This window comes from Ascidia mentula, chromosome 3 (genome assembly GCF_947561715.1).
Source record: "Ascidia mentula chromosome 3, kaAscMent1.1, whole genome shotgun sequence".
Taxonomy (NCBI): Eukaryota; Metazoa; Chordata; class Ascidiacea; order Phlebobranchia; family Ascidiidae; genus Ascidia; species Ascidia mentula.
This window is the reverse complement of record NC_138568.1, coordinates 7,792,264-7,910,451: the sequence shown is the minus strand read 5'-3', so window position 1 is coordinate 7,910,451 and position 118,188 is coordinate 7,792,264. Positions and strand designations below refer to the sequence as shown.

General features: G+C 40.1%; 10 protein-coding genes across 12 annotated transcripts; 3 read left to right on the top strand and 7 right to left on the bottom strand.

Annotated features, from left to right (window-relative positions):
* Positions 1–14,806: 14,806 nt before the first annotated feature.
* LOC145894018 (proline-serine-threonine phosphatase-interacting protein 2-like) lies at positions 14,807–21,119 on the bottom strand. Of its 2 annotated transcripts, none has more exons than XM_082982451.1 (5): positions 20,890–21,119; positions 20,201–20,347; positions 19,018–19,107; positions 17,487–17,686; positions 14,807–16,135 (listed from the first exon to the last, which is right to left on the bottom strand). In XM_082982451.1, exons 1-5 carry the CDS (start codon positions 21,078–21,080, stop codon positions 15,600–15,602), a joined length of 1,164 nt encoding a protein of 387 aa, XP_082838577.1. In that variant the 5' UTR covers positions 21,081–21,119; the 3' UTR covers positions 14,807–15,599. The 2 variants fall into 2 exon arrangements, with proteins under 2 accessions (XP_082838577.1, XP_082838576.1); XM_082982450.1 differs by having other exon boundaries at positions 14,810–16,142; positions 17,494–17,686.
* Positions 21,120–26,325: 5,206 nt separating this feature from the next.
* Positions 26,326–36,120, top strand: LOC145895490 (acetylcholinesterase-like). Its single transcript, XM_082984297.1, has 10 exons — positions 26,326–26,468; positions 26,884–27,107; positions 28,018–28,234; positions 29,268–29,480; positions 30,188–30,446; positions 30,833–30,957; positions 31,471–31,650; positions 33,214–33,429; positions 34,862–35,046; positions 35,906–36,120. The coding sequence occupies exons 1-10, from the start codon at positions 26,326–26,328 to the stop codon at positions 36,028–36,030; spliced, it is 1,887 nt and encodes a 628-aa protein (XP_082840423.1). The 3' UTR covers positions 36,031–36,120.
* A 398-nt stretch (positions 36,121–36,518) lies between these two features.
* On the bottom strand, positions 36,519–49,281 carry LOC145894022 (uncharacterized). The gene is made up of 3 exons (XM_082982455.1): positions 48,932–49,281; positions 37,892–38,035; positions 36,519–37,555 (listed from the first exon to the last, which is right to left on the bottom strand). Exons 1-3 carry the CDS (start codon positions 49,099–49,101, stop codon positions 37,264–37,266), a joined length of 606 nt encoding a protein of 201 aa, XP_082838581.1. The 5' UTR covers positions 49,102–49,281; the 3' UTR covers positions 36,519–37,263.
* A 2,514-nt stretch (positions 49,282–51,795) lies between these two features.
* LOC145895489 (phosphate-regulating neutral endopeptidase PHEX-like) lies at positions 51,796–58,884 on the bottom strand. Its single transcript, XM_082984296.1, has 20 exons — positions 58,699–58,884; positions 58,145–58,397; positions 57,936–58,065; positions 57,634–57,740; positions 57,515–57,571; positions 57,052–57,213; positions 56,660–56,743; positions 56,395–56,591; positions 55,923–55,982; positions 55,531–55,719; positions 55,215–55,342; positions 54,928–55,150; positions 54,415–54,597; positions 53,885–54,053; positions 53,640–53,694; positions 53,189–53,387; positions 52,998–53,063; positions 52,548–52,649; positions 52,244–52,320; positions 51,796–51,895 (listed from the first exon to the last, which is right to left on the bottom strand). Exons 1-20 carry the CDS (start codon positions 58,882–58,884, stop codon positions 51,796–51,798), a joined length of 2,727 nt encoding a protein of 908 aa, XP_082840422.1.
* Positions 58,885–60,096: 1,212 nt separating this feature from the next.
* On the bottom strand, positions 60,097–67,802 carry LOC145894013 (phosphate-regulating neutral endopeptidase PHEX-like). The gene is made up of 20 exons (XM_082982444.1): positions 67,593–67,802; positions 66,906–67,218; positions 66,511–66,637; positions 65,833–65,939; positions 65,591–65,644; positions 65,290–65,451; positions 65,104–65,187; positions 64,563–64,759; positions 63,945–64,004; positions 63,567–63,755; positions 63,123–63,250; positions 62,833–63,055; positions 62,406–62,588; positions 62,111–62,279; positions 61,957–62,011; positions 61,513–61,711; positions 61,272–61,337; positions 60,972–61,073; positions 60,816–60,892; positions 60,097–60,733 (listed from the first exon to the last, which is right to left on the bottom strand). The coding sequence occupies exons 1-20, from the start codon at positions 67,728–67,730 to the stop codon at positions 60,634–60,636; spliced, it is 2,733 nt and encodes a 910-aa protein (XP_082838570.1). The 5' UTR covers positions 67,731–67,802; the 3' UTR covers positions 60,097–60,633.
* A 1,394-nt stretch (positions 67,803–69,196) lies between these two features.
* On the bottom strand, positions 69,197–72,920 carry LOC145894019 (uncharacterized). Its single transcript, XM_082982452.1, has 9 exons — positions 72,759–72,920; positions 72,321–72,476; positions 71,929–72,054; positions 71,337–71,411; positions 70,954–71,073; positions 70,777–70,893; positions 70,286–70,429; positions 69,835–70,004; positions 69,197–69,771 (listed from the first exon to the last, which is right to left on the bottom strand). Exons 1-9 carry the CDS (start codon positions 72,838–72,840, stop codon positions 69,634–69,636), a joined length of 1,128 nt encoding a protein of 375 aa, XP_082838578.1. The 5' UTR covers positions 72,841–72,920; the 3' UTR covers positions 69,197–69,633.
* Positions 72,921–74,250: 1,330 nt separating this feature from the next.
* On the bottom strand, positions 74,251–81,399 carry LOC145894017 (solute carrier family 2, facilitated glucose transporter member 5-like). Its single transcript, XM_082982449.1, has 11 exons — positions 81,226–81,399; positions 80,212–80,343; positions 79,999–80,130; positions 79,268–79,403; positions 78,920–79,041; positions 78,459–78,559; positions 77,730–77,877; positions 77,075–77,269; positions 76,636–76,783; positions 75,862–76,019; positions 74,251–75,632 (listed from the first exon to the last, which is right to left on the bottom strand). The coding sequence occupies exons 1-11, from the start codon at positions 81,334–81,336 to the stop codon at positions 75,432–75,434; spliced, it is 1,584 nt and encodes a 527-aa protein (XP_082838575.1). The 5' UTR covers positions 81,337–81,399; the 3' UTR covers positions 74,251–75,431.
* Positions 81,400–83,917: 2,518 nt separating this feature from the next.
* Positions 83,918–94,784, bottom strand: LOC145894020 (chloride intracellular channel protein 5-like). 2 transcript variants are annotated; one of them, XM_082982454.1, is made up of 7 exons: positions 94,651–94,784; positions 92,323–92,598; positions 92,099–92,170; positions 87,663–87,772; positions 86,795–87,036; positions 85,801–85,985; positions 83,918–85,424 (listed from the first exon to the last, which is right to left on the bottom strand). In XM_082982454.1, the coding sequence occupies exons 1-7, from the start codon at positions 94,678–94,680 to the stop codon at positions 85,260–85,262; spliced, it is 1,080 nt and encodes a 359-aa protein (XP_082838580.1). In that variant the 5' UTR covers positions 94,681–94,784; the 3' UTR covers positions 83,918–85,259. The 2 variants fall into 2 exon arrangements, with proteins under 2 accessions (XP_082838580.1, XP_082838579.1); XM_082982453.1 differs by lacking the exon at positions 92,099–92,170 and adding an exon at positions 91,806–91,898.
* A 2,478-nt stretch (positions 94,785–97,262) lies between these two features.
* LOC145894016 (fibronectin-like) lies at positions 97,263–106,866 on the top strand. Its single transcript, XM_082982448.1, has 14 exons — positions 97,263–97,417; positions 97,760–97,878; positions 98,766–98,922; positions 99,684–99,824; positions 101,012–101,131; positions 101,596–101,685; positions 102,153–102,249; positions 102,534–102,715; positions 103,689–103,819; positions 104,141–104,306; positions 104,506–104,660; positions 104,989–105,169; positions 105,591–105,704; positions 106,111–106,866. The coding sequence occupies exons 1-14, from the start codon at positions 97,369–97,371 to the stop codon at positions 106,215–106,217; spliced, it is 1,809 nt and encodes a 602-aa protein (XP_082838574.1). The 5' UTR covers positions 97,263–97,368; the 3' UTR covers positions 106,218–106,866.
* A 2,057-nt stretch (positions 106,867–108,923) lies between these two features.
* On the top strand, positions 108,924–112,831 carry LOC145895488 (uncharacterized). The gene is made up of 2 exons (XM_082984295.1): positions 108,924–109,017; positions 109,131–112,831. The coding sequence occupies exons 1-2, from the start codon at positions 108,924–108,926 to the stop codon at positions 112,829–112,831; spliced, it is 3,795 nt and encodes a 1,264-aa protein (XP_082840421.1).
* The last annotated feature ends 5,357 nt before the right edge of the window (positions 112,832–118,188 follow it).

The window sequence follows — 118,188 nt, the reverse complement described above, 5'->3', positions numbered from 1 at the left end:
GTGCGTTCGTTTCAAACATGTAATCGTTTAATACAATAATTTGCAACAACAACGATAGTGGTATGTACAAGTCGAGACTGTCTGTGCGTTCGTTTCAAACATGTAATCGTTTAATACAATAATTTGCAACAACAACGATAGTGGTATGTACAAGTCGAGTTTTCCCCCCCCCCCCCCCTTTTTTTTGCACTCACCGAAGGTGAGTGCTCTCCTCCGAAGGAGGAGAGAGAGGGAAGGTTTATTGTGATAGTGGAAAACACAGAAAAGCAGCACCAACATCGGAATGTTTGTCTTGAGCGGTAGAAATAAAAATTTCTTGCACTTGAAGCACTTGTTCGCGAACAACCGAATCAATCAACTGCGAGCGACTTTGGTAAAATTCAAAAGAATCGGCATTTTCTATTATTGGTCTCAAATACGCGGCGGGTGAAAACACAGATTTAGATTTAAAACTTAATGCAATCCCATCGACAGCCACGTCGATTGCCATATTCTTCACTCGGTCGGCGATGATACAATCTTCCACCGCGTCTGCTGTGGACCAGTACACCACCTGCACGCGACTGATGGCGTCGGCAAACGGTTTGGGGAATAGCAACACGTAGGGTGTTTCTGGAAACAGGGAAGGAGCCAGTTTCCGGAGTTCGTCGTGTTCAAAACATTCTCCTCTAAACTTCACATACAAGGTTGCACAGCAAAGTCTGGTACCTACAGCAACCAAAAATAAATTAGGAAACGGAAGAAAAGCAAAACCTCGTCAAGACATACCTGCAGGTCGGCGACTTCTGCATATCTCTGTCAGCAGCTGTGTAGCGCTTTGCTGTCTGGTTGAATCGACGGTGTCGGGAACAATACGTCTGTTGAGTGACATCTTCTCCGTTGGTTGCTTCTGTTCGTTGATGAGGAATGAAGTATCTATACCGTCTTATATACAATCAAAATGACGTGATCCCGTTCAAAACCTGCCATAAAATATTCCAACAAATTGTGCAATACATGAGCGCTCATCTTGTTCGGGATTGCTTCACCTCTCACATTGTGCCTCACTCCCAATGAATGGTTTACCAGCGATGGCGCAACCCTTTTGAGATGAATCACTATCTACACTACGGCGAAAAAAAAACGACAACAAAAAAAAGTCGATGACTATTTATTGATTTGTAGCAGAAATGTTTCTTAAAAAACAAATTCAGCTTTAGCATCGGATCCCCGCTTGTTATTTAAGCGTACAACACTGCACCAAATAAGTTTACACTTGAAAAGCAACCAACTGGAGGACATTTCAAAATAAATTTCATGTTGGGAAGGTTGTTCACTTGGAAAGTTAATGTGATTCAAACCAACATGAAAGAAACTGTTTACATAGTTTAATCCCCACTGGAATCAAAATGTATTGCAAATGAACGAAAAAACAGAGACAGTGGAATAAGACATTTGTTCGCAGTGTATGGGCCTCAATTTCGCGTGACGTCCAATCAAATCCAATTTAATCCTATCCAATTAATGGGCTGTTCGTGTAGTAAATATAAAAGGTTACATTTAAAATTTCGCTAGGTTTCCAGGAGCTATTAGGTCGCAGAAGTCGCACACTTTCCAAGTCATCTTTGTCTTCCAGGCTTTCAAGAAAAGCAATCAAGTCATCGCGTGTGCGGACAACATAAGGTGTGTCAAAAAGTTGAAAATTGTGAGCACTCGAGTGAAAATAACGTTGTTCCCCGGCTACATTTTCCATAGAAAAGCCAAAACTGGCATTGATCCTGAAGGCTCGATTGCCAAAGCGCAAAACTTTATCGGCAATACTATTTAAATTGTCGCAGGAAATTGGTGCGCGGAAGTTGAAGACGCTTGTCACTTGACCGATTCTTCGGTGTGTTTGAATGGCTCTGATGTTTCGAGCGATGAGTCTATCTCGTTCATTTTCCTGTGGCCGTTGTTTGGCTTCACCACTGCTTCCCCTGCAAGAAAAATGGATATAATTCTGGTTCCAAGGGTAACCATGTCTGGCAACTTACCAACCCCTTTGAATACAAGACGGAGCACTACAAAGTTTCGCTTCTGCAGCCCTGAAAATTTCCTCACATTTCAATTCTTGTGAAGCTGTAAAAGGGGACAGGGGATATTCCACTTCAATTATTGGTTCACGTCTGATTTCGCTGCAAAGAAGTACTACGCGTTTTAGGTTCTAGTCCTCATAAATGCATTAAGTTCACAAACCTTTTAACACAAGTTTTACTGAAACAAATAAATTTTTAGCATTTATACACTAAATTTATTAACGTAAAGTATATTTATAGTTCAGGAAACTGTCAAAATTTGTTAGGCAACCAATGCAACAAAATAGTATTAAGCCGTTTTGTATTTTACATACATCGGGCTGACGCTTTGCATGAACCTGCCCCCACAACTAAGATCATCGCCACCGCCGGGCGCTACTGCGACATGGTCGCCAACAATCGAATCGCTTAAGTTTGAGTCTGCGTGTTGGTCAACCGCATTGATATTGGCGTTACAGGTATTGGCTAGCTGAATGTTTGCCTCAGCGACGGGCGAGCTTTGATTCTACAAAGTAAATCTTACGAAATGAGACATATTATTATTCAAACAATATATTAAAAAACACTGGGATTTTAGTCTTTCAAGGTAACTTCGCTAAACAAAAGAATGTTTTTATGCAAAGGACATTTAAAATGGCAATTGTTGTCTAATCAACATAACAAAGTACAGACAATTAAACGCATAAGGTCTCAACATACTTTGGAAAAGTGTTGTAAACGTCGCTAACGCGTAGTGTCTGCAGATAAAAAAAAATGATTTCAAGTCTGTCGGCGACCGCAATAAAGCTACGCTATTTAACTCCCACTGTCTAACGATAGTTTATACATAATATATTACTCGGCAAACTTTGCAGTGCAATTTCGCTCGCCGTAGTGTTATCAACGTAGCAAAAATCCTCGCCTGCTATACGATCGCCACTTCAGGCAACGTTTCGTATGTTTTTACTTCAAATTGGTGGATTTTTCCTCTGAGCAAAAACAAATGTGTACAGAGTTGTGACAATTTTTTGTTCAGTCAGGGTATCAAATTATTGACAAAACTCGAGGTTATAATCATTTAAAAAAATTAAACGCAATAAGTCTCAACATGCTTTGGAAACGTGTTGTAAACGTCGCTAACGCGTAGTGTCTCCGTTTAAAAAATGATTTCAAGTCTGTCGGCGACCGCACCGCAACATAGCTACGGTATTTAACTCCCACTGTCTAAACGTAGTTTGTACATAATATAGTACTTCATGGCAAACTTTGTTGAGGAATTTCGCTCGCCGTAGTGTTTTATCAAAAGTGTACAGAGTTGTGACAATTTTTTATTTAATCTAGATCTTTGTGTAAAACATAACTTGAGAGTATAAAATTATGGCAATTTTTTTTTTAGTCAGGATATCAAATTACTGACAAAACACGAGGCTATATTCCTTTAAAAAGCGCTATTTAACTCACACTATCTAACGGTGGTTTATACATAATATATTACCTCTTTGGCAAACTTTGTAGTTCTATTTCTCTCGCGGTAGTGTTATCAACGTTTGGGGTATTCAGCAGCCCTAAGCAAAAGTCCTCGTCTGTTACGATCGCCACATCAGGCAACATTCCATCAATTTCAAAATGTTGCAGTTCTTCTCTACGCAAAAAAAAAATTTTTTAAGTTGTGACGATTTGACATTTTTTATTTATTAATCTAGATCTTTGTGTAAAAAGTAATTTTAATTGTGGCAAATTTTTTTTATCAAATTACTGACAAAACACGAGGTTATATTCTTTCAAAAACTAATCCCATGAAGTTAAGTCCCAACGTTCTAAGGAAACGTGCTTGTTAGCTTCGATAACGCCACTTGTAATGTCTATAGTTAAAATGTTTTTAAGTATGTCGGCGACCGCTACATGGCCTCGCTGTGAAAACAAGATTGTTTAACTCCTTCTGTCTAACGGCGTTTTATTCGAAAAGGTATAACCTCTGTGGTAAACTTTGCAGAGGAATTTCGTTTGCCGGAGTGATATCAATCGTTGGAGTATTTAGTAGCCCTAAGCAAAAATCCTCAAATTGGTGAAGTTCTTTTCTAAGCATAATTTTATAAGATCATAATTGGATCACTTTCTGTTCATAAATTTCGCTTACCTTCCATCGGCAGTACTTTTAACATCGACATCATCTAAGCCCGTATCGCAATTTAGTGCGCCAGCTTTAAGTTCCTTTAAAATGTTATCAACGAATTCACATGCAAACTGATGTTCATCGCAGTTGTTGCTAAATGAAACTATAACGTTGTAACATAAGGATAGACTTTAAATCAATAGCTCTTTTATACTTATAAGACATGCTAATATTAGGCTTGTAGAGACATAATATAAAAAAGGACTTGGTTTAAAATCACTCTTACGTATTGGATGCTCCAAACATAGGTTCTTGATTTTCAATGTTGTCAGTAGTGACTTGGTTTGACGGTTCTGTTGCTAAATTGACCAATTTCTCAGCGGCTAGTCCAATAGTTTTTCTTGTTGGCGTTGGTCGTGGATTTACGGTGGCGCCAATTGGTTCACTAAGGTCCGCATTTTCTGTTCTGTTCACGACAAATCGCATTGGGCAAAAACGGAATTCATTTGATTTCATTTTATTTTTTAACAACAATTCCATTTACCTTGGCTTTTTTCCGAACTTCTGCTCCACAATTGTCAGTGTCCGATGTACGTTTTGTCGTTCTACTGCAGAAACATAAATTAGATTTTAAAAATGTAAAACAATTTCCTGCAAACTTACCTGTTTCTTGAACCGTGGATTTTCGGGCAAGTATTTTTTAAATGCCTTTGTAGATTCGACCTCGCGCCAAAACTAACAAGCAGAATAAAATACAATTAGTACCAACAAACGAAAATAAAAAAAATATTCAGTACTTACACTTTTTCGCAATGATCACATGTAACTTGTTTATCGCAAGAGGACATGTGTTTTTGCAAATGTTCTTTCTTCCAAAATCTAGCACCACAAGCGGCACATGGGAACGGCCGTTTCTTTCGCGGTGGTTTATCCATTTCTTAACGGAAACCTTTTGTAAAAAGTAAGCAACTAAATCAGTTTCTATCACACCTGCATTTTAAAATATATTATATCTCTAGCTTATAAACTATATTCAAACTTTCATTATTATTACTTTCTTACTGTACATACATTTTTTAACTTTGAACTAATCTAAAGACCAACCTTCAACTCCACTGCAACTGCAATCTATTTCTACTGAACCCTGTTACAACTCAGAACGCAAGTGAACAAACCGAAAGCCTTCACACCCACAACTCTTTTATACCATCTAGTGAGTAATGCTCATTCAAAAAACTTCTCACTTGGGTTTACGTCGTTACTCGACCAACTCATTCACCAAATGAACCACTCTAAGTTATATTTCCTACAATATGGGACCAATCCCATATAAGTGAACAGTGCCCGATCCCACAGAACAGTGCGCGATTCCACAGAACAGTTCGCGATCTCAAACCAAGTGAAGAGTGCCCGATCCCACAGAACAGTGCCCGATCCCACAGAACAGTGCGCGATTCCACAGAACAGTGCGCGATCTCAAACCAAGTGAAGAGTGCCCGATCCCACAGAACAGTGCGCGATTCCACAGAACAGTGCGCGATCTCAGACCAAGTGAAGAGTGCCCGATCTCAAATCAAGTGAAGAGTGCCCGATCCCACATAAGTGAAGAGTGCCCGATCCCTAATAAGTGAAGAGTGCCCATGCTACTGGGCTCATTATTACTACTAAGGGGGTTCCGAGATTACACCAATACGTAATTTTAGGTAATTTATAATCAATAAAACTAACCATTCTGCATATCTCACATACGGCGCCGTACATTCTTCTGAAAACCTTTGAAAAGCTTATTTAAATTTATTTAAGTTTATTTGTGTCGTCTAAAGGTGGAATAACTATACCTGGATATCCGCACTGTGGACCTGGGAATACTGTTGGAGAGCCAGTAAATGAACTCGACGCTGCCTGCAGAGATCACGACATTGCCTACGACAAGCTTGGCCCCGAGGCCTATTGGAAGTATAATAGTGCAGACCGTGCTTTGGTTGGACGTCTTAATCATATCAGTGGGCCTAGTTCTGGCTTTGTACGTGCTATTTTCAACAGTAAAGAGAAGATATTCTCTCAGATGCCCAGTACACCAAAGAACTCCGCACGGATTGCAAAGGTCAACGACAATCGAAGATCTCAGAGATCTAGGGCTAACGCTGGACACTCCTCCACGTTACCGACTATGAATAGAAAAAGAACAAGAACAAGAACAAGAACAAGAACAAGAACAAGAACAAGAACAAGTCCAAGTCCAAGGACAACACCTCCAACTAGTCAACTTGACATGTTGCAAATGTCCGACGACGACGACTGGATGAACGATATTGACGACGAAGAAGATGGCGGAGGAGAACCTCCAGCTAAAAGACTAAGGTCAGGAGAAACACCACAAGGCTCCGGGGGAGGAGGTGGAAGAAACCCTACGATTACAGTAGGGCGACCCAGATTTACGCACGGCACAGCCCATATCAAGGGTGTGAGATGGGGAATTATGATGTTTGGCAACTACGGAACAGAGGTGGGAGCACTTACCTCAACTTCAGTACTATCTTTCCATCCATGGGTACCATGGAACAACACAGGAGAAATCGAGGGCTATGTATTGCCAGTGCAACCAGCAAGCATGATTGTTAGTAGCCAGATGATTATGCGCCAAATGAGCTTACTGAGGACCATATCACCATCATACCTCAACTGGAGGTACTACACAGATCGTGGACTGGATACTGACATCACAGACTTGGGCACATTGAAGACGAATTTTACCAACTATGAAATGATTCGGTTCAAGAATTGGCATCTCAATCTATGGCCGTGTGCAGCCATCAATCGTCAAGAAGACTCAGGCAGGACAACACCTCTACTATATCTAGACATAGCCTGGGATAAGGACACCATTACAGGAGGTGGAGAGCGGTTCGACAGAGGCAATAGCAAGAACACAGTAGCTGGGCAATTCAATTATCAGATGCCATTGATGAGCAACCATTCAGCACAAAGATATCAGCTGGGAGATAGTATTACAAAGATACCGATCCAGTTCCTGCAGAGAGACCAGCATCGTATCAGCGAAAGCGATACAAATAACACTGGCACAACCGGTCAGAACTACTTCGAGACACCGTGGTTTGACATACACTCATTGTCCCACGCACCTATCTGTAAGCAAATGTGGACACAGATGCACGTGTACCAGGAGTCGATAAAGAAAGATCTACATGCAGAAGTCTATAACAAGAACACCACAGATTATGCCAGCAAGACAGACAATTTTATTGCTATTCCATATACTATGGAGGTCGACATCGAGATGTCATTACCGCGCTAGGCACAGCCTAATATTTATTGTTGCTTTTGCGTTCCTTTGTCTTGTTCACGTGATTCTAGACCTACATGTACTTTACTGAACATTTTTTTCGGGATCCTACATAGTTATTCACGCGTAGGCATCTGATTAGACGGAAATACCTATTTTAAAACTAACGGCCACAGGAAACAAACGACAACTCATCTTACATGGCGTCACTAATATAACGTGTAGTATATTAATCACGGTTATTATTTATCAGGGATTGTTTAAGCACTTCTATCAACAAATCATTTTTAGACCTTTGTAGGTGCGAGAACACGGCGATGCTTGTGAAGTATCCCAAAAACTCGAAGTGGAACGCATCCAGTATATTCGCAACACTGTGTGGGTTTTCACCAACTTGGTGTCCGACCTGTGCTGTCGACTGGATGACAGCAGGGAGAAAATACGACAAGTCACTGAGAATTGCGATGAAACGGCCGATATTCGCGAGTTCGTGACGCAAAAATCGACGTGCATTTCGCCCCTGCAGGCGGTGGAGTACATATCGTACCGTAGCACTGATTCACCACCTGTTACTCACCACCAAAACGACCCTATGAAAAGCATGGCAAACGGAGGACATCCGTATGAACTGGACCAGGTCCCCCCGAGCGCGGCTGGAGGAAAATACAAGGCAATATATCAATATGATCCCCAGTCTGCGGACGAATTAGCTCTGCAAGTTGGTGACACTGTTAAATCTGTTGGTGCATCGTCCAGAGTTGACGACGGTTGGATGCAGGGTATCAATTTAAGAACGAATGCAACCGGCCTTGTGCCACGAAACTACATTCAGAGCATCGGTTAGGTTTTTTAATCTGTAGTATTTCTTTATTATTCGTCATTTGTAAGTTCCAATCATCACATATATATTATTAGAACTTGTCGGTCCTCGTTTAGGCCTGTTATGCGCGCCCCACGCCGTGTTAGTAAAATGCTCGGCCCTTGCCATGAAGTGACTGAAACTCTCAGAATTTCGTAAGATATTGCCCTGTCATTGATTCAACCGACTTTATATTGCTTTCTGTGAGCTGCAGACAGATGGCCACTGTTTCGACCTATCTGGAGCTCACAGAAATCGTGTTATTGGGTCCAATTTGTTTATTTTGCTGATTGCCTTCTAGCCACTTTTTCTGGGATATCCTTTCATAACGTTTTCAAGGAATGATAAACATCTGTGTGTGCGGATGCCGAATGTCCTTTTTGGTTAAAATGTTTGTTGATGCATGCAAGATTCTGACTTGCAGTAACAATTTAACCGAATGGACATCGTCCCAAAACACGAGCTGTAAGCACGTTCTTAATATACCCACTGTTTATTTTTTTCAGCACGACAAATTTAATTGATATCGTCCTTGAACTTTTTGCGAACTGTTCTGTTTTGTGCAATTTGTGTCTTATTTTCTATTTCATGTTGTTGCCGTCGTGCACCGATTTATTTTTCACACTGTGCACGTGGACGCGCAATCGCAACCTTGAATCGTAATCAACGTAAAGAGAGGATTTTCCTAATATGTTAGCATTGTATTGCCAGACGTATATATAGAAAGGTGCACCCTGTTGCCATGCAACGGCAGTAAAAGTTCAAGGGTTAAAAATTCATTCGCCAACAGACGCTCAGAAAAAAATCCAAACAGGAGGAAAACACAACAAGGAAAGTACATGAAATTTCTCTCAGCTTCCACCGTGATATTGATCATTGTTTCGTCAGATCACTTTTTCTGGCATATTTACGTAGCATTACAAACAACATCCAATACTTCATGCTTAAAACAATCCCCTTTGTTCGTCATTTGGTTTCAATGGGTATACCCGGATTTTCGATCGTCTAGATTAATAGAGGCATGTCACAAGTTTTCGCTATAGTGTTATTATGTAAATTTTCACAACGTAAAACACAAACACAGCCACAATTGAAGTACTTTGCCTATGCAAACCCGCACGTCGTGTTGTTACAGCCAGTTTTCTTTCTTTAGGGCGTCTCTTCACCATCAGGTAATGCAACAACCAAACACCATGCACACATCACGTGCATTCGTTTACAATAAAAACAATGATAAAATATGACAAGAGACATTGCAGTCAGGAACATAGATTTAAAACACATTACACGCAAAGCGTGCTTTCTATGGTAGCGGAAACCCCCCATTTTATTTCCTTTTCCGTCTATCTCTAGGAGTTAACAGGGTAAAATGAACTCACTCAATTGGCACTGGCACAACATTTATTTAAAAAGTCCATGCAGGCGTGTGATGGCGAGCATATATAATTGACGGGCGAGCAAATAGGGACGATAGATGCGGATGACGCACGGCCCGGGTGGGAAAAGGTGTTCAGAAGGAAACGATTCAAGTCCAGATAAAGAGACATTTTTAAAGGCATGTAGAAAGATACATAGTCTTTTTGTCTGTTGCGGAAGCAAAGATTAGAGAAGTTTGTGTCAATCCGAAATAAGGACAAGCCTCTCCGTGGTGAGGTTTATTGATAAATCTAGAATGTCATAAACCAAGTGTATTAAGTTGAAAAAGTGAAGCGTGGAATCGAACAGTTTACCAAATCAACTCAATCTAAAGAATCTGTATCAGGTAATGCAACAACCAAACACCATGCACACATCACGTGCATTCGTTTACAATAAAAACGATGATAAAATATGACAAGAGACATTGCAGTCAGGAACATAGATTTAAAACACATTACACGCAAAGCGTGCTTTCTATGGTAGCGGAAACCCCCCCATTTTATTTCCTTTTCCGTCTATCTCTAGGAGTTAACAGGGTAAAATGAACTCACTCAATTGGCACTGGCACAACATTTATTTAAAAAGTCCATGCAGGCGTGTGATGGCGAGCATATATAATTGACGGGCGAGCAAATAGGGACAATAGATGCGGATGACGCACGGCCCGGGTGGGAAAAGGTGTTCAGAAGGAAACGATTCAAGTCCAGATAAAGAGACATTTTTAAAGGCATGTAGAAAGATACATAGTCTTTTTGTCTGTTGCGGAAGCAAAGATTAGAGAAGTTTGTGTCAATCCGAAATAAGGACAAGCCTCTCCGTGGTGAGGTTTATTGATAAATCTAGAATGTCATAAACCAAGTGTATTAAGTTGAAAAAGTGAAGCGTGGAATCGAACAGTTTACCAAATCAACTCAATCTAAAGAATCTGTAATTGATTAGTGTAGTAATAATTAGTAGTCCAAACAAGTTGTCAAGCGCAGAGATAGCGTGGCAATGGCAGTGCCTTTACTCGGTAAGGTAAGCTAGTCGGGAGTCCAACCAAGCTTTTCGAATGTACAAGTTGCGTTTTGGGTCAAATTTAACAATAAGCATTTGCGTTCAAATTTTTTTACAACTTCATTACGTTTGACGTTTACACACAGGCCGAAAAAGATCGAAAGTAACTTTTAAACACAGTATCTGTTTCTTGTAACATTGTAAGTTGCCATAACTTCGTTAATCCATCCAAAAGACCCATCAGCCTGTGCAGTTCGCTTTTTGGCAACAACCAACGAAATCACGACCAACCCGACTCCACAAGCCAAGGATTTCGATCTTCCAGGTAGCTCGTATCAATTAACATTAACAAGATCCTTTTGTTACTTAGCTACCAGCAAGACAGACAATTTTGTTGCTATTCCATATACTATGGAGGTCGACATCGAGATGTAATTACCTCGCTAGGCACAGCCTAATATTTATTGTTGCTTTTGCGTTCCTTTGAGTTTATTTTGTGTACTATTATGTTGTGCCGTGCCAAAACTTGTATTCATTTATAGATTCTTCAAGTTGACTTAGATAAAATCGTAGACAACTACTTTAAGCCTGACAAAAATGACACAAAGTGTGACACAATGCGAAAGCGTATGCAGTACAAGTGATGGGACGTCGAAGCTTGTGAGGGACGGAATTTTGCGCCCGAATGCAGCAGACCCGCCCAAAGGCAGAAAATGGGCCTTCACTACGAAAACTGGAAAGCCAGGGGTGTGGCAGAGTCTCCACGAAACGATATATATCGGGCACCAGGAGAGGGGCAACAGCGCCAACACTCACAAGTATGGGCTCTACATATCCAAGAGCTTAGGCGATTCGAAGACTGGCAACCCAGTGCCCAAGAAGACGGTATCCACAAGACTAAGTAAACTAGGCATCAACACGAGCTACATGGGATCAGTAAAAGATCTGGTCGCGTACATAAAGTACATGTACAAGAACCTGTCAAACGAAATACCACCAGAATTAGCGGCGGAAGGGACAAAAAGCAAATTTGCCAACGGCCAAAAAGGCCATTACGCAGAAATAGCCGATGATGTGGCGAAAACGTTTGATGGGAAACCAAGCATGAATGCGTTCAAGGCCAAATTATTCGAGAGGGACTTCTCATACCCGGAACTTCTTGCGAAGCGTGCTTACAAAACGGCAGTCTTCGGGCGTCAATCACGCAAGATGAAGAAGGCATTCCGCAAGATGGCGACGAAGAGTAGACCCTGGAAAGTGGATGAGGCAGTTAAAGTTATCAAGGCCATTCTATCTCAAGCCAAGAATATAAAGTGGAATGGAAAAAACCTCAACAACAAGGAATTATCCATTATCCTGATCCAAGCCGCGTTGGAGGCTCGCAACGAGGAAGAAGACGGCATCACGCTCGCCCCCCATATAGTCCTTTGTGGGGGGGCTGAAAAAGGAAAGACCCTGATAGGGAAGTTTCTATTCCCTCCAAAAGTTGCGTCAGTTATGACGAATGATAGTGCGGGTGTGGGTCAAATGGCACACCGGTTCAAGCACAAGGTGCTGAAGATAGATGACGCTGGTTCAGCCCTGTTTCAAGATGACAAGCAGATCAGCGCCATCAAATTGATGTACCATAATAACTGGAGTGCCAAGACCCACGGGGACAGACAGGACAACAAGGCAACTTGTTGTTTTATTACAACCAACCTGTCTGACCCCATAACTCGCCTATCAAACTTGCAAGATAAAGCACCGATGGAGCGGAGGTTCGTGGAGGCTCACTGGCCTGAAGATGCGGAAACACCTGCAACGGGACCGGAAAAGAAAGTACTCGGCAATGTCACGGATGACATAGTTATCCAACTAGCAAAGGACATTGTCGAGGAAACAAACGGTTTGCAGATGGACAAAGATCTCGGCGTTATAGCTGACTACATCAGAGACTTCGTGGAACAGTTAGCCATCGACACCAGTGAGAGCGAAGAGGAAGAAATGCCTGAACAAGAGAATGTTACAGTCGCCGACAGCGAAAGAAGCAAACCAATAGAAATACCAATACGGAAAGGTGGCGCGCCGTCGAAGCGCCGCCTACCAATCTTCGAGGACATGACCGAAGATGAAGATGACACGGCACAGCCTAAACGCAAAAGTCCAAAGAGAGACAGCTTGTTAGAGGTGCCAAGAAGCCCAAAAAGACCGAGCTTTCTAGAAAGAGTGATGAAGGCAAAGCCGATAGACGATCGCAAGTGCGAACACCAAGGCATGGAGTGCCAGTGCCTATGCGAATTCGACGACTTTACCACAAAGGAGTGGAAAAATTTCATCAAAGAAGATGAAGACAGATTGACGCAGATCATGAAAGAATCTGGAATACAGATGGAAGAGTAGGCACAGGCACAGCCTACATTGTAAATGTGTTTCGTTCTGATGTTGTGGTAAATTTTTAATAAATGTTGTGCCAGTGCCAATTGAGTGAGTTCGTTTTACCCTGCTAACTCCTAGAGATAGACGGAAAAGGAAGGATAGGGGGGTAAAATAGGGGGTTTTCGGCTACCACAGAAAGCACGCTTTGCGTGTAATGTGTTTTAAATCTAAGTTCCTGACTACAATGTCTCTTGTCATATTTGATCATCGTATTTAATGTAAACCAATGCACGTGATGTGTGCATGGTGTTTGCTTGTTGCATTACCTGATGGTGAAGAGACGCCCTAAATTGTCTCAAGAAAGAAAACTGGCTGTAAGAATAGCACTGAGAGGTTGCACACAGAAAAACTTGTTTTTATCATTAAAATATGTCATGGATTACTTCACAAACTCTTTTACATAAACGTAAAAAGTGAAAACAAAAAAATAACAGAAGGTGGTAATTTGAAAAAAAAAACATTTTTTCAATCTCTGCGTTAAAAGTGCGTACAATCAATGCAGCTCGTGAACAATTGTTTGTTTGAACTTTGATGTATTCGATGCATTAGGAAACAATTTAGGTATTGAATCTTGCGCCCCCGAGTGGAAAACATGTCGTATCTCGTGCACCAATTTTCGTCCACTTAAAGCGCTCTTGAGAAATTACATAACCATAGGACCGTGGTTACAATTTGTCGGGGATTCTGCCTCAACATATAGCCTATGGTAACTCCATAATGCATGATGGACTGGTTCAGGTTGATACAGTCTGATGATGTATGTTTTATAGTCATAAAGAGTCATAGCCATGAGTACGTGGAAGAATGATTTCATGATGAATGATTCTTGTGAAAAGTTGGAAACAGGAAGCTGATTCCCGAAAGTGACGCACTTTCTTCGCGTTACATAATCGATACAGTTTGAAACGTAATCCAAAAGAAAGCGGAAACATTGGACAAAATTGATCACGGTCACGTATTTTGCGCAAGTCCGACTGCAGGATAGGGTTTTAGTCTAAAAATTAGGGTAATTTCAAAAACACTGTGGACCGGTGATGGACAAACCTACGTCATTTAATTTAATGACACCACCTTTGTACACAACAGCACACTGTTGATTGTCAGCACACTTATGCGTTTTGGAGACTTCTACAGCAATTTGAACATGACGTTGGTTTCGTTGTCCAAGTTGATCGCGGTTCGGCTGTTTCAGTTCAAACACAACAGAAGCTTGGAAATGACAATCGATACAAGCGTGTTGGGAGTCAGCTGTTTGTCATGGCAAACTTCCGTGCGTCACGCCTTTAAACCGATGCAGTACGTTTCATAACACGACGTGCGGGTTGGCATAGACAAAGTACTTCAATTGTGGCTGTGTTTGTGTTTTACGTTGTGAAAATTTGCATAATAACACTATAGCGAAAACTTGTGACATGCCTCTATTAATCTAGACGATCGAAAATCCGGGTATACCCATTGAAACCAAATGACGAACAACGGGGATTGTTTTAAGCATGAAGTATCGGATGTTGTTTGTAACGCTACGTAAATATGCCGGAAAAAGTGATCTGACGAAGCAATGATCAATATCACGGTGGAAGCTGTGACTTGAGAAATAACATGTACTTTCCTTGTTGTGTTTTCCTCCTGTTTGGACTTTTTTCTGAGCGTCTGTTGGCGAATGAACTTTTAACCCTTGGAACTTTTACTGCCGTTGCATGGCAACAAGGTGCACCTTTCTATATATACGTCTGGCAATACAATGCCAACATATTAGGAAAATCCTCTCTTTACGTTGATTACGACTCAAGATTGCGATTGCGCGTCCACGTGCACAGTGTGAAAAATAAATCGGTGCACGACGGCAACAACATGAAATAGAAAACAAGACACTCATTGCACAAAACAGAACAGTTCGTGAAAAGTTCAAGGACGATATCAATTAAGTTTGTCGTGCTGAAAAAAAATAAACAGTGGGTATATTAAGAACGTGCTTACAGCTCGTGTTTTGGAACGATGTCCTTTCGGTTAAATTGTTACTGCAAGTCAGAATCTTGCATGCACCACCAAACGTTTTAACCGAAAATGACATTCGGCATCCGCACACACCCATGTTTATCATTCCTTGAAAACGTTATGAAAGGATATGCCTGAAAAAGTGGCTAAAAGGCAATCAGCAAAATAAAGAAAGTGGAGCCAATAATATGATTTCTGTGAGCTCCAGATAGGTCGAAACAGTGGCCATCTGTCTGCAGCTCACAGAAAGCAATGTAAAGTCGGTTGAATCAATGACAGGGCAATATCTTACGAAATGCTGTGAGTTTCAGTCACTTCATGGCAAGGGCCGAGCATTTTACTAACACGGCGTGGGGCGCGCATAACAGGCCTAAACGAGGACCGACAAGTTCTAATAATATATATGTGATGATTGGAACTTACAAATGACGAATAATAAAGAAATACTACAGATTAAAAAATCTAACCGATGCTCTGAATGTAGTTTCGTGGCACAAGGCCGGTTGCATTCGTTCTTAAATTGATACCCTGCATCCAACCGTCGTCAACTCTGGACGATGCACCAACAGATTTAACAGTGTCACCAACTTGCAGAGCTAATTCGTCCGCAGACTGGGGATCATATTGATATATTGCCTTGTATTTTCCTCCAGACGCGCTCGGGGGGACCTGGTCCAGTTCATACGGATGTCCTCCGTTTGCCATGCTTTTCATAGGGTCGTTTTGGTGGTGAGTAACAGGTGGTGAATCAGTGCTACGGTACGATATGTACTCCACCGCCTGCAGGGGCGAAATGCACGTCGATTTTTGCGTCACGAACTCGCGAATATCGGCCGTTTCATCGCAATTCTCAGTGACTTGTCGTATTTTCTCCCTGCTGTCATCCAGTCGACAGCACAGGTCGGACACCAAGTTGGTGAAAACCCACACAGCGTTGCGAATATACTGGATGCGTTCCACTTCGAGTTTTTGGAATACTTCACAAGCATCGCCGTGTTCTCGCACCTACAAAGGTCCAAAAATGATTTGTTAATAGAAGTGCTTAAACAATCCCTGATAAATAATAACCGTGATTAATAAACTGCACGTTATGTTAGTAACGCTATGTAAAAGATGAGTTGTCGTTTGTATCCTGTGGACGTTAGTTTTAAAATAGGTATTTCCGTGTAATCAGATGCCTACGCGTGAATAACTATGTAGGATCCCGAAGAAAATGTTCAGTAAAGAACATATAGGTCCAGAATCACGTGAACAAGGAAGCCGCAAGAAATGATAACGAAGATGGCGTTTACTGGGTAAGTGGGGAACGGAATTTATTATGAATTTTGAATTTATTAGCCTCGTCTGGAGAAATTAATTGTCCAGTATGTTCATAAAATACGCACAAACCCTGTGTTCACCAAGAAAAAACGACAAACTAAAAGTAAACAACTAAATTTGTAAAATACTGCATTGACCCGACAAAAACCGATTTGTTTTCCGACCCCCAAATTCCATTTAACGACCCTAAGACATTTACGGGACAGACGAACGTTGTTGAGTATTTGTAAACAAATGAAACAGATGGCGCCGGTTTTTATAATTTAAGCTTTATGCAAATTATCATTTCGTAAATCACCCTCACGTAAGTGGAGTAATTTTATTACACAAAATGCGTTAAAATTACATCATTATACGTGCTAAGCGTACACCAACATTGATATGCCAACATTCAGCTATCGCGTTAAGGATGACGTCATTATAACAACGGCGTAACGTCACAGGAATGGGCGGATGCTCAGTAGTGTATCAAAGGGTTACAATAACCGGATGAGTGTTTGGGGTTTGATTTAGTAGCGTGTATGAACATTAGCACATGTCTCACCAGTCTACAACACGATAATTCAAGTCAAAATACCGTGATCATTAACGTATATTATGTAGCCTAATTATTTTCTGTAGCCAGCCCGATATTTTGGTGAGGTAGAAATGCTTTGTGGGTTAAAGCGAGTGGTTTTAAAAGTCCCGCAATGAAACAGAAATCGATCAAGACGCTTTTTTTTCTTATTTTAATAAAACCACTCAGTGTTCATTTAGAAAATTAAAACTTACAAATGTTTGTCATGGAAATTTGGGACGGGCCATAGCTCCGATAACCCCTCCCTGACTAAGCTAATGTATGTGCTACGCGACTATATAATCGACGAAGGCGGACATGCGCTCATGTTTAGCGGCCAGAGCAAATGGTGAATTTATAAAATGTCGGTAATTCTGACAGTGTATATTTCCAAGTAAATGAGGAGGAATTCGATAACAAGACGTCTGTCTGCTCTTTCCAAAAAGAGCTTCTTCAATAAAATAACATAAAACCACTTGCCCAAAGTTGCCGGGCTGACTCGACGGCGGAAACAGAGGCCTTGTATTCCTCATCAGCTTTCACGGCGCTACCTTTGGCCTGTATGGCATTCTTTTTCGCCTTCTCCACTTCACGCGCTTTGTTCGCGAAACGAATCTTTTCGGAGTCTGCGTCGGCCTTGTCCGCGGCTTTCGACTTGTTTTCGTACGAGTGCCTGATTGGGCAATAAAGGGACGTGTAAGTTGCGGAGTTTAGAACGAAAACACATTTTACCACAAACGGTTACCCGTCCATATTAGGTCTGTTAGCAAACAAACATAATATATTTTTAGACAAAAACACAACATTGTGGTGACGCATTGTACACAATTTGGGATGTTAAATGAGAAGGTGGCCATGCGCCAGACAAAAGCATGCCAGTGTCATTAACAAAAATCATATTAATGCAATTCCTCGGTGGTTTTTAGTGTTAAAGCATAAACACCAACCTTCCTGCACGCAGAACGCAGGGGCGGATATGTTTGCAAAAGCGAGTTGACGCCATTGCCAGACTTTTGCGTTTGGCTCGGGCTTGAATTTGGACTAAGATAAATTAATTCCGAAAGAGTTTGCACTCTTACACAACTGCGCCTGATTTTAATTTCTTTTCAAAGTATTTTGCTTCGTCTTCCTGCAGTTAAAGGAATTTATCTTAAAACAGGAGTTTCAAATTTATCTTTTATTGCACATGATTGGTTATTTGATTTGAAAAGTCATAAATTATTTATTATTCGATAATTCTGAAAATCATTTTTGATAACAGCCCTAGTCCATATTTACTCAGACGCCATTTGCTTTGTGCAGAATTTAGTGTGTTTTTGATTGTCGTACAGGCTCACTGTTTAGAAACCGAATGCAATTATGTATGACTTCCCTTATTCAAGACAACAGTTTCAGTCCTTATGCGAGATGAACAAGGGCTGAAAACACTGCCAGTTGTAATAAACTACAAAGTGTTAATACTGGGTGGGCGGTGACCACATTATACCCAAAGTCGTTTTTTTGCCCAAAGTTTTTCCTCAACTGTTCGGTGCTATGCAGAATGTTTAACTGATCCACGATCACAAGTGATGGTGGCTGTCGTTAATATTGATCATCCAAGGTATACTTCGGATTCATAGCCTAGTTTAGCATGACATCGAAAACAATGCATTGCCATTAGACCACAAGAACTGAGTTTACTTGACATAAACAAGGAAGTACCGACTGTAGGTCTATGGGGGTCTGAAGTCCCACGCCCAGCAGCACACCAAGTTTCACACACATTCTTCGACGTTTATTTTAAACGTGAGATTTGGAAAGTGCTACGGGGAAGCAAGTTACGTTTGTACAGAAGCCTTATAGTAATCAAATCTATAAAGCCATTGGGTTGCGTGTCAGAGATACAGATGACCCTTCTCGTTTCTTATCTATGCCGTCCAGGGGTCTATTTGCATTTTGCTTGGTTTGGTGTGTGACCAACTACTTTCATATTCTTATCAGGATCGTCCAACAATAGCCACTTACTTGCAACTTTGCATTTTGCGGTAAAGCTCGGCTTTGTTCTTGTGCGATCGGTGGACTGCCTCTTCATGACGCTTTCTTTCTTCCTTCTGTCTGTGAGCACAACGGCATGAACATCAAGGCAATACATATACATATATGTATATGGTTTGTAAGCCATGTCTACATTGCCTTAATAATCATATCTTTTTGTACGCGAAGTGGAAATCGCCAGGGCTATTGCAAAAGCATGGGAAATGATTCCCAGAATTACTTTTTCAAAATAGTTTATGCTTGTATGGAAAACAATGGAAGCCAAAGTAATGCACTGGAAACGTGGGGCTATAACATACAGATGAATATATATGTTTAAACTTGTCACATTTACGCTGGGTAAACCAGTGTATACAACTGTGCAAACAATGTGCCGTGCCATAACAAATCACGGGTAAAACAGATGCGACGCTATACTCTCATGTAAACACAATACCACATATTTTTCCGTTTGCGGAAAAGCATATGATACGTTACGTATGCCAGACTGTTGGTTTCTGGCAGGGGTTTGTAGTTGTTATCATAAAATATTAACGCTAATGACGGGACGTTGGTGTGCTTGAGTGGTCTTTTGGCGCCGATAGATGTTACTAGCTTTTAGCTATTATCGGATTGTATTTCAAAAATGGGGCACAAATCGCACTGGCAAAATCCGAACCAAAATGAAATTGATCGAATATGAGCTGACTGGATGAACTTGATCCAATGCTAAGTGTGTAGGTGTTTGCACTGGCTAAATTATACTTTAACCCACATTTACGTTAAACGACAAAATTTTACAATTATAGTTTCATGGTGATACATATAAATATACTTTAGTATAGTTTTATGCAGGCTTTGGGCGATGCGAATAACCTCAAGGTTGGTCTGCGGTGATTAAGCCAAAGCCCCTCGTCATGGTTGCTTTTGCATGAAAAAATGAACTAAGAGTTGTTTCGCTTTATCGCTACATTGATGTTCAAAGAGCGTTACCCCCTAATCCACGAACATTTTATCGAAACTTAAGACGTGACGTTGATGTCTTTGATGCAACTCAAATGCATTTGGTGTAGACTTCATACACATCCGCTTTGTGTACCTTTGCCTCGGGGATTCAACGCACACCAAATAACATAAACAGATCAGTGAGCTCAGTGTATTGCTCAACACTCACCTTTCTCTGAACTCAGATATCTTGGTTGTCTCTTCCGCAATCTTCTGTGCGAGTGTTGCATGCAGCGTAGCTTCCGTCTCCGCCTCTGCACGAAATTCATCAAGCGTTTTGCGGAGGGTTGCAGATTCTGTGCCACCTCGATCCAGTCTGTGCAAAGCCAGAAAAGGCACCGTTGACTTTGAAGACTTAATATGGTTTCGTGCGGCCCAGCGATTGCAACTTGAGTTGCTGCAGCCAACTCACAACCGCCATTTAAGTCAGTACGGGGGGAGATTGCTTCATAATCACGTGATACGTGCTATGCAGTGCGTTAACAACAACGACAACTTGCACAATAAAGTTGAATTACAATTGGAATTTTTACAAGGCAAAACGTGCTGCTTCATGCCCCCATTAACATTGGTAAGTGTATTTGGTCTTTTCTTTAACTTCTCGACTACACCACTGCAAACAGTGGGCAAAGGACACCGTTATGTAAACGAACGGTCATTTAAATTGAATTTAACAACGTCTGGCAACTTAGGCTGGGCAAACACACACTTGGTCAAATATTATTATTACCACTAAAGTCATCAGCAGCGAAGCATTTTCGTTTTAGATCTAAGTAATCCATAACCTAATTCGCCCAGCAGCAAACCACTTGGCCCAAGATATATACACTACCACGCTAAATGGTGACCTTCACTTGCCTGGATATTTTTAGAAGCGCCTTGGAGTATTCCTCTTCAGCTTTTGCCCTTCCTTTAAGGTAATCTTCAAACCATTTGCATGAACGTTGTCCTTCTTTCATATGATTGACCACCGTTTCAAATCCGGTTTGGGAAAGGAAGTCTGTTTCCCAAAACGAGCCGCGGAACGTTCCCGGGGGGTTATTGTTCATGGTTGCGTCTGACTAGTCACCAGCCTAAGTTAAGTGTTCTGCAGCCTGCAGAAATGATTGTAATTGTATTGTTACGTAATAAACAACAGTGCGCTTTAAACTGGCGGCCAGTAAACCGAAACAACAACAAAACTCTGCTTTCTGTCAGCGCATTTTGTTTCAAATATTCCAAAAACAACTTTATGAGTGCCAGTATTAACAAGGGTTTTAGATTTTTGTTGCCAATGCGGCGTTATCACAAAAAATGCTCTCTACAGTCTCAACATCGCTCGCTCGCCAGACAAAACCGCAGCCAACTGACTTGTTACACTCAAGCCAGAACATGAAGAAACTAAACGGTCTGAGATCAGCAGCCAGTCAACAGCTTTACCTACGTGTTCAAAGTGTTGTGTCATAGCATGCAAAATCCCCCGGTGCAACTTTCTGTGCGTATGATCGTGGTGTGCGAAAGTAATTAACCGCTGAGGTCTTGGACATATTTATACATATGCTTCTAAAGTCGGTTAGTATATCAACAGGAAGTGACGTATAATTACGTTTCAGGCCAACGAGCTTTCATGGACTATTAATCTGGCTCAATTAAAGTCACCACTGTTGCTACAGACTACAAGTCGGCGGTTTATATATTGTTTTCTAATCTAGGAAGTGCAAGGACTGATAACCAGCCTTGCATCGTCAAAACTCTTGCCTACATAACCAGGAAGACTGCAAAGCGTAGGATTAAGCGACACTGTTGGTTATGATGCTACCCGCTTGTCTGTCTTTACAAAAAAACAGTCAGTGCATGTCTAACAACAAGTAAACGTCCTGTCCTTCACTTCCGTGAAACGGTAGCACTGCATAGAAAAGCAGCTGGTCGGAAAGTGTGAATAATCCAAAGCACTTTAGTACATGTGAAGCTGCTTTAACTAAGAAAATGATTCCAATATTACAACAGGGTTAACATAAAGCGTTAAATGAAACAGAGAGCAACTGGAAATTTACTATTCCCACAACATACCCATACATTGATGTGTGAAACAGAAAACCAGTGCAGAACACAATACCTTATAGCTCCATTGTCGACTCCGGCATACACGTGCGTACGCAAACAATACGATTTATAGTGAGTGTTTAGCCTTTAGGGCCGTGCAGTGAACGTTTACAACCGTGCGATAACAGAGAGAACAGAATTAAACTAACGTATGTTCAAGCAAACAACATGGTTTCCATACACTGCTGGAGAAACAAGCTATCCTCGAAGAAAACGTGTTACATATAATGCATTAATTCAAAGAAAAGCACTCTACAGCTTCAGCACTTACAAGTTACTGACTGGAAAACTTGGAGAAGTAGGCTACGAACCGCAACGCCACAGTCCTTCCTGAATTGCTCGGGGTTTTGTGATGAATATCATCTCAATCTAATTACTGTGCGAAAGCCCAAGCGTCTGATTCAATCGTGGTGTTTCGCCAAACGCTCGACTGATCGCGAGGAAAGAAGGCAGGTTCCGCGTGTGTAGCTCTGGCTTAACCAACCATGAGGTTGCTTCAATATACTCTGCTATATTTTGTCATATCATACGCCAAAATGCACATGAATGATAGTGAAACGCGTTGACGGAATTGAAAAGATTGCTACAGATCAATTTCGTTCGATCTTTGTGCAGGCGTGAAAACTACTTTCGTTATGTCATGTTTGCTGAAGGAGAGTGGAATGCTCATCAATATTTACTGCCGCTTTACAAATGGTGCCACTGCGGTAAGCGGCGAAGTGAAGGCTGAGGAGCAAATACAAGCTTTAAAAATGCAAATTCTCGTTTCAATAATAAATGAGTCCACATTTTAACAAACGAATCGCATAAATTTTTCACTGACCAGGAAATGGATTGCCAATATTGCTAATTGAAAAAGTTTTTTATACCATACGCGTCTTGTTTTTTTAAATGCTCTTACCGACGTTATTTTTAATCATACTCTTATTAATTGATTGCCTTGCACCACTGTTTCCTAAAGCAAGGTTATAAATTGACAAGAAACCCTCAAAGACATAATGGACAAGTTAAAAAGTTTTTGCTTAAAATCAGACAGTTACTCGTGGCATTGGTAGCCAGGGAGGGGCCAAAAGGGCCATGAACCCCTTTCAAATATACAAAATTGCTTAGTTGGTTTGAAAATAATATTCCATTAAGCACACCTGTAGTCGTCTTCTTTCTTAATGAGGCGAATTTTGAAAGATATATTGACCTTTACCAAAATATTTGTCCACTAAAATTTCTCCCTAAGCCACTGGCTCGTGCCACCACTCATATTTTGCTATGGAACCCCAGGGTTCCGTGGAATCACTGCCTTACGCAATACGGCATCGGAAATTTGGGTTTTAGCAAACAATAGCAGCAACTAATCTCATATGGCAACTGTGCATAGGTCTGATAAAATTTGTAGAACGAGCTGAAGAATAGAACAATAACACGAGCACTTTGTTCGTCAGTTTCTGACGTTTCCGTCGAGTCACCATTATTGACGCAACCATAAAACAGTTCGTAAAGCGGCTGACGAAGGTTGTCTGACCAGTACGCGAAACCGAAATTGCTTTCAACCAATCCACGGACACTCAAGGTACCGAAAGTTTCGCATATCGTAAAACAGGCTGTAAATGTCTTATTTTTGATAGTTCTTTGGCATAATTAAAACACATCACGCTAAATAAATATTTATATGTTACACATGAACATAGTTAGATAACTTGTGAGCAGTTTTACTAGGCTACGTAGTGCTTTTGCAAAAGGTCCTTGAAATGCAACCAATTACCAACCTTTACGAAGATTGCAAGTTGTCTTGCAGCTTGCGTGGTTTACAAGCAGATACTGTATTTTTGAGTTTATAACAAACAGGAATTCAAACCCAGGTTATCCTGACCATAAATTCCGGACTGGTTTTCTTCTTGATAAATAGGTCGGGGCCTTTATTTAAATGTTGCCAATCGCCCTTATTGTACTAAGAGTACTATTTGTATCTTTAGCGTCATCTTGTGGAACGAAGGGAAAATATTTGCCTTCTGCTCTCGGTGAAATTACACCCACGAATAACTCCCTGAGAAATGTATCTACTTTAAAGCAAAGTTTAGTTTTTTTTTAAATCTGTATTTATTTATATGCTGCTTTACTGTTAATTTTTCTGTATCTGTGTCGCCTATTTTGATGTTTGGGACATAAAGCGGTATTTGAATGCTGTCTGAATAAAAGGATTCCTGGTTTTCAAAATTTTTAAAGTGAAAACTGATATAATTTATGACGAAAACTTCCATGCGTGTGGAAATTTAATTTAGAGTTTACAAGGAAATCTTAACGAGACCCTGATTTACAACTTAATGTTTTGTGGTATAGCAAGTGCACCACCAACGGTCGTTTCTCTAACTAAACGTGTTTACACAGGTCGTGTTATAAAACGTTGAAGTTTTATCGTTCGGGGTTGTGAACTTTATTACTATTTGTTGTTAATCGCAGTTTCTTGTCTCGTTTGAAAAGAGTCAAATATTTGCACAAAACGATAATAATATTGAAAATTCCCCCCATGGTATAACGTGCTACATCGCATATCAAATAAGTGTCGTATTTTACCACTGCTATAAGCCGTAACATTCTATGGTTTAGTTGCGCCATTTGTCGCACTTGAAGAAGCGAGTAGTAGCTCGCGAAATCTTGCCCTTTAAAGTGTTTTACATATTAGACTGTTAACACAAGAAGTGCATATAGAAACTATACAGCCCACTCCAACGAGGCAAATTTGTAATATTTCCTGGTGATCCACATAACGATATCAAGCAGTCGATAAATATCGTTTTAAATGTCAAAAATGAGTTTAAATGGTTTCTTGGTGTGACATTTGACGCTCAATTCTTAAAGCCAATTCGACAGGCGGTCGAGAACATTATTAGCGGGGTTGACCTAACGCGGAATCGTTTGTCAACAATGCCCTTGCAGCGTACGCTTACACAGGGGAGTTGAGCGTGACGGTTGGCTTTATAGAGTCCGTTCAGCATGCAAGCAGTCCTTGTACCGCTGGGATGGCCCTGTTTATAAGCTGACATTTCCACTGTACCCGGTTGAATTACGCTCCGTACAGGCAGCAAATGATGAGGAAATTAATAGTGTCAGACCTTTGCGTTCCTGTTTCGACTGATTTAATTTGCCTATATCGCGCTCGCCACACTTACTGTTATTTAGGCCAGTGGGAGTGAAGTGTTCAAGGGGCAGGAAGTCCAGGTCACACCTAGTTGAAAGTCATTTGCAATCAATTGCCGTGAGATCAAAGCTGTTTGCGGCCCTGTTGTCAGCTGGTCCTGTCAGCGTCGCTTCAAGATAACTCGACACAAATGCGTACTCGCAGCCACGCCACTTGACGTTTGCCAGTCGAGGCGGGCACGCCACAGGCATAGGACCACGGCCCACCATGCATTGAATTTGCCAAGGCGAAAATGCGAGTGCACAGAAGCAAACGGAGTATTGATCAGACGATAAGTGCTTTAGTGCGTTAACTATTCAGGCCTCGCCGCTTTGTACAAACGCTTTGCTGCGGGTATCATTCTTCAATTATTTATCCGATTGGTTTTAGCTCGGGCACAACCGATGGTGTTTGACAAGTTCACGGTGCGCGGCGTCAAAAAGGTTCCCGGGCGTAGTTCATCGATTTGAAAGGACAAAGGGTCCACGCTTATGGTGCTAGCTAATTGATTTTCAGCGTGTGAGTAGCTAAGCTTTACGTGAAAAACATTAGAAGTCGCGTGATCTCGGTGGTTGCAGAGCCAGTTTTTGTGGATTTTATCATACAAAATACAGCCCTGGTCGTCTAGTTAACATTTATCAGTTGTCAGTTTATTCAGTTGTGTTCAGGGATATCTTTCTTCACCAGGTTAATATTTCCCTTGGAAAGTAGAGAGTCATCGTGTAAGATGTGGCAGTGCTTTTACCTGTGATTTGTGTGCACAAGGTTAAGCGTTATCAGTCAATATTTAACATTATCCCTTTGTTGCAATCTTCCCTTCGGACCAATCTACGCACAAGGTCGCAACTTCAAACAGCGCGTTGGCTCAGTTTCTTGTTACTGTCGCGTTTACTATTCATATTAATTCAATTCCGTAATAACCGTCTATTCGTTTGTGCAGTTTAACATTACCGATATATGTAATCACTTTAACCTACTTACCTATATTAAACACAGCCAGCTGACCATTTAAATGTGTGCTTGATTGAACAAAATATCACGAAATGACGTCATCGGGGTGTCGAGGCTTGGCTCAAATCAACGGGCGATCACTTCTAGAAATCCTCAAGTTACCTCTGGTCTGTTTGCTTTTGTGTCGTCTTTGTCAGAGTGCGGGACTGCGCGCACCACCTATAGCGAGAACCACGTACGTAATTTTATTGTAGGATGTTTGTTCTCGGTGTTAACATTTAGTTGGTTAATACGCATGACAACGACATTTTGGGCAAGTTTTTTCCTGCCAGCACAAGCCCGTTTGCATAGTAATGATATGTTGGAATATCTGTTACAACGTAAGGCATCATGGCCCAACCCAATGGTATTATCGGTACCCTTGCCATCTTAATCCTTACATTTATTGTTCATGTACTTCATGGTCACAATTTTCTGATTTTCTTTTGGTTTCAATTGTTAAAAAGAAAATGGTTTTAAAACGATTTGACCAAAAATTCGTATTCAATTCCAAAATTCTTAAAGATGTTGTAGCAAGTCACGCCATAGCGGTCCCGGCAACATTTACCATAATATGTTTAATGTGTAACAGTATCCCCGCTATCTCGTAGATACGGATCAGTGGAAGGAAAATACGTGAGTGTTAAATTGGGCGCATCAGAGAAGCGTTCCGTATCCGTGTTTCTTGGGATTCCGTTTGCCCGACCCCCAATAGGAGAACTGCGCTTTGCTCCTCCGAAACCTCCGCGCTCGTGGGACCCGGATGTCCGCAGGGCGGTCGAATTTGCACCGACGTGTTTCCATGACGATGACAATTATTTTCCCGGTTTCCGTGGTAAGTTTTGCCTTGATGAAAGCAAACGTTGACTTGCTTTTACATTTGTTTTCTAATTACACAAAAAAATGCGCCCAAACGCACTAAAATAAGCATTCACAAAAACTTAAAATAAACCCAACTGTTTACACTGTACAAACCTCTCAGGAGATTTCGCGTTTGTGGAGCCTCTCTATGTAGTCGTTAATTAAACGTCGATAATTTCCCGGCCTAATTAGCTCTACATGTATTCGTTCATTAACCTTTCTGTAGTAACTTCATACAAAAGCAAGTTCTATTTTGAGAAACGTAGCAAGGTCTTTCCCTTGGAGACGCGTACATTTCGCGTGCTAATAAAGCTTAAAAACGTATCTAATTGAAACTACACCATATACATCTGGCATCCGCGGCACTGCAAAATCAATGACAAGCAAATTCAGCAACACGTTGCCGTTTTAATTTACTTCGTCACGTCCTATCTGAAACATACCCTGATACATGTGGAACCTGTCAACTGGAAATTCGACAAACACAGTTTAAAATGAATGGGTATGGCAGTACAAAAAAACGCGCCAGTTGCGTTTGTATATTTTACTGTTAAAACATTCACGCCAGTGATTCTTGATCTTTTTGGTGACCATTTAAATTCCCCAACCAGTTGTCACGTCCCAGATGAAGTTGTAATAACGTATGCATGTGGCAAAACCCAATGACTAAGCACCCACGCACCGCCCTGAAAGTTAAGATTAAGATCTGGGATACAGCTGGCCAAGAATGGTTTCGAACTATAACTTCTACGTATTAACGTGGAACACATAGTATATTTGTTGGTATGATGTTCAAAGTGCGGACATACCCAAGGCCAAGAACCACCACTTTACGTCTCAGGAAACTTCGTCAAAACTTTTTGGATCAAACACCATGTTTTAAGGTGCGGAGATGTGGAATGCGCCGAACAACAAGAGCGAAAACTGCCTTTATCTTAACGTATGGACTCCTGTCAACTTGGGTGTTGATATGAGGCCACGTTCGGTCATGGTGTGGATATTCGGAGGCTCGTTTTTCAGCGGGACGCCTGCACTTCCTCTATACGACGGTCGGTATCTGGCCGCTGAAGGCGACGTTATTGTGGTATCAGTGAACTACAGGTGAGCGCTCAAGGAAATATTAACAGACGTTTTTTGACAAAATACGTAGGTAGTTGTAGTCATGATTGAATTAAGGCAGGACAAAAAAATAAGCGCGTTGCATTTTGATTCCGAGATTGGATTTATTTTGTCGGATTTTGGAGGACATTGTGTGGTGTGAATTAGATGTTGGCCTTTTTGAAAGCGAACACGAATAATTTTTGCAAACTTATTTTTCTGGCCCAGCTGATCCGTCCAGAAACGCAATATCACTAACAATCCGGTCTCATTGAAATAATTAACACGTTTAGATAAGAAAAATGACCATGGGGGAAAGCATTTGTTTTTCTAAGACACTGGTCCAAAAATATCCACAAATCTTAGAAGCAAGCACATGGCAAATCTGTATATAGTAATAAAAGATAGGATTTAAGGTTGACAGAGCCGCTGTCCATTAACAAAGCAACGTTACCTCCGACGGCACCATGCTGATTGATTTACGAAGGGTCGGACTCAATTGGCTTTGGATGGCTTTGTCGCTTATACAGCCAATCATTGTTGTACGTTTTACGACGGGTTTGGAGCAACCCTATGCGGTGATAAACAACCCAGATGACATTTTACAGTCGCCAGATGAGCAGCATTATTGTCTGTCATTTGCACGAGTGGTTTGTGTGCAATAAACTCTAAAAGTAATTGTTTCTCCAAATAGTGCGCGTCTACAGGCTATGTAAGCTTGATTAATTTTTTTGCGCATGTTTTTTTGAATTTTATTTATGCCTCTGGTTCTTTAGGTGTGTCTGATACCTATTGGTATTCTCTGTATGTTTCTACTTTATCCTAGAACCTTTCATAGAGACAGCTGAGGGATTCCACATTTTATGTATTTATTGTTAAAAAATCGCTACCACAACGTACATCTTGCGCTCAAATCCCAAACTTGTTTCTAAGTCCTTCGCTTTGATTAATTTTTCCAACTTTAATCAGGCAACAAATTTCCAATCAAATAAATGAGTCGTATTTACAGTGGAAGTAATTCTCAACGTTTTTCTAGACTTGGTCCACTAGGATTCATGCCTCCTCTTGCTGATCAATACCCTGGAAATGCGGGGTTACTTGACCAACAGATGGGACTTAAGTGGGTCAGGGACAACATCCGCCATTTTGGGGGTAATCCTGATGACGTCACGTTGTTTGGGGAAAGTGCCGGTGCCGCATCGATTGGACTCCATACTGTGGCCCCTTCTAGCCGTGGACTATTCCATAGGTGGGTTTTGAATGATATTGTTTCTGATATTTGCACTATAACAAAGGATATTTTACGCACATTCTTATTTGCACCAGATAGTGATGACAGAAATTGGCCACACGGAGTCTTGTAATATTACTTATTTTCACCATTTGTTTTATTGCGACAAATCACAAATTTTAAAAATCATTTCTAAAGTGAAATCGGATTCAGGGTTTTATCTTGATATGTGGGTCGGGCGCCTTGACCAATTCTGCCAATCACCCGCTTGGCAGAATAATGCATTCATTTTTCAACAAATGCCAACTAGCAGTGTGCATGGCTGTGGAGCTTTTAAAATAAACAAAATATATAATTACATATTTAAGAGTTATTCACGTTGAAGTTTTAAACCTAACCAACAAATTATGTTGCCTGGGTGTACAATAATAAAATGTTCGTGTTGTAACTAAGAAACAAACTATGCTCCACAAACGTGCAGAACACTGATGAGAACCTTTGAAGGTGCATTAAGACAAAATAAGGAATTTGCACCATTAGTCACGTTTCACTATTTAAATATGTCAGCATTGGCGAAAGTGATGTATATTAAAGGCAAATGCATACCGTATTGAAACTCCGCATCCAGCTATTTTAAACTCCTGGTCATTCAAAATACATGACCTTCTTTCGGCTAATAGCTTCCTATCTTATGAGCCATAACCGCTTAACCTCGATGTCACCAGGGTCATATTACAAAGCGGTAACCAAATGACCCCGTGGTCCACGAACACGCTTGGAGTTGCCCAGCAGAGAGCGCGCACGCTGGGAGAAGGCTTGAACTGTCCGCTCGCCTCGACCGCCAGCGAAATGGACTTGCTAACGTGTTTACGAGCAAGGACAGCGGAGGAAGTTTTCGCCGCGTCGTGGATTACAACCGAGATATTCGATTTCCCGTTTGTTCCGGTTCACGGGACCGAGTTTCTGCCTTTTCACCCTCACGAGGTAAAATTTGCGCGTTTAATTCAACGTTCATAATGTGTGTGGGGTATGTTGTATTACGGGAGATGCGATTATCACGTAAATTTCCCTAAAATAGAACAAAAACTATTTGTAAGCAAAAGAACTATAATAGTCTTTTTGAGTCATAGCAAAAAGGTTTCTTAACTCCAACGCGTTAAGACTGTATCAGGGTATTTTATGTTTTTAATTTTGCGGAAATATATGAGGTTTTTTACAGCCTTTACTTAAATAAAAACATAAACTAACTAGGGAATACTAAATTATTCACTGTTATAAGAATCCATATTATTAGATGCCAACCTTGGCAAAGGATATACCAAACACAAATAACTCTTTCGTGATTGTCATTTTTTGCTACTCCATGGCAGATAACGAAGCAGGGAGGACAGAGTTCGGTGGATGTACTTGCAGGTTACAACACTAACGAAGGATCCTACTTCAATATTTACACCATACCGGGCTTCAACATATCCACCGAAAGTTACATCACCAAGTAAATAAACAATACGGTGTTGATTTTATTTCTCTATGTTGGTGAAAAAATGCAGGAAATAGGTGCATATTTTGTAATATTTACAACCTATCTTTGCGGCCAATTTTTATTTATTAAATTCCTGTTGCTGCCAGGCATATTGCAATTTGCCTGGCATATGCCAGAAGAGCAGTACATTTCTAAATATTTATTTATTATGTCCCATAACACTTATACGCGTTTATTAATTTCCTGTTGAAAAATCCATACATTAGGAATAATGATGGCCGTGTTTTTAAATTATATATAACTTAGATTGAGAAGACGCGCGTACTAACAGAATTATTTTATTTTGTAAGTTGATCATTAAAATGATAGATCTTGACGTTTTATGCCAGTTCATTTTGCGTGGTACATGAAACCACGTATTGTGTCCACACTCCAATCCCATACCACTGGGCAAATTTAACTGAATTCCTATAAGTAAGTTTGTAGTTTTATTCGCCAATGGAATACCAATACTTTACTTCGCAGAGATCAGTACGTGAATGGTATAGATCTGTGTGGTCTGCGCACAAACGCCATGGGACGCTCGGCCACCGCCTTCCTCTACTCTGATTGGTCGAATCCTGACAATCAGGCCCAGTTTAGAGATGCACTCGACCGTATCGTTGCCGATTTTCACGTGGACTGCCCCACGAAGTCGTTGGCAAAGTAAGGAAACGAAAATTTATGAAAAAATTTGTGAATCCTTACACTTTTCTACCGATTTTAATAGACAAGTGATTCTGTTAAAAATAAGTGATAATGGAAAAGTAATCATTTCCAATACTAAATGTTGACTTCTTAAAGCGAACGTTGATTGTTAGTGGTTCCGTGGTTAACATTTCCTTCGAAAAAGACCTTGTACATGGTAATACTCAAACTACGTATAAATACACAACGCTAGAGCAGCGTTTCTTAAACTGTGTACTCGAACTGCGGTCTGCATACCAGACACCGGTATAGCGCGAAACCTTCACTAATCGACAATACTCAATGAAAACGTTTGGGCATGTGTTTGTTAAAATCATCAGTATATATTAAATGAATCCAGAGTCACCAAGCATGTCGTAAACCACTGCGCTAGACCATTAATTATGTGGACAGTGAGGTACACCGAGCTGCTATGTTTAAATGTACTTGCGTACAAGAGCGATGTGTGATATACAGCCGTCATCATTCTCAGAGTAACGTGGTGGGATTTACTATCTGGCAAGCTCACATACACTACTGAACCCCCCTGGTGCATTGTAGGCTCTCGTAGAGGCCGCACGCACGTTCCCAACACGTTCCCCGCGCACACGCAACCATAGCGAAAAGGCCCAACGCAAACGAATTGCTAGTTTTGCGCAGTTGGTGACCTCTCGATAGAGGAGTAACGTAACCACATTTCGCTTAGCCGAAAGGTCACTTAATCAGCGCTCTTCTTAAGTGGTGGCCCTTGTCGACAGTTCTAGCGCAAGGAATCAATTGATGCATTCGTGGGCATTTGCTTTCTGCGCCGTTTCGCACGGCACTTCGGAAAAGTGTATTCTCGCATTGCTAAACCAAACCAACAAAGGTTTATTGATTGATTGCAGTCATATTGATCAGCAACTAGTTTCGATTTATAGAACTACAAGTGATTTTTTAGTGATATTTTCAAGTGAACTTGGAAATCCCTGATGTCTCTTCTGTTGTGTTTTTTAATTTAAGCCGTTGTGGAAAAATAACCATATGAAATAGCTACTGCTTAACCGTCACTGTTTAATGGGTTACCTTTAACACACAGTTTTTGCTCTTGTTGACAGAAAATTACGAATGCAACTAAAACTAAAACGATCCAATTTAATAAAACCCATGATCAGGACAAAAATAAAATGCAGAAATCTTTTTTCTTTTGTGGAGATTTTCCAAAGTTTTAATGTCTAATTAGGCAATTTAAAGTCAACTAGGAAATACTTCTTTCGCTTATAAACTATAGACGTAGAGCATTCACAGGTCGTTCGCAATGAGCATGTGTTTTGTCAATGCGCGACGGAAAGCGTTACGAACGCAACTACAAGATACTATGTGACTCTGTATAAAAAGTCACCGGAGATGGGAAGGGAAGGAAAATGAGTGAACCATAAGATAATTAACAACCATTTAAATGCAACTGTAAAGTTTTTTCAGCACATCAACATGGGCTTGTATCATTTAAAACAGTTTCAAATTTTTGTATTCCTACACCTATTCTTTCTTATGTATGCGCAGGTTGCATTCACAGCATTTCGACAACCACAACGTCTACCTCTACCACTTCGATTACCGAATATCCAATAACGTTTGGCCATCGTGGGCTGGAATCATGCATGGGTACGAAATCGAACTAGTGTTTGGTCTCCCGATGTTCGAGACGGGCTACAATGACGTCGATCGACTAGTGAGCCGCCGCTTGGTGCGCTATTGGACCAACTTCGCGAAATACGGGTGCGTATGACGACCTTTTGTATTACATTACACCGTACGCGACTTGAAACATGTGTTTAATTTGAAGGAAATCGTACGCCACGGTGAATCATGCGCGGTAACTTAGTCTAATTGAAAAAACATCGGCAAATTGGTCATTTTAGATCAAACCGAACCAAACGATAACATAACATGCTTTAAGTTTGCAACCAAACATCAGCAAATGTGCTTTATTGCACTGCATGCCGTCTTCTACCATATTTTACGCAATAGCAGACGTGGAATTTGCCGCATAGTTTTGTCTCCGTAAAGTTACAGGTAGTGCATATTGGATCAGATTCAGTGTATTTTCAAACCGTTTTCCAACTGTAAAACCTATGTGGCAACAATGCACGTTACTGAGTGGCGTATCACTTCACAGATTTATTTCCCTCTTTTGCGCAAAAACAACTTGATGATTAACTTCGCCCTGTAAATTGCGACAGGATGTGCGTCCAATAATATTTGTGGAAACGTGACTTTGAATGTGAAATGATGGAGGAGAAATCACGCCAGCGGCACTCGAAAAATCGCCGTAGCGGTAAAACAACACTTATTTTGATTCGCTTTGCCAAATGCGCGGCCTTGCACCCCGGACGCCCCAACAGTGACTTTGTTCAGTCGTGGAGTCACAGTCGCAAGGTTTCGAATCACACGTTTTGTAAAGCTGACGTGTCTGTGATTGACGACCAACATACGATTCGTACGAGACCCGCATGGCGCTTGAAAGGCCCCGTGAAACTTGTTTTGGACGCTTACCGACGGTGTTTTGCACAGTTTGGTTCGGCGGACTCGAGCGCAAAGCCGGCGCCCGTGTTATTTCAGTTAATCCCAGGCCCGTGCCCTAGGTGCATTCCCGAAACCGCCGGTTTGTCATGTGGAATCGACAGGCCAGTGCCCTACGTTTGTTCTCACGGCACTCGGGCGAATAGTGAGGTTGTTGCCCCATAAGTTAAGCCTCTGGTTCCTGAAAAATCGCAACTAGCCACGAACAACAAGTTGAAAAATAAAGTGCAGTGAGGCAAATATTTTGTCGTGTTTTGTGCACCTTCTACGCTATTTTCAATGCACGCTCGGTTTTGCAGACAGCCGAAGATTCTTGGTGTCAATATTTCTTGTAATGACGAATTAAGCGTTCCTTTTTTCTTTTGGATATACACGGAAATCCATTTCGGTTTTGCGTTCATGTGAATATTTATACATACAATTGTTTCTTTCCAACCAGTTGATGTACATAAACTTACTTAACCTTCCCGAAACTGATGTCAGTGGCCGCCAAATGATATTAAAACAGTAAAAACTTTTGCAAAGGCAACCACCAAGCATCTATACCTTTGTGCATTAAGCTGATAATTTGCTCGAACCGTATTTTATGCACAATGTTCTGTCTTACGCGTAATCTCCTTTATTCCAGTGATCCCAATGGTGAAGTGGACGAGTCGCCATTGTCGGAAGAAGAATACTGGGCTCGATTTGACGCCGCGCGCCAGCGATATCTTCATATTTCCGCTCGCGAAGACACTGTGCGCTCTCCGCTGACCTTCCCAATGCAATGCGCCTTCTGGGAGGAGTACATTCCTGGCCTTAACCTGGCAACAAGTACGGTTTTGACGAATTTTGAATGCTTTTAGTTTAACATTTCGTTAACGGCCTTCAGGTTAATCCAGCGTAAAAACTTCTTGTGCTTGAAAGATTTACTAAAAATCGTTTAAAAGGTTTGCTTGCCATACAACGCTTTAACGAGCTTAAGTAAGCCAGGAAAGGCACCTATTTATGCCTTTGTAAAAATAATCAATGGTAATGACCAACTGATGATCTATTACCGTCATTTGCAAAGTTCCGCTGTTAGTTCTGTGTGGTCGGCGTTTGTTTTGCCCTAGCAAAGCTATTAGGATCCTTTTGCATACCGCGCAGTGTACGTTACCTTTCAATCGTTCGGTGGCGCTGAGGATCCTACCTCGAAAACCCAGTTCAATTACTGATGACTTGTTGATTTTCGTGCTAATTTCGTAAATTTTTTAGATTTAAACAAAGAAATGTAAATATCAGTGGTTAATTGTAATTATGAACCCCATCAAAATTATTTTTAAAGGCATAACACCGGTTCCCAATATACATTACTCTTGCATGCTGTTTTATATAACTGATTAATTTTACTGTATCCTAATAATGTACATGTGCTTTGCTTCACCTTAAACCTTATTTACGGTAACTCCAGGACTTACATCTATCATAGGTTCAGTATTGTGGGTGTATTTTATGTTTGCATCTGTTTTTAACTCTTCCTGAAATCCGCCTTTTTCCAACGTTACTTGTTGTGCGTAACACAGGTGGAAACTTCTTATTTAAATTTACAATAGGAAACGCAGTTTATTAAAAAAATAAAATATAAAATGACCTCGTCAACAAGTCTGTTTTAAACTTCGATCATATTAACTCCCTGCATTCTTTTCCGCAGCTGGAATGGACGAAGTTGAAGCGAAATGGAAAATGGAGTTCCATCGATGGAGCGTTTCCATGGATTCGTGGGACAGAGCATTTCGATCATACTCCCGGAGCGAAAAAATGCAATGTCAAAATTGAAACTGAATATTTTTGCGCACTGTTCGTTACCTTTTAACTTTCTATGACCGTTTTTTTAGTCTCACCTTCTACACCTCTTTTTCTGTTGCATGAGCCTGCTGATACGACCTCCGTGTTAGGCGTAACAGTGTCGATAATGGGTTTCTTCCAAGGGGGATAACTTGTTTCGTTGGTTTCTATTCGGTATAAATATTTGCTTTTTACGAAAACTGGACGAAAAAGCGGGGAAAATACCTCAACACGTGGAAATGTTTTGTTGTTGTATAGGACGTTACAAGGTGTTTCACTGCATTTGGGATTAAGTTCCACAGTTACCATACGGCATTATTTCAATGTTAATTGATTTTAAACATCATCAGCAACAAAAACGAAACGCTTCAGCACCTTTTGTGGAGATTTTCCGAATTTTTTATATTTGAGCAACTTAAAGTCGACTAGGAAATATCTCTTTCACGTATAAGATGCAGACCTAGAGCATTCACACGTCGTTTGCAATGAGCATGTATTTTGTCAATGCGCGACGAAAAGCGTTACGAACGCAACTACAAGATACTATGTAACTTTGTATAAAAAATAAAACACTGGAGATGGGAAGGAAATGAAAAAGATAGAACTATAAGACAATTAACAACCATTTAACTGCAACTGTAAAGTTTTTTCGATACATCAACACGGGCTTGCAACATTTAAAACCGCACTAAAAGGTCTTTTATTGTTTTCGCGTAAAGAAAAATAAAAATTCTTGCTATGGATGAAGTTTAGACGGGGGTCAATAACGCTCATTCAGTGTAATGGAAACACAACGAGCACAAACGGCAAAAGTCGATGCAACTGGAACTATAAGCAAATGTTGTTCTGTACAATGTTAAAAACTGGAGGTACGGAACTTTCTGGAAGTAATGTTTATGAAAAGCTAGTGTTCGCGGCGTTTAATGGGATGGGATACTTATAAGACTTCGATCAAACGAAAGATGAAGAATGTTTTGACTATTCAGTCAGTAGTTTGAGATACCACCAAATTAGATCAAATTTTCTACATTCGATATCACTAGCATTGACTTTTTGGAGCGTGGAAGCAGAAAGAGGTTTAAATTGACGTCGTCTTTTGGGCATATTTTACTGTACAACTACTTAAACCGGGGCCTATTTCGTGACCACGCCAACTCGCCATGCAACATCTAGCAATACTACAAAATGGAAATGAACAACAGGAAGACTTAAAAAACGTAACATTCAGAACATGAAAAACTGTTTTCCGTCAAACACTGATCGCGGGTTGTGACGTTGCATGATGCGGTGTCTTCTGGCTCGCAGACGCTGACGCAGCATTTGGTTGGTCCTGTGACGCATGCGCACGAGCCGCTGACGCAGTACAGCGTGCATGGCTCTTAGATCGTTGGGATGCAGCTTGGCAATAACGGCCTTTAATTTCGCGTCCACTGAATGCTTATTCCCAGGTGATGAAAGAATTGTGTACAGGGTTGAGATCAAACTGTTGATGTCGCAAACACATCCGGATTTGTCTCTGAAATGTTTACAAGGATGAATGTAAAAACACACGGAACGACAGCGGTACTTTCTGCAGCTTGCGTGGCAAGGCTGAGAAGCTGTATTGATGATTTACTTATCATTTGTTCCTTTGTTTTTTAGTCAAATTAGGCATTTCGTGTTCACATATATTCTAATGCTGTATTATGTTAACCATGCAAACTTTTCTCGAAAAAATATTTTTCTGTTTATTAAGCTTTTAGCCAGGACAATACCATTTTTCTGCTTACAGCATTTAATTAATATACAAACCATCCAAATAAACATCTAACTACTGAGCATGTATAGTAAAAAATTCTACAGCAGTACTCACCCCTTCGACGAGAGACATTGACATCCTCCCCCCATCGATGTATCAACTACTTTGAGCATTTCTTGGAGCAAAGAGCGGCGTCGATGTTTGGCGTGGCCGCGCGACACACTGTCCTGAACAATCGCCTCAGCTACATTTCGCTTTCTGGGGAAAAAAGATAAAGGGTTAAACAACAGTTTTACCAAATTTGTGGTTACAGTATAACAGAGCACCAAAAAAATACACCATCGAATATCGGCTATTATCAGGCTTGCAGGGTAGTTTTTTTTCAAACATGCAAAATAGCTGTTTGGCTGCGCAAGCAAAAACAGAACTTCTGCAATTTCAAGGCTATATGGCGCGTCAGGCCCACGCAAGCACCAAGTTGTTTTTCCACATTTCCCCTGTCAACAAGAGGATGCCCTAATGGACCTGTGGTATCGGGCATTTGCCCCGATAGCTGAGGGGCGGCTTGAAAGCATTTAAATATTGACTCAAGGGGACCGAACGCCTCCCACTTTACCGATTCTGCTTGCAAACAGATCGATTGAGCGGCAACCCGTCTTGTCTGTCATATGGATCGTTCACGTAACTCTGACAAACCTGAAGAGACGGTTTGATGGGGTTTTGCGGGTGGTGGCGCATGAAACTACCCATGACCAAATCACGCGCTTAATGTTTGCTTCTGGTCGAAACGCGGTTTCCAGCGGATTTGTAATGGAAGATCAGTGTAGTAAATATATACGTTAGGTTGACCTGTGTGCACTGTACGTGGAAACGTCGAAGAATACTCAAGAACCAAGGAATAAGATCCCTTACTGTTTTGAGAAAGTGGTACGCCTGCGGATCCTGTTTGCATCACTAAAGATTCACCAATGCATGCGATCTCCGCAATAAGCGCTTACAAAATACATATCAACAATTTACAACATTTCTTGTGCCTCGTTTGTGACAGTATAGTCGCTAGTATTCGTAAAAATCCGACGAAGAACTACAAAAAACTCCTCAATGTTGAGTGTGTAGGTGGTATCGCACACCCTCCAGGGGTTTTCGAGTGTTATTCACGACTAATGGTAAACCGTCCTTCCGCCCCCGCACAACGTGTTTGTTTATTAACCCCATTGGTTTTCGATCCACTTTGCGGCAAACCGCTCGGTGTGAAACTGCTTGTTAACCCCCTCAGCTAAAATGGCAAAAACAAGTAAATTTGTCTTGTGGTCGGAAAGTCAGTTGCAAATATTGATTTAGCGTAAGTTGGGGTGTTGGGTGCGTGAACACAACAACAGCCGTGATTTTACCGAGGTTTTCAAACTTGCTTAGGGCGATATCGTGAAGACTCCGCGCAATACAACATGACTCACCGTTGTTTTAAACGTCAAAGGCCCGTAATTTACACATACGTATAATAGGCCCGTTTGGAACAAATACCATTACGTGCCAGACAAGCAACGCCCAAGGTTACGATCGTTTGTGATTCCAAACAAATGAAAGCGCGAGGAATCCCAGAAAAACCGCAGCAGAAGCAACACTGTAGCTGCGCGGATTCGTAGTAAAACCTGAAAATGCCAACAAAGGGCCCGTGGGTTCTTACGGATATGCCGCAGCCAGGCAATTCCCGGCCGTACTATGAACGGTCAAGTGCTCGGGCACGCGGTAATTCAACGCGGCGACGTCGCTGATTGGGAAGTATGTGATGATAAGCGGGCTGTGTTTGGACTGCCACGCGGCAATTGGGTGTCTCGAGGGCGGCAACAAAAGCCCAAATTTCCCTTATGCTGGATTTCGTCATGCTGTGATGTAGACCTACGCGTAGACGGCTTGGGAACGCTAATACGTGAGAAAATTTAGCCCTATAGCGCTTACGAGGTTTGTGTTTTATTTATAGACCTTTAGGCCGGGCGTACGTATATAATTCGGTATGAATGAAATTGGCGCGGGAGTTCGGTGTAACGGCGCGGAAACGCATGTAGCCGGCATACGCGCGAAAGGTGTGTTACCCACTTTTTGGAGCTACGCTGGTAAAGGGCAGCAGTCCGAAAAACACGCAACCAAGCAAAACAGGCCATAGAAAAAAAACCCTTGGTGTTCACGCCACCAAGGTCGCGGCAAAGTCGTAATTGGCATTCGACAAGTTGGACAATAAAAAGAAATAAAAATTCTCTTTTGGTTGAGCCCGAGGTCGTCAACCTGCAAGGAATTTGGGGTTCGTGTTAATGCCTTTTATCGGCGGTGACGTATGTATCGCTCGCACGAACGTCACAAACAACCCTAGGGTGAAACGAGCTCGCCTGCACCTGCGTTTTTACCGCGCTGTGTTTCAATCCATATTAGCATGCGATTTTGTCGAACAAAGCGTTGCACTGGATCATGCATATATTTACCTTGGATTGTTCCCAAAGCCCAAACCGTGACTAAACCGTGATTAGAAAGCACAACAAGATGAGCAATCTGCCCTACTAACATGGCCTTTAGGGGCGCGCGGTCTTATCAATCACAACGCCTTGCAGCAACGGGCGGGATGTCAGCTACTTCTAACGGCTTTGAAAGTTGGCATTGAGTGGAAGTTGCCATTGATCAGCTTAGACGAAATGGCGTGGATCCGTCAGCAAAACTAAAGACAAGGGCCGGGTGAACAAACAACCGCTTGGCAGTGAGTGCGCCATTCCTGGCGAAAGAGGCGACTTAGGGTTCTTAGCTGCCCGCGAAAACCTCGTTGTGAGACTGATTAATAGTTCGTGGGAGCTGGAAACAGGTGATGTTCGCTGTATTTGGTATTGGGGCTGTGCTGTTGTGAAGGATGCGGGCTTTCTTTACTGTACTTTTCTAACAACCAGGAAACACTCAAATAAAAATAACTTACAAAAGATTTGCCACATATCTTCACGACATGACTCGACAGATTTTTCGACGCCGCCATGATTCAGCTTTTATATAAAAAGAACACGAATTATGTCCGTAAAGGCTTCAGGTAAAATATCAAAAATATCTTCGTCACTATTACTGGAAAAGTTCTGACGAGTGCGCGTCATACATGCGCGATAATTAACAAAATCGCAGGATAATCGCAGTTCCAAGTAAACGGGAAGCAATTCCTTATTCGGCAATCGCGCGGTTTACGCAAATAAACTGGGAAGTTCCATATCCGGCCCCCGGCTTACGCGGATTATCCGTTCCTCATCTATCACGGTTATATTGCAAGCCCCCGTTCGCCTGCGGCAGCGACGATTAGGGAAGGAAACACGCTTTCCTCTGGAACTCGTTGAATTGTAGAGTGGCGCGTTCGCTCGCGCGCAGGCCGCGACCAGACCTTGCTCTTCGGTTCCGCGACGAGCTTTTAGTGGGGCCGTAAATGCGCTAATTTTTGCGGCGAGCCGATGTTGAAACAAGCGCACCCACATAAATATGGCCGTTACGGTCCCGCGACCAACCACTGCAAACCTCCGCTTTCGCAAAACAAAAGATCCGCGTTGCAGTCAAGTCGCAAACCGGCTTTAACACTGCTGCAACGAGTTGGTTTTGTGTCGGTGGTATTCAAGGTGCAAACCAGCACAAATACGATAATTATTCTCCCGTCTGTCGTAGTTTGTCTTCCAACTTGTGTATAATGTATTGCGCAATGCAATCTTCCGAAGTGCGTAAACTTGCGTTTAGGTGCTCTAAGAATGCATTTACGTTTGCACCATAAGGCAGTTTCCTTGTAAATTAAGTAAATTGCGCCACATGTAGAAGGCTATGCAACGTTCCACTGCGCACACATCTGCCTTTCGCACAAACCGCATCAAACATTAATACCGCAAGAAATTCATCGTCTTAATTCGCCAATTCACAATTTTCGTCAAAGGCTTACGTTGTCGTTCACAATAAACTTGTGTCAGCTGGCGCAGACTATAAGATTTCCACCCAAACATTGCAATGGCAAAATCCTCTTACAGCAAAGGAATTTCGTCTGGTCGAATCGAAGTCACATGACCTTTCGCTCGAACGCGTTGAGCGTGAGCTTTGGACGCAGGCGCAAAAATCCACAAAAGTTAAAGCTCGCAAAGCCCATTAAAGCGAGTGTATAGATGACCAACTAGGATTAACGCAAAGCAAACAGATTCGAAATCCCGCAAGCAAGCCAGGGGAATGTGTCAATCATTGGCCAATGGCACCATGGTTCGTACGCAGACAGGCGTCTAAACTCGACGAAACTTCGACGCGGATCGATGGTTTAAACGTCCATTAGACAGAGTCCCGGATGGTGAGAGTGCCAAAAGCTGATAAAACAAAATTTCCTAGCATCTTTTTGCTGCGTGCAAAGTGGACAGTCATTGTTTTATCAGTGATTCATCGCAAGATGTTTCGTGTTATCGTTTTCGGAAACGTCGTAATGGCTTCTTATCTTTGTATATGCAGTTTTGACCCGCCAGAATTCTGAAGTCCAGACAACCTCTGCACCTAAGCACACATTCTCGCTGCAGTGCATCAGCATTTTGGCACGTCCTTCCATATTGACATTCAAAACATCGTCATTTCGCAACCAGGCTTTACCCGGGTCGGGTGAAAAGATTGCGGCCCTGGGATTTTTCCACTTCTGCTAAATCGGTTAGAAGGTTTCCTGGAACGCAACCAACAGCCGCAGAGCATTCGTACCCCCAACATGGTCACAAATAAAGCGCCAGCTTAAGACCAAGTGCTTAAGAAATAGCGTCAATTCACGTCAAGTTTGTAACAACACGGATTTACAGGGATTTAAGTGGGGACGGAGGATGATTGACCAAAGGCGATTTGGCAAAGTGTCTCTTTTTGCAATTGTGTGAGGCAAGTCAACACGGTCATTTACTATGGTAAAATTTAGAAATCGTTTCGGGCGTTTTTGCCTTTAGTTGGTCGAAATAGCTGTGATTTTATTCCATAGCCGCGCCCCCAGGAGGAGTGACAGGCGTCTGGCCAATCAGCGTCCGTTACGATACACAAGGCAAGACGCGATAGGAGTTCAGTTTTTGCTCTACCGAGACAATTGTAACGTATAACCTGTTACGCCACTCGCCACAACGTACTCGTCTGCCCAACCAACATTGATACAATTAACTGCAGCCATCCTCTATGCTTGTGGCATATTACGTCGCCGCTGCATCAAAGTAGAACAAGATTGATCGTTGTAAGTGGCGGACAAGGCCGACTCACGATACCACACAGCTGCTATCAGTCCTGCGGTTCGTAGTAAATTGCCTTTACCGGTAAAGAACAAGGCCGTATGGGAATGGCCTGTGCATTTCTAAATACAGAAACGCATTACGAAATTGTTGCTAGCGGGTTTTACATGCATTAACGCATGTATTACTCTTTTTCGTGTGTAAAAATTAAGTCTTCAGAAAACAGGTTACCTTCAACATTGTACGCAATCTTATAGCTTTAATATTTTTAATATGCCAACAGCTTTTTACTGGGGTATATTTCAGAGCAAATATCACTTGATGATAACAATCAATTGTACCCAAGTCCCAAAGCCGTTGCGAATTCCGATGTCTAATCTACACAGGCGTGTAATTTGCAAACCGGCTTCTACTTGTAGTAAAACTTGATTGGCTTGAGGCAGCACCACGTGGGCATTCTAAATTCCACAACGTTTACAAACCCAATAAAATACGCGCAAAGCGACGTTTTGACAGAACAGTGACCGATGGCAATTGTCATTTGGAGCGCTGTTAAGTATTTGTTGCCAATAGTAGACGAGCGGACTAGGATAATTTGAGCTTTCGGCGCCCAGTGGAAGTCTAATTACTGGCCAAATACTCACTGGCCGCGGTTCAAGCGCCCAAGCCGCTTTGCCATGCTACGCGTTTAAAAAGAACAGGATCGGTCCACGCTTTAATCCACGGTCTAGTGAAAGACTCTCGCAAAAGGCGCGTGGTAATGGACTGTAATTGCTGTTGGGTGAAAACTAACGTTTAGGTTCGTGTTGCGCCCTGTCTTCGACTTCAGAAAGTTTACTCGGAAAGATGTTGCAATTGCCTTTTAAATGCGCTCGTTACTGGGTTTATGAGTCAAGGTCGTGTTTTGTACACAGCAAAAATTAAACACCGCGTTTTATAACTGCGAAGTTCTGTTGAACTAATGGAGTTGAGTGTTAAACTAAAAAAACTGGCCGAAAAGTGCACAGTGTCACCAAACTGTGTACGACATTACCTTCCAAGTCACTCCAGGAGATCCTCCACGCGTAGGTGTAAAGCTTACGTAACCTACACAAATTTCCGTGTCCGGGTATTCATTGACGCCAAAAAGGAATACGCGCAATTTGACAACAATGAAACTCGTAGTAATTCCGCGTTCCAATCCAAGGGGGTAGGGCGCCAGTCACTACCTACAGCGAATGCGGTCAATGAAAGCTCACAAAGAAACTCTAAATTTACGAGGCGACAATAGTAGCGTCAATATCGCCGTCGACGCCGTCACTACACCGCATCGCGTTCACGAAATGTGTGGAATGCGAGGCAAGAAACGACGCACGGTGGCCATTAAGACGGCGACGACGACGCACCTGAGTGACAGAGCCGTGACCAAAGTTCAAGACGGGCTATTCTTCACAATGATAGGTGATGTTGAAGAGCGCGGAAAGGCCAAACGCTTCGCGCAGCACACATTAGACATGCACTGAGCGATTGAAGAGATGCCAATTTTGTCCAGGCCAGGTGCACAGACACATGCGTATGCATAATATACAAACATCAAATTTACTGACAAACATTGGGTGCAGTAACCGAACGTGCACGTAGTGCCTCGCCACAGCACTTTCCGCTATGCTACGATTAGACAAAGGGGGGTTCAATGAAAGAACATTATAGAGCTCACAAGCGAACGCTTTGTCTGGTCTAGTGTGTTAGTTTGGTTAACACCGTATCAATAAACCCACCACAGCTATGCGCGCGAAGTTTATTCCTATAAGGCATATTAGGGGAGAGGTTCACGGGGACATTGCATGGCACAATGATTGCACTCAGACGCCAGGAATCTCGTCGCCGTACGACCTTGTTTACCGGTATCTTCCTTGTTTGCCAAGTTCAAAGACATTGCATGCCATGGTTTGCTAAACATCAAAAGCGACCACTCGTTTTGCAAAAGGACGTAATATCATTCGCGATTTGAGTCCACTGTGTAGATATTGGACCGGGGCCAGTTATTTGAACGTCACCGACCAGTTGGCAATAAAGTGCCCGCGAAACGCGGCGAACCACCATAACCGCGGCAAATGGCGTTTAATCTCCATGATTTGAGTCAACATCGGTTAAAAGCGAAAAGTATTTGCAATAAGGGCGTTTATTACATCACAGCAACGTCCCCAATGCGAGAAACGGTGTCGTGCGGTTTTCCTGTGGGAAAATGAAGCCGACAATTTGTTTTGGCTTTCTGACAACCGGATTCCGGCTTAACATTTTTCGGGGGCATCCATCTAGAAAACCCCCGACTCGTCATGTTCTGGAACCGTCATTCCTATTTAGAGTATCGACAGTTTTGCCAACTGCACGTGCATGGCCACCGTAAAGCTCGGTTTGACCCCCGACCGTAACTTAAAACTGCATTTGAAGGCTAAAAGCACGGACTGTCTTGAGCCGAGGGATTGCATGTGGAGTCAACGTCAATGAACCAAAGCCTGGGTTAACAATGTTTTCTCTTTGTATTCACTCATCTCAGTGTCGAAAGATCTGTGGGGGGCCGGCGTAGCATTCCCCGACAAACAAAGTAGGATTAACCGTTCTGGCCGTTGGGTTAAACTGGTCCCGAACCGCAAACGTGCTGCCCCGTCGCAAGGCCTGTCAGTAAAATGGCGTAGCAAGTCCGAAAATTACTTTCGAAAGGTCGTTGTTTGACTACATCTAATTGTATTATGTACATAGGGCGGGTATAAAATCAATTGCTGTTTTTAAAAGACAAGGCGGTTTTGATGTCTCTTTAGCATAGTTGGTCTATTTCATTTATTTTCTGATTTACCAGAGCATCGGTCTCAGTTTATTCACAATTTTGTCGGTCATCCGATCTCTTCAAACAAGGCGTGGTAAACTGACGATATAAGAAACTGCAATGTCAAAACGACTCTTCATTTCAAAAGGGTCTTCTGAGAAGCCGCGAACCGGCGATTGGTTTGTGACTGTCATGCGGTATCAAAGCACATAAAACGCATAGTTGTGGAACGCGGAAACACGACCACACATCAGAACGCGTACGTAAGCACGAAGCTATATGTCGCGATGCAGTCTGCCAATAATCCGGCGTATTCGCATTGTAGAGATTTACGTCTTTGCTAATAGACGTGTGCCTGTACATGTTACGCTGCAGGGACAACTTCGGCTATTGTTGGATTACGCTAGCGAGCGCTATGACCTTTGAAATTCGACACCTCCTGCTAGACAAATGTTGCCTAGCTCGGTTTAAAGTAACTTTCCAGCAAAAACCGCTAGAGCTCAGTGTGGTATAGGTAGTGCCGCAGAGGCAGCTTGTGCGATCGTAAGCTTGGGACTGGCGGATTTATTTGACAGAGAACCTTAACCCGTTCTGGATGCAACGTAAATATTGCGCATAATTCTAGAATGTCTGGTTGCTTCTTGTGTGTCCCGACACGAAATATCGATGAACATGAATCAAACGACACGGACTGAAAATATTCTCTCGATAGACCACCGGCGGTAACCCGATCAGTCAAGGCTACAAATATGGCAGTTGGACGCTGTGAGGGAACATTCGGCTGAATGGTTGCGGTGCGGGGGACGATTTTCCCGTACAATTAGGTAGCCGCCATGGACAAAGGTTAAGAAAACTGCCTTCATCGGCCGTGTCGACCATATGTGCTTGTTGACAGGGGGGTTCTGAGAACGCCTCTTGTATTACAAAGGGCTGCATTTGCGGGTTATTAAAATGATTCGGGCATCGGCGGAGAGCTAAAGATGTATGTTATGAACACGGTTTCCAAGTAATCCCGAAGGTACCTGATACGACACGCATTCTAGTGAATGCTCGACATTAGAATACGTCGCAGTGGGAAATCACTTGTGATACAAGCAAGATAATACTGTATTACAAGTTAAGAGTTTAGGTTTACCAAAAAAGGATTTCCATGATGGAAACAATCCATGATCCTCTCTCCTGCTTTATACATTTTGCACACGCGCATCATTCAACGCGGAAACAAACAACGGAATTAATCAGAAAATCTCTGTACATCAAGATTGATGAGGTACTTCACGTTAGGTCCAATGTTCCACCTAATAGCTGCCCGCGAGTCTTTGAAGTCCAAGCCCGCCTAAGTCGCACAATACACACTTCTGGCATCAACCCATTGCTATCTTAAGCACTCTCGCCTATACACACACACACACACACACACACACTAGCATGAGAATTTATATCGCAAGGCGGATTCGCTGCGGCACGCCGTTCACTTGAACTTGAGGGCGGCCACACGCAAAGCGGAGTTAGAGGAGATTACAACCAACGGCGAGGGATGGGGCCCAGAAACAAGAAGGCCTAGCCCCGTTTTCGGTTTACGCGATACTTTAGCGCATTTCCGCAAAATTACGTTGTCTCTTAATGCCATCAATCAAGAAGACAGACAAATAAACTATGATATTCTTATCGGTGAAGTCGCTTTTGAAAGGCATACGACCAATAAGAGTGGCAGGGTACAAAGTTTAAAATTGGTACAAAGTTTAAAAGTCTTTTCTGTTACCATAAAGCTACGTGACATGGTGCATGTAATGCCATTTCACTCATGTGCGACCGCAAACCTAAATACATATAGGTCGCGATCCTCCAAAGTGAAACGCTGCCTTGGTGACAAACACACCCAAACCACACACCCATACGGTGTCTAATAAACGCTCTCCGAAGTGACGAAACTATGACGTAACCGTCGCCACGTCATCAAGCGGCAAATTTCAGGGCGAGGTAAGGGCCATACTGAACGACGAGCATGGGTGTGAGTGTGGGTGTGAGTACGAAGTGCAATCGGCCACACTCTTGGGTGACGTACAACGGGGCCCTGGGAAGACTAAACAAAGCAACGTAATATGGCATATAGATTAGATGACATACTACGATCACTTTTTAGATTATCAAAAAACCTCCGTTGGGGCTAAAAATAGCCATGTTTTCTTACGGTAGGCTGGCAATTCCGCGACAAATCCAGACGTTGAACGATAAAACATTTCGTTCAGGTTCGCTTAATTTCAGTGGCAATGTTCAACCCACACAATATTTCCGAACGATTCGGATTCCTCTGGGGTCTAGAGTAAGACGGATTCCAATGCGCGTACTTAACCGCATACAGCAAGCGGTGTTGTTACAGATTTATTCGAGGGTGTCCGGATCAAATTATTAAACACGATTAAAACGCGCAGTTCGGGGAGTATTTGCGAGTGTGATCTCATCGTTTTGAAAGGGTTGTCAATCGATACAAGTGCAACGCTCTTAATGTGGCTGTCACTGCTTCAAACCCGATTAAAATCCATTTTGAAGTTCATTCTTCGTGCTTTTTTTGAGGAAAATTATGAGTCTGCTGTTACGACGCTTGTGACAAATCAATATCATTGACTTTACAGCAAGGTATCACATGTACTGTAGCAATTAAACGCATCAAATGCCGTTGACCCAAATACGTCATGTGTTTTTACACCAAACTTAGCCACGAAACATGTGAAGCAAACAAAAAAATGCAAGGCGAGGTGAATCACAATTACAAACACAGCAAAACGCAGCGGAATTAAGTCGCGCTTCATCCATTCTTAGTTTTTGGTGTAAGCTGAGATTGAAGCAAGGTAGGGCATAGGTGGACAGCTCGAAATCGATGTATGGTAAAAGATAACGGCGATGCCTACAACTACTCAGTACACATATGCACATGATAGGTCTACGTCCACGGAGGCGTTTCAAACCCTCGTCATCCAGAGCTAAACTGAGTGAATGTTTTTTTTTGCCACGCACAGTTACACGCGGTTTTACCCTACCCAAGGCTGAAACATCCCCATGCCACAGAAACAGCATAGTATATCTAAAAAGCCTAGCCTAGAGGGTCTTAAACTATTTGCTTACCTTCTGACTTGAAGCCCTTTGTCCAGGCGTTTTTGGTTTTCTCCGTTGCTTATCCGGGCTGTGGAAACCAGCAGGATATGAAAGGAAAGCAGTAGAATCAGTAACAACAGCCACGAATAAGTCTTCACTAGGAATGTGCTTTGTTTCGACATCTGAGTGTCATCTGACATTCGATCACTTGTAACCAGAGAAATATAATCAGTCTATCAGGTTGTGCCAGCAACTGAGGGGAATAGGCTCGGACTGAGCTGTTGCAAAGTTTCGAGTAGTCAGATTTAAATCAAACGGCGACAGACGTTTCAAAGAGGCCTAGCACTTAACGGCGGTTTACCTGCTTGACAAGAAAACAAGACAATCTCTTGGTTAGGTCAGCGCTAACTTTCCTCAAAGCGCTGCGAAAAACACGCCAGGGCATGGAGCGCAGACAACTCAAATGCTAGCGCGAGCACTTGCTTAAAAACAAAGCCTCGGAGAGAAAAGAAAAACGCTTCTGTGACGTCAGAATCTAGGTGCAAAACTTTTGTTTACTGCAAAGGCCTAGCTCCCCAATCCAAACTTAGGTGCCAGAAATTCTTTACTTGCGTGACGATAACTAGAAAAAGTTATTATCTCACACTAATTTCCAAAGAAACAGATACTACGTTGGAGCCCCATTTTTAAACTCGATTTAACCGACATGACACGAGGTCACAATACATATCAAGCATATTATGAAACTGCACAAAGCCATATACAGTCGCCCTCGACATCTTTGCAGAGCGAACACAAACGCTCGCCACCTTCACCAATAGTTGGTTTATGTTTAACAAACACACACAATATCCAACCAAAAGATATCACTTAGATGTGTGGTAAGTATACAGTTTCGCAGCCTACTTTGCTGTCCAATGCGATTGCCAGGTTAATGTTTGATTGCATTAGCGATATCGTCGTTGACATTTGAGACAATTTAGCTGAGGTTTTCCATCAACTGTGAACCATAGTTATTAACTTGCGGCAAGGTTGAGGTTGTTCAAGAAAACATCGCAAAGCAAACTAATTTTCGAAAAGAAGCTCGATCAAAGTGCTGAAATTATTTTTTAAAGCGTACGTGCAATTCAGGCCTCCATTCCCTGTAGATATGGATAAACCGCAAAGTTTAAATAAGCAGCATTTATCGCACGGTTTATGTAAACACGCCAAGAAATGTGATGATATTGCTGCTTCATTTCCTACTCCTTCGGCAGTATTGCACAAACACAGAGCTGCAAATTGAAGTTGGGCAAAACAACAACTTTAAACAACCGCTTTCAGTCAACGAGCACCAATTTTTGACATAAAAATGTGCGCGATTCACCTCCCTGCCTTGTATCGAATTTCTTTACGACTTTTATAAGCCTAGGAAGGTCGTCCAACGTTTTATCCAGCACGTAGCTTGGCACCGCAAGTAAAACTTTCCGAAGAAAGTTCCACGAAGTGCTAATTTTTGGCCTAAAACCACAAGAAGCAATTTCTCTGCTCCTGGAGGAGAAGCGGAGACTCAGCCATGACGCTAGAACCCCTTTGGGGCCCCTATTTTGGACAACCAGAGACTGAGAAAGCGTCAGTGCCACCGCAGCCATATGCCGACACCATATGTCGAAAATGCAATGTGTTTTTCTCAACGTTTTTAACGCAATATCATTCATTAAAGGTAAACGAGTAATTTGATAGATACGTGATCGATGACACAACATTCTTGAGACCACCTGGATTCTCCAGACCAATTAGTTCAAGAATGATTTTAGCATCTGCTGTGCGCGTGACCTGCCCGGCGTGATTCCAAATCTGACCATCACATAATAAAGCTAAAATTGATAATATATTGAAATAGAGGAATGGGTATAATTGCAATTAAAAATAGTTGGTGAAAAATGAATGAGATCGTCTTTATTTTTACTCCATTTGTTGAGATATTCGTGCATAGCAGAGTCATTTTGCAATATTTTAGCTGAAAACTCTTTATTTTCTGTTGAATGGGTACTTATATAACCGCATCGAAAAACATTCACCTACAGGTGCAAGCCATAAAAACTGTGCTGCGTATTTTGCAGCGGATGTACCAGCGTGAAGCAAACTGCGATAAGAGATTGCGTATCTTAAAAGCAAATATTTAATTTCTGCGTGCCAGGGGTGTTGAAACTGGTTACAGTCTTTGGCTTTGTGGGCTTGATGCTCTTACGTTTTGGAACTGCTGAATCAAGTGAATGTCATTGTGTTTACTTATACCTCAATCAATGTTGTGCAACATGGCTTAGGGGCGTTATTTCCAGGGACGATCCTACGTGCATTTGACCAAATTGAACCCCAAATAAATGAGCCCCTTTGACAAGAAGACCAAAAAAGAATAAACGATAACTTTTCCCTTTGGAGGATAGTACATGCGTCTAACGGGACCCACATTTTCTTGAAATGGCCCAGGTTGTCGCTTGAGGGTTTGTGGTTATTCGTCACTACAGAAAGTTTCACGAAAGCACAAAACGATTACAACAGCAAGTATTTTGTAAATTATGCATATTCGTTAATTTAAGCAATTTCTTCGTAAGATACTATGGTTAGAAAGTTCTGAAGGTAGGTAATGCAGTCAGGAAATTAAACATTTACCAAAGTACATGGGGTCTTCACCATCATAGTTTTCTTGTAAGAAAAATATCAATAAAACCCTCGTAACAAGCTTAATCATCTTGTTTCCATCCTTCAGTACATTGTGGACTATTTTCAGAAATTGAAAAACATTCTCAAAAGTTACAAACATGTGAGTTTATTGCATACATGGTATGCGACGTACTATATTGATGCATAGTTTGTTGGTATAAGTGGGTTTCCGTTGTTGCAACTTCCTTTTCCTAGTAGATAATGCATTTCTTTACTGGATTCATCGGTGAACCCAACGGGCAGTGAAAGGCTTTCGAAAACTTCTCAAAGTTCTGTATTGGTCCGATTACTCTGCAAACACAGCAAACCACTGAGAGATAGAGTTGTTATTTCTCGGGGCGCTTTTATATATGATTGTACAAACATATTTCTTGGTTTCGTCAACAAACAGATCTATTGGATTTAATGGTTTTTGTTTGCTGTTTGTTCAGCTGAAGAAATGCCTGACGCGAGCAAACGCCGAAAGCACTGTTGGTTCATAAATTGGCGGTTCCAGCTTATTTGTTATCCAAGCAGCTTAGGTTGAACCCGTAAAGATGATATACAGCTATTGCAAACAATCGTTCGATACGTTGACGTCTGCCCGGTGTTATCAAGCACATGGGCGAGCCCTGGTGGACGAAATAAAATATCGTTTACCTGAATCTTCCAGGACTGTGCGTGTCTACATTTATTTTTCTGATTGCACTGACGTGGTTGTATTTGCCACATTGGACCTACATACAGAAATCAATATGTCAGTTGTTTCCTTGTAATACGATGACCTTTCCAAGAGGTCTAACATTGAAAACAACAATTGTCACATATAAACATAAGGTAAACTTTGGAAATATGAACGGAAGGAATGTCATCTTTTATTAGTTTACGTTTGTTGTTAAAATGTTTTTGAACAGATGTGTTTACTTTTTGGTTCACCATTATCGTTTTTTATGGAATTTCTAACCTTTGCAAATCCAACGAAAAACATTTGGTCGTTGGTGAGACCGGTGGAGGGTTCAAGCAGCTCTTCCGTCATGCCTTTGTAATTAAGCCACATACGGTAACCCTAGAAAGCAAAAAAACAAACGATTGTGTATCCAACTTACAATAATTTATGTTTTGCTTGAAGATTTACGTATTGAATCAGTGTCGCTTATAAGTTGTTTTAACCGAAGTTTAATGTAAACTTAGTACACGGTATTAACAGCCATTTATTGTAGGTAATAAACTCCTTGAGGCAATAAACAGCACAGGAATAAACAGTGAAAATTCACAAAAAAAAACACCACGCAAGCTTCTATTTCATATTGTAATCTTGTAATGTAGTGTAAGGCTTTGCCTAAGAAAGGTCGTAGTTAAGGTGGTGAATAGTGGACTATTTTATGGATTTCCAAAAACTACATATTTCACCCACCTCATAAGCTTCTCGTATACCTCCGTTATCTGCAATGTTTTCGCTGAGGGTTTTCGCCCCATTTAACTACAAGAACGAGAAAAAAGTAATACATAACATGAACGGTTTAAAAAAACATTCTTTGTTCAACTTTTTCTGAAAAAGTTTTTGCATCTTGGACACAATTATATCGGTGAACAGAGTAAACTTACATACTCGCCCGCCGCTGCAAAGTAGTAATGGTTGTACTGGTTAATCATGCAGTTCGTGAGGTTCTTAAACTTGGCTAGGGTTGATGGGCTCCACCAGTTGTGCTTAATGCCGTGTATGCCATACAAATGCCCGTCGTCATCGAAACCGTGAGTGAACTCATGACCTAAAACTGACCCGACGGCGCCAAATTGCAACGACCTAAATCACATGAAAATGGAAATTTTAAACATATTTACAATTATCATTGGATGAGGACCACGGGATAAAATTCATTAGGCCTGGGTTGTTAATAATACTAATTTTCGTTACAATGTGACTTTACTAGGCAGTGTCGAGGAGTTTTATCACAGATACCTGTGGTTCCTGTAAGTTGTATTATTTTGTAGTGCCACTCAACAATTTGCTGCACTGACCGTTATTTTGAACTTGTTATAACTCGTATTTGCTTACCACGGGAACTTGTCACCCCAGTACACTGGATACTGCAACAGTGCTGCATAAAAATCTAAACAAAAGTTTCAAATACTATTACCGTGCTGCAGAATGAGTAATTTGGAACTAATAACGTTTGTAACTTGCCGCATCAAAAGTATAATCCTAAAAAGAAAAAAAACATACACGGGTTTCGAAAAAATATCAAGTATGCATTCCTAAAGAAATCGAGTTCAAATTATGTCACTTTGTTAATTACTCACGTATAAGATTGTGATTATAGTTGTAAAAAGCGTTAACTAAAGTCGGTCTGTTGCTGAAACCCTGTGTCGTTTGGTTAAACTTCGTTCCGATCAATGCGAACTTGTCTTGAGCAATGGAAGTCAGAGTACGAAGCGTGTTTCCAAAATAGTCCCAGGTATACACTTTTAGCTGTAACAAAATTACTTTATGGTCGATTTCTTTCCCTGTAGTATCGAATAACTTCAGTATCTGCTTCAATCGGTTTTATGGGGAATTCGTAAATTAACATTCTACGGTGCCGGCAATTTTGGATTGAGGCCCTATAATTAAGACAATTGATATAACATTATGCATATATTGCGATCATTAGAAATTAGGGTAAACAGTCAAAACCTGTCTTTTGATGCCACACTTGTGAAAGAATTTAACTTTCTAAGCGAAAAGGGCGTTGTTGACCGTTTAACTATAGGTGACCTGGATGCATGGCCCTGGGCCTTTTACCTTCTTTGCCTGATGGTTGATACGACAGTGGGTACCAATAAAAACCTACCCGAGAAACTTGGCTGTCTAGGTATGTCGTGTTCTCATATAAATATGGGTTGTAACCAATTTCAGGTTTCATGGCCAGCGCCTTTTTCTTGGCGTAGTTTTTCGTTTTCTTATCCATCCACGTGACCTCCGACTTTAGCAGTTGAATAAATCCCTTGCGGATGTAATTGAACATGTGCAATGCCTATAAAATCGTACGAATGGAATTGCCGGAATTTATCGTTGTGGTAACAAATACTAATCTTGACGTCAAAAATCAACTTTAATTTTGCTTTAAAGTAATATGATTTGGATTAGGAGCAGGAGCCTGTCACTTCAAGTAGCAAATAAGTATTTACTACACCTTTTTACGAGAATTTTTGAATTATTCTTTCCTATAGTAACATGATCTGTCAACAGAATACGCAAGACAAACAAAAGAGTACGTATGGTTCTGCGGTTTTCGGTCGGTCATACCAACGTATACCCCTAGTGACTAAACCGAGTCATTAGTGTGAATATCTAATCGACTTACGGCCTGTTTTTTGGCTGAAGTGAAATACTTGTCGATAAACAATTTGCTGGTGCTTCCTTTCATCATCTTCACCAAAGTTTTTGCGCAGGTGAACTTTCGGCTTGAAAGTGCTTTCTTTCCCTGCAGTACCTCCTCAAACTCAAGATACCTTTCTTGAAATCGCAAACTGAGGTCCTTGATGCGATGCTTGACGAACCTCCACATCACGTAGTTTTGTATAACTCTTAAACGCAATTTGGTGTCACTTTTCAGTATATCAGAAACATGAACAGATTAAAATCACTCACCTTTTGCCAGATTTTCTAATGAGGGCTACCAAGTTTTGAAGGTAGGCAACGCTGTGGACTTGAATCTTTGTCGAATTTGTAACAGGATAAGAATAGATCATGTATTTAAACAGGTGTATCCAACCCATCTGCAATCATTAAAGCCAGTAGTTGTACCATCATACACTTATTATGTTCTACACCAAAAGCAATTGTTTCGAAGCACTGAAAAACATGCAGGCAGTATCATTATACGTAATATAATATTAGGTTCAAATATATATTTTACGGTTTAAATATAAACAAAACTCAGCCAAACACCAAACCGGCTTCTCACCACTCCCGGAACAGTTTTCTGCAATTCTTTTATGGTCATTTCCTTGAAGTTGTACTTGTCGTAGGCTTTGTGGTAAGCCAATACCTTCTCGAAATCCCGAATTGCAGCAACATCTTTTTCCACGGTTTCTCGCTCTCCCCCAAGCATCAACGCCACATCCCTCATCAGCTCGTAATATGCTTTGAGTTTCTGGATGTAGGAAGATGAACAAAGTATATTGGATTAATGTATTTAAAGTTGGTATATCTATTGGGACATTATTACATAAAACTTTTTCACAGGTTGCGAAAAGAAATTTTTATACATGTTCATTTGTATTGGGAAAAAGTGCCTAATCTAGCTGGACTGCGATGTCTGTGAACCTAACAGGCTTCATATATCTAATTACTTACGTCAACGTATTTTTCATCCAAGTAGTAGGATGTCGGTAAAGCCATACTTCCTTTCCACGTCTGTAACATTCCGCGGAATAAGTTAAAAGTTACGGTAGGCTGGTATGATAGAGAGTTTTTTTTTCAACAACTTTACCCTCATATCAAAAAACACGAAAACAAACAGATTGATTAAAGCTTGACACGCGAAATTGTTTCATTATGAGAAAAGGCAGTGTAATGTTGCTAACAAGGCATTATGTTTAGTCCATGACAAGAACACAGCAGTTAGTATCGTCTTTGATATAAACAATATTCATTTGGCAGACGTTTCAATTGTGTCTTTAATCATTCTCATTGCACTGTAACGAATGCAGACGTGTGGACGAAACGGTGCTGTGGAGTACTGTAAATTGTTTGCATTGAAGCTCGGTTCCCAACGGAGAAAAAGCACCAGCAACTGCTTACGAAATTCAAGCGTAGTTACATATACCTGCAGCATGTAAATTCCCTTGTATTTGCGCACGACAACTTTCAGGAGAACCTGGGTGTTGTATTTGCCACGCAGGAATCCAACGACTTTCTCAACGAACAAACTGTTGTATTTCCAGTCGGGGTCGATCATTGGCCAGGATAGCCTACCTGTCAGTACTTTAAGCAGCGGCTTTGCATCGAGTTTATTTATAAAGTCTAAACAGAGATTTTGATCAGTCGGGGATAGTGGTGTTTTGTTGACTTATTTGTCATAATCAACAAACCTGTGTTCATGCAAGCCTTGTAAGCAATTTTTGATTTCTTAACGGCCTGACATTCACCTGTTTTGTACGGTTGTGCGAGTAAGTCTGAAAAGAATGTGATATAAATAGAGTGCAATGAGTCAATAATGATCAATGAGCGGCAGACGGTGACAATATTTCTACTCTTCTTGGCTCATTAGTGCCGCTGGTGGCCGACGACAGCCATGTCGACTAACTTTAGTTGGGATGGAAGAATTTTGCTTTAGTTATAACTTACATGTATAACATACGAACAGATCAATAGTTTACTATTTGTAAGGACTAACATTATAACAATACGTAAAAGTTTGCAAACAAACATATAACTCCATCTATGAAAAGATTTAGCAAGCTAAGAGAGGAAGATTTTCTACCTCCAACTTCCAATATCACGCGACGTTGAAGTTGGCTATATATCACAATGCTTCCCAACGACGGTGGAATTGGAGTCTCCTTCAGCCATCTTCCGCATACAAAATCATAAAAATCGTTGCAAGGATTTACGCTGAAGTCGATTGAATCCATGTAGTAGGCGGCTTAAAAGCATAAAAAGGTTATGGAAATCTGACAACACTTTAACAAAGTATTCCTTAATTTCTACTGGTCCGTCTCCCAGTCACTGACGGTACATTATGATGTTGCAAAAAACATCAACGGTTTAATTTCGATCATAACAAACTAAAAAAGGCAGAAGCATTTTCAAATGTATAAACTGCACTGCAAAGGATATGCGATTCGGACAATTGTGAGATTTCCAAACTAGCACATTTTCCGTGTCAATCGTCCAGTGTATCATAGCACAAAGCAATAACATTGCATGACTAACCGAAAACTTACCGGTTTCCATGCATTCCTTTGATGTGCAAACTCCATTCGCCGTTGCGTTTGCGGAACCTTTGTGCAACAAAATAGTGCAAAAGGTCGACGATTTGTCATAAAATAATTTACGTACAAACCTGCTATGCATCTTTCTGTGCCTTTGCTCAATCCGCGAAGATCGTACGTCCATCTGTATTTGGTAACTTCGCCGCACAGTTCAAATTGCGGATAAGCATACTGCAATCTGGATACGTTAAAGTTAATTCTTGAATATAAGTAAAAATTTTTATCGCATATAGATGTAGTCAAAATACATCTTTTTCTGTATGTTTGTAACCGGCCATTGTAGTGGTTTCTGTATTATTTTTTGTTGATATAATAGAGCACATGTTAGCATAAAACATAAACAAAACAAGTAATAGAAAATGTTAATTTATACTTGTAACCGGTTAAGCATTGTATGTGACACCATTCAATCATCCCAAACATAGTCTTGATACTGCCACATCTCGTTCTTGCATGCTTGGCTGGTTTGACAAACAGCGGGCAGCCAGAACGATGTTTTCCTGCAATTTCGTATTTCAGCATTCATTGTAAACTGACAGCCTTGTAGGACGATAGCAAGTGACTTAAAACAAACTACATCAAATTCACCTCCCATGTCACCGAGTTCGTAATTGTCCAAAATGTCGCGAATCAGATTTTCCGTGACAAATCTTCTGCTGTCTCTGCTTCTCATGAAATGGTTCTCATCATACTCATTCAATTCATCTTCTTCCTTGTCCTTGTCAAGCCTCTCTTCCAATAGAGAATGAACCACTGATTCCCACGTAAGTTCGCTTTGCGGTTTCATGTCCACAGTAGCAGAGGCTGTTTCTGGAAACGAAACCATTTCTTGTTTCTGAAACATCAAATAATATGGGTGCTTACAAATAAATAGCAAGTGCGGAAGAATTGCGTTTAAGCTACTCCATTGAGTGATTACGAAGATTCGACGAACGTATGTGGCTCTCTGTGTGACCAGCTGCCATATACTCGTGACAACGTCTGAGGGTTTATACAAATGGTAATCAGTGTAAATGACTTTTATCGTATAAACCAGCTATTTGCAACTAATGTTAGGAGTGGTAGCATACGTATACGCATACGTATACTTTTGCGTTTTTACATAATATATCCCGAAACTCTTTGCAAATATACACCGAATGCAGTAAAATCATAAAACGGATTTTCGTTTGTAGATATGACCCCAACTCTCTCACCGCTTCGTATTCAATGACGTAGTCATCTTCCACTTCAGAGTCAAATTCAAACAAATCATCCCTCCAGAATGCTCGAGCACAGGACATATACAACATAAAAATCAAAGCGCACTTGGGTGGTAACATGGTTACCGATAGAAAGGTGTGGTTACCCAGTGGTGTTACGATAGTTTTTTTAGCCTATAGCTTGTCTGAGCAAATTCAGTTATTTTCGCATTACAGACCATTTAAATGACAGTCAGTCTAAACATACGAATTTCACGTAAAAATTTTTCATGCATCAGAAAGAGTCTGGATGTGCAGGACCGAGCATTTGTACTTTTAAAAGTATCAGGACTTATATTTTCAATTTACAAGTGCAAAAGCTCTAGACCAGGGGCTTTAAAAAAGTTTTTTTACCTCCTAATTCATTTGCGACAGATGAAAAGTGATATAAGGTGAAAAAATTGCTTTGATTAGGGGCTAAATATCCGCTAAACACGCGCCTAGCTGCCCCTCATTCACAGCTTTCAGTTCCGCGCATTGTTCGTCCTTTTTAGGATAGAGTAGCGAAGGAAAAGGCGATTACAGTCGTAAGTGAAGTGGTAACACAATCGCTTGTATTTGTTGTTTCCGTGTGTTACATTTTAAACAATAGATACCATCAAATAAAATTTCTCATCAAATAATGTTAATTGGTGAAAATTTGCTGAACAACTGAGCTCGTTTTACGGCACACAGTTTAAGAAACCCCGCTCTAGACTAGCGACCTCATTGAGACGTAGACGGCTATACGATTTGGGATCAAATAAAACTTTTACTAAAATATTAATAACGTAGACAAGCAACTAAGGTGGTTGGTACAGCAATTTTTACCTAAAACGTCTGGTCTGCGCTAGACAAAATGTTTAGCACTAATCTGGACATGAACATTTCAATACAGCTGTCTGCACTGCTTGCAATTGTTACTACAGTCCACTGTTATAATCATTTGTCAGTATAGTACCTTTCAGAGATTCCCTAAACTTACAAAGGGTCAAACCAACAAAACATTGCTGATCGTCTATATCTCACACAACATATGTCATAAATTCCATTCTAATGCTATTATACATTGGAATTAAATTTCCAGGCGCATCAGTAAGGTTCCATCCGGTGTTACTTTGTGAAAAGCTGCATACATTTTTGGAAAAAAGGCTACATCCGTGCCAATATTGGAAGGTTGACGGGAAACGCGGTGATTTAAAGGAATCTGCCGATTTTGCAAAAAACATATGCTTTGCGATGATCCACAAAAGGAACAAAAGCATTGTGTTTTTGTATAGCTTTGTATGTACTGCCACAGTGTGACGCGTGAAGGTGGGTGTAGGTTAATTCTTTATTAAAAATAGCAGTGAGGATTATCGTGGCGACAATAATCCAACGTTTAACAAACTTACAGTCTGACACAATCTGTGGTAATACATTTTCTGCAGTAGGCCGTATCAGTCTATAACTTCTGTAGTTTAAACATTTGAAATGTGGCAATTTTACACATATTACAGGCTATGAGTAATAACGTCCGCAAATCTTTCATCAAGACAAAACATTCTCTAAAGGGCAAAAATGTGTCGGTTGCAAGCATTCGTGTGCAAAAAAACGTTTGCTATGTTTGAAAGGTTGACGCATTACAATTGCCTAGACAAAACACAGGTACAAAGCACTGAAAACAGCGTCAAAAGCTAAAAATTCTCATACAGCAGTATTCTATGATTTCTATGTCACACGCTACAACTCACAAAGCACAACATATTGCACAAATTCCAATGGGTTCAAACCAGTGTATATATATGGCAGTGTTCGAAACAAGATGCAGGCACATGTAGGTCTGTGAAAACCATCCTTATACATGTTTGGTTACCAGATAATGCACTTCTTCGCTGGATTCATGGGAGAACCGGCTGCACAGTGAAAGGTTTCCGAAAATTTGGCAAAATTTTGCAGCGAACCGATGACCCTGTAGGAAAATACGTTTTAAACCGTGTTGGTTCTGCCCACGTTTGCTACAAATACAAGTTGAGTAGCTGTGTGGGATATACCTGAATCGTCCCGGGCTATGGACATCAGAGGCCACCTCATGAACGGCACCAGCACGAGTGTATTCACCACATCGAACCTGTCAATGCAAGGTGCTGTCGTAACATGTCTCGTTTATCAAAGTAGCCGTATTTGAAACACTGCTTGTTCATACTTACGTTCGCAAATCCAACGAAAAACATTTGGTCGTTGGTGAATCCGGTCGAGGGCTCAATTTGTTCCCCTGTCAAACCCTTTGACTTCAGCCACAAGTGATATCCCTGAAGTAGAACGTTTGGATTTAAAAAAAAATCTGCACAAAACTTGTTTTTGCGTCACAGCACTTCAGAGTGTACATTTACATTGACCGAGCTTTCAAAAATGGTTATTTGTGTGTGGCTCTTCTTTTAACTATCCATAGCTCATCACGCGCATCGTCTTGATTTGGTTTCACATAACAAAATGTCACTCAAAATTACCTTGAAAGACTCTCTGATTCCACCATTGTCGGCAATGTTTTCACCAAGCGTATTTTGTCCGTTTAACTACAAAGAAAACACATAACTTATATAACTAATGAAATCCACTTACATGTTGTCACTAATAGGAAAACTACTAGACTTTTATGCTATCGTTACAAATTCGTAAGTCAGTAGAATTAAAATCTATTGTATATCAAAAAAAGTCTCAGAGGATGACAGTAACATCCCAATAACTTACGTGCATGCCGGCTGTTTCATACAAGTAGTTGCTGTATTGATTAACCATGCACTGTGTTCGTTTTTTGAACTCAAACAACGAACCAGGACTCCACCAGTTGTTCATGTTGCCATTGAGATCGTACATTCGACCAGTGTTATCAAAACCGTGAGTTAACTCGTGACCGAGAATTGTTCCAACCGCGCCGAACTGGAAAAACCTAGAAAACCGAAACGAGCAGTTGGAAAAACTAATGGCCTGGAAAATGTCTGGTGAACATCTGCCATATTGTAAATATGTTTTCAAAGGCAGAAGAGTGTTAAATACATCTTATAGGTTTAGCAATCCGGTTAGTGATTTACTCTTAGAAATAGGGTATTTGCGAGAACGAAAAGCCAAAGAAAATGGTGTTTGAGTAAAGATACCACATACTAGATGTACAAAACCTATGGTATAATTTCTTACCATGGGTATTTGTCTCCCCAATAAAATGGATACTGCATCTCACCGGCGGGAAGTGCTGTAGAAAATATTATCAAGATTTTAAAAACGTTTCAACAAAAGTGACTTAAATAAACCCCAATATTGTGTAACATCCGTCTATTCGCGCAAGGCATACTTATTCTGTTGTGTTGGGGACTGTAGAATGCATTGACCATAGTGGGCCGTTGAGAAAATCCCTCAGTCACAGGATTGTACTTTGTACCGATGAGGGCGAACTTGTCTTGGGCGATGGAAGTCAACGTGCGCAAAGTGTTGCCAAAATAATCCCAGTCCTTAACCACAAGCTGTAACACAAACGGATCTGCGTTACTTGGAGCCGTCAAAGCAGGAAGGTAATTGCACTTTGTGTGGGCAATAAGTTTTTAGTTTAAATCCTTTTAGTTCATTTGGTTGCATTGAAAATTAAATACCTTGGCGACTTGACCATCCAAGTACGTGACGTTTTTGTATATGTGGGCGTTGTAGCCGATGTTGGCCTTGATGGCGAGTGCCTTCTTTTTGGCGTAGTTTCTCGTTTTGTTGTCCATCCACGTGACTTCAGATGATAGCAGGGAAATAAATCCCTTTCGAATGTTGTCAAACAAAACCAGAGCCTACATAATAAACGAAACTGAAGTGCCTTCTCACTTACAAAGCTTTTCTTTACATTTCACTTTAAACTTCTATATTTAAGTAAGTTACGTTTAATGCAAGCATGTAAAATTTAAAGTTAGAATCTTCTTTCCATTTTAATTTTAGTAAGTGTCTTGAGATCCTGTAGGGTTGTTTTTATAGATTTTCATTCCCAAAAACAATTCACAAAGTTTAACTATAGTCATTTTAAAGTTGCAAACTTACAGCTGTCTTTTTGGCTGGTGAGAAATACTTGTCGATGAAGAGCTTGCTGGTCGCTCCTTTCATAGTGAAAAGCATGTGCTCGGCACATTTGTATTTCCGCGATGGAAGAGCTCTCTTTCCCACCATCACCTCTTCATACTCCTGATAACGTTTACGGAAGCGCAGGCTAAGGTTCTTGACGCGGTGTTTCACAAACCTCCACATCATATAGTTCTGTATCGTTCTACAGACAGGAAGCTGAGCGTTGCGGAGGCGCAAGGCAAAGATAATATTCGCTCTATATCGCATACCTTTTGCCTGCCTTTTTGATCAACACCAGAAGGTTCCTCAAGTAGTTGACATTCCAGACTTGCAGTTTCGTGTTGTGTGTGATTGGATGCGAGTAGATCATGAGCTTGAACAGCTTGTACCAGTTCATCTAAATTTAATGCGTACCTTTTTTACATTCTGATAAAATGATTACAAAGAAAGTATTTTGGCAATATTTAACGCACATTCATGCTTTTTGATCTATCACAACGTACAAAGGTAACTTCTGGTATTGAATACGTGGATCAAACCACAACTAAACACAGTTACCCGGCGATCATTGCCTTTCAGAATATTATATAAACAAAGCAAAAACATGAGCAGTATGGAATATTGTAGGAAAATATATATCGCATTTGATAGAAATCAAGTGCTTTGCGTGTGTGTCAAAATGAATAATGTAGAAATAAACTTAAGCAACTTACAAATCCGGGTATGTTGATCTGCATTTGTGCAATGGTTTGTTCTGTAAAGTAATCCCAGTCATATGCCTTGTGGTGAGCCAATTCCTTCTCAAATTCTCTCACTGCTGCCACATCTGCTTCCACTGTTTCCCTGTCTCCACCAAGCATCAATGCAACATCTCTCATCAGGGCGTAGTATGCGTCCAGCCTCTGGAAGACAAGCAAGCAATTGTTTAATTTTTTTTGTGTGTATATGATGTTATATGGATATCTTTTATTGCCAAGTTATATATGTGTGTTGTAAGACATCAAGAGCAGCTAACGGCTTTTTAGGCACATGATAACCTCATACAGTAGTATTTATGAGAGACAACAAAGAAGACTTGATGCAATACGTACGTCTGAATATCGTTCTTCCATGTAGTAGGGATATGGAAGGGCCATTTTTCCTTTCCACGTCTGCAACAATGTCGGACGATTAAATTCACGAAATTGTCATAAACTTAACACCAATACGATTTCCAACACCTCTTTTGAAATTTCATATTTATCGACAAAAAACAAAGGGTTGTTGGCCTTGGGCTACCCATACCAATAGACGTATCAGTCAAATTGCTTCTTCACTTCAAAGTCACCAACCGTATTGTGCCTTGGAAACTAATTGGGAATTACGACTAATTTGCAGCATATTCGCGCAGACAACACGAGGGGTAAAACGTTAGGTTTCACGTTGCCTTACTTAACAGCTGTCCGCTACTTGAAACCGAAAATAAAGACGACCGAAAAGAGTGCGGTTTGCCTTAAACAAAGCTGCATTTTATAGAAATTTTCCAAAAAAGTCCAGCATTTAAAGTTGTATGAACCAAATACCCATTAAAAATAAGGACGTGGGCAGCTAAAACAGCGTTAAAATGCCTAAAAATAAGGACGACCAGTCACGAATAAGGACGATATATGTGACAACCCCTCTTAAGAAGGATAACAAATGGATGTTAATCTTAACCAACTAATACCAACCTGAAGCACAAATTTTCCGTTGTATTTGCGAACCATCACCTTCAAAAGAACCTGGTTGTTGTATTTTCCACGCAGGAAAGCCATGGTTTTCTCAATAAACAAATTGCTGTTTTTCCAGGTCGGGTCTATGATGGGCCACGCCATCTTTCCCTTCAGAAAGGACATGAGAGGATTCGCATCTAGCTCCTCGATGAGTGCTGGAAACGAAAACTAAATTAAAAATGTTGACGGCATTTGTTTTCAAACTCATTTGAGTACTGATGATGAACACTGTATGAGTTCGAAACGTTTACCAGCATTATGATGAACAGTATTCTAGCTTTTTTATTTAGACTATTTAACTCCAGATACATTGCACCCAAATTTCACTTTAAATTTCTTAAAAAACATTTTTATATCTCAAAAGTCAGTTCTGTTCATTGCGTTTGGTTTTTTAAAATCAACGTGAACGTTGTTCATAGATTTTGGCGAGAACCACCATAACAAATCATAGGAAACAATAGTATGTCAAAGCGTATTGTTCACTGGGTAACACACTTACGCGTATTCATGCATGACTTGTATGCAATCTTCGCTTTCTTCACGGCCTGACATTGGCCTGAATGGTATGGCAAAGCCAGCAAATCTGAAAAAATGTATTTATTAGTCTTCGCGTAACGGTAAACTACGTTAAGAGGCAAATAAAGACTGATGTTTATGCTTAAATTCGTACGTAAGAAAACCCTACCAGCCACATTATAGGTCACTCGATCGCGGATTTCAGTGTATGTGAGATATTTGCTCTTGGAGTGAGGGATTGGGGTTTCCTTCAACCAGCGCCCGCAAGCGAAATCGTAGAAATCGTGGCAAGGATTAACGTTGAAGTCGATTTTGTTCATGTAGTAAGCAGCTAAAAATAAATAAGCGTGAAGGTTTCAATTTTGCAATTTCGCATTGAGAATGATCATATTTTCATTATGAAATGGAAAGTCGCATCTACTCATAATGTTCATTTTTTCTCTTTGCCTACGGAACGTATTGGCACAGACCTGTTGCAAAGCATTCTTTTGTGGTGCAAGAAGTTGACGTCACATTTGTGGAACCTGCAAACAAATAAGTCTTACAATTTTTTTTTGCTTATTTCTATGCACAGCTGTGTATCAGCCTTGCTGGTCAGTAGCGGAAGATTTTAAAAGTTGCAACTGTATTAGAGACGCAACGAATTTGTGTACACAATCGTTTCAGCAAAGAGTCAGCATATGTGTTTGCTTGCTTTTTTCGTGTTGCCTACCTACAATACATCTTTCCGTTCCTTTGTCCAACCCACGTAGTTCGTAAGTCCATCTATATTTGGTCGATTTACCACACAGTTCGTACTGGGGGTAAGCGTGCTTCAGCCTATGCAAAACAGTATAAATATTGAGTATAAAGCTTTCGTCGTCTACCCAATAGGTTTTGACGTTTGAAAAATTTGTTTTAGTTTCCAAAATTATCAGAATTAAAACCAATTTTAGCGTTTGAGCTAACAAGCTGAAGGAATGAAGATCGTTAAAATATCTAATGCAACTATTATGGACCGGGAAATTAGACGAACCATATCGTTCGTGTTTGTTGCGTTAATAAAGTGCGGCCCAGATACCGCGAGCATATGTACTGAGTCACGGCATGTAAGAATTTGCATTTTCAGGTTATTAGGGTTATAGCGTTAGTTGTATGGTTTGATGCGCTTACAGTTATGCATGTATTTATATAAGGGGAAATAAATAGCTGTTTGATAACTTAAACCAAATTTAGCCGCTATATTCACTGAGCACACGAATACAACATATGGAAACTCAACTCGCGGATATACTAGTTAATTAAAAATAGTAGGACTCCCGACGGATGGTTGAGATTGTAATCGTAAAATTTCTTTTTGAGACTTTTTATTTCAAAAACTAAACATATGCCAACGGGAAAGACATGTTACTTGTATCCGGTTGAGCATTGTATGTGGCACCATTTTACATTCCCCAACATTGTTTTGATGCTGCCGCATTTCGTGGTAGCATGGCTTGTTGGTTTCACAAACAAAGGGCACCCAGATCGTCTCAAACCTGAAAGATAATCATCATTGTCATATTGCAGATAAAAGACGTAAACGAAAACTTGGTATTAGATTACAATAAGAAGAAGTTTGACGCCTGTGCTATGTATTTACTTTACTTGTCAGAGGGGTTAAAGTATGTTTGCAATGCTGTCTTGGCTTCCCAAATTGTGGGCCATGGAACATGTTATTCGAAATAGGCGGTCCCGAGCAAAAAAGATTGGGAAGCCACGCTGCAACCAACGACTTATATATAGAATAATTTTTAAGCCGCATACCCGCCCCTTCTTCTTCAGACAGGTAATTCATCCGGATATCGCGAAGCAAATCTTCCATCACAAACTTCCTCGTATCTCTCTTCCTCATGAAGTGTTGCTCCTCGTATTCCTCCAAGTCCCCATCCTCCTCCTCCTCATTATCATCATCTTCTTCCTTGATTTTTTCCTCTTCCGCGTGAACGACATCCAGGAGCATCTTCTCGATGTCGATGAGGTCGCTATCTTGCAACTCATCTTCGTCCTGTTCCCTTCTCTCGTCTTGTAGCCTGTCTTCCGCAAAGTTAAGGTCGAACGAAGAGGTCATTTCTTCCTCCTACATTTCAAACAAACAAAGTTGCAATCAGTTTGTAACCGTAATACGCAGTCAATAAGTGTCGCAATGTTTCATCTTGTTCTATTTTTGCCTAAAAAGTGTTGATTCCCTAATTTACAGGTAAATCGTTGTCTGTGACTATTTGCCAGTAAGTTCGTATCCGTATCTGAACGTGACAGTGGAACAATTCGTACCAAGCGACGCTTATTTTCTAATTTTTACTTCCAACCAGTATCGCTCCCATGCTATTTAAACGTTTTGTTGTACGCAAGATTTTTCAACAACCTAACTGTTCGGCACAATTCCCGTGGTTTGTGTGCAAAAAAACAGCACGCGTATGGCAAAGAGTCACTACAAAGTTTGTTCCAACTCACTAGTTCATGATCGGTGATGATCTCGTCCTCCACTTCTGCGTCAAATTCATTCTGGCTTGGTTGATCTAATGCCCAGGCATTGTGGCAAAACAGCAACAGAACTACTGCCACAATGCTGTAATTTACAAAATGCAGCATTGCGACCTACTCAAAAACACAATGTACTTCAAACTACAGCCAACTAATAAGTCAAGAAGCACTGTCTTACTTTCGCCCATTTGTGGAATAGCAAGTACTGGCTACTACCGAGTCGCATACTCACTGCCTGCTGACTTCCATATGGGCGATTGTTGCGCATGGCAACCCGATAGAAGGAAAACGGATATCGGCTATTTAACTCCCACACAATGCTTACACTGGCGCACTGCATGGCTTCCAACGCCAGTGCGGAAAAATGACTGCTCAGTATATTCATTGATAAATGATGGGAAAAACGGCGGCTCGTTTAACATTTCTGGTAATAATTGGAACACGCCAGTCGGGGTCTATGCATTTTCAAAAACTGATCAATGGGAACTCTAAACAGCAAAAAATACGGCCTTCCTGTCCATCACCAAATCAGGATAGACAACATACATGCGATGCTATTGTGCGCAATAAAACAAGCGCTTGTCAAGCCAGAAGGAGTTAATTATACAGCAACACTGTCCAAAACTATACAAAACACAAATATCGCAACTTAATATATCCTTCGCGGTATATTTGGTTCACATTCTATTTGTGAGTATATTTAGGAAGCGCAGTAGCGGAGTCATGCAGTTTCCGCTTGTTTTCCACTTTCCAGTTTATTCAAATAAAAATACGTGACTTGTAACAACCATTGACAGCTGCCGCCATAGGGCGTGTAATGCTGATGCATTTGTCCATTGATTTTCCAGCGTTCTTCTTTTTTTCGGAAAGCACGTTGACATTTAGTACATACCACATAATTACATTTTACACTGGGTAAAACAAAATTTTGTTCACAGAGTCACACAGATTTATTGTTTAATTTGAACTGAAATACGGTTTGGGTGAGTTATTCATCCATATTCTTGAGCCGGGCGCATGTAGGCGCGGCGCGGAAACAGCTTTTCCTAGTTGTTGGCTTAAAGTGTTATATGGCACTGTTCTTTGCATACTTACTAAACTCTTATGCTGAAGATTCGCAGGCAAACTAATGTAACTTGTTTCAACTTCAAACAGGTTCTACACTGTTACAATCAACAAATCTCAACCGATATTCCCTTAGATTCGTCCACAGCTTTCGGTTTCGTTGAGCAACCGTGTGTGTGGAGAGGAAATGTGGAATATACACATTGTACAGAGGATGGCAGGCCCAAATGAATGTCCTGTATCCGTTTGTGGAAAATAAATCGAAAACACGTCATTATCCATCAGTTATAATATTTTTCAATGCGCAATAAACACAAGTTTTTCTTAGAATTATAATTGTATTGGACAACCAATAGTGGATGGGCATGGCCTATACAGACTGTCCCACAATCAGATACTATTCATGCACTGATGATGAGTACTGTTGTATTTGAAGCGTCTGTCTGATAAAACGCTCATCAGCAAGAGTCCAGTTTTGGCGCGTTTGAAATATGATCAAACTTGTGCAACTGAAATTTACGCGCATCTTGAATCTCAGCAAAGGCATTTACATCTTTCATTGCCCAGAGCGAATTGTACATGACAGAAGAACATATGTGTTTAGTTATGTATAAGTAACAGAAGGATACATTAAAAGGTGAACAACACATATCTTCACAGCGCAATTCTTGTCAATATTCGTGAAAAACATACAAGTTTAAATACAGTTGGCACATATGTTAAAAGCTGCAGCTGTACATCCGATTAAAGAGGACACATTTACTGCGACGAAGGAAACCTTGATTTTACATAATCTCATAGAGTACTGGGAAATAGATAAAAAGGCAAATATTACTGCGACGTAGTTTGCTTGTGGAAGACATGGATCCCAATTAAGTTACCACTAATCATACAGCAGTCATTTTGTGTAACCAAATGACAAAACAACAAAGAGGAAAGACATCATTTAACAGGTGAAATAATCCAGCTGTACAGTAGGAGCACCGATGTATTCTTCCACGTAAAAGCGCCAGAAACGCGCCATAGGGGACATGAAAAAATGATTGGTTGCCTCTTCAAACCAGTACTGACTTGTGGAAAATATCTACATTGGATTCAAATTTAAAAACATTGTCAGGTTAGTTTTGGTTAAACTTTACGCCCTTACAGCTTTTTGGTTGGTGAGGTCTGTGATAAACTTCATATTCCCGACGGCATCGCCGTATGAGACTGAAAACTTGGTTACCCACTGGTTGCAGGTACATCCCTTAGTGATAATACCGAACAGTCGCACAGACTTTCTAAAGTCCACTTGCAGCCATCCACCGGTCCCTATAGCTACAAACAGTAATTCGACCTACCAATTTTTTGTAATGAAGCAATTTATGTAGATTTCAACTGACAGACCATATACGTTTAACAGTAGTGCGACTGTGTATCCCCTGGTCCTCTAATGACATTCTACATCGCTAAATGTAAAGTACATGTCTTGTCGTAGGCCTACTTCCAAAACTGGTTTAGTTTCAGGTAAAATTAGTGTTGATTTAAGTGAGATCTTTCGTCGCTTAGAGCAATGTTATAACAAAAATGCTGCCAGTTTGAGTTGAGTCAATATTTACGTGATGCTGTCCAGCCCTCTGGGGTACGGGTGGTGTATAGTCGCGCTCTGTACGGGTAACTAAGGTTAGCATATCCAGATGCTGTCATTTGAGCATCAGATACGATTGACGAGCTATAGACTCCGGCAAGGCAAGACTGGGCGACTGCAAAACAAAGGGTATTTGACAGATCACTATATGATGAACTTAATGTTTATTAGAATATAAAAAGCAGCATTTTAAACCCTATTAGAGATCAAAATGCTTCATTGTGGATCTGAAAAAGAGACGTTGTAGATGTCCCCAAAACTACATAACTTCTGACAAATAATTAAAATCAAATTGCCAAAAATTTAAACCAACAATTTTGGCTAAACCACAAATGGAAAAATATGCTTCTAATCGTCAAGAAGGTAATACGGATATACTTTTAAATAACAGTTTTCTCAACAGTTGTAATTGTTGTTTATGCCCAAAATACGTGAAAAGTACTGAATATCGATCCCACTTACTTAAATTGCAATAGGGCCCAGTAAAAAATTGAATACAGGAGCATATGGAACTGCCTGACATCAATGTTACACAACTTCCGCCATTTTGACAAACCTTGTGTGCACAACTGTATATGTCTAAAATCAAATGTTTTTTTTTGGTGAAAATACTTTTAATTAACAGTTCACCAGACCTACCGGTTTCACAGTTCGATCCATTAAAACCGTACGAACATTTACATGTAAAGTTGCTGGCTCCGTTTACGCAGGAGCCCCCGTTTAGGCAAGATGCTCCGATTTTGCTGCAGTGGTCAACAACTGCACAAAGTTTCCTGTTTTACTGGTTTTAAAAAAGGTGACAAAAAATACGTGTTTTCACAAAACAAAATCTACTTATCAAAATAGGAATCAACGTTTTATACAGTCAAATGTAATATTTTACGATTTAAATGACACAGTTGAGTTGTGAAATGATTGGGTTTGTATGGTTTAAAAGTGTTTGAAAAGGAAATTCGTATCTACAATACACTGATTGTTTTGACTTCATATTTCACATCCCAGAAGTCGTTCATTGCTCTTACTGTTGTTTTGCTGTACGACGAGACAGGAACCGTCCACAGATGGTGCATAATAAGCGGAGGCCGTAACAGCCTTTACTGCGCAAAACATGTGTATTTTACTGTCAATCGTATTATATATGACCATATAAAATGGCTTTAATATTATAAAGTTTTTAAAAGACATGAAGATATCCCAAAAGCATGCACGCGTTATGTAACATACTCTAGGCCCAAAACTTCTTAGTGTTTAGATTATGTTGATTACATTGAGAGTTGTAGACAACAGTGCACACTGTTTGAACCTTTGACCTGTCTGCAACTCTCAATGATAATTATGGCTTTTTACACATAAAATAGTTGCATTGTTTTTTACAGCACTACTAAGACTAAAACCCAGGTTATCCTGGATACGACTCCCCATCAGGTTTTCTGCGTGAGGTCAGCGCATTGACAGATGTTTGCCAATCGTCCGTCGAATAAAGTTTTTTCTACCACACCGGAATTTGAACTCAAGTTATCCCGATGGTGCCATCTAATATCGCCATTGCTGTGTTCAGCATCCTTGTTGGGTACGTAAAGAGGGCAACGTATGGTCACTTAAAGCTAAGCTTACTTGGAAAAGAATACAAGAACCCCGACGTTAGGCATGCAGTGCTATTTACTCCATGGCTATAACTGCCCACGCTCTTGGTTATTTTCGCACTGGATCGGGATACTAGAACCAATCCTCCTTCGCTCCCTGCAAATTTATTGTCGATAAAGTTCGACCGTTACATTAGTTATCACATGATAGATATTTTAAATTTAGGTATTTTTTAGAACAATGGAGTGTTTTAAATGCCTTCGGTAAAATTACGTTGTCTATTCAGGACAACACAAACATAAGGCCAAAACCATGAATGACAAGAAACAAGACGTTTGGAGTTTACAAAACTTGGCATGAAATTTTTACTACAGGTTCCAAAAAGGCAGGTAAAAAAAACTTGACATAAACATTTTACTCACGCGAAAGTTTTCCGTTATGAATAGCTGCCGTACATATCTGGCCGTAAGGATAGGGGCCTGATCCGCAAATGTTAGTATTGACAACATCACACTTGGGTGGGCACAGCAGGTAGCTTGTTTGATTCGTCAGCTCCTTGAAATAGGCCGTGCAAGAAACTACAAACAACACATCTATCAAATAAGAGGCATATTCTACTGTATAAATTAGTCTTCAGTCTCAGCTAGTGGCTGCAACGATTTTCTGTTTGTTCAACACAAAGGATGATCTTAACAATCTGGATGATTGATTTTAGCCGCACATCGATTCCCCAAATCAAACAAATATATACAGGATTACCCAGAAAAGCTGAACAGTATATACAATACAGTCAAAATGACAAGTCTATTGTTCTACAGTTTATTCGAAACTTATTTGACTTTTCTCAAAATATGATTTACCGTCTTGAAAGGTAATTCTGGATCCAACTCGAAAAGATAGGAATGCCACAATAAGCACAGCAAGCCTTAACATTGACGTCATAATTTCATTCTAAAGTTTACAGGAGACGTGCAGTTTAATGCCAGAATTAAAGCAAGTCGGTTTTAATGACTAATTCGGAGGTTGTTTAAACATTTTTGGTGGCCCTCAAATATCCCTAAGGTTTGAACAACATCCTGGCTTTTGCTTACAAACTCACAACACGCATTTGAGTTTTGCGTTGACGTTGACAAATTACTAACGTAACAATCAACACACCGGAGTAACTACAACTTATATACTGTCGGTTCTACCAGAAAACAACCGCAGTATGCAGATGGGCGCTGGGAGTTGTATTTGAACTAAATTATGTGGTAGTCAATCAGCATAAAAACGAATTTCTGCTATTTTAACAAAAAACTTCCGGCACCTGTTGATAATTCCAAATTTTAAGCAATGGAAATCAAAATAGCATCTGCCTGTAAAGCATGCAATATAATGCAACATAGTCTGGGCCCAATGCAGTTGTTAAAATCTGACATTTAAAGGTGTGCATAATAGTCAATAAAATACTTTTTCTGTCCTAATATAACACAGAACAAAATGTATTTAAGCATCGAAGACGTTTTCGAACAAAACCTAGCCAGTAATTTGGCAATTTGAAGCTCAAAGCTTTCTATGTACGTCGCGATATATTCAACGTCATGCGTTTAAACACTTGACCAAATGTGCATAAATTATTAGTGAGACGTGACAAATCTTCACGTTACAATAACATGCGTGTTGCCACACACCTAAAGCCTAGTTTTAATATTGCTGAAGTGCTTCAAGTTGAAACAAAAAGAAACAGCACACACTGAAGGTGTTGCGGGAAGTTTGGTGTAGATTAAGGAACTGTAATCGACAAAAGCAGGAAGTGTTGCATTTGTCACTTCCTTGTTCTTGCAGAACTGTTTGGCCTCAAACCCTTGCCCGCCTGCAGTAGCCTACATGTATTTAGTTAGATTTGACGATAACGATACTACATATTGACCGTAGCGATAGCTTTTGACGATAACGATATTGTTATATCGGTTAGTGTTATGTCAACAGGACCAAAAAAACCTGACAGTCTTCAACAACAGTCATTTTGTAACACTGAGACGGACAGAAAATACTACTGCATTTAAGTGGACGAAGCTACTACAGCGGAAATGAACTCATTTCTGGTTGTGGTTTCTCAAATATTACGCAAATTTATGACAAGACAAAAATGCTATTTACAGGCTACCAAGTAAACCTTCTTCCACAATTAGCAAATTTTGTTGGGGCTTTATGAGCCACTACACGCACCAGGGTGACACAGGCGCAAAGTGACTAACTGTGAACTTTATTCGATAAATTACTCAATACATTGCATACCTTTAAACCAGCTCACAACACGTATATGTATTGACGTGCACTAACATGCCAAAAGTATTCATGTTGCCCGTTTATTGTATGGTACATACGTTTGCATATTAAAGCACATTTCATTCAAAAGATATCAAATTGCACTCCATGTGTTTTTGAGAAGCTAATGTCTCCATAAAAAATTGGCACCAGACTCGATAGACTATATAAAAGTTTTTGGTGGCCATGCAATATTGTTTCTTGTGTTTAATGTTCAAATAGATTTTTTGCGCGAAATACAATTAAAAAATTTGATCATTCGCTGAAACACTTCACGTTGAGCAAAACGAAAAATTGTTGCCAAGGCAAATATCGGTTTTGAGGATTGCGAAGTGTAGGAGTTCAGTTTCAGCGACACGATGGATTGCAACAATTCAAGTGACCGAAAGACATGTAAGGTGGCACGTGCTTGATGAGGCAATAATCAACAAATCCCTGCAAACACACGTGACGGGTAAATCAATATAGGATGGAATCTCATGAAGAAATATGCTGGTGTTTCGCACATCTAAGTAAAGCAGCTTGAGGCAGGGTGATTATGAATTCATAATATCTGACTATGTCAGGAATGGTGTATCAAAAATGATTGTGCCTTAAGAAAGCGTAATGTGATTTGGTAGTGGAATTTGTAGCACACACGGTATAAGGAATTAGCTGCAGTTTTCGTTGCATTTCTCCCGTCGCTCGTTTTGTCATTTGAAGGAGATGGAACACAATACAGTGGGACGACGCGTAAGTGGTGACCCCGACAAGTTGCAAAGATGGAAGCTACATGCTGCAGGATACAATACTGTGAATTCACCACAAATCAGGCAATTCAATTCTAAACAAAGTATTAGAAATAGCCGCTAAACGAGTGAATGGAACTGTTGGAGTTTGCCTAATAAATAATGGATAAAAATAAATTGGTGCAACGATTAGCTGGTACTTGGAACTTACAATAGCACAGAGCAAAAAATGTACATGTACCTAAAACCCTAAATTATCCAAACAGTATAATGCCATTATCAGTATCAAGACAATGGCATCATTATTAAGACATACAATTCGTCAGCAACGTTTTTTGTCCCGCAAAAAAATAGTTTGGGATATCACGCAACACAGTATTTCGCCGCATATGTTTTCTGTTGTAGCATAACACAGAAAAGGTTAAGACAGTTAACTTGATAAAAATAGCAAGTTTGCATTCACCCAAAGCTAACAACACCAAAACATTAACAAAACTACAATAACGCGTTGTTATTTTCAGGTGGGATCTCGTCGTTGTTCTTCGATCTCAGACAGAAAACCTGTTTCGTTTTGAACGCTTTCTCTATCTCGAGGAAGGTTTTTCCTTTGGTCTCAGGCACGACGAGACGTACGAAGGCGGCGCAACTGAGCGTAATCGCAGCAAATGGAAGATACGCGAATCCGCCCATCGCCGCCTGGTGATTGGTCAAAAACAAGTTACCATATATGGAGTCAGACCAGGGCAATGGTTAATTCTCTGGATTTTACAATAAATATTGGTTTGGGATCTTGTCCGATTTAAAATGCAGTTACCGGCAAAAGTATAGTTACTGTAAGCTATAGCTGTTTTTTTAAACTTGCAATTGGAGGTATCAATAAAAAGTGTTACTACATAAGGAATACAACATATTCCCCTCAATCTACCTGCATGTACGGCCACACTATCACCGTTGTTGTGAAACCGGCGAAAATGCTCACGCAAGCTAAAGTGATAGCGGCCGGTCTCGACCTCTGCGGGAAGAACTCGGACGCAATGAGGAGGGTGACTGGTCCTGGTCCGATTGCGAACGATATCAGAAACACTGAATGTGTGATGTACGGGTTAGTCTTAGTGTAACGCGGTAAATAATGTTTTGTACACGTCTATTTCTATTTGAATTCATAAATGAAAGAAATGCAGCAAAGATTCGGCCGAATGCCAATATTCATTGACGTCATTTATTTTCACCATCGTTGCCAAAAACGCCTGTTTGCGCCGTTGTTAAATCTGAATCAACAAATTCAAAAACAAACACTCAACATTCAGATTCGGCCGATTATTAAAATATGCTTATTACTATTCGGAACATCTACATGATATGTTTTGTATTGACCGAGCAACTTTCACTTAAACAGGTTAGGCTTCATTGATTGCTAGCCAACGAAATTATTACTACATATACTTTTCCTGATGCGATTCAAAAGCCAATAATCTACGTGTATCCATAATTGATTGATCTATAATAATCCCGCAGCAGTAAAATGTACAGTTTTCGCCAAATTTGATATGTTACTCCTCAAAACATTGTGTGTCGTGTAGCGACAGGAAAAACTGGTTATGAACACAGCAGTGTTCGAAACGTTTGTTCATGTGATTAGCATATTAACTTTCGACTTTTCTTATCCGTGACATGAAAAAAACCTGTAACAATCACGAACCTGCAGCAAATACGAGAGACAAATATGGAACCCAGGTCTCCGTACTCTGAACCACAGCTGTGATGGCGAGACCAATAAGACAGGTACCCATTCCGATGAAACCGAATATTAACAGAGGGAGTCGACCCCACTTGTCCAGAAGACGTGACTAATGTTGTAAAGAGATTATGTTGTTTCGCTAAAGTGACAAATTGTGGTTAGCAGGTGTGACGTTGTCGAGTCAAAGCGTTGTTTCATGTGTACGACGACTGTTAAGAATGCGTTTAACACATAATCTTCTTCTTGGCAACATACAGTGAAACTTATACACCCAAAAACGATCCCCTAGTAGAGTTTAAAATTTTGGGGTTAAGTTTTGCAAACAGCAACACTACAGGAAAATAACTCGATGTGGACTTGCAAAATAAAACATCCCATAATCTTACATCAAAACACATACCGAAATCAAGGTTGTAAATCCCAGCAGACCGGTTACGCCGACAGAGCAATAGGACACATATGAGGTAGGAACGCCAGCTAACGAGTAGAGTTGGTTCATATAGACGATCACACCGTTCATACCGGACATTTGCTGGCTCGTAGAAATGACCACAGTAGCTATAACTTGTCGGCGAAGTGATTGCGATTGCAGTATCTTTGCCAAAAATAGGTTTGCCGCTGATTGAAACATGTTACAAATAACGCAAAGTACGGAGTTGTTAGGACAAAAACGCGAAACAGAGCAATGTTCAAAACACAGGCGCGAAAAGAGTTATTGGATAACTTTGAACCAGAAAGTGAAATCTATTACGGTGGACATTGTTCAGCAGACGATTCGAACACGGCTGTGCTCACCATCAGTGCGAAAACTTACGGAGTTACTGAGACGAGCATGAACAAAATTTGTGTTGCTGGTCTTTCCATACGCCTGTTTACTGTTGTCGTCTCAGCAACTTTTATAACACCGATAATCAGCATAGCCTTGCTAACCTTATGTACATATTAACCTTTTGTTCAATGCAGTCAACGTGTGCCAAAATGGTTCGAAAGGGTTACCTAAACTTAACTACACGAGTGTTTTGCTGTAGATAAACATTAGTAAAACGAAAATAAACCTGGAATATTGACATAAGTTTGGTTGACTCCTGTTCACTTCTCTCCTTCGCCAAAGCGCCCATTTCGTCACTGACGTCATCAGAATCGCGAAGTTTTTTCAGAAGGTCTTCGGCACCTTCGACGTCGCTCTTGGTCAGGTACAATGTTCTAAGCGAATAAAGTGTTTCTGGATTTCATTTCCTGCTTTCGATACATGTAATGATTTTCAAAACGCAAACAAAGCTTTCAAAAGTGAATGAATCATCTACCGCCCGAGCATGACAAAAAATGCGAAATTCGGCTTTTATCGTTAAAAACGGAAAAAGGTGAGTTACAAAACTGTACAATAACTTAATAAGGTTGCTGTGAATGGATTAAAAAAGCAAAAAGTTCATAAACAAACACACTAACTTCACTTCATTTTTTAAAGCTGTTCAAACACAAACAAATCCAGGCAGAAAATCTGCATGCCGCCATGCTTGGGAAACAGTAAATGCATTTGAAATGTGCAAAATGTCAATTATAGAGTGTTGCATTTAAAAGGTGAAAATAAAATACTTTGGAAATAAATGGAAAAGTGATTTTAAATGAACCAAACCACATTTTGGAACCAAATATTGCCTTTAAGTGTGTTGAAGAAGTTAATCTACTGAATGATTATCAATGGGGGTTGAAGGATTAGTGTTATCAACGCTAGACACATGCTAAGCAAAAATGACACATGCAAATGGAGTAAGGCATATAATCACCTTGGACTGCTTGCCATAAAGTTACAGCAAATCAGGTAGATTAGTGCTGGAACACCTATCAAACCAAGAAATACCGGCCATAGACTCGCATTTCCCAAAATCTAAAACAAATGACAAAATATTAAAGCTGAATCTATGAATATGTTAAGCATGCAACAAGAAATGCTTGAAATATTGTTGGATAATTTAACCTGGCCTTCCAAATAAAAACTGTCCACAACGAAGTGACTAAATATCAGTGCACACTTTTTGTTTCTGTTGCATCTTTTAAACAATTTATTGTTGTAAATATGTTGGTTCACAAAATACAGTGTAAACATTCCTGACCTGAACTGTAGTTTAGCTTCAGAATGCATGTACACCGGTAGTATGATATTAAAAATAAAACTTATTTAGTCATTAACAAAAAATATTTATTATGTAGGTTATGTTTGACGTAGTAAGTAAGTACATATTCATACCTGTGGCAGTCCAAGTATGTTTGCAACAAAAACACCAAAGCCAATGAAAAATGAAATCAATGCACCAAATGTTCCTCTGCAATGCTTAGGAACAACTTCAATACAATACATAGGAGAAATACCTGAGATAAAATGTTTTTATACTCATCCAATAGTAAGAATATATAATTTTTTTTCTGTTTGCAGTATTTAAACAGATTACCAGCAAAGCCTTTTTGTTTTAAAGAATTGCAAGTTGGCACTGGTTTAGTAAGATTGTCAAGATCACAAGTAATGTAGTATTAAAGCATCATGCATTGTTCAAAAATGCTCAAAATGAGAGTAAGATCAGTTCGAAAGAGAGCTTACCAGTGCCTGCTGATGAAGTGACAATTCCGACTACAAACTGGCCAATTATAATGATCTCAAATGACATCATTACTTTGCTTAATCCCATTAAAATTGCAACAATAATGGTAAGCGTATGAAGGTAGGCCATAGAACGCTGAAAAATAATTGTTATACGTTATACAAACTATTTGTCACTAAAAAAAGTCACTCACTGGACAGCCAATGATAAACAATGTAACCCAATGTAAAATGTTCACTGGACATCATATACCTTGTGTAAGCAATATTGTCAATAATGTTTTTATTGTGAGCTGCAGACAAGGCCACTGTTGAGGCCTAATAGGTCTCATTAGTGCAGCTATGGTGTGACCTATAGTGATCTTGTCAGCTAATTAGCCTGCAAGACTTCCACTTTGAAGTAACTATACAGCCACCATTAACCATCGTGTACCAAACTAGGTGTAACCCGCTGGCTATTTAGCTGACAAGATCGTTGTAGGTCACACCATGCACTGATGAGGCCTATCAGGTCCAAAGCTGACTATAATAATATACATCATTTGCACAATATTACTTGTAGGGACATAAAAATGCTGTAATAATTGTTTGATAAAACTAAACAGGCACTTTTATTGCATGTTTTAAATGTAACTGTGTCTGTATGATCGTATTACATTGATTTCTTATAACTTCCACTAAATCAATGTGTCACTTTCAACTTTATATGAAAAGACAAGTAAACCACTTACTAGCTTTCCAAATCGACTCACTGTTGGTCTGACTAGAAAGCACCCTAAAATACCACCCACAGGAAAAGAAGCTGCCATGACAGTGAATATTGCCTTCACCTCCCCTTCAGTTATAGTGGAGTTGTAGCGAACCTAAATTATACCATTAGGTTAAGTGACTTTATTACTTTTTGCAGGATTATTCAGCAAAAACTTTTGTGAAGTTTTTCTTACAAGATATTGATCTGAAATAAAGGTCTTTATCGGAACAGAAGCAGCATTAATGGAACCAAGGGAATATCCATAAGGCAGACATCCACAAAATGCAGCTGTGATTACAGAAAATACAGCCCATGAAGTCAGTTTCTAAAAACAAACAAAATTTTTATTTTCATCATCCGATTATCCACAAAAACATGTTATTTACAACAGAATTTACAATGTGATAGCAGTAAAATATAATTAAAATGTCATGCAATTACACTACTGAATTATAAGTTTTAATGTTGGTATACATTACAGCGGCCAAATCAAAAGGAAGTAATAATTTCCTGTTATCATTTCTATAACAAAGTGTTCCTAATTGTTTGCATGCTGTGAATAACTGGAGCTTCAGTTTAAACAATTTTGTGAAAGTTTGGTTTTGATAGCTTTAACCACTTCATTTATTTTAAATGTGCTTACGAATTTAAACATTTGACTATCTATTTTGTATGTAATACAGCTTATCTACTTTATTTATTTTAACTTGTGCAACAACATTTTCAAAATTGTGCATGCTGGAATTTAAACATTTGACGATTTATTATACATATAATAAACAAGTATTCACAAATCAAATAATGAGGTCCGATAAGTTACACAAAACTGATTTTGGTGCAATAAGTTTAGTATGACTGAACAAAAGCCAACCAAACTTTCAAATTAGTTACGACAGTAATAGTATGAGAAAGATATAAGTTAACTTTAAATTGTCTATAATGTGTAAAAAACATATTTACATCCAAAAGATTTGTAGCTATATGCTAGATTGGAGAGTTTGTAATTTGCACGAAGGAAGGAATACATGTCTACATCCAAGCACCACTATGAAAAAATAGCTGCACTAACCACACATCATTTTTTTCTGAATTTTCATCAGTAATCCCAATTAACATTAGGCAAAAAAAAATCTTGTGGTATTTACAAACTTTGCAATCTGGTGTTCTAATGAATTATAACACTTTTAAGAAGCATAGATCATCTTACAGGTTTAAAAACACTGTCAGAATCATCACATTGGATTACAGGAGCATCAGTATTAGGATCAGTATCACCGTGTTCATTGAATGATACATTCAGCTGTTGGAGTTCGGCCATTGCATAAAAAAGTATTATCAATCAATCATTTCAAATTTTATTACACTAAATAACTAAAATAATACACCTGGTTTAAAAGAAACGACTCGAATATATTATGCTCCGTGTTGGTGCATACGACAACCAAATACAAGCTTTGTGCAAATACAACGACACAAGTTTCTGATAAGGCAAGCAAGCAAATGTTACAGTGGGACTTCCCCAAACAACCACTGCTGACTAGAAGGCGTGACCATTACTGGCCACTCAGATCAGATTGTTTATAGCTTTGCTCATTGGGCGTAACGGACACAGAAAATTCGAGACCATTCAACCATAGACAACTGAACATGTAAGTTTTCTGTAACGAAACACATTTAAATATAGCATTAACATATAGATATATACCTATGGTGGGGACCATCTTAATCATCGGCGCCTGACTCGATAATCCTTGTGGTTTTATTAATGTCAATGCCATTTTGCTTTGCATACTTGTTGTTCATACGTGCGTTCTTTTCGTGTGTAATATACGTCACAGAAACCAGTGCTTGAATTGCGTAATGTTTTGCGCACAGCTTTGCACATGTACTGCATAATCCCATAATGTGACCCAAATGATTTAGCCATCGAATATTGTCGAGTAAAGTGATTCATTCAACATCCTGTTTACCACATCAAATGTTCTCCTATGTTTAGGTCACATCACACCTATGTTCTTGTATTATATTACTTCGAGCGGTTCGTGATATCACGTGACATTATTGACTAATCAGCTCTCAGTATGGAGAACTTTAAAAAGCCCAGTTTAAACCGGTAAATTCATTCTGTTTGATTTCATTCGATTCTACTTGTTCTATCGTATTACTGTTACACTGCTATTATTACTGAGACTCTACTAGCTATTCGCCGGCTTGGGATTTATTCCCATAGCCTGATAATAAACTGTTTATTAGGATACAACGGTTTGCTGGTGAGGTTCAAACCTTACACGTGCAAAACAGAATTGAATTCTACGTAGCGACAAAGAAATTTTATTTCCGAAACTTCGAGCTATAAAGTCCAGAAATTCTATTTTTTTACAAATTAATTTGGATTTCGAAAGACTTTTAACGTTATTGCTCATACCTAATTCTGAGAATTTTGATTTCAGAGTATTAAATAAAACGTCTCAAATAGGTCTGTACGATTTGATTTCAAGCAACATAGGCCTATAATTGACCCCTTCAACAATGAGAATCCTACGGTGGCCTGTAAGGGCAACGCACGAAAAAGTTTAAATCGGTAAATATATTTTAAAATCGACATATGTGTATTGCGATCGGAGTTTCAATATTCATTGATAGGAGTTACAGCATTCACCGATCAGGATTTCAATATTCGGCAATCGGAATTTCAATATTCACTGATCAGGATTTCAATATTTACCGATAGGATTTCAATATTCGCCGATAGGAGTTTCAATATTCTACGATCGGACTTTCAATATTCGCCGATCGGACTTTTTATATTTTCTATTGGTGAGTATTTGCGCAAAAACACACATGCTTTGAAACCGAGATTGCAAGTCGCGTGTACTGAGGTTGCAGACTGCAATAGTATACTTGAGTGGAGTCAACCTGTGGGGTCTAAAAATACTGACAAGCAGGCGCTGTGCTTGTTGGGAACATAGTGTGCCTGGGACATGTTGTGACATGTTTCTTTTACGTTTACTTGTACTGCATTTTTCACAGAGGAATAGAAAAAACTCTAGCATGTTTTGTTTAAAGTGTCAAAATACTGACATTGAGCTAAAAGTCATTATTTCTGTCATCAATGTGGTGAGATATTAAACAGCGAGGAAAGTTTGATTTGGGGATGTTTCTTCAATGGTTACACTTATGAAATTATCATTCTATGTTTGGAAAAATATCATGGAATTTGCAAGAGTTTAAGAACACTTAAAACTCGGCTTTCTAGTCTGGGACTCAAAAGAAGGGTTATTACATTGCCAAACCCAATTGAAGATCTTGTCAGAAGGAAGATAAATGGTTCAGGTTGTCTAATAGGATACAAAGGTTTGTGGCATTCATTGCACTTGGATGGGGTCATGTTACCACGCCATTGTGTCCAGAAGTATTTGCGTGAGATAGATCCTGAAGGGACTGCCACAAGAAGATCAAAATGCTTAAAGCGCAGGAATTACTTTGTGCCTGGTTTAAATTTCAGCTGGCTTGTCGATGGTTACGATAAATATTGAAACTCCGATCGCAATACACACGTTGATTTTAAAATATATTTACCGATTATACTTTTTCGTGCGTTGCCCTTACGAGCCACCGAAGGTTTCACTTCAGGTCGTCGGTAGCACTGTGACTGATGCAACACAAATTACACACTTTTTGTTGCGTCAACAGTAGTCGGGTTTAATTTTCCTGCGTCTGTTACTACGCTATCCTTGCAGCAAGTTGCTTCATGATTGCCACAGTGTACTAAAATCTACTATGTGTACCTGACGAAAAAGTCATACTTTTTTTGCTCACTCTGCAGAAAAATCATACCCAGTCAGGGCTTATTCAAGCGCTGAGCTAAAAAAGCTAAAACAGTACATGCTGTGCACCGTTGCAGGCTTACAGCTTGCTGCATGACGACTTTTATTTGATGGTACCGAATATACACGATTCAATTTGTGGTGGCTACAATGCGATATTCATGCGACTTGCATTAATCTACACGCGCCAGGACATAACACAAGACAGGATTTGATCAGCTTCGAGCCACATTACCGGCCACCCGTGCTGCCAATACGAGCTTGATGAAACAAATGGACGAACAGGCCGCATAGTCAACAGTAATACATACGCACACCAATCAAAATGGAAATCAACACCAGCGGCGGGTCTTTTACAAGGTGCGCCGACAATTGAAAAGCTGCAAGTTTTGAAATCCTCCCCAAAAGCTCATTTAAGTGAAATGTACGTTGGCCACACTTTGCAATTGCCTTGTTATTGGACATGGTTGTTTACTACGGGGGCACGATTACGTTTGGTAATACTGAATATTCGTGATTAAGAAAATTTTTGCTCTCACATCGGCTATACGCCTAAACCGTATTGAACACGGCGCAATACATGACGTAACAATATACACTCCCGAAGCCAGTTCCGTCACAAAATAATTCAACACGTGATGGCGCGCTGGAGCAAATTACAAATACGCGCTGCTAATTGCCACGAGGTAAAAGCAGTTCCGCCCGAATCAATTGCTTGGAAAGAGATACAGTCACAACAATGCGAGGCAAACGCCACGCACAAGTCGTTATTCAACACAAACAAAAATGAGCTGGCATAGCGTGATTTATATACACGTAGATACATATGTAAAGCTTTTGTACAGGGGGCAACACAGCGCTGGGATTAACAAAACTATTGCTTCTGCTTTTTGTGTGTGTTAATGTTTTTTGAGAACATTTTCATCGGAACAGCGGTTTATGAACCAGTTAACAGAGCTCTTCGTTGAGGCTGCGGTGCTAAAACGGTAAAACTTAGACATGCTGACAACATAAACTAATTCAATTGCTCAAGTATTTTTTTACATAAACACCAACATTTTCAAACTGCACCGAACAAAAACCGAAGGTATATTTCGGGGAAAAAATCTTGCTTGGAAACGAAGGATTGTAGTGGTCTTTGTTTTGTAGTGTAAATTATTTCAATAAATAAAACCGCAGGTCTCAAACCAGCTTCTTTAAAGCCTGTTTTAAGCCTTCTAACGCATGGTTAGCGCGTTGTTACTGCTAAAATACATATTAAGTACACAGCATGCACAAAAAAAAACACAACAAAATAATCAAATCATGGTTGGTTCGCCTTTTCATTCCGACTATTGTTCATAAATGGAAGAGATATCAGATCAGTGAGTCAGTCTGTAGCTCTCTGCCCTACTCTCAAGGGACCTTTCCATCATTACTTCTTTACCATAGGTTTGCGCCCTCCGTACGTCCAGATTACCTCCCCGTCATCAGGGCAGGTCTGGCTGAATTCCTCTGTATCGTAGGCGTGCTTCAGGTAGCGATGGATGCCGGTGAATTCCTCTGGGATATCGTACTTTTGCATTGCCTTTCCAGCGACCTAAATTGCAATGCATCTCTTGCATATTTTTATAATGGCTTGCTAATGTTTGACTGGCGTTGATGAAAGTAAATCGATACATAATGGGCATAACGCAAGCAGCAAAGCTAAATAGTTCTTGATTGCCTGTTCTTGAAACACAGTCTTAGTAGTAAAGCATTATGCGTGCTGTTTATAAACAATTTACCGCATTCAGTGGATGAATACTTGTTTAATGCCCATACACTAACCTTAGAAAAACCTTCAGTATATACATTTTACCACACCCAGCAAGCGTTTTTCAACACTTCGCCCACATTTAAAACCGTTTCCTAAAGTGGAACATATCGCCTACGCCAATGTGAAGCCAGAGACGGGAATGACTTATCCAACTTACCTTTAGAATGTTGAGTTTGGGAAGCATGTTACAGTCTGCAATAGTCATGGTGTCTCCGTCTATGAACTTCCGTTTCGACACCTGCGGTTCGTCACTGTCATCGTCACAGTCAATCTCGTCGTCCAGTGGCTCGTTGAGATAAACGTCCAACTTGCGCAAGGCGTCGTTGAGCTTGTTTTCCATTACTGCGCAACATTACATAACGTCTTTTTATAGTGTTACTGGAGTAATAGTGAAAATTGTATTTGAAAAAGAAAAAAATTAACATAACTGTCTAATATGACATTCATTGTTAACAAGTTGCGCCTTTCTTTTATTTTTAGTCTTTGATGACTTTATCAAAGTAAATTGATTACTTATGTAACCATTCAAGCCTTTTATCAATGGATTCATTGCACACATAAGCATGTACAACCAATGAGAATTGACACTCATTTTATGCTTTAAATTAAAGTTTTGCTTGGCATCTATACACCCCACTACACCTGATCAAAAACACATGTAATGGTGACATTAAACTAAACTGGAATGCCATTGAACTTAACCTTTACACATCACAAGCTTCCATGAACACAATTTCCTACATGTTTGAAGTAGGGCATATACACGCATAAAGGAGAAAGCTGATCAAACATTGGTTTGTAGGGTTAGCAAATTAAGGCTTACTAAATTGCCACATACAGGATGTGCATGGTAAATGCTAGTCATTACTGTTCAATGTTCAAATGCCACCAGTTTTATCAGATGCTAACAACCTTTTCAATGTCGACATCCCCCGGGACAAGGTACAGGGTTGCTGCAACTGCAACCTATACATCTTCAATAAACAGACCGCAGCAAGAAATAAGGCGCAATATAATATTTTCAATTTCTTATTGCGTTAAATTGAATTGTTTTTTGAAACAGTGTAAGTGCCAACTATATTATTCTGAACAAAATTTTTTGCCTTGTCCCAAAAACAACGTTGCAGTTGAATGAAACTGTTAGAACTTACACTTCTTTTTGGGATCGTTTGGGTTCCCTCTGAATTTGACCAAAGCAGAGAATTTGGCAAAGACGTCATTGCCAATGGTGTTGCTCTGCTGGTGCTTGCAGGAAAGTTTCGGATAGCGAGGAGGGTAGAGTTCGGCCTCGATGTAATCCTCACTTTTCTGTATGTCAGTCAGTTCCTCACCATTGAAGAGCAGAAATGGAGGGTTGGTGCCTGCCGCAATGTCTTTTAGTTGCTTCGGCTTCCTGGAAATAAGTAATTTTCAGTGTGGTTAGCTATGGCTGATATCTAACATGGTACTGTTATATACATTTTTTATGAACCAATTTGGTCCCATTTTATCAGGTTGTATATTTATAAACATATACATAAATACCCAAGTATTGTTTAAACAAACAAAAGAAAAACAAATGAAACATGGCCTGGAAAATGTCAAAATTAACCTCATGTATAATGCACATGGACCAGTGCTTAAAACACCCTCTGTACTCAGTATTTATAATTGCAGTCATTAAAAATGTATGGCCCTAACTGGAAGTTGGAGTCTAATAAGTAACAGTACCAGTTGTTTTGTAAACAGTAGTGTGTGTTACTTAGCACTACACCAGGATATTGAAATGATTCATACTGTGGTTTACAAAAAGTTGACACGACAAGTTACCTTACTGCCCAAGAAAACTTGAACAAACATGTCGGTTTATGCAATTGTTTCTGAACCAACAGGTCTTGGATTTATTTTAGGTTTAGGCAAACCAACACAATGATTATTAAAATATATCTGGGCCATTGGAGAGAAAAGGGTTAAGAAACACTGGTTTATTTTGTCTGGAAAGATTGCCTAAACTTCACAAATGAAATTCAATCGACTTACGTGGCTTTGTCCACAGTGGTAACATTGAAAACAACGCCCTTGAGCCACAGCATCATGAACAGACGTTGTGAGAATGGACAACATCCAATACATTCCCTGTCTGACCCAGCCTACAAACCAAGTAATAAGGATAGTATAACACACTTGCAATATATGATTCAAACACACATTCTTACACATTTCACAGGGTTACAATTGTTGTACATACCAGTATAATCTGGAGTATTTGTAATACAACAACAAAAGGGAATTTAGTCAGTATTCAACTGTGTGTTAGTACACAAACATAAAATAATGTAAAAATACAGTGTAGTGTATACTGTCATTAAATGTATGTTGAACTTAAAAAAACATTATAACAGGCAAATGCAGATTGTTAGTTCACCAAGATGCTGCTCATAAAACAAAATTGAGATTCTGCTCATAAAACAAAACAATGTGGGACCACAAGAAACACGCTTTGTGTGAAAAATCGTTTCACTCGCGTGCAATTGAGGAAATTGTTTTGATGTTAAGCCAGGCCTGATATAAAACAGCCCAAGGAATTTCGATTCTGAATGACTAATGAGATGCTCTGAATGACTGTGGCCAGAGTTAAGAAACAGATGTTGTGATTGAAATTCTTGTATATAGATATATACTCATTTCAATGCACTGGGCCACCATGGTCATGACATGAAAATGCGCTTTATCAAAAGAATGCTTGTTGCAGAGTGTTTTTTGTAACCCACAAGCAATGTTTTCAATCACAAAATGCTGGAATTTTTTCCACGGGGAGTTTTCATTGCCAGAGATTGTAAAAGTGGGAAATTTCCAAAACACTTATCACACAAGGATGCCACGAAGCAACGGTAATATGCAAGACAAACTCCAGGCTCAACCACAGTCCCACAAAAGAAAAAGGTCAGGTCTATTAAACTCCAGCCTTTCAGGTTGTTTGCTGTTGTCCCGGCGCACTATATAACCGAGACGCGCCCGTTTTAGAAAGCAGCACAGTCGTGTCGCACGACAAAGCGACCCAAGTACCTTATTGTACAGTTTTCAGTGTTCGCGCCAAAAGACCATTTGCCACCAAGACATAATGAACCCGAAAACAATAATGATGTATTTTGGTGACCAATTAAACGCGCGTCTTTGACTATACTTTTTTAGGCCCTAAAAGCTTGTTCCGTTGCCACAAAAGGGCAAGTTTCCGATTCGCACAGTCAACCTTTGTCTCAAAAGGTATGCTCTAACCAAATAAAGACGTACCACCCGGGGAATGCGCTGTTGCCGCCCACATCTGAAGTGGGACATGAGAGATCGCTCATAATTAGATTGTCAACTTTCGAATCACACTGCCAATCTTTTCCACCAGTGCCAAATTGGGCCGAGAAGATTGTTCCACGATGGCTGCACGTCAACAAAAGGTTTTCTTGGTTTGCGCCTCATTTCAGCTTTACCACGCTTATCATATGACATTTTTTTTACAAATGTTGTAACATCTTGGACGAACTTAATAAGAATTTTACATTGGAACAAATTTTTCACAAATTGATTTAAAAACTATTTGCCATTAGTTCACCAGAAATTTGTCAATGTTTCATAGTTTAATCACGGTTTTTAGAGTGGTAGTATAGCCTATGGACCATGCTGTATTAACATGTCTTGGTCAACATTAATGTAAATCCAATCTGCGAGACATTTAACGGTGCAGTGGAACCAAATGACTTTCACAGAGTATCAAGCTCGAATGACGTCAACGGGTCAGGCGGGTTTAATGCAGTCAGGAATTAACACGGGCACATGCTGAAGTGGGATTAGGTGCAAACGCATCTGCGAGGGCTCAACAAAAGGCAACACTGCAGTCAACTTGGATGAAGCGGTTCTTTACACGAAACGAAATCATGTATCCCTGCGTGCTATCGATTCTCTGCCATTAATTTGTTCGAAACTACACGACATTGCTTGTTGTAATTTGTGCCGACTGACACGGTTTGTTGGCTGTCGCCGGCAATTCGAGGTTGTAAACCGATCTCCGTGCAACGAGTAAACAGTCACCCTACAATGAACAGCAGGGTCTCTAATGTTGTTGGAAAACTCCACAATGTTCCAGCAAACACAAGCACAACCCACGTACATTGCTTCTTTACATATACGGGCATGCCTGCAAAAGACCAGGCTTTTAAACATGCATCAGACGTAATGCCATTAGTGCATGCAGCTGCCTTTAAGTCGCGATGTATACGTGGTTAGCACCATCCGAAAATGCGAAAACCAGTATTTCTTACCTTGACAAACAAGTTAATCACGTGCTTTCGGTCACTGAGCGACGATTCGCCACCTCCTTCGGGTACAACTTCCATCGGCGGATTCTCACTCATTTTCGTTTCTTTGGGATACAATACGGCCCACAGACAGCCTTACGCAACAGGAGCAGCACTATACCTGGCCTACAACTACGTTTTTTCGCCCTGATGGTCACAATGCAATGTGCTTTTACCAAAACTCGACCAATACACACACATACACACTGGCAAAACCGGAGGTGAAATAGCCTACTCTAAACCAAAAGAAGATGAGGCGAAGTTGATGACAACTCCTAGTGCTTGAAGAAACCGTTGACCAAACCGTCAACAGCAAAGAATCAAAAGAGCGCACAATGTGTTGGGCTTTCGCGGGTGCTGCGAAGGGCCTTTCAAATTTGAAGAGTTAAGCAAACATTTTCTGCATGAGCGCTTCGAATCAAGGCAGTGTGCTTGCTCCCGCATAGCAAACTTAGTGGGGTGCCTTGCGCCCAGTAATATTTCTCTAATTCCAAACTAGTTACCGTCCAATTGCTGCCTCTTACTTTCACTCTGTCTATCCTGACAGCAACTTAGTTCAAACACATTCGTCAGAAAAGTGACGTCAACGACTTGTTTAACAACTAAACATATCCCAAGCATTGCATACAGCCAACATCGCTGCTGTAACAGGTGCCGTAACAAGCGAAAAGAATGTACGGCGTTACTCCAGGCGCAATATCTCACCAAAATACCTTGCGGCTATTGAAGCAGAGACAAGCGGCTGTCGGTTTGTTAGCTGTGCATGACCTGGTTCAAAGAGCCGGGGGCATACAGACCGAGCTGGCAGCTATCGCAACCTATACTAACACTGCAAGTGCACGTCTCCGACGAGCAGTTTTCGCAAGTTAGCACTAACACATGTATATTTGCGGCTCGACAAAATCAATGCAATTAGTTCCGTTTGGCGCATCGCACTTGGATGTTAGTTTCCAAGCCCGGCCGCTCTTTTTGCCGGCTAAATGCACTGGCCACGACCGGGCGCATCGGCAACGCTTATTTGTTCAACAGCGCGAAGGTCGACGACATCGGAAGTCGACGATGACGACTTTTTGCGCCAACTATGAGCAGCAGAAGCAGAGCATTCTAACTTAGCGCGACAGTCTGCGAAGCCTGGTTAATGATTGAAGCAGCAACCGCTGACCGGCGAACATAGGTCGCGCGTGCCTGTTTTTCAACCTGTCACAACCAATTCACAATATCTGTGCATGTTGTCGGGTTAACAACCGTAGTTTTACAGGCGGTGAAATACCACATTAGCCGGCGGCGACGTGATTTTCGAGTGCTACTGATGTTTGTGAACTTTTCGGCTCAATACTCCTACGGCTGTGGCAAGTGCAAGAAAAATCGACTGCGTAATGATCGGGCAACACGCCCTGGACTAATACTGTGGTGTTTGCTACGCACATACCGGTCCCCGAAAATTACGTTGCAATGTTTGACATAAAGTTTTTGGCATTTGGTAAGTTGACTTGCTGTGACGGTTTACCAACGCACGCCTAGTAACCAACGCACACTACAACCATAAAAAGTTCTTTCTCATAGAAAGATAGGTGTGGTAAAACAAAATTTAATGCCAAGCTTCTCAAGAACACAGTTGCAGTATATACAAGAAATCTATATTAAACAACCTGATTAATTGCTTCACAATAGTAGTACAAATGTAAACAGTTGGTCATTTTCAAAGTATCGCAAAACAACAACTTCGTCAAACACCCTTAGCAAGACTACATTACTTGGTTTACAAAACCGCATCTCAAATCATGTATATATCAAAGCCGAAACAAGTAATAGGGTTTTATAACTTGCAGAAACATACCTTGGTGAACAACACAATTACTGGATGAGGTTTGGCAGAAGAATCTGTCTCTGCACCGTTGCCATTGACAACAACAGGATCCTTTTCACTTTTCTTTTCATTGCACATGCACCCAACAAAGGAAAAAAATAAATGAAATAAATATAACATGCTCTTTTGATTACCTTTGAACTGTCACAAATTTGGTTTAAATGTTAATTGATCCTGGGCAATTGTTACATGAAACAAAAAACTAAACTGGTTTTGATCAGGTTAATCACTGATTATGGTGAATAACTCAGGGGTTTTGGAACCTTTATGAATAAGAATACAGCATAGGAGGTTTGCTCTCCTTCGGCATTTATAGTTCTGATTTCAGGATCCTCCTAAAATTTGTTTCAAATATGTTGTGATGTGAAAACTTGTTTAGCAAAGTTACAATTTGTGTGTGTATGAAGTCCTAACATATTACACAGGCAGTTACATTGAAATTCTAAAAAATTTTCAATTTAAAAGAATCTGATAAACTATGCCATACATCATCGGTCTTCAAATTTTCGATGCCTTGTACAACTAAGTCACCCATGCTTGCGAGTCCAACAGGTGACCTTGGTGGCTCAGCAGCCTCTTCTTTATCACTAGCAGAAGATTCACTGGATTGAGTTTCAAACTCGTACTGGTGTTCTTCTGGAGGCGGTGGCAAATCAGGCTCTGGTGCAGGTTCTGCCTGATAGTAATGCAGGTAGTCTAAGTCTAAACCTTGTTTCCCTGCACCACTGTCTATGTTGTTGTTTTCAAGCACAGTTTCAACACCCTGAAACACAAGGGAAAGCTCTTTTGTTGGTTTCTATTGTTTGGGTAGTTTAGTTATTCACTTGTATGGTTAGCGTTTTGTCTTTTAATAAATTAAACTTTAAAAAACTTATACTAGTTAAAGCTGAAGTCTGTGGTCAAATAAAATTTTTCTATATTGCAAAAATTTAGGACATATCCTTGTTGCAAAATAAATTTCATGTTCTACATAAAATTGACTATGCAACAATACATTGACAAAATGATTGCAACAATGCCATATCCCCTCATTGTCTCATTTGATTTTTTTTAAGAAAAGCTCTTGCGTCTTTATTTGCAAAAAACTACTTCCTACAAAAAAATAATGCCGAACAAAACTGGCTTAACCGTGGTGAGTGCAGCCTACTGTCACACAACCTAGTGTTGGCTGTCCAGTTTACAGAGCTCTTTTAGAGCATGAAACTACTTGTGATGTTTCGAGCACATGACGTCATCGTGCTACCCTTGGTCTGAAGTCAGACGATTCGAAAACTTCTGCGACTCTCTGGTGGCGAGTGCCAATGTCAGAATGCAAATGCATACACACACACATTTAACTAATACGTCATGTTTTCGCGAAAATCCTTTTAATGTTAAACGTTTGTTATACATTCAAAATCACTCGTGTAAAACATGTTGATTTTTTCGAGGTATAACAGCTCTTTTATCGCTCTGTTTGACCCAAGACTAAACACTTATTTAAGAAAACAGTAATGTAAAAAATAGGATGCATTTGACACTTTTGTTGCTGTTAAGAGTTTTAACGCGGTTCTAAAACGTATAGTGACGTTAATTTTGTTTTTCATGCGTTAAAGGAACAAAATCATTCTTGCCAAGTTCCGTTTTGCAGCTCCGAGTATAGGCCCACTTTAATTTTGTGCAAAAGTGTCTAATAACAGGCTCTTTGTAAGCTAAAGGTTGCCAACCTCTGGTATATGAAGATGGACAGTAGCCAAGACTCTTTAAGGTAAGAAAACCAAACTTATTTTAACGTATGATTGCAAAGTAATTTATAACTGTATTACAAACATAAACAAACCAGCCCCACAAAATATATTATAACTGCAATACATTGTTTCAACAACAATTACATACAGCCTACTAGCCTCTCTATTCTTTGCTGCGAACAATTTAGTTGTTTATTAGAGTGACTAACACACCGGCGCAATAGAAAGAATCTTCGCGGAATTACGTCATATCCGCGTACGTAATGAACTGGTGGGAGTAAATGCGCATTCGTTTCTACCAATGTAATAACATTCATTTAACAGTAAGCTAAAATGTTGGGATATACCTTTATAATAATGAAGGTCAAAGGAAACAAACCAACGCAAACCGTTTTTTTTGGTAAGACATCTTATCCATTGCCTTCAGAGAAATGTTCTTTTAATAATTGTCTAGATTTATATAAATTGCTTATTTTACTGAATAGCTAAATCACCAGTCAGTTTTTATTGACCTAACCAGGTTCGAAACCCTGGCTATCCTATAAATCCTGATTGGGTTTTTGACCAAAGCTGTCATTTGAAAAAAAAAAATTTTTATGAAAACTTCCGGATGTGAACCATAATTATCCTGGGAACGAATCACGATGAGATGTGCTTCAATTGACAGCAGCCAAGTTTTGCTTCTTTTACTACTAAACAGCGCCATCTTGTGGTTATGAATAATCCAGCAAAATTTGGCAATGTTATTTTTAAAACAGGTTGTTGAGCTTTACCCATTTCGTATTTTATGCCATATACAGAAGGATTGATATTTATTAATATTATTGTAATACATGACTTTAACAAATAATTTTTGTAACGTTGGTTCCATTAAATGTTTAATTTATGCAATAAACTTTTTTTAATTTCATGGAGTGCAACTTGTTGCTGATAATGTCAGGTAAACTTATTTGTTACAAAGGTTCTCATACCACTGCCTTATAAATTTACCTTTCAGTCACAGTCCAAATGCGCACAAATGCATCGCATAAAAGCTTTGAACCTAAAGAAAACAATCAACCAAAATCAGGATAAAAATATTTGTTCACCTCAGCCACTTCATCGTAAACGTTTTCCATGCTTTTTTTTCTATCTTCCAAATCCACAAATTGTCAGCAAACGTTCAACGTAAATCCGAGTAACGTTGTCTACAAGGATCTTGCTAGCAGATATAGTTATGTCTGTCGAAGATAGGTAAGGAGAGATTTATACAACAAAATTCCGACCGAAAAAACATAAAACAATGCCATGTACATAACAGATACTTATCGTCTTCACGTTCAGGCAGACATCTTTATGTAAACAATGAAAGCCCGATATGCCTATCCGTGTGTAAACCGAACTAATGTTTGCCTTAGCGTCGTTATGCCATAAAGACTTTACCAAAGTACTGGGAAATGCGGTAAAGGCAAAATTAAAGCTTACTAACTGTTTAAATGTACCTGAATCTTGCTTTTCTCAATCTAAAACGGCTGGTAGGAACCTTTGTGTAACAACTAAGACTGAACAAACACTCCTGTTCGGTAGACTGACTTTCCATTGAAAACATATTTTTATAGCTTACCGCTCGTCTATTGTACCAGTACTGCTGACCCACGCGAAGAAAACAGTTTCCGCTACATGCTGAATTCGAAATTAGCTACGACTGTTTTAACCTATTCTGAATGTGTACAGCCCTCCATGTGCTCTTACTTCAACTGCGAATAACATGAAAAGAGAATGGGTTACACTTTCACACGCCACGGCGGACTGGAGTAATTTCTCTACCTCTGATGTATAGGACTCTCATCTCGACCGTCGCAGTCAAGCACCATTAACACACGTTGTACGACTGTCCTTCAAGGCACAGGGACCCTGCCACTTGGTCGAGACTGTTCTGGGGCGAGGTCGATCGTCATATTTACCTTCCTGATCTTTTAATAATTAACCGTCGCCAGTCGTGGGGTCGGCGCACTGTCAGATGCCCTCCAGTGCAATATTTCAACTAAAAGCAATACGGTTAAGCGAAGCAATTAGAATTCATTTATGTTTGTGTGTGTCGGTTAATGATTGCTTGTCATTGCAGACCATATCCGGCGATGCAGCCGGGGGTTAAGTGAACCCATTTAAATCGCCTGGTTGGATCACGTGACAAAACCAGTGGTGCGGTAATTTTTGTCGAACAATGGCGAGAAATGAATGAAAATTGTTTCAACTTCTTAAAAAACACGCGAAAAGGACTTAAAAATATTTCAGTTTTTGTGTTGAATTTTTTTGACCACGAATTACAAAACTCTCGGAAACAACACTTAAGACGGTCCTTCGATAACAGGCTAAACCAATTCACACCAGTACTTTCTTAGTACAGTTTATGGACGTAAGCTTGTTCAATAAACCTTTTTCGCTGGCAAATCTTTACCGCCGTGTGACCGCGCCAGTGAGGAGATTAAACACTGCCTCAAGTATTATTAGTAAGTGGCGCGTGTCTCAAATACTCAAAAATATTGGGTTAAGTGCTCGTACGATGTTTAAAAAGAATCGCCACCATTGTCAATGCTCATACGATCATATAATACTTAAGTTGGGCCAACAAAAATGCTTCATTGGACGGTTTGTGTCCGGTTTTAAGCATGATAATCTTTAAAGAAATCTCCATTTCCCCTTCCCAAAACATGATGTCGAAACATAGTTCAGGCGTATCAAATTGCCAGCTATGTTGCTTTACATACGACCTCCACCCCTTGACGGGAATCGACCGCAATCTAGCAGGAATCATGCTGCGCAAACTCGCACTGCAGCCCCAGGCAATCCTTCGCGTTTTGTTCAAAACAAACAGAGTAAAACGCGAACGTGAACGCGAAATGCGATTCGGGACGGACAAGGTGCCGAGGGCAACGTGTTAGCCGTCAAATAAGAGTGCTTTAAGGCAGGTTTGAGAGAATCCTATTTCTTTAAATCCAGAGTTAGTTTATTGCGTAAATATGCAATACACGTAACTCTGCGCACACTCATTCCGAAGCTTACCTAATAATACGTCGACATCTGCACCAAGCGGCCAAATTGATGTGTTTGTACAGTACAGTCATGTTTAAGTACAGGGAGTAATTGGAGCTCTTAAGGTTAACCTACAGTTTGAAAATAACATCTTTAGACGACCTAATAGTCATTTGGTAAGTGCATGGGCTTTAATTACGGTGTTCCGCGGAAAGACCGTCCTATAATTAAGGATCGGTGGTGTATATACCAGCCGGTTCTTTTGGCTCGGGCATGCCGAGTAAAACAAAATCAAAGCCCTTTTAAAAGAGACTGACAAATTACGTTGGCCTTGAGCGACGTTCCTTCCTGAGAAGAAGAATTAGTTTAGAGAAGAATTATGCTGTTTACCTTACCAGTACGCAATACAATGGTTAGAAGACAAGGTGACAGTCAACATGGACACTAGCGACAAGTTTACAACTTTTAGTTGCTTTAGACAGTTGATTAATGTTCCAAGGAAAAAGATGAGCAGGCGATAGCAGTTATGATTCATCGGTGTTCTGATCGAAGGTGCAATTATGAAACGGAAAGCTCTGTTTACACTTTTTTAATAGATTTTCCCAGCGATTCTAGGTTATAGAAGTCTAACAAGATTTCTTTCCGCGACACTCATAACTTAGAGATGCTTACATATGTTTGCAGAAGCTATTAGTGAATGTGCTATGACTCTTTGAGTAGGTTAGGTTTGTTTTGCGTGTTTGGATTGTACGATTTTACTGCATTCTAGGACAAAGATCTCGCAAAGCCGTGAAATGGATCGACTACTTATTTGGACTTTAATTTATAGTTTATCTTCTCTGGGTAAGTCTTTCGAGATATTTGTGTCCGATGTTTGGTTAGAAAGGTAAACACAAACCACTTTGCCGCAGTTTTATGAGAAGAAAGTTACGTTTGCTCAATAAATCGTTGATAAATAACCGTCCAGCGCCCATGGTCAGTTATAAACAACTTTTCTACTTTTCTTGCAAAACTGGGTGAAAGCGGTTCGTTTTTGGTAAAATACAAATTCTTCAATGTCTTTTGAAGCAACAATGCCTATCCAAGGTCCAGATTTTCATACTGTTAATGAGCAAAATTTTTGTGTACTCTTTATTCCCCTTTTAACTGCAAGCTTTTTTACCCATATTGTTTGCGTTTACACAGGCTTAGCTCAACGACTGCCGACACCATTTGGCATCACCGTTTCGGAGAGAACAACTAGTCGTGTTCGCGTGAACTGGAGGCAGCCTCTGACTGTCAAATTTGCGAGATTTATAGTAAAGGTAAATATCGGGACTTAAATCAAACTCTATTCAAAACTCGACATAAAACTCTTTGTACTTCAAAGGAAATTAATCGGTGGTTGTGACGTATAGGGAAGGCTTACTGTCCTTGAAAAATATAATTGTTCTTATTTTTATCGTTATTACTCTATATATTCCCCTTACTTCAGGTTTCAAATCGAAGGCTGTCCCGTCAATATCCGTTTTTAACAGCTTTAAGTGAATCACTTTGTGGAATTACCGTTACATTTGCCTGAATAGTTTTGCTTTGTATCTATATTTCCCCTGATCTATGAATAGCTCCATGTTACATGTCCAATTCGTTCCGCAAGTTCGAAATTAAAGCCATAATTTAACCGCGAACTTGCAATTTCGGGTCGCATGTGGCTGACGGCAGTGAAACAAGATATCGTGGTAATGGAAGCGAATTCACAGTGCTGTTGCGCAATAACTGGACGCCAAACATTTAATGTTTGCCCCGCGTTGGATGATTGTGAACATTGTTTCAGGCTACGGTTTGGCTTGTAACTTGATACGGACGTACTTTGATAGCTTCAAATATTCACGTTTGTGTAATTGTTCATTTGATTTTACTGCAAGATTGATCATTCCCATGCTTAAATGTTTATTGGGGCAACCACTTGACCCGTATGTGAGCAGAATATATTAATTATCTACTGTACGTAATAAGCTGTACCTAAATAATAATCAATAATAAGGTTTAGAGGCCACAGTAGTAAATGTATATATGGTATTGCTAAAACAAGATATCACACAAAATACGGCTTATTATGCTACAAAACCCATTGACAAATATTAAATTGTCGTTTATATAATTCATATTAACCCACATATTCCTATATTAATCGTCATGGCAATGATCTTAGATATCTCCTCGGGCCACAATCGTAACTCCAGATAATCCAAGCGATACCACAAGAACATTTGACAATCTCCAACCCGGTATTCCGTACACAGTTACCCTACGCGGAGAAACATCTGACAGACGGCGTTCTCGAACGTTACGTTTTCGGATATATAGCGGTATGTGGTTTATTCAACTTTGAAAGAAATATGGTGGGAACTCTTTACATGCGCTAATGTTTTTTTTGCTTGTTTCGAATTTACTCGGTTCTTCTTGTTTAAGTTTTTGGATAAAATTATGCGTTATTGTTGTTGGACCTTGACTAACCTACATCTGGCCTGGTTATTTTTCTGACGTAATACCCCTAACGTTATACAGTTGTTATAAAAGTATCGCGGTAATGTCATGTTTTAATACCATAATAACTTTAATTCGAATCGCCAACGTCGAACATATCGTCATGAATAAAAATATTCAATTTTGTTAATTTGTAAATGTTTGCAAATTTTCATTTCACGTCAACTATAAGTTCCCACAAGCTTTTACGTGCGATGTCTGTGGTTATTTCAAACGTAAACATGAAGCGAAGAAAAATGCTCCTTTGAGGTTCTTAAGGGCGGAGCCTAATCCTTTGACCAAACAGAGAAATAATTGCGATATTCTCAGTCTCCCGCAATTCACTCGTAAATTTTTTTCACGTTTAAAAGCAAAACAAAACAACGTTTTTGGCTTTTCTTTCGAATTTAAACTCGACAAAGAAACAGAAAAAACGATTAAATTGTCTGTTGTAGTAATTGTGGCACAGAGTCTTTACGAATACAAATTTAAACAGTCAAACTTATTTCAAATAGTAACATTCTTCTTTAATTGAGTATATCGCACAAAGAATGAAAGTTTTCTTGCCAATAATTCAACTTTTGTGTTTTGCATCTTTTGCCAGAACCACACAAGCCCACGGCGCTGGTACTCACAGCGATTCGGGAGGTGGAGTTGTCGATACAGCTTGGGGAATTTCAGGACACATATGCAGCACCAGTTGTTGGCTTGCACGTTGATTGGGAGCCGCCTGAAGGCAGAACCGGTAAAACATGTTTTTATCTCTGCTTAAATCACGTTTGGAAAATAGCTTTAAGGTATTCTACAGAACAACATTGTTTTTAAATTAACAAATTTCGGCAGAGCGAATTTCACATCTGTTATCTCCACAAGCGCTAAAGGAGTCAAAACATTATTCGGCTTTAGCTAATTAGTTTGCGCAAGTGGTTACTGGGCCACGGATACACCTGATCAAAAATACGATCGTCACTGAAATTACATTTGTTGTTGTCTTTTTTTAGATAATCGAGCGCTAAACTTAATCGAACAACAAGCCTATGTAGCATTGATTTTTTTAGCGTTATTATGGATTTTATCATTATAATGTATGGGGCTGTCAAAGAATTGCAAACCATCTATAGGGGAGCACTAATGAACCACCGTAATATATCACGTGCGTTTGACACCTATCGTACAAAGCCTCATAAGGCGTAATATCAACGGCGAAAGCATGCCACGTTATTGATGCAATCACCACATCCGCGCCCTGACGATAACCAGTCGAACCGGAGGCGCCACATTGTTTGTGGTCATCGACTGACATCGTTACCCTAATGTTCCTTATCCATCGCTACCCTGTTCAGTCGTTGCACTCTGCCCGCGTTCTTGTGAAAATATTTGCTTTAAATGACGTGGACGCGTACATGTAATTTATAAGCTGGTGTTATATTTGAAAGAATGCGCGAGTTTCAATTGCCGATTTGTCAAATTTGGCGGACGTTTTAATTCGTTCCCAATGACGACGTAAGGCCAATGATGACGCAAGGCCTAAAACTCCGCGTGTTTTTGAAGACGACAAACCCGCACGTGACTTAATGACTGCCTTATTTTAAGGCGTATGCACGAGTTATCAAAAGTATATAACATCAGTTCACAGCTGACTGTTTTCATTTTGTCCCAAAATATATGCAGGTGGCATTATGCTTAGGCTAAAATATAAATTATAAAAACATATACCCAATGTGTAAAAATAATGTCCGAGCTTAATCACCCCGTATTTTCAATTTTTACTCGTGAGAAACATTATCATTTACATTAAAGCGGTTGAAAAATTACTTTACATTCCATCTGATGTTTCACATCAATACCTTTATTAAAACAAAACAGGTTTGTAAAGTTATAAAACATCTTATAAATTATTCATTTTGAACAACGACCTTATTACACACGCAGGTCTTGCCGGATACGATGTTCGCATCAGGCCGAAGGAGGATTGTGCGATGTTGTATCCTCAACCTAACGTTGGCGAGGAACCTGATCGCACAAGTCGAATATTTGCCGGTCTCACTCCGGGTACGTAAATGTTTCCGTAACAACTGATTTGAATACTGAGCAGCGATAGAGTATCGTGTATGTATGCCATAAATGCTAAGTATGTTAGCTTGTATGTATATTTACGGTTGAGTAACTCAAACAATGAGATCGTGCAGACTTGAAATTCAACATCAAAGATACGAATCTCAATAAATACTTCAAAATGATTGCTCCAGAAATAATTAAATCAATTCCTTGCGTTGTTATACTTTAAATTTTGCCTTTCGTGCGTCAAGAGACTGAATAATGAAGTCGCTTCACGCGTTCTTCGACATATTTTGATCCACGCCGAGGTATTCAAGTGCTCATTCTCATCCGCAACACAAACAAACATTGCACCACACGTCTTGTGATCAGCGCTCTTAATCGCTGCAATCAGATTGGGCGCAGACTAATCACGAACACGTCTCGCGTGCTTTACACCTGTTTGTCCACTTTCAAAGGTCAGGAATACACTGTGACTGTAAGGACGAAAGCCGGGCCTCCGCACGACCTCGTCTACAGCTCTCCGATAACAGCAACCCGAAGATTGCGTAAGTTTACAAGTGTTGGAATATGTGTGTGTAGCCCATCCAAAGGCAATGTCATTTGTGCCAACAAAGTATATGTTGGTTTTCCGTTTGTGATTTTAGTGTCATGTGCCACGATTGAACAAAAAAGGGTATAGCCTAAATGAATCTTATGAGTTTTCATGTACAGACTAAAGACTAAGGGTTCTGGGCCGATTGGGAAAAGTTCGCATTTATTCCGATTCCCGAAAGAGATGACAAATGCGAACAATAAAAAGAAAAACTTTGTAATGATGTGTTTTTCGAAGCTGCGTTTTCAGCACTATCTTTATCACACTTTAATTCTTCCTGGAAACATTCCTGGACTTTTTAGTGGTTTAAACATAATTGGCGCCTTCGCTGGAGGCCCAACACAACACCTGGCCGTGAAAGTGTTTCCAACGCATGCGAGCGCCACAAACAAGACCACTAAAGCTTTTATGTTATTGCAGCGCCTGCCACGCCTTACCATGTAGAAGTTACGGACGAAGGATCCACGCATGCCACTGTTAACACTATGGGACCACTCAATGGCATCCATGATGATCTGTACGTTACATATATTTTTATAGTTTTGTTAACGTTGTTTAATTGTATTCGCAAAAAGCGTATGACATTTGTGCTAACAAATTAGTGAATTCAGGTCCTGTGTATTTTCCTATTGGTATCGGTGAGTACTGCAGGTCGAAATGTTTCTAAAACGTTTTTGTAAACTCTATAACCCATTGTCGGTATCACAAATATGGCCACCTCTTTGTAAATGTCCATGTATTTTGGTATCTTCATATACCTGATGTAAAACATACGGATTAATGCCGTTCCATTGCGCACAGAGAGTTTGTTTTCGAACCGGATCACGGCATTGTTGGGCAGCCTTCGCTCGATCCGATATACAACCACTTCCACGTTTACACCATCACCGGGTTGCAACCTGATACAACCTATAAGGTCAAAGTTTACGCCCTTTCGCAAGGTGTTCGCAGTTATGAACCTTATACTGTTACAATACGAACAAGTAAGTTGTTATGATTAATCTCAGGATTGTGCTCTAGGTCTGTTTTCTGTTGTAAACTGTGTAATACCACAACCACCCTGTACCACTAAAAAACGCATAAGATATATATACCTAAAGTTGAAGTATTAACATGCTTTCGCATAGCAAGGCAGGAACGCTCAACTGCGCGGCCCTTTATATTTGGCGATGTTAGTGGGAGCTTGATTTTTCAGATATCTGGGAAAGTGGCTGATCCAGCTTGGCTGAAAAGCCTGTGAACCTATATCTAAAGTTGGTTTACTTATTGCAAGGTTTCTGATTAGTGCTTTCGTTGAGTCTTCTAGGGGCCTCTGCACATAGGCTTTCATTACATTTTATTAACCACCGTGATTAACAATAGCTTCTACTTTGAAAACCATTAGTTTAAGGCAATTAGCAACAACCGTTTAAATCTTTCCCATCTCTCGTTTGTGTTTCTTAGAAGTCCGTCGAAATTAATTTGCGGTTTTGAGCGGAACGTAGACGCTCTTGCGACCCCGCCCTCGTGTGTGAACTGCGCGTTTAGACGTTCGTATTTGTAACAAAGCGCATAGAATGCCGGGAAATTGTTTACGTGTTCTACACGGCGTCAGGCAAACTGCGGATGCGATTATCATATTTTTTGCGTATGCCGAGCGATGTAGGATCGTGAGGTGTGGGTTTAGCTCTGCGGACGTTATGTTAACAAGGGTACACTACAAGTTTGGATTAACCCTTTAAGATTTACCGTTGTTTCCCTTCCTATTGGCTGTTTTACCCTTGCTCATCAGGGCAACAACATTAAATCACTTTTGGAACAGTTATATTTGTGTTTGCACGTTTAACGATTCAAACGAACACCTAAATAACATATTTAAATTAGATTTACTGACTCATGCTATGTCCAGAATTTACTGAAGGGAATCACGTGATCATATTCCCCAATTCAATTGCTTTTACATGTTCCTTATTTCAGAGCCCACAACACCACTGGTTTTGCGAGTTACTGGTTTTGGACAGGATTTCGTTACTCTTCAGTGGGATCAACCGATTATATCGACCAGTAACGAACAAATCGAATATCTCATAACTTACGAAGATATCGAGGTAATCAGCACCATCAGCAAGAAACCTATTTCAAAATCTATCAACCATCTTATAGAATAACTTTACTCAACAAGGCGTACATGGCCTTATAGTAACTGCCATATGAAAATATCCTTGTACTAACTTTTAAATATTCTGCAATTCATATTAAATAATCTATTAGCGTTAAAATGTTCTGTAACAAATGTGGATTATGCCAAAGAAAATTTTAAAAGTGCCCGTTATTCTTAAAACTTGTTCAATCCATGTTTTCCAAAAAAAACATGTAGCAATCGAGCTAAAACAAGCTTCGAAACATATCAACCATTTTATTGCGATCAGGGAATCCGCGGAACCCAGACAGAGACTGTGCGAGCAACGTCTGGCGACTTCCTCGTGAATGCGAGAATCCAACAACTCATTCCTGGCGTCACGTACAGGTTCAGGGTATACACGCGATCAAATGGTGAAGAGCCCGAACTGCAATCTGAAGTGATACAGACAACCAGTAAGTGTTGATAGTGGAACTGCGTATTGCCAGCAGCTCCACGGGATATTTTAACTTGAACAATTATACCCACCGAAAGCCACACGTCTGTAGCACATTATTTTACACATTTTCTGTTTACATCGTTGAGCCTAAAATATACGTTTTATATTCGTTTCTCAAAGTTAAAATTCAAATATTTACCTGTATCTGTTTTCAGTACCGCCTCGACCCATTGTAGCCATGCTGGATGTCTCCAACGGAGGTTTGATCGTTGTTTTCGACAAACCCCCAGTAGGGGAATGCCCGAGACTGAAAGTGACCGTCAGTCCGAACGCAGAAAACAAACCACCCACCTATCACATGACAGGCGACGTAAGTGGACATTTGACCTCATATGTGTTATAACAATATCGGAAAAACCCTTTCCTGAAAGCCATTTTTGAAAATCGCTAAAACAACCCATAACAATTCATTGCTCTGGGCGTTAAATGGACTTTCACACACATATATGCTTTTGGTTGTAAGTAGCGCAAGTTCTTTGAAACGCGGCTAGATGTCCAAGAGATCGTGATATAATACTGTACGGTAAATGTGGTTTTGTGATTCCACCCAAAAGTTCAAGTGCTATGACCAAACCGTTACGGCGAAGTCATTTTATTAAAACTACGATTAGCATCATTTTTCTTTATTTAACCCGAAGGAAATATACCTTCCCAACATTCCGCGTGAGGAGAGATACACGATACGCAGCAGGTGCGTGAGCAACAATGTCGAGGGCCCGGAGCGCACTGTATCGTCGAGGGCCGTGGTGGACCCGGAAACAGGGAAAGTGGGCGACCCTCCAAATTTGCCTCGGAGGACTTTGCCCTGCATACCTCCGCGTAAGATCCTTTGTGGCGAAAAATCATCAAAATATTTTATCTGTATCGCTTCGTTTTTTTCGTTCCCAGCCACCACCTTGCGAACAAAATTTTAGGAACATTATCGTACAAGTTTAATGAAAGTTTGAATGCGTTTTTCTGACAAAAATACATTTTGTTTAATATGTGGGCACAGAATCGGCCTTTTACATGTAAACTTACAATTGGGATACAACTGCAAGACTCCAAGTTTCCCAAATACTTTTAAAATTTCATTAAATGAACCTGGTTGTTTTTTCCTACGTTGTGAAACGGCTCAAGAAAACAGCAAATTCTTCATTGCCTTCCACAATACCAGGTTGATCCTCCAAAATTTGTGGTTTTGGGGATTAGTTAGCATATTTATAAACATGCGGATTTTTGACTGGATTTTATCTCTCAGGGAATCCTAATCCTAGAAGGAGACCGGATATAATAACACCAGACGCGTGCTGTGGAAACCGACCTTACAACCAGGCGAATCAACAATGTTGCTTTGAAACGCTTTTGCGGCAAGGTAAGATTTCTATTGCACGCCTCGTCACCTCGAATATTTTGTGCGGCCCAGACTGTAAACAAACATTTCTTTCGTTTGAGCCGCTGGCATGCGCTTGGCTCGTGGTGACTTGTAATGGAGTGCAAATGTTATGGCTTAAAGACTTATTCTTATTCCTCACTTTCTGGCATGTTTGCTTCTCATGTACGACTTCGTAGAGCGCTGTTACCACATTTTGTCACGCCATTTATCACACGTGTGGACGTAAGAAACCACAGCCGGCTAATTCTTGTTCTGCTTGCGGAGATTTTAGCAAAGAAAAAAACGACTTGTATTTTGGACTTATGCAAAAAAATCAAGCACAGAGAAAAATCGCTGCTTGTAAAATTGCTAGACATGAATAACAAACTACGTGTGTTTTTTGCAGGTGACACCCGTTTGTGCTGCCACATGACTCCTTATTCCGCAGCACAAAAGATTTGCTGCGCTGGCGGCATCTTGCTGTCAATAGACCAGAGTTGTAATAACCTTTAGGTAGCGCTAGAGAACTATCCGCTTATGTTCAAGCATTCGTCGTGGCTGCAATGCGTGGTTTTTAATCCGATGTATTACGTGCTTCTTGGAATTTAAAAGAAAACACGAAACAAAAGTTTTATGCTTAAGTATTATAGCAAGTAAACGTGCTTTTCAGTGTTGTTAGTTGGTTCCATTTGCGTCACGTTTGACCTTATTTGTGTAAATTTGCTTGATTGTATTGAATCAACTATTTGCTGCTATTTCCTCGAATAGATTTATGACATGATTGGTTTTCATTATTTCGCACTAAATTAATTTGGTCAATTTTGACTGCAGGCATCAACATCGTAAAATGTCTCAGTATAATAAACCAAATATGCTGAAAATATACCCCTGTATAAGTGACTTGTAACAATTTGAAATCAATTGGGATATTTAGATAGATGTCAATAGCCGAATTGTTGTAAAAGTTGGTATAAAAATGATTTTCAAACAAAAATAGCTTCGGTCTTTAAAATGGCCATAAATGTAATTGCGTTTAAACCCTTCGTTAGATTGATTTTGCGATCTGCTATACACCATAAATCTGTTAAGGTGTCCAAATGTGTTTTTGCTTAAGATTGCAAACAAAGTTATGTTTACCTTTAAGGTTTGTGTTCAAAATAAATTTATAACAATATATATATTGTCTTCCACATTCTTTTATTCATAGTTCTAGATGGGGGAACGTCGTTTTATAGTTTCACGTTATCTCTGCTTGTATCGCAAGTTTGTGGGACATGAAAATTCGCCCAAAGCAAATCAATTAAAAAGCCCTGCTAAAATGTTGGGTTGATAAGAAAGTACCAGCAGAAAACAAATCAATTTCAACTGACATTTTTCAGATAAAGACTTACTTTCGAAATTTGACGGTAAAAATGCGTGCTATTTTTCACGACAGAACAACTAGTTTGTTCACACACCGATATATGCAAAACAAGTGCATTGACACGTCCGAAATGTTTATTTTGGACTTTCGGGTGACATTGACCAGTCACGTGTGGAAACGATAACAAATGTGCATACATAAATAATTGGTCATTTTTAGCGACAACATAGCACAATATGATCTCCAAATATGCAGAAGCACACTTTTCACAGGTTAGCGATCACTAAAAAAGTTAAACCTCATTACAAAAGGCCTGGGTGTAGGATCCCTGCTGTTGTAACAGATAAATAGAATTGCTTGTAACGTCAACGAACATTAACAAAGGCTAATTTCCATGCTGACGTGATTGATGATGTGCACTAAATACCGGATCTAAGTCAACACGTTTCAATTTATCTTCCGTGTTATACTCGGCACGATTTGTTTATTTCATGTAAATTAGCTTAACGGCATGCTCCTTTTAAGGCACATCCTGACACTGCAGAATCACTTTGTTGTTGTATTTGCTGCTGTCTGAGATCAAGTGGCATTCTACGCCAATGCGTAAAAGATTTTTTTGTTGGATTGAAGCAGTACATTAGAACGGATCAATAGTTGTGTTGCAGAAACGTTTCATTTGATCCTAAACCAATGCGGTTCTCAGGGTAACATGCGAAACAACTTAAACTCTCGGGTTTTCTTTGTACTCGTGGGAATGACATGTACAAAAGTTTGTGTCAAAAATTTCATGGCAGTGGCATGTCATGGCGCAGATGCATTCGGCTGAGTATGACTACGTAAAGGTAGGCAGGGAACAGTCACCAAGGAAATTACGGACAGTGGCATATTCGATTACAATGGGTCGGCGACTTCTGAAACACCAAATTTTAATAACTTTTCGTGCCAACATATATTCGCGCAGCATAATATGATAAAACTTTAAGTCACAACTGCGCGCGACGCCGCGATTATATGAATATATGAATTTTAATGGGTAACCTTTGTCACGCGTGCAAGGGGTTGCACCCCCTTGTATTACATCATAGGAAGCATATATAACGAGACGATCAAAATGTGTTAATTCATATGCACCACATGTTAAACAAGTACAAGCAACAACTTCCATATACTCAACCGTATGTAAAATATTAACGGCATATCCGGCTTGCTTACTTTAAACTCTGCAACGTTTCTGCGCACTATAACTTACATTTCTTCGCTTAGTCAGAAAACTACTGCAGTAGTTGACACATGTGTCAATAAAATAGATGCAATAGGAAGGGTATAGGCAGACACTTTACACTAAATATTCCATGATAAACTATCCTTCTATTATGTAACGCAGTAATATTACATGGCATGATAGGCAGGATCGCCCCACTGCGCAGGTCCTTGCTTGGCGATCACAGCTATCGTATCGCGATCATGAGGTTTTCTGGCTTGGCAGCCCAGGCAATTCAGCCTAACTGGATCAGGTGGAAACAATATGGCCAAGCAAAGCTCAACCAATAGTGCCGTTAGGCCCCGTGTCACAATAATCATAAGATAAGCAAAGTGAAACAACCTTGTTTTCTCCGTAAGGTTACACCTAGTTTGGTGCCAAACGGATGACGGTGATTGTATAGTCACCACAAAGTGGAAGTCTTTGCTTGGCCGTTTGGTCAGCAAAGTCGTCTGATAGTCACACCAGCTGCACTGATGAGAACTTTTAGGTCGAAACAGTGGCCACCTGTCTGCAGCTTACACAATTCATATTATTGGCTCCACTTTGCTTACCTTACCTATTAGTTTGCAGCTATACATAGATATCATAAATAATGTTGAAGTTGTTTTTGTTGTTTGTGTTGATGACGTGGGCGAATGGTGAGTGTCCGGGTGAGGACACAAGTCTGGCTCCTCTTCCCATCACAAGTAAGCGCCGCTGATAAAGACCACTAAAAGTATTTCCTTAACTGAGTAATACTCGGGATAAATCGCACTTGACCATTAGTCTCTTGGCTTAAAACTCAATCCTTGTCTTACAGGAAAAGAAAATCTGCCGGTTTGTGAAGCTCCATATCATGATCCCAATTGCATATGCCCTTCGTCAATGTTCGAGTGCGCTTGCCATAAGATTGGTGTATGTGGATTAGGGCAACCAGGATGTATGGAATTGGACGGATACAACTCCTGCCCAGATTGGAGTCATATGTTTGCTGATATTTGTCCTCTCGGTGCATTCAGGTGCCATTGCTTCAACACAACATGCCCCGGAATGTGGCAATGTTTTCATCAAAGCTTACAATGTGATGGAAATTATTTGTGCCCAGATGGTAGTGATGAGGTTAACTGCTCATGTCCAACAGACATGTTTGAGTGTTCGTGTTATAAAACTAAAAACTGCACGATTGCAAACAGTGGCTGCATCAGCTCGAATTTGCAATGTGATGACTATAATAACTGCGGAGATTGGAGTGATGAGATTAACTGTACATGTCCAGAGGATAATTTCGAGTGTCCATGTTACAAAACTAAAACTTGTACGTTAGGGTTGAGTAGTTGCATTAGTAAATCTTTGCAATGTGATGGATATAATAACTGCGGAGATTGGAGTGATGAGGTCAACTGCACATGTCCAGTAGATAAGTTGGTGTGTTCATGTTACAAAACAACAAACTGCACGTCATCATGGGGCTGTTACCGTAAACATGAGCAATGCAATGGAAGGAATTTCTGCGAGGATTGGAGTGATGAGATTAACTGTACGTGTCCAGCAGATTACTTTGAGTGTTCATGTTACAAAACTAAAAACTGCCCGTCAGTATATGGTTGCATCCCTAGATCTGAGCAATGCGATGGAAGTAATCAATGCGGAGATTGGAGTGATGAGGTTAACTGCACCTGCCCAGCGGAAAAATTTGAATGTCCATGTTATAAACTTAAAACCTGCACATCAGATAGTGGCTGTATCAATAAATCTTTACAATGCGATGGATTAAATAACTGCGGAGATTGGAGTGATGAGGTTAACTGCACATGTCCAGCGGATAAGATTGAATGTAATTGTGTTGGATTAAAACAGTGCATTGGAAAGGATTTAAATTGTGTTGATCGATCTTTGTTGTGTGATGGAAAACCTGACTGCATTGATGGAACTGATGAGACACATTATACTTGCAACTGTTCTGGTATTTACGCCAGATGTCCTTGTAATCCAAATAACACACAGTGCTCAGCAAATGGCCAATGCATACCATTGAGCTGGATTAATGATACGTTCATAGATTGTGTTGATGAAATTGATGAGGTTTGTTCAGTGTTTAACATTACATGTCAATCTTGTTACGTGGTTTCTGCAACTTGTCCGAATGAAAAGGATGCCAGAAATCTCATCCACACGACAGCTCCACATACGTGCAATGAAGTTGTCAGTAAAACGTGCGCCACTGATGTTAACAAGTGTGATGTTGATAAAGTGGTTTGTACAACAACAACAACATGTGGCAATTCCTGCGAAGGAATATTTTTCTGTGAAAGTCAACAGCTTATTGCAAGAGAGAACTTTTGTGATGGTCAAGCTATTGGCGGCTGTGGAGACAAAAGTGACGAAGTTCGGCAGGGGTTTGGGTTTAAATGTTTTGGACCAGCCAGAAAAAGTGTTTGTGTTTTACCTCAAACCAACGTTTACGATTCAGTGGCCCAATGTTTCGATAAATCTGATATTTGCTTCCTCAATGGACAATTTAGATGTTTCCAGTGTTTAGACAGAAAGCTGATAGTTTCAAGCAAGCAAGTTTGTGACGGTATAGTGGATTGCTATGATATGTCAGATGAATGTTTGTGTGAAAATCAAACATTATGTCGCGACATACGAAAAGATTGTCCCCAGAATCAAATGCATTGCAAGAATAGTTCCACGTGTGTGGACCAAGAAAACGTTCTGTGTAACGCAAGTTTACAATGTCTCAACCAAGCTAACACAAAATACTGTTCCACTAATACAGCAGCCAGTGTGAGTGTGTGTGTGGCAGATGACAGTATTTACGAACAAAAATACATGGACAATGGATCCTTATGTGTTAGAGCTATGAAGCAATTGTTTGAAGATATTAGAAGTATGGCTGGAAGAAAAAATGCAAAAAATTTTTATCCGATGTGGTGTGATGGGTCTATTAAAGACGACATGGGACCTTTCGGAGAATGGTTCTGTAATAACAGATTTAAATGTTTCAACAATGGAAATATAAATATGGATAAACAAAGGGTCTGTGATGGACAAATTGATTGTGCCGACAGATCTGACGAATTTCTAGAACTATGTAATAATACCCGCTACTACTGCAAAAGTAAAGGAAAAATTTCAATCAACAGGAAAAACGTTTGTGATGGAATAATAGACTGCGATGACGCATCTGATGAGATCCAATGTCGTTGTGAAAGTAAGAGGTTTTATTGCACCAATAAACAACCGTTGTCAATCGCAATAAGACTTGTACAGGACGGGATTAAAGACTGCTCAGACGGAAGTGACGAATGTGTTAATTTAGCTGGAAACGCATTTGCAGACGTCAACGAAATGATCGCAAACCCAGTTTATCGAGGTATCTTCTGGGTGGCCGGTCTCTTAGCACTGGTGGGAAATTCGTTTGTATTCGTTACAACCACACGAGACTTGGTTAAGATTGAAAGAGAAAAACGTTTATTTATCAATACAAGCGTTTTCATTCTCAATCTCTGCGTATCTGATTTTCTCATGGGTTTTTATCTCCTGGCAATCATAATACAAGCAAGTAGGTATTCTGGATCTTACTGTTTGTTTGATAAAAACTGGAGATCAAGCAGGTTGTGTTCAGGACTTGGAGCGCTTGCGATTGTATCATCAGAAGCATCGGCTTTAACTATGACAGCTATGACCACATTTCGGCTAATTTCGGTTTACAAACCTTTCCTTATGCGAACTGTCAATGTCACTAAAATTTTAATTGCTGAATTGTCTTGTTGGATATTAGCTATTTTCTTGGCCACCGTTCCTTTGCTCAATTCAACTGCTGAATACTTTGTTACTGATGTTTGGTTTCCAAATAATTTTTATAAAACTGATTTCGTGTCAAGAGAAAACATTACGTCCCTTGCACAAAGAATTTCTTCATCAGAGGAAAAGTCTTGGAATGATATTAAGCACACAATTAAAAATGCCTTTCCACGTAGTTCTGTTAAAGGAGAGATTGGATATTATGGTGAAACGAGCGTTTGCATGCCACGTTTGTTTGCAACAACCAATGAGTTTGCGTGGGAGTATTCAGCATTTCTTATCCTAACCAACTTTCTTATGTTCATCTACATGGTGGTTGCTTATTTTCTTATTTACAAGCGAAGCAACCGCATGAAAGGATCCAGAAGCACTGATATAACCTCCAAGATGCAAAAGAGAATCACCAGATTAATTTTGACCGACTTTTGTTGCTGGATTCCTATTTGTGTTATGGGATTTTTGAGTGTTGGAGGAGTAAAGATGTCTGATGATGCTTACGTGTTGAGTGCTTGTCTGTTGCTTCCAATAAACAGCGCCCTCAACCCATTGCTCTACTCCAAAGCACTGGAAAAGCACTTGTGGAAGTTAAAGGAATGGTTTCTTTCCAAACTGTCGCCGTTACCCAATACATGCCGGGGTCGTTCGACTCATTTAAGCGTTAGATACCAACCCCGTGCTAAACAAGGTGGTTCAGTGATTGAGATTGTTGATTGAAGATCTGCATTTTTGTACAAATTTTTCTGTACATAATCATGTCGTAGCATGTTATTGTGGCAACTTTGCTTGTCAAGTTTCTGTTTTTATTACTTGGTTTGTGCCATAGTCTTGTAAAGAAGGTTTAAATCGTCACACCAGAAAATAATGCACGTGATTGAAAGTCTCTAACTATGATAAATTCGGCTTTGAAAACGCCATACGTTCGAATTGAAAATTGTTTGCAGAGTGATTGTATCCAAAAAATGTTGCTTCGTTTGTAATAAAGAAAAAAAATGTGGTTAGACCTTTCGAATTTGGGACATTATTTTGTTAACATTATTTACTTATTTGGCACCATCACAGAATGGTACTTGTAGGCCCAAACAGTTGCTACAACAATTTGTGAATAGGCTGCGGGTCAGAAGCGACCAGCGGACCTTGGGTTACCGATCCCTGTTTTAAACGAGAGCAACATTGAAAAATACGTTTACGTTTGATACGTTTGAAATACGTTTGAAAAAAAACTTGTAGAGTGAAAAAGACTTGCGTTACTAACAAGTTGATCACATCGCTCTAACGTTTGATTCAATACATACACTCCGGTAGTGTATAATTCGTGCTTGTTTAATTTTATTTAGCAATGTAATGGCATTACCACAAGTGGTTGTATTGTTCTTGATGTTAAAGTTTGTTGATAAGCGTGGGGATTTCCACATGCTTCATGTTCTGATACATTTGTTATTATGTTTTGCTGCTTAGCTTTGTTATACTATCTACTGCTTGTGTTTCTCCCAGTTTATTAATATGGGGTTCCAAACTACATTAAGGAAGCGCTTCCTCGTAACATTCGTCGGCTAAGCGGAGAATGATAAAACTTGCGCTGATGCATATAAGCACAGACAATTTTTTATGATAGAAGGTTTATTGAATATATTCACATAGTCAAATCAATATAATATATACACATTATGCACAAATGAATAACAGTCGTACAGATGCACTGCAAACCATCACTGAAGACAACTGTTGTGTTTTCAGGCCAACAAGCAATTAAACAACATAACACCAAACATGAAAATAATGTTGGATTCAGCAGTGCGATGAGCTCTTCCATGAGAAGTCTGATCTGGCATTGTTGTTGTTGTGGTGGTGTGGGTAGCTGTTGTAGTTGATGTGGGTGTTACCCCTGCTGTTGTGGTTGGTGTGGTTGTTACCCAAGCTGTTTTTGCTGTTGTTATTGTTGTAGAAGTAGGTGCCACTGCTGTTGCTGTGATTGGAACGGGTGAAGCGTTGCATCCATCGGTGTTGCAACACGTGGCGATACAGTTAGGGGTTCTATCAAAAAAGATCATAGCTTTAGGCGACTGCTGCGTTTAGTTGGTAACATCAGTTTCAAAATACAAAGTGCATCTTGGTCACAGTGTACCCGCTCTTGCCGATGAGCTCCAGGAAGCCAAGTTGATAGAGTTTTGACATGCGATAGCTTACAACACTTGGTAAAAAAATTTTACCGAGAGCATATTTTTTTAATTTTGCTTCGACTTTTCGGCTAAAGGCTTATATCCGGCTTGGCTGCAATGGAGCGGCAGCCATGTTTGTGAACCTAATGATTCTCTTACATATATTTAGCATATCATGTAGTAACAATTGGGCCACGTTTGGTCAGTTTTTGAGAATTGTTGTCACATTAAAGGAGTTGAAAGAATTATAAAACTTACGATCCACAAAGTTTGTCACAGACGACTGCAAACTCCTGGCATGATCCAACCATCGTAACTGAAAAGATTTACTATAAATTATCCAATGGAAATACAAAAATAAACGCCTTATTGAGGTATTTTATTTAATGGTTTTTGCACAAGTTAAACTATTATCATAGTGAAAAATTAATAAGCCTACAGAACATACATTTGAAACAAGTAAGTGCACGATTATGTGGAGCAATTACTTAGAAGTTTTTGTGTCACACAAAGCTAAACAAACGAATGGTTCTAGAATTTTTTTTTCTTGTCGAATAAAGTTTATAGCTGCGCGTAAGTACTTCCATCACTAAGCAAAAATACGTACTGTCCCCGTTGGCGGCGGTTGTTTCAGTTCGTGAACACAGGTAAGTATTGCTTGGGCAGTGTTGGTAGGAATAAGATGATGGAGGTGGGTTTCGTGATTGTGATCTGATGGTTCCAACGAAGCAGCGTATTGTACCTTGCCTGGTGACTGCCAATGCATTACAACTATCGCCACTGTTGCAACATGCCGCAGTGCAGCCTCTGGAAGTCCAAAATATAATGCATTTTCATTTTCTGGTTTGTAAAAAGCAAATCAATCGGAAAGATAGTGATTTTTGTTATTGAAATAAGGCTAATCATGACATCGGTCTTACGTCATTCCTCCACAAAGACCAGCGTCACATGCAGCTTGCGTTTGGCAAGATCCTACAGTTTCCACGTTGCTTCCTGTTACAAGCGATTAGTCAGCACAGTTACAGTACCTATTCAATAGTCTCAGTTATACCTGACAACATTTCCATTCTTGCGCATAGCTGACAGGGAGGACACACAGTATGAACATCAAACATAGCCGACATCAGGTTGCTGTTCACTTTAGTTCCTGTTCCGCATCTCAACACATTTGTCATGTGAGCCACAGACCGAGTGTTGCAGGTGTCTCCGTTGTTGCAGCAGGCTGACACGCAGCCGCTGCAAACAAACTTGCTTTTGCCACAAACGTAATAAAAACAGTGAAACCAAGTTGAACGTATATAAAAAATAAGGTGAGTTTCTTCGACAAGAGTATCAGTAAGAAAACTGTTCTGTATTTTTACAATACAGAAAACAAACACTTACGTTAAACCGGTGCAAAGCAGGTCGCACGCATCCTGAGTTCGACATGAACCAACCGTTGTTGTCCCTAATGTAAAAGTAATCGTGGTTGTATGTTATAAGTTGCTTTACTTTCCACGCATTAAATGCCACAACCACATAATGTGGTAGAGAAGTTGGACATAATGATTTGTAACCATACCCGCTTCCGTAGTTATCTCAGTCCGAGCGCAAAGCTCGTTAGCCGCACAAATAACGAGATTAGGAAGTTTCCCATCTGTTGCTGATCCGGCTGCACATCGAATTGATGATTTCATTTCTGCTACGGTTTGATTATTGCACAAGTCTCCACTCCTGCAGCACGCCGATGTACAAGAGCTAAGTTTAAAAATTGGTTTAAAATTTCGTTTTTCTGCTATATAAAAAAGTTGGTCGTGTTGAATTTTATGCAGAGTTTATTATTCAAATAAGAGTGTGCAACTTACGGAGAATCCAAACACAGATAAGCACAATCGGCTTGGGTGACGCACGTCCCAGAAATGGCGGTTCCTGAAACATGCTTACGAACATGTTAAACGGAAAGGTATTGGTTTTATTGAGTTTTGCTTTGTTTAGCACAGCACCACCAATAATGTTAATGCATGCGTTTTCCAAGCATTTTTATTTATTCTTATTTTTTTCCATTAAATTTTATTTGATTTTGAGGGCAATCATTGTTTCAATTGATGTTCATCCGTTTACCTATTTCCTTTCTGCCGCATAACTCTCCAGTACTGCAGGCACTTTTGGAAGTAAGTACACCTCTCTTTACATATCCAGTCATGCAAGTAAAAGCACGCCCCATTTCTGCAACCGTTCGGATGTTGCATAATTCTTCACTACAGCATCCATATATGCAGTTTCTGTATATCAAATTTACCATGTTCGCCCCTTTCTTTACTACATCAATTGACCAAACAGTTTTTGCCAAAGAGAAAATTTAGTTTGGTTTGAATCGAACAAATTAAGAAAAAGAAACAAATCGTTTGTTTAATCACCCAGTAACCGTAACAGTAATTCTCAACAAATTTATGTGCTATGCTATAGTTTCCCATTTAAATTACCACATTAACAATGTAAACTAAACTGCCGATCTTTGCGACATTTGTAATTTTGGAAAGAAAAATTATCAGAAAATGCCTGACACATAGACAAATTGGTAAACACTGATCAAACTGTTCGTTGGGCAATGTTGTCTTACTCATCCGTTCCGCATTGAGCTTCACATGTGTAAACCGATGCCTGACATGAAGCTGTTACATTCACAGAGCCTAAAGTGAACAAACAACCGTGATTGATGCAGGAGTAAAACTTACCAGGTATAATTAATATACATGACCAATCAAATATTTTAAGCACTTGCCATTTTTAGCAGTCACTTCCTTTCTCCCGCAGAATTGATAAGCTTCACAGATGGTTGCAACGAATGAAGTTCCAGAGCCGTCCAAACAAAGTTTTGTTGGATTTTTCATATAAAACACTGATGCAGAGTTACAAACATCATAAGAGTAGCAACACGCCTCCGTGCATCCCCTGTAATTTTAACTCAGAATAGTATATGATAGCTCTTATCTTGTTTGAAGTATTTTGAGTTACTGACGGAGTTGAACCACAGATCTTTCCGCACTCGGATGGAGCTCTGCACGATGTTGTAGCGACTTCAATTACAATCAACGTTTAGTTTAATGCAGAGATCACTTTAAACGGTGAAATCGTACCCAAGCTGGTTTCTGTCTTTGCACAAATGTGTCCCGCAGTAGTGCATGGGTAATAAACTGTAGTGCTGTGTTGTAAACATACAATATGATTCATGTACGTCACCCAGAGGCCGTTACATCGATCTGCATAATTACAACTTGCTGAGCACCTGAAAAAATCGCATTTTTTGTGTAAAAGTGACTTCATCATGTGGTAAATGATTATATTTTAGAATGTGGGAAAAGCTTACTTACCCAAAACCGTTACACAATGCGTCGTCATCACTTTGTTTTCCACACGAGCCAGTGCCATACGTAAATGGTTGTCCCAAACCTTGTTTTAAAGAAACAAAGAAAGTTAAAATTGATGCAAATGTTTGCAGCCACAACTTTTTTAGAAAGTAAACTTTAGAAGAATGATTACAATTTCCTGAAAGTTGAGGGAGAAATTTTGTGTTTCAGTAAAGATGAGAAATTCTAAAAATTACCCACAGTCTTTTTTTGTATGCAGTATTCGCCGGGGGCACATGTAACAACTCGTCTAACTTTGTTAATGTCTCCAGTGAGGCAAACCACAACATTTTTGATTGCCTGCACTGACTCGTTATTGCAATCGTCGGATTCACTGCAGCAAGCAAAATCGCATCCCCTGTGAAAATCACATTAATCTGTAAAATCACCGATGCTTATTTCAAAATGCGTTTTCTTATAATTATAGGAAAATCGTAAAACATGGTTGCGCAAAATACAAACACTCGTATACTCACTCGACGCCCAAACAAAGTCCTTTACATGCATGGATAGAATGGCAAGAAGCAAC

Coding starts and splice junctions, on each gene's coding strand:
- LOC145895489 (XM_082984296.1), bottom strand. CDS start 58,884: ATGTTACCACCCAAGTGCGCTTTGATTTTTATGTTGTATATGTCCTGT. Junction 53,388..53,639: donor TGGGGTGACAAGTTCCCGTG/GTAAGCAAATAC, acceptor CATGTGATTTAG/GTCGTTGCAATTTGGCGCCG. Junction 52,321..52,547: donor TTTTCGTTGGATTTGCAAAG/GTTAGAAATTCC, acceptor TTCTGTATGTAG/GTCCAATGTGGCAAATACAA.
- LOC145894018 (XM_082982451.1), bottom strand. CDS start 21,080: ATGAACAATAACCCCCCGGGAACGTTCCGCGGCTCGTTTTGGGAAACA. Junction 20,348..20,889: donor GCGCTTCTAAAAATATCCAG/GCAAGTGAAGGT, acceptor GGCTTTGCACAG/ACTGGATCGAGGTGGCACAG. Junction 16,136..17,486: donor CCGGCAACTTTGGGCAAGTG/GTTTTATGTTAT, acceptor TGTAGGTGCGAG/AACACGGCGATGCTTGTGAA.
- LOC145894019 (XM_082982452.1), bottom strand. CDS start 72,840: ATGACGTCAATGTTAAGGCTTGCTGTGCTTATTGTGGCATTCCTATCT. Junction 71,074..71,336: donor CGTCGTACAGCAAAACAACA/GTAAGAGCAATG, acceptor AACTTTGTGCAG/TTGTTGACCACTGCAGCAAA. Junction 69,772..69,834: donor ACCTCACCAACCAAAAAGCT/GTAAGGGCGTAA, acceptor AATCCAATGTAG/ATATTTTCCACAAGTCAGTA.
- LOC145895488 (XM_082984295.1), top strand. CDS start 108,924: ATGTTGAAGTTGTTTTTGTTGTTTGTGTTGATGACGTGGGCGAATGGT. Junction 109,018..109,130: donor GGCTCCTCTTCCCATCACAA/GTAAGCGCCGCT, acceptor CTTGTCTTACAG/GAAAAGAAAATCTGCCGGTT.
- LOC145894016 (XM_082982448.1), top strand. CDS start 97,369: ATGGATCGACTACTTATTTGGACTTTAATTTATAGTTTATCTTCTCTG. Junction 98,923..99,683: donor ACGTTTTCGGATATATAGCG/GTATGTGGTTTA, acceptor ATCTTTTGCCAG/AACCACACAAGCCCACGGCG. Junction 102,716..103,688: donor TACTGTTACAATACGAACAA/GTAAGTTGTTAT, acceptor TCCTTATTTCAG/AGCCCACAACACCACTGGTT.
- LOC145895490 (XM_082984297.1), top strand. CDS start 26,326: ATGACGTCATCGGGGTGTCGAGGCTTGGCTCAAATCAACGGGCGATCA. Junction 26,469..26,883: donor CCACCTATAGCGAGAACCAC/GTACGTAATTTT, acceptor GCTATCTCGTAG/ATACGGATCAGTGGAAGGAA. Junction 33,430..34,861: donor ACCAACTTCGCGAAATACGG/GTGCGTATGACG, acceptor CCTTTATTCCAG/TGATCCCAATGGTGAAGTGG.
- LOC145894020 (XM_082982453.1), bottom strand. CDS start 94,680: ATGGAAAACGTTTACGATGAAGTGGCTGAG. Junction 87,773..91,805: donor TAATTGTGTTGTTCACCAAG/GTATGTTTCTGC, acceptor CTTGGTTTGTAG/GCTGGGTCAGACAGGGAATG. Junction 85,425..85,800: donor CCAAACTCAACATTCTAAAG/GTAAGTTGGATA, acceptor ATTGCAATTTAG/GTCGCTGGAAAGGCAATGCA.
- LOC145894022 (XM_082982455.1), bottom strand. CDS start 49,101: ATGTCAGATGACACTCAGATGTCGAAACAAAGCACATTCCTAGTGAAG. Junction 38,036..48,931: donor AAAGGGCTTCAAGTCAGAAG/GTAAGCAAATAG, acceptor TTTTTTCCCCAG/AAAGCGAAATGTAGCTGAGG. Junction 37,556..37,891: donor CAATGTCTCTCGTCGAAGGG/GTGAGTACTGCT, acceptor TAAACATTTCAG/AGACAAATCCGGATGTGTTT.
- LOC145894017 (XM_082982449.1), bottom strand. CDS start 81,336: ATGGCCGAACTCCAACAGCTGAATGTATCATTCAATGAACACGGTGAT. Junction 79,404..79,998: donor TGAGTCGATTTGGAAAGCTA/GTAAGTGGTTTA, acceptor ATTATTTTTCAG/CGTTCTATGGCCTACCTTCA. Junction 79,042..79,267: donor CACTTCATCAGCAGGCACTG/GTAAGCTCTCTT, acceptor ATTTTATCTCAG/GTATTTCTCCTATGTATTGT.
- LOC145894013 (XM_082982444.1), bottom strand. CDS start 67,730: ATGCTGCATTTTGTAAATTACAGCATTGTGGCAGTAGTTCTGTTGCTG. Junction 63,056..63,122: donor ATCAAAAAGGCAGGCAAAAG/GTATGCGATATA, acceptor TCCTGTCTGTAG/AACGATACAGAACTATATGA. Junction 62,280..62,405: donor TGGATGGTCAAGTCGCCAAG/GTATTTAATTTT, acceptor TTTGTGTTACAG/CTTGTGGTTAAGGACTGGGA.